The 144179-nt window shown below is 36.4% G+C and overlaps 5 protein-coding genes and 1 long non-coding RNA gene across 9 annotated transcripts; 3 read left to right on the forward strand and 3 right to left on the reverse strand.

Annotated features, from left to right (window-relative positions):
* The first annotated feature begins 27389 nt into the window (after positions 1 to 27389).
* Positions 27390 to 38824, forward strand: LOC105042889 (AT-hook motif nuclear-localized protein 11). Its single transcript, XM_010920252.4, is given in 6 exon segments — positions 27390 to 27898; positions 27900 to 28144; positions 30119 to 30186; positions 31234 to 31365; positions 37543 to 37704; positions 38411 to 38824. Coding segments are annotated over 6 exon segments (1086 nt in total). The 5' UTR covers positions 27390 to 27647; the 3' UTR covers positions 38639 to 38824.
* Positions 38825 to 40907: 2083 nt separating this feature from the next.
* Positions 40908 to 45513, reverse strand: LOC105042890 (probable phospholipid hydroperoxide glutathione peroxidase). Its single transcript, XM_010920253.4, is given in 7 exon segments — positions 40908 to 41188; positions 41316 to 41419; positions 41422 to 41482; positions 42056 to 42174; positions 44609 to 44670; positions 44815 to 44891; positions 45174 to 45513. Coding segments are annotated over 7 exon segments (789 nt in total). The 5' UTR covers positions 45462 to 45513; the 3' UTR covers positions 40908 to 41110.
* A 15451-nt stretch (positions 45514 to 60964) lies between these two features.
* Positions 60965 to 79918, reverse strand: LOC105042892 (FT-interacting protein 3). Of its 4 annotated transcripts, XM_073256424.1 has the most exons (5): positions 79738 to 79918; positions 79526 to 79649; positions 78230 to 78268; positions 61753 to 64208; positions 61347 to 61571 (listed from the first exon to the last, which is right to left on the reverse strand). In XM_073256424.1, the coding sequence occupies exons 4-5, from the start codon at positions 64147 to 64149 to the stop codon at positions 61527 to 61529; spliced, it is 2442 nt and encodes an 813-aa protein (XP_073112525.1). In that variant the 5' UTR covers positions 64150 to 64208; positions 78230 to 78268; positions 79526 to 79649; positions 79738 to 79918; the 3' UTR covers positions 61347 to 61526. The 4 variants fall into 4 exon arrangements, with proteins under 4 accessions (XP_073112522.1, XP_073112523.1, XP_073112524.1 ...); XM_073256421.1 differs by having other exon boundaries at positions 60965 to 64208; positions 79738 to 79917; XM_073256422.1 differs by lacking the exon at positions 78230 to 78268 and having other exon boundaries at positions 60965 to 64208; positions 79738 to 79917.
* A 2633-nt stretch (positions 79919 to 82551) lies between these two features.
* LOC140857481 (uncharacterized) lies at positions 82552 to 84215 on the reverse strand. Its single transcript, XR_012140942.1, has 2 exons — positions 83199 to 84215; positions 82552 to 83106 (listed from the first exon to the last, which is right to left on the reverse strand). It is a non-coding gene; the product is annotated as an uncharacterized lncRNA (long non-coding RNA).
* Positions 84216 to 120872: 36657 nt separating this feature from the next.
* On the forward strand, positions 120873 to 122741 carry LOC140857328 (uncharacterized). Its single transcript, XM_073256115.1, has 2 exons — positions 120873 to 120894; positions 121000 to 122741. Exons 1-2 carry the CDS (start codon positions 120873 to 120875, stop codon positions 122739 to 122741), a joined length of 1764 nt encoding a protein of 587 aa, XP_073112216.1.
* A 10592-nt stretch (positions 122742 to 133333) lies between these two features.
* Positions 133334 to 136345, forward strand: LOC140857329 (receptor-like protein EIX2). The gene has a single exon (XM_073256116.1). The coding sequence runs from the start codon at positions 133334 to 133336 to the stop codon at positions 136343 to 136345; it is 3012 nt and encodes a 1003-aa protein (XP_073112217.1).
* The last annotated feature ends 7834 nt before the right edge of the window (positions 136346 to 144179 follow it).

The raw sequence follows: 144179 nt of genomic DNA on the forward strand, positions 1-144179 counted from the left end.
TTTCATGAGGATCACAATAAGATTTGAGCTAATCGAATCTATCATATGACTGATGTTGAAATTTGACGATTTATCCATGACCTACCATCTAGTCGGGACTCATGATAGAGAGACTAAATCACATATAAACTACACCTTGAGATTTTTTTCAGTTCTGCTGGATTGTCACTACATACTGCTAGGTATTACTAGTGGATTGTGAGAGCTCACTAGAGTTGTTCAGGATCGACGATCCTTGTTGAATTAGAGTGAAATCGTTCTGATCTATTGAAAAGAGTTTCAATGATACTATGACAGAGATCATGGTATATCTTACTACCAAATAAAATTAAATCTATGGGGTCACACAACAAAGAAATTAGGTCTGAAATAAGCAATTGGGCTTATGAAGTCTCAATTGGATTTAGAAAAATTCTATTGGATCAGGGTAACCTTACTAGCATATGGTTGAACCCAATTTTCTTTTACATTTGAATTACTTATTTGATAAGATTAATTTGAATTAATTATCTACTAATAATCTAAATAAATTAGATTTATTAGACTCCAATTGTTGGATGTCTAGGATTTTAGATCATATACATTAAGGGTTCCCTTAATCAATTTCTTGATTGAATTGTATGAGACGCCACTTGATTTGATCAAGTTGGGGCATGCCCATATGGAGATGGCATGTAGGACCAGCAAGGGGCATCCCATAAGCCCCATGTGGCATGTGAGAGAGAGGCCTAGAGAGCGTCAACCATGGTTCTCCTAGGCATGGTCAAAGAAAGGGAGCAACAAGAATTTCTAATGCGAGTAGAACTTATATTAAGGGGCTATTTGGTTTTGAATTAGATTCAAACCTTTTCTCTATTTAAAGGACCCTTCTTTAAGAGTCTTAGCTTTAGATTTCCAGCAAGTTTCAAGCCTTCCATAAGCTCCCCATGCCTCCCTCTCTTCTCCCTTTCTATTTCTAACGCCCATGCATTGTTGGGCGTCCTCCATCATCTAACACCCAAGGTTGTTGGGCGGCATCTCTTAGGTGCTGCTTTCAGACCTTGATTGCTGCATGACCAAGGGAAGAAGAACAAGAAAAAAAAAGAAGCAAAGATTAAGAAAAGATCAAAGAGTTGATTGCGATTCAGACTTTATTCAGATTCACAGGGTGATCATTCTTGGAGAAGAAAGATCAACACCATAGAGGACTGTTCTAGATTGATCTCGAGTGGATACCCATAGAGATCGAATACTTGCGTGGTTAAGAAAGAATCTACCTTCTTTTAGATCTAGATTCGAAGAAAGAAAAAATAAAATAGGTATGTAATTCGATCACATATTTAATTTCATCATAAAATTTAGTATGTATTCAATTTTAGCATATGAAGTAGATCCATATGTTTTATATTTTATGCATACATGTATCAGATTAAAAAATATTTTAATCTTAATTTTACTATATTATTTAAAAATAATAATAAAACATACATGCATGCACCCTATACATAATTCCAACAGTGGTATCAGAGCTACGGATTTCATGTGCATGAAATTGACATATATATTTTTGAAAAAAAATTAAAATATGATTTTAATTGATACATGAGATGTATGGATGTTTAATTTTGAATCTAAAATTTATTTTAGATCTGATTTTCAGTTTATATATGGGATATATGAAGGCATGCATAAATCTAAAAATTATTCTAGATAGTTTTTTAGTTCATATATGTGATATATGTTTGTATGTATGAAATCTGAAATTTTTAAGATCGATTTATGACTCATATATGAGATATATAATTACATATTTAGATCTAAAAATTAGTTTAAAATTGATTGATGATTTGTATATGAGATATATAAAGTCATGATAAGATCTGAATTTTATATACATATATGAGATATATGCTTGTCTGTTAAATCTAAAAATTAATTTTATGATTTAAAATTTATCTTTCACGCAAAAACTTTAGATCTAAAATTTAAATTTATGATATGAAATTTATATTTGTGTATAAGGATTTTAGTCATGGGTAAATAAAAAATTAGGTCAAGTAATAAGATTACATCTAGGATTTTTGATTTGATCGTAATGGGTCTAATTTGATTAAGTAATTGATCAAATCGAGTCAAATATTGATTAAAGATTAGGTCAATTAAGTCTTCGATCATACAATTGTTGTTGATCAAATCGATTAAATCTTATATATATAATCTATTAATCTAAAGATCTAATTCATCTCGATGGCTTGAGCCTGATTTGCTTAAGCTAACCTATTTGGATCAATTGACCTATTGGTATCTAAGACAAGTAATTGAGAGGTAGTTATTTAATTAGTTTCATTCGCTGATTTGGTTAATTTATTGATGTCTAAAGAAAGAAATGAAGAGAGCTCCATCGATCTCCACTTATCTGACCAATATAGAAGATTGAGTTCTGAATAAAGTTGTTTGGCAGTTTGGTTTAGCCCATGCCAATTAGATTGATCATATGATGACTGATTTGATGAGACCTAAATCTTAAATCTTTCCATAAATATTAAGTCTAGAGGTCTTCTACCGTTGTAGATGTGTAGGTGTGTTACTAATGTTGATTGTTCGCGGTTGGTCACAGTGGTTCAGTTGCATCGAGAATATACAACCACACTACTAGCAAAGAGTTACTCTAGGATAAGGATGGGGTTGGGCCCAATATCTATCAGGTAAGGAATCTAATGACGGGTTTGTACTTGCTATTGAACGATGGGTCGGGCTTAACTAAGGAGTGTGGTCAATATCTGTCAGGTGAGCCCACATGACTTAGAGACTAAATAGCTACAACATGCTTAGAGAAGTATCTGGATAAAGAGTCATCCATACATCAGTGTGTGTTATCAATATCTATCAGATGAGGTGCACGACATCGGTGGGACCGCAGCATCCATTAAAGACCCAATTATCGCGTTAGAATTTTCGCTTCCCACCCAGAGAGTATAGGGATCCAAAAAAATATTAGAAGTTTTGTTTGCTTCTTAAGTCCCTAAAGCAAATATAAAATTCTAAGTACAAAAATTTAACTTGAATCTCTACTCTTGCAGTTAAACCATGTCAGCTTCAAACCTTCTAGCCCGTATCTTTGAATCCAATCATTTGACCGGAATAAATTTTAAAGATTGACTTAGAAATCTCAAGATTTTTCTAACTTCTAAAAAATTAGATCATGTACTCGACTAGAACCCTTTAGTGTTACCAAACCATCTTAGTACTGAGAAAAGAGTGGCATATGATAAATGGATGGATGAAGATAATCGGATTAAGTTCTATATGCTGGCTTCTATGTCAAATGAGTTATAGAGTCAGCATGAGTATATGCCCACTGCTAGGGCTATGATCATTCACTTGCAAGAGTTGTATGATGAGCAGAGCCATATAGCGTATTTTGAAGTATCCAAAAATTTTTTTAATTTGAAGATATACGAAGGACAGTCAGTCCATCAGCACTATATGATAGTGACCAAAGATATTAAGGAGTTTGAGAAGCTCGGGCTTAATATGTAAAAGAAATTATAGATGGATTTGATCCTTTAATCTCTTACAAATTCATATAATCAATTTATTATAAATTTTTATATCAACAAATTGGACTGCACTATACTCGAACTGATCAACATGTTGGTCACTACTGATGGAATCTTGAAAAGTTCAAGGATCACTGTTCTTGCTGTGGAGCGATCTTCTTCATCCAAGAGAAAGACTAGTTGGAAGAAGAAGAACAAATTCACAAAGAAGCAGAAGAAGGACAGCAAGCCAAAGAAAGATATTATGAAGAAGGCTACAGCGAAGAAAAATATTTCTACTATGATGCTGATGGCCATTAGAGAAGGAACTGTCCACTCTACCTGGAGAGCCTGAAGACCAAAAAGGACAACACACCTTCAGAAGGTATGTCAAATATGCTCGTAATTTAATCTAACCTAATGATTTTTTCTATTTCTAGTTGGGTATTGGACTCTACTTCTAGTGCTCATATATGTACTTCAATGCAGGATCTAATAGAAAGTAGAAGATTGAGAAAAAGTGATATGATCCTTCGGATCGATAATGGAGCAAAAGTTACTACAGAAGTCATTAGCACTTATCCTCTTCGATTATTGTCAGAGTTTAGATTAGATTTGAAAGACTGTTATTTTATATATGTAGTTAGTCAAAATTTGATTTTCATATCTGTGCTAGCATAGGATGGTTTTAATTTTAATTTTAATAAAAAATTTTATTCTATTTATTTATAAAATAAATTAGTTGCATGTGATCTTTTGATTGACAGTCTTTATTACTTGCATATTGATGTAAATGTGAATATAAACAAGCAAGTAGTGGTGCCATAGGTCAAAAGAGATCCAGAAATGAAGTAAACCAAAAATACTTATGGCATCATAGACTAAGCATATCGAGAGGCGGTTCCATAATATATACGACTATCTCAAAAAAAAATATATCGAAGTGTGAAGAGTAGACTCTGTGGACAATGTGGCAGACTCATTGATAAAGCAATTGAGCCAGCCAAAGATGGAAGTCCACCTTGAGAAGATGAGACTTAGATTAATGGTCAATTGGCTTTAGTCTAAGTAGGAAATTGTTAGATGTATGTCCTAGAAGTCAATTTGGCTGACATATTGTAATAAGTGTAGGGTATAATTTTATATTTAAAACATTGATTTGATCAATAAAATGGCAACTTTTATTTTCATTCAAGCTTAATGTGTCTTTGAATCATCTATAGAATTAATACTTCGATATATATTCTAAAAAAGATGAGAATTAGAGGCATGTATAAAATTTTTAAATACTTTCAGTCATATTATCATTATGAGGATGGTGATCGATCCGAACAGACTGACGCACAGATCACTTTCTTAGGAATAGATGAGTCTCTGGTGTACAGTATAGAGACATTGAGTGACAAGTGCATGTAGTTATTAAAGAATAACTAGTAATAAACGTGACCATACGAGAGATCACTTGAATTTCTACTCAATCGTCAGTAATCGTTTTGATGCTGTAATTGTGTAAATGGTTCTTTGATATGTGATGGCATGATTGCTCATAGTGTGGCTGCTGAATTTTGACTGATACATAAATATGATCTTATTGAATCTTTATAGTGGATGTTGGCGATAGTTGGTCCACTATAGTAGTAGGATATGCATCTAGATAGAATCTATCGATCTTGATAGAAAAGAGTAGTCCTATAAGATTTGAGAGGCTAAATCCATAAGTCTGTGGCCACAGCAATGTGATTGATGGAAAAGAGTTTCTATGAGGATCACAATAGGACTTGAGCTAATCGAGTCTATCATATGATTGATGATGAGGTTTGATGATTTATCCATGACCTGCCATCTAGTCAAGACTCACGATAAAGAGATTGAATTATACGTGAACTATACTTTGAGGTTCTTTTTTCGGTTCTATTGGATTGTCACTACATACTGTTAAGTATCACTAGTAATTGTGAGAGCTCACTAGGATTGTTCAGGATCAACGATCCTTATTAAATTAGACTGGAATTATTTCGATCTATTGAAAAGAGTTTCTATGATACTATAATAGAGATCATGGTATATCTCACTATCAAATAGAATTGAATCTATGGGACACATAATAAAAGGATTAGATCTGGAATAAGTAATTGGATTTATGAAGTCTCAATTGAGTTTAGAGAAATCTTATTAAGTTCAGGATAGCTTTACTAGCACACGATTGAATCTAATTTTTTATTTACACTTCAATTACTTATTTGATAAGATTAATTTGAGTTAATTATCTGCTAATAATCTAAATAAATTAGATTCATTGTGCTCCAATTGTTGAATGCCTAGGATTTTGGATTATATGCATTAAGGGTTAAAACCCTAAATCAATTTTTTGATTGAATTGCATGGGGTGTCACTTGATTTGATCAAGTTGGGGCATGCCCACATGGAGATGGCATGTAGGACCAGCAAGGGGCATCTCATAAGCCCTATGTGGCATGTGAGAGAGAGTCCTAGAGGGTGCCAAGTGTCTTAGGCATGATCAAAGAAAAGAAGCTACAAAGATTTCTAATGCGAGTAGGACTCACATTAAGGGGCTGTTTGATTTTGAATAGGATTTAAACCTTTCCTCTATTTAAAGGAACCTTCCTTAAGGGTCTTAGCATTAGATTTCTAATAAGGTCCAAGCCTTCCACAAGCTCTCCATGCCTCCCTCTTTTCTCCCCTTCTAGTTCTAATGCCCAAGCATTGTTGGGCGTCCTCCATCATCCAATGCCTAAGGTTGTTGGGCAACATCTCTTGGGTGCTATTTTTAAATCTTGGTTGCTGCATAACCAAGGGAAGAAGAGCAAAAAAAGAAAAGAAAAAAAAATCAAAGAAAAGATCAAAGAGTTGATCGTGATCCCAGCTTCGTTCAGATTCGCAGGGTGATCATTCTTGGAGAAAAAAGATCAACACCATAAAAGACTCTTCTAGGTTGCTCCCGAGTGGATACCCATAGAGGTCAGATACTGCGTGGTTAAGAAAAACCTATCTTCTTTCAGATCTAAATTTGAAGAAAGAAAAAGCGAAATAGATATGTGATTCGATCACATATTTAATTTCAGCATAAAATTTAGCATATGTTTAATTTCAGCATATAAAGTAGATCCTTGTATTCTATATTTTATATATGTATGTATTAGATTAAAAGATATTTTAATCTTAATTCCACTATATTATTTAAAAAAAAAATTGAAACGCACATGCATGCACCCTACATTTAATTCCAACATCTGCTCCATGTCTTTCTTTTTATCTTGTTGTGATTTTCATGGAAGGATGAAATGAGAGAGAGAGAGGGGGTAATTAATGCCTCTACCAGGTTCAAATAACCTAGGGCAATCCTCGTGTTACTATGAGGCTAAGATCTAAGATGATGAGATCGGATGAGGCCAAGCTGGAGGTCAATGGATGTCTGATCTGGCAAGTCTTCAAAAAAATTGTAAAATAAATCAAAAATCAATGGAGATCCTCTGATTCACTGGAGGATCCTTGGCCCTCTATTCATGAAGAGACTAATGAGGTCGTTAGTTTGTTATAATAGAATATCTAGCTGCATGAAGATCATGAGGTGACTGCCTATGTGGCGATGAGCTGTATCATAGCTAGAAGATAGCTGTAAACTAATCGTCTATATTTTAGAGTCACATCAATTCTGGACTGATGTTCATACGATAGGTCGGTAGATAGATGAACTGATTATAATGCTTCATCAGAAGTCGATCAATATAATTCTCAGATGATTCTTTCTGATATTGCCACGTGCCAGAGATGACTCTCTAAAAGATCAGCCTTTAGCTTTCTAATGAGATCGACTGTATGATGACCTCAACCTTTCGATGAGGTCAGATTTATGATGATCTCTGCCTTCCGATGAGGTCGGCTTTTTGATGGGCTCCACAGTCGAGCTTTACATCGGTATTCTTATCAATCCGAGAACCCAAGGACATCAATCGAGATGGTATGACCCCCACACACATAATGGATGATGCATGATCGAGAATTAATGAAATACATGGGTTAGCATGGCCGATGAAAATCTTTTGGGCATCGACAGTGGGTCGGTTAACATGCTGGCCTTCGATCTTTTCTTATCTTCAGCCCAAGCAAAATTTCCCCCAACTCTAGATAAAATGCATCTATCTGCTTCAGCTTGAATATCAAGGCTCCACTTAAGAATGATATTAAGTATACTCTTGAAATCATAGAAGAGGATGATCAATGCAAATATCTGGATGTTCCTATTACTGATAGGAGGCTGCGAAAGATGGAATATGATGCAACTGAGTTAAGGGTCAGGAAGAAATTAAAGGGATGGCAATTGAATCTCTATCCATGATGGTCAGGGCAATTTTGGTGAAAGATGTGCTTAGCTCTATTCCTATCTATCTTATGACCAATGCTTTTATTTCGAGGTCTTCTTTACAAAAAATGGAACAATTGTTCAAGAACATTAGCTAAAGATTCTTTGATAATGATCCAATAGGAAAGAAGAAAGATTAGTCATATGATATTTAATTTCGATGATCTTTTTGAAATTGGATAATTTTCGAGATTTATGCCACCCTGTCAAGGGGGCGGTGCTCCTAGCGATTAGGAGGAAATTTCTTTATTTGGGCTTTAAAATAGGCTTGTCAATATGAAAATTTTTCTTTAGGATATGTGTCACGCCCCCGACCCGAGATTGTGAATCGAGGGTCATGGCAACCGCCGCATACTCATAGAAAACTCTTCCCATAAGTATGCAAGGCATCTTATCATGTTATCTTAAAACAACAGCGGAATAATTAGTCAATAATTTAAATCAAAATATAACAACCTAAATTTTTTTCTTTAATGTCTCAATAAATTCAACAATGATTCATAGACCTTACATCAAATTCAATAAGACTTTCAACCTAAAATAAAAGTATAGGAATTCTACTTCTGATCACTCTTCCATTCATATCTTGTATCATCTTAATTCCTCAACATCTGTAAAAATAGTAAAATAAGAGGTAATGAGCTAGACAGTCCAATAAGCAATGATCACTTTTCAACAGATTTCATCAGACATTAAGTAAATAATCATTTATGAAAATAAGCATATATATAGTTCATCAATTCGAAATCAATTTCAATTATGCAATATAATTCATGCCAAATTCATTTCTTTTTCAAAAATTCAAGTTTCTTTCGAGATTTTAATTTCTTTTGTTCTTCAATTCTTTTCGTCAACCATGAGCTATGACCATATTTTTCCTGTGGCAGGATCATAATACCGCGTATCTGCTTGCGGTAAGCTGCGAATCATCTGGCAGCAAAGTCCTTCGGAACCGCTGGTCTCTCTGCGGTTTGTCGCTGGTCTCTCTGGCGACATGTCGCTGGTCTCGCTGGCGACATAAACCTCAGGACAATCAATTGCCAACGTATATGCCTCCATTGACAGAATCCTTTACATAGTCAGGTTGTCAATTCATAATATTTCTTATATCATAATTCTTCATAAATCATGCTTTCATATTCTAATTTCGATAATAAGACATATAAACATGTAGTATCGAAATCAATTAATATAATACATCATGAAATCAATATGTTCAATCATGCTTCATCATAACATTTCAAATAAAATATTTTCATAACAAAATATCATTCATCCAATTCATGCATTGTTTCATAAATCATGTCAGAAAAATATATTATAATTTATCGATAAATCTAGAAAAAGTGAAACATTACTTACCTCAAATGCATTCCAATAAATCCACATAATTCTATAAATTTTCTTTCAAAATTCTGTTCGTAGATCATATCGTGATATCCCATGATCAAACATCCACAATCCTATACAAAATCAATTTCAATAATTAGAAAGAATACGAATACCATATTTCAACGGTTTAGATTGGGTCCGATCATCTAATTTCATCTAATCAAAATCTAATTAGGACCTAAACGATCCAAAGTTTGACTATCAGATCAAATTGGATTCGAAATGATAGGATCGAGGTTTCTTCATCGATTTTATAAAATCAAGTAGAGAGAGAAAATCAGAGGAGAGAGAATTTATGAGGTACAATTTGAATTGATCAGGTGACACAATCCAACATTACGATTGGTCCAATATCTCAATTGGTGAAATCAACATGATCAAATCAAGTCATGAAATTATGGATAATCAAATTTAAAGATTCATGGTCTGATTAAGGTGGGTGCCAGTATGCTGTCTGACAATCATGGATCAAGATTCTTCATTAGAATCAGATCAGGACTATTGAAAGAATTTTCTCATTGATAAATCGATCAAGAGAGAGAAATCGATCGAGAGAGAGAAATGACTTTAGAGAGAGAAAATTTTAGAGAAAAATTTAGAGAAAGAAAACTCATCTTGAACTCCTCAGACGATATGATTCAACAAATTCGATCGATCAGATCAAATCATGCTAAGATTATCATGTGGACAATTCAATAAGATCATGAGAAATAAAATCTAAAAATACTTGATCTGATCAAAGTGGATGTCGGTGTACCGTCCGACGATCACAGATCAAAAATCCATCACGAGGATCATTTCAATTCATCATCATTCTTCTCAAAATTCTAGAAATCTTAGGAGAAGAAATAATTTAGAGAGAGAAAGTAGAGAGAAAGTCCAATTCTAGAGAGAGAAAATACTAATTCAAGCTGGAGAGAGAGAGGAAAGAGAGAGAAACTCTCTTTCTTATATTTTATTATTTATATCATTATTTATTAATTTATTTTTATTTTTTTCCTTCTTCTTTTCTTTTCCTTTTTTTTCTTTTCTTTTTCTTCATGGAAGAGAGGAGAGAAAATTCTATTTATTATATTATTATATTATTATTATTTTATTTTTCTTCTTTCTCTTCTTTTTTTTTTCCTTTTCCTTTTCCTTTTTCTTTTCTTTTTCTTCTTTTTCTTTTCTTTTTCTTTTCTTTTCTTCTTCTTCTTTTCTTTTTCTTTTTCTTTTCCTTCTTCTTCTTCTTCTTCTTTTCTTCTTTCCCGTGGGTTTCTTTTGGGCTGAAACAGGGGATCTTAAGGTCCCCTCATTGGGTGGCCGGTCGGCGGCGCAGCCGGCGTGGGACGATCGTCGCAGGAGAGGAGACGATCGGCGGCAAGGGGCGGCCAAACCATTGGTCGACGATGACCACCGGCGACGGAAAAATGATAAAAAGGAAGATTCTTCCGCAACATAATCCGACGACTCCGGTCGCCGGTGAGCGTGCACATCGGCACGGGAAGGAAGGGAGAGGAGAGAGGAAGGGGAGGAGGCTTACCTCCGTCGCGGTGAAGCTTTTCCGGTGAGAATTTGGACGGCACAGTGACGGGTCTCCGTGAGGAATTTCCGACGATTGCCGCCGTTTTGCCCCAGGATTTCTCGATGAGAGGAGAGAGGAGGGTTCTCCTCCTTAAATAGAGCCGGAGGGAACTCGTTTCCGACTCCGATTAGGAGCCGGTGAACGGAGGAAGAAGACTCCCTTTGGGAGTTCTTCTCCTCTGTTTTCCTTCCTTTTTTTTTTTATTTTGGGCTTTGGATTCGTTGCTTGGGCCGAGCCTTACATTCTTCCCCTCTAAAAAAATTTCGTCTCAAAATTTTTCTTGCCTGAGTCTTCATAGTTTCTTACTTGAATCTCATCCACAAATATTTCAATATTCTAATTCTTGATACAAATTTATTCTTAAATCATTTCATAAGGAAAAAGTTAATACATTAATATCGATCTGAAATGGAACCATTCATTTTCTTATTTATCAAGATCAATATCTCAAAGATTTTCAATTTTTCAAGATTTCAAAATTATGATCTCATTTTCTGTAAAAATTAATGTTCAATATCTCATGACTCAAATTAAAATCAAATCTATCTCTTGTGAATAGAAGAAGATAAATGTCTCTATTCTTACATAAGAACTTCATTCATCATCATTCATTTATTTATTTATTTATTTTAAAATATTAATCACTCTTAATTTCAACCCATCATAAGATAGGAAAACATACTTCTATGAATCATTTGACGATATCCCAATCAATCAAAATTTAAAAATATTTTATCTTATTCGTACTTTCAAAGGTTGAAGATTTATCATTTCAATCTCATTCTCGAACTTTTGATATTTTATTTCTCGATGCAACTTTATCATTAAGTCATTTCATAAAGATCAATATCACCATTGTTGATTGAATCAATATCACTATTTCTAGTCATCGAAATTTTCTTACTCAAATCCTCAAACTCTTAAATATTCTAATTCTTGAAGCAATTTTATCATTAAGTCATTCCATAATGAAAATTAATAACTCAAAAATTGATCTAAATCAAAACTATATTTTTCTTATAATCAAAATCAATGTCTCTATTCTAAGTAAGTATATCAATTTTTTTATCTAAACATTAACAACTTTAATTAATCGATTCATTATCAAATTAAATTATAAATAACTCCAATCCATCTTTTGTAGAACAATCGTCAATATCAATAGATAACCTCAATCTTTTCCATTTAGTCAGAGAAATAATAATAATCAAAAGAGTTCTAACTTCAAATTTATTATATCCTGGAGATAATTATTTGAGTATACTAATCTAAGATCAAAATCATCATTCGATAAACGATCTCAAATCTTTTCTAATAAATAGAGAATTATAAAATTTAATTTTAAGATATTCTAAATCTAAAATCAAAAATCAAAGGTCCACTCATCCTAGAATTAGAATGCTAATTATTTTTGTAGCATAGTAGGTGGAAGCACTACTTTTAAAAGTCACATTAGGATATCTAAAATGATTCAAAATTTTAAAATATTATTCTTTCTAATGTCAATAAATTTTCTTGTATCAAACCATATCATCTATCATAATTCTTTGACTCAAAGAATCAACATTCCTGACTTACTCAAAGTAATCCAGATTATCATGCTTCCGCTGCGCACTCTGATCTAACAATCAAAATTTCTTAGCTTCATCAAAAAATTTTGATCAAATTATTTCTTTATCTTATCAATAGAAAAGATCTAAAATTTTAAATTTCAATTAAAGTCAAAGATTAACTTTCGATTCTCATTCATACTTTTACAGGTATACAATAATCTTGATTAACCCTTGAGTTCAATATCATATTTAAACATCATATAGATTTACTAAAATCAATATGAATCAAATCTTAATTCTCATATCAATTCAATTCGATAAATTTTCAAATCAAAATTCTTATAAGTCAAATCAACGAAAAAAATCTTTCGATGCTCCGCCAAATTTGGACATAATCAGAATAAGAATTTTAAATTATTATTTTTTTTTTAAATTTCTATCATCAGGATCTTCAATATCTATCAAATATCTTTTCATAACAATCATACAAGTTTTCAAAAATCAAATCTCATTTAATAGTAGATTCAATTAGGGATCTCGTTAACAAAAGCAAAGGAACTCCATATCAATTTCTAAATCCCAAATTTCTAAATTGTAAATTCACATGGATCCCTTAATCTGAAATAAATATAAATCAGATCTTTTATCTTAATCTAAAGATATCAATTTTTCATTAACAACCTCAACAATAATATCAGAAAATCTCTTGATCAACTTAGATACGAAATCTTTAAATTGGAATTTCATATACATCATGTAGTCTCCAAAAGACATAATAAGATCTATTATTTAGATCTAAGGATGATGATTAAAGCTTCCAGTATGATGAATATCCTATAATCTCAAAATCAATTTCATCAATAAGACATAGGTTTCTTTGCAATATCCTCAAATATGCATTCATCCTAATATGCCACTTTATATATAATCCACATACCAAATTCAATTTCGATAAATATTCCAATCAAGCATCATAAAAGATTTTTCTTAGCCCATTCTGGAATAACATTTTATTATCAAATCTTTATCTTGCCAATAATAGTCAATCTCTCAACTAGAAGTAATATCATAATATTATTCTCACATCGAATTTGAACTTACGGTTCACTTGAATAACTAATGATCAAATTAATAACCACAATGCACAATAAAATTTTATGTCAATCCTTTTGTGATTACTTTCGATCAAGATCTAACTAATCATATCATGATCAATAGATCATCCATCATATTTCAAACTCCATATGTTATAATCTCTTACGATCTTTTTATACATAATCTCAATGTTTAATCAAAATTTATAAATATTTCTCCCACTACAATCATCAAAGATCTACACTATAATGTCCCTGGTGTCTATCTACTTACACTCATTCTATATCTGATTCTATGTTTCATAATTCATCAATTTATGCTCTGATACCATATTATTTGTCACGCCCCCAACCGAGATTGTGAATCAAGGGTCATGGCAACCGCCGCATACTCATAGAAAACTCTTCCCATAAGCATGCAAGGCATCTTATCATGTTATCTTAAAACAACAGCGGAATAATTAGTCAATAATTTAAATCCAAAATATAACGACCTAAATTTTTTTCTTTAATATCTCAATAAATTCAACAATGATTCATAGGCCTTACATCAAATTCAATAAGACTTTCAACCTAAAATAAAAGTATAGGGATTCTACTTCTGATCACTCTTCCATTCATATCTTGTATCATCTTAATTCCTCAACATCTGTAAAAACAGTAAAATAAGAGATAATGAGCTAGACAGCCCAGTAAGCAATGATCACTTTTCAACAGATTTCATCAGACATTTAAGTAAATAATCATTTATAGAAAATAAGCATATATATAGTTCATCAATTCGAAATCAATTTCAATTATGCAATATAATTCATGCCAAATTCATTTCTTTTTCGAAAATTCAAGTTTCTTTCGAGATTTCAATTTCTTTTGTTCTTCAATTCTTTTCGTCAACCATGAGCTATGACCATATTTTTCCTGTGGCAGGGTCATAATACCGCGTATCTGCTTGCGGTAAGCTGCGAATCATCTGGCAGCAAAGTCCTTCGGAACCGCTGGTCTCTCTGGCGGTTTGTCGCTGGTCTCTCTGGCGACATGTCGCTGGTCTCGCTGGCGACATAAACCCTCAGGACAATCAATTGCCAACGTATATGCCCCCATTGGCAGGGTCCTTTACATAGTCAGGTTGTCAATTCATAATGTTTCTTATATCATAATTCTTCATAAATCATGCTTTCATATTCTAATTTCGATAATAAGACATATAAACATGTAGTATCGAAATCAATTAATATAATGCATCATGAAATCAATATGTTCAATCATGCTTCATCATAACATTTCAAATAAAATATTTTCATAACAAAATACCATTCATCCAATTCATGCATCGTTTCACAAATCATGTCAGAAAAATACATTATAATTTATCGATAAATCTAGAAAAAGTGAAACATTACTTACCTCAAACGCATTCCAATAAATCCACATAATTCTATAAATTTTCTTCCAAAATTCTGTTCGTAGATTATATCGTGATATCCCATGATCAAACATCCATAATCCTATACAAAATTAATTTCAATAATTAGAAAGAATACGAATACCATATTTCAACGGTTTAGATTGGGTCCGATCATCTAATTTCATCTAATCAAAATCTAATTAGGACCTAAACGATCCAAAGTTTGACTATCAGATCAAATTGGATTCGAAGTGATAGGATCGAGGTTTCTTCATCGATTTTATAAAATCAAATAGAGAGAGAAAATCAGAGGAGAGAGAATTCATGAGGTACAATTCGAATTGATCAGGTGACACAATCCAACATTACGATTGGTCCAATATCTCAATTGATGAAATCAACATGATCAAATCAAGTCATGAAATTATGGATAATCAAATTTAAAGATTCATGGTTTGATTAAGGTGGGTGCCAGTACGCTGTCTGACAATCATGGATCAGGATTCTTCATTAGAATCAGATCAGACTATTGAAAAAATTTTTCATTGATAAATCGATCAAGAGAGAGAAATCGATCGAGAGAGAGAAATGACTTTAGAGAGAGAAAATTCTAGAGAGAGAAAATTTTAGAGAGAGAAAATTCATCTTGAACTTCTCAGACGATATGATTCAACAAATTCGATCGATCAGATCAGATCATGCTAAGATTATCATGTGGACAATTCAATAAGATCATGAGAAATAAAATCTAAAAATACTTGATCTGATCAAAGTGAATGTCGGTGTACCGTCCGACGATCACAGATCAAAAATTCATCACGAGGATCATTTCAATTCATCATCATTCTTCTCAAAATTCTAGAAATCTTAGGAGAGAGAAATAATTTAGAGAGAGAAAGTAGAGAGAGAAAGTCCAATTTTAGAGAGAGAAAATACTAATTCAAGCTGAAGAGAGAGAGGGAAGAGAGAGAAACTCTCTTTCTCATATTTTATTATTTTTATCATTATTTATAATTTATTTTTATTTTTTTCCTTCTTCTTTTCTTTTCCTTTTTTTTTTCTTTTTCTTCGTGGAAGAGAGAGGAGAGAAAATTCTATTTATTATATTATTATATTATTATTTTATTTTTCTTCTTTTTCTTCTTTTTTTTTTCCTTTTCCTTTTCCTTTTTCTTTTCTTTTGCTTCTTTTTCTTTCCTTTTTCTTTTCTTTTCCTTCTTCTTCTTTTCTTTTTCTTTTTCTTTCCCTTCTTCTTCTTCTTTTCTTCTTTCCCGTGGGTTTCTTTTGGGCTGAAATAGGGGACCTTAAGGTCCCCTCGTTGGGTGGCCGACCGGCGGCGCAGCCGACGTGGGACGATCGTCGGCAGGAGAGGAGACGATCCGGCGGCAAGGGGCGGCCAAACCATTGGTCGACGGTGACCACCGACGACGGAAAAACGATAAAAAGGAAGATTCTTTCGCAACAAAATCCGGCGACTCCAGTCGCCGGCGAGTGTGCACATCGGCACGGGAAGGAAGGGGGAGGAGAGAGGAAGGGGAGGAGGCTTACCTCCGTCGCCGGCGAAGCTTTTCCGGTGAGAATTTGGACGGCACAGTGACGGATCTCCGTGAGGAATTTCCGACGATTGCCGCCGTTTTGCCCCAGGATTTCTCGATGAGAGGAGAGAGGAGGGTTCTCCTCCTTAAATAGAGCCGGAGGGAACTCGTTTCCGACTCCGATTAGGAGCCGGTGAACGGAGGAAGAAGACTCCCTTCGGGAGTTCTTCTCCTCTGTTTTCCTTCTTTTTTTTTTTTTTTGTTTTGGGCTTTGGATTCGTTGCTTGGGCCGGGCCTTACAATATGACTTTAATCGATCCGAGAAGAATCCAAAGGGACGATAAAAGGCAGAATTGATATAAAAGTCGAAATCTACCTCTTGAAGAGTTTTAATATTTTCAAATTATTTCTACTAGGCACGTCTATCCACATTGAGTTTGTAGCTTTCAATCTGAGAAAAATCCGAAAGAGCGACAGAAGGCGCACAGAATTGATGTAGAAGTCACAATCTACCCCTCGAAGAGTTTTAGTTTTTTCAAATTATTTTTACTAGATACGTCTGTCTACATTAAGTTTGGTGATCCTTCTGGATTAGATGAGGTAAGGAGGGTGCACTTAGTGGCGTGGAGCTCAATCTGTCAACCCTTTTAGGAGGGGGGTTTGGGGATCCAATCATTGATGATCAGAAGAGAGGCATTGGTGGTTAGACATGTTGCTAGGTATATACTTATGCTTGATGGTTTATGAAACTCCATGACAAGAACTAAATACAGGCATTAGATACCAATTTCAACACCTTAGCTTGGCCATTACAGCTCCTTCGTTTAAAGCGAGGTATATATCCACTTTCTAATTGTGATGCTATATATCAGATCGTCTATAGATGATGGCCGGTCTGTAGACGCATTTGAGGATGCTTCTAATCCTCTAATTCACTGGCCCACCATAGTCAACCAGAAGATTTTGGTTGGTATGTAGGTTTGTGATTTGATCTTATCTGGCAAGAGTAGATGGAATATAAGCCCCTCTTATTATTCTATCTATTTGAGGAATGGTTGGCTGACAGGGTGCTATGTACAGCGATCCCTAGATATCATATGCTGAATAGGTGATTATGGGGGTCTACTTGTAGTTCTGGGGTAAGGACTAAAGATCTGCATAAGTATAGATTTATAGTGAAGCATTAGTGCAAAAGATTGATAGTGCTTGGATCTCTAGACTTGGTGTCCACCTAAAAGTGTCCTTTTTCTTTGAAAGATTGTGTGTGGTTAGATTCCATGCAATGGGGTGCTAGCTAGGAGGGGTTTGAGAATTCCCTTAAGTAGTTGTGATTGCTATTCTAGTGTAGAGGAATCTATTGAACATGTCTTTTCCAATGCCTAAGAATGACTTGGGTGTGGAGTATGCCCGGCATTTCTTTTAGCGGCCCTAGGTCTACACCATCGATTGAGATCTTTCTTACTTTTTTGAAGGGTTGCGGAGGTGAAGCTGCTATTATCTCTTAGGCATTCGAGCCGCTTGTATTGTGGATCTTATCTGATTGGCTAGAAATGCCATGATCTTTTAGAGTGGTATTTTATCGTTGAGACTTACCATGGAGAGAGCACGCTCTCACAAGTAGTGAAGGTTATTTATCCACTTACAATTGGAGAATTTGTGATAGATAGGACACCTAGGATGACTCCTCGGTATCAATTGCATCCTAGATGATCTTCTTCGTTTGGGGGTCCATGCCTCCTAGCTTTTTCAAGATAAACTTTGACAGTAATGTGGCTGATAGAGGTGGTGAAGAAGGTGCAGGGTTTGTGATCAGAGAATCTCATTCTAGTTTTGTTGCTGTTGGTGGCAAACAAATCTATGACATCTCAGTTTTTTTGGAGCAAAATTGAAAGTAGCAAGAGAGGGTATTACTTATGTGAGGATTCTCCTAAGAGCTGATCGTATTCATCCCGAGGGTGCCTGGATGACCATTATAGACTGGCTTTCAAGATAGGGCCAGCTAGTAGATGGGCCCCCTTTGCTATTGGATGTCTTGAGGATGCTAACAAATTACATTGCATTGCGGTTCATTCGTATCTATCATGAGGTAAATAGTGCTATAGATGAAATGGTTTTATACATAGCTAACCACTCTGATGATATTCTCTAGATTAATTCTACATATGTTCCTTCTCCATTTTATGATATTTTATATTCTGATTTTGTAAGACTTATTCATACTAGAATAGCATGATCTTTTCATTCTATCAAAAAAGAAAAAAAAATAAATGATCATTATTTACACTGCATCAATTCACTGATTGCTGATAATAATGAGTCTTATTGATTTTTGTCGCAGCCAAGGGCTTATGGCTTGGCGATGAGATTTTATCCGTTCTGACCCATGGATCTCACGATTTTATTCTCGAATTTCAATCCGAAAAGTTCCTCACGTGGGAAAAGTAGTCCATTCCTATATAAGCCAATCTCTCTTGGCACAACCGATGTGGGACTGGTGCCTTCTTCCTTACCTCACCCCCCCATCCGTCAAGGAATCTTGTACGACGGAGGTATCTCACGTGGGGGGTTCCCCCCCCGTCAAGGAGGAATCTGTGTAGGACGGAGGTATTCACAGTCAGAGGGTGGTTCCTTATTTAGGGTGCATTGTTGGCTAAGGATTCATGTTCAGCACGTGAGGTATTGTCGTTTGGTCATGACTTTGCATTTTATTCTTCGAATTTCAATCCAAAAATCACCTCATGTGGAAAGAATGGTCCCTTCATATTTAAATCAGGATTTCCTTGGCTCACAACCGATCGATGTGGGATTAATGATGTCATCACCATTTTCATTTTCATTTCTTGTTGACGTTATGGAATCTAAACTACTGGTTCCCAGATTTCTTCTTTACTTCTGACATAAAACTCAAAAGCCTACTTTCAGCTTGCTTTTACCCAGAGAAAAAAAAATACATGTACGGAAGAGCTATCATGCATTGGATGCTCTTTGCAATTGACAGCAGCAGAGATTGTTAAAAAGTTTCCACCTGCATCCTGCTTCTCAGATTTGAAGTTTAAACAAGTAGAAGTTTTGTGTTAAATTTCGAGCAAGTCCGATCAACTTCTGACAAAGAACACATTCCTTAACCCAATGGCTGTCCCCAAATTGGTCCCTGACAAATATTCTTCTTGAGGCATTTATGTCAGATGCTCCTACCCTTGAATGAGGTAGCTTGAAGTGCAGATGATTTTAATTGCATTGAGAATGCTAAATTAGGATTCCACTTGTATACTGGTGACCAGCAGGAATAAATTAAATGGGACTGGACTGGTGTTATCAAGGATTAATAGGAGCTTAATAACTCTCTTGCCACCAGACTTGGTTCATTTGTCTCGGATCGATCCTGGCATTTTGGCGAAGGCGAGTGTCAGATGGAAAAGTCTCCACAATGGCATGTGATGCACGTCGAAGACAAATTTATGGTTGGACCCTAGTGGGCATGCATGTCCTCCAAAATCTTGAGTGAGGAGTACTGTGAGCATTATTATTGGCAATGGGTGGATGGTGACAGATGAGGATAAGGTTCAGGTGGTGGCCGACGTATGAATAGTGAAGTCCAGAGAAATTTAAGCAGTGGGGACAAGGTGGTAGAGGTTCTCATCCATTATCTGTGGGATATTTTAATTCTTTATCGTTCAATGGCAATGAGTTCTACTTTTCTCACATTGCTCACGGCCCCACATCCATGCGTAAGTGGTCGCTCCCACAGGATGGAATTTTCTTTTCCTTGGAAGATTTAGATGGGAGGAGGGTTGTCTAAATGAAAAGTTTGTGTAAGGATATAGAATATAGTCAACAATTGATGGCTCTATACTCTTAATTATGAGATGATATTTTTTGTTACTCCGTCAGCATGTTTATGAGGTAGGCATGCATCAGATAGCTCCAAGATTATTGAGCTACTTGAGGCAGAATATGGACATAGAGTACTGGAGGAGAAGAACAAGAAACCATCCTTTTTTTTGATGTCTTACATGGGAACTTTAAGCGAACCATTTATAAATCAATGCACATTTATTTTAAAGCTAAATCATCTATCACTTCATGTGAGCATATTTTCTTTTTACATTACTTCTTCAGATGTATGTTCTCTTTTAAATAGAGAACAATTTGACTGTCAAGTATATGGGTCGATCACAACGCATATTTTTGGACCCAAGTCTGATTCAGGTTATAAACAATGGAATTAATTGGACCTAAGTTTGATTCAGTTTGATCTTTTACTACCCTACTTTCTGGCCGGAGGTATGCTCCTGAATACATGCTTCATGTGGTGGAAGAAGCAGTGTGATGCTCTATAGGAGAATGACTTTAATTATCAGCAACGAAAGTCTAGCAAATCATTATATATCACATCATTTTCCACAGTTAAATATAAGAAAATTGCAATCCAAACTTCATTAACTGCTCACTGACCTGTCCAGTACGATGCTGACGTGGCATCTAACAAAATTGCGTCTAACTCCTTTGACTCAAACCAATCTCCTCTTGCCATGTTGGATGGGTAATCTAGGAGGATTTATTTTTATCCTTATTAGGTTACCTGTGATCTAAACAGGAGCTAACCTTCATTAAGATTATTCAACTAATTCCATGTTAGCTTATCAATTTTTCACACTTAAAGTTGCATAAATAGGATGTTTTTTTTTTTCCTAAGTTGAAAGCATACATAATTTGTGACTCTAAGTACAATGTTGCTTCTGGTATGAATTGCTGGAAAGTCTAAATGGAACAGTCATGAGGAGATGTCCGTATCTATGTGGAAGCTACTCATTACCGCATTTGGTTAGAGAGGGTGTTCTCTTCTGTGTCTATTATCACCTATCACCTTTAATGCCTTCATTCACGCCGTCATACTTATCCACAATGGTTGGTAGCTCCATCACTCTGTAAGGTACGTCAAATCCGACAGGACGTCAAAAGGACGCTACCACGTTTGACCTGTAACAGCGTACATACTGTTGATACGTTGACTTCGTTGTGTTATATTCGGCTTTTTAGGAGATTTGTTGAATTTATAAGCTAAGCAACAAAGATAAACATCAATGATTCGGCTAAGAGTTTTCAAAGCTCAGATGCAAAGTTTTAGAACCGTAAGGCCGATTAGTACTCGTTAGGAGATTTTTGTGCTGCCATGTCGTTGCTTTAAGGATTCATTTTCTTTTAAGTATATAGATTTTGAAATAATTTAATAATTTTAAAAATTATTTATTTAAAAAAATAATTATGAAAAAAAATAAATTTTATCATCTTTAATTGATAAAGAAATTATTCCTACCGTATTTTGTTAGAGATAATTTTGTATAGAAATATTATTCAAATTTTTATCAATACTCTGAAATAAATAATTAAGTAATGCTATTTTTTTTGCTTAGTCTATTTGTTGGCCATTTACGATTACATGAAAACCATCTAGTTCATTTTGAATTTTAAATATATCTAATAAGTTAATAAATATTTTTAAATTAATTATATATATCAAAAAATATATTTTTTATTATAAATAAATTTTAATATTTTTATTTTTATTATGTAAATATATTTAAAAACAATCACGTTATCAAATAATAAAAAGTAGGAATATTTTTATCAAGCAATAATAATTTCAAATTACCTCTACTCGGTAGCGTAATGATATTTTTTTTATCTTATTCCTCTGTATAATAGGCATATCATATTTTATTAATTTTTTTATACTAAATATGATAATCCAACATCGGATTTATCATTTCATGTCATATTTCCTCCAACCAAATGATCTTTACGGAGATAAAGTGAATCTAAGGGCTGATATCACACATAAATTGTGTATGCCTGAGTTTAGATGCCATCTAACAGCAACTAATTGGAATGGTCCTTAAAACGGGCCTCTATAACATTCCATGCCACCACTTCTGCTCCCTAGGGAAAAGGGCATAAGATTGAGTTGGTATAAAGGAGGGGCTCACATGAGCTAGACCTGCCCAACATCATTTTTCTATAATTTTCTTCCGATAAACCTGTTTTTACATTAAAAGAGAATTTCTATTAATAGCCGTCAAACATTAATTATCTTAGCACACTCCTATTAAGAAGCAAAGCTTGATAGATTAACCTCTTTGTTCAATACAATTTTATGGTTGTAGCTTATCTAATAATTTCTCTTATTTTACAAGCCAATTGGTAATTTGATTGGATTCTTCACATTTGACACTTCATAACAATTAATAATTTTAGTGCTATAATATGGCAGCTTCCATAAGTTTTATGCTTTTCTCTATCTTTTCTAATCATTATCTAATAGATATTAAAAGTAAAGAAATTTTTGTTTAACAAATTTAGTAAGGTTGTATTGTATGGACAAATGGTTAGAACTGTAATAGTCAAAAGGCAAATGAAAGACAAAAAGAATTCAAATAGATGACCATATTTTTTTGTTTTTAATCTTTCAAATACTAGTATTTGACATATATAATGTCCATAACTTGCTCAAGATAAAGAGTATTTAATAAAGGGTAATGATACTATTTCAATGGACTAAACAATATTTCTATTTTCTTAAATGCTGTGAACTTCTTTCCCTTTATATCATTTTAATGTGCACAAATATGGATGCGTTTATCATGGAAAGAGTGAACATAAAAAATGAATAAGATAAGGGATGACCTAAAATTAACGACGATCTCTATTGAAAGTAAAAAGTAATAGCAAAATATATAGTTATGAAAGTAATTTTAAATATTTTTTATATTAACAATTTTATTTTTTAGAGTATGAATACTTTTGAAGGCACTCTTTAAAACCTTTAATACAATCTCAGATGAACTATAGAACTAAAATATATATTTACATGAGAAATTTAAAAAATAATAGTTGATCTAGATAAATAGATATAAGAATGTATTACCGGAATTCCCACTTTAGCATTCATTATTACTTCAATAAATATACCCTATACTACATACGCTACATAGTCATGCATCACATCCATCACCCTCTCATTTTCATAACCTTATTAATCATACACTTGCCTTGATGATTGTCTATAGGAAAGAGATGAATGATTGGCATGGTAATAACCATGTTGGGCATACAGTGCTATAAGATATAATTTTTTATAATATTGACATCAATAAAAGATAAAATAAATGACACTAGGAGAGAAGGATGTGAAATATTTCCGTTCTTTTGCTCGGTAATATTTTTGTTTTATTTTTTTTGAAAAAAAACTGTTCAACATTGACACCAAGCTGATATCATCATGGTCTAAGGGCTCAACTACGAAGTGGGAGGCATTTCTTCATATATGGATATATTAAAATAAAAATTATGGTTCATCCTCAGTAGTATTGATGGCATTATAGCGGTTAAGATTTGAAAGAGGCTATTGGCATTGAAAGTGATGAGAGAGATTATATTAGTCTAAATATGTAGGAACATTAAAAGATAAAGAAGAAATTGCAAAGAAAATAGCATCCCTTTTGTTGTCAATAATGTCAAAGTAATATTGATATCGACAAGGACCTAACAATAGTGGACAATAAGATGAAATTCCTTTTTGGTCTATTGCTAAGATGGGTGTTCATACTAATCCGATATAAATACATCCAAAAAAGTTAGAAAAAAACTATTATTAAATATCTCAACGAACGATCAATATTAAATTGGTCCATAGAGCTTCATCCAAATGCCCAACAAAGGAGACTATCCAATTTGTAGCCCTATTCATCTCACGTAGATATGTTTGGCAATAAAGATGTTTCTCTTTGGTTAGCTCCCAATATCCTTTAACAAAGGAAAAACAATCCTCTTATCTGACTCTGGATCTAGCCCATCACAATTATATTAATATCCTTCAACCTAAAGGGCTGTTAATTTGCGCTTAAGCTCCAGTCTTGAGTAACCATGTATCAGGGCCACTCTATAAATTTGTTTTAAAGTATGTTTTCAAAATTATTTATTTTTTTTATCAAAAAAAAATCACATTTTAGTGGATAATATTTTAGAAAAAATTTTAATTGCTCCAACAATCACATTGTTTGCTTCGGAAGAGTACTGCATCATGATAGCAACTACAAATATTATTACTAATGTTGAAATAATTTCAGAGAGGTTCGCGATATTATTTTGGACAAACACATGTTTCACATCAGCATTTATTAGAAGTCACACAAACAATTCAAGCCCATGCTAAATCAGCGTTGAAAAAAATACAAGAAAGAGTGGTGGGAAAGGAAATTAGGTTGAATCTTGCAATAGCACGATAGCTCTCCTTTTTTTTTCAGCCTGATATATTTATGATAGGAATTCTAATAATAATTATTCTTCAAATATCATTCCACCAATTGGTGAAATTTTTTGAATATATGTTTTATTTTATTCCTTAGTTTCAGATAGTCACATATTGCAGTCACCAGACAGAGGTTCACTGAGAAAGAGGTTTTCAATTGCTCTAGCAACATTGTTTTTGGTTCTGACAATAACACTTTCACATAATAACAACTATAATTATTACAATGACCACTCTAATAATCTGGGATTGTTGTATTTCATATTTCATTTGAAAAACAATGCAATCTCATCAAAATTCTTTAAAAGAATGAATCAAACAAACAATATAGACTATTACCAAACCTATAAGAAGAAAAATTACAAATGAGAATGGGAAAGAAAATTAGAGCCATATATTTCCAAAAGGTGGAACCTTGCAATATCTTAATATCTTTCATTTTTATTCTAATATATTAATGATATGAATTCCAATAACTATTTTCTCAGATACCATTTGGAGTGCAAACTTTATATGTTTTAGTTCCACTGTTCTAGTTCCCCTCACCGACTACAAGCAGCCATACGTCAAGTCGGGAAGCTTGTCTCTCTTTCATAGCCTAGTACAAATAGCAGGTATTCCCCAATCATTGCTCATTAGTTATGGTTGCTATTTTGGTATCATTCATTCGAACTGTTTAAAGATATATTCAAAAATTATTTTACTTAATAAGCAAAAATAATTTTCATTATATTCATTATAGATTCTTATTTTCTGCTATAATGATTACAATATTAATTAATTTTTTTAATCTTAATTCAAAAAATCTAGCCAACTATCCTCAATAAAAACAATCATTGGGTATAATTTCAAAAAAGATCACAAATTTTTTATTATACACCATACCATATGGTATATTATTGCATCATCTATCATACAGTGGATGATTACGAATGAATATGAATTGTGCGATATATATAATATGCAATCGTATGCAGCGATCCATCACCCTTGGATGCATCATGGGTATCATAAAAAATTATTGTTCTTCAAAGTTGGCATCATTGTTGATAATTCAAGATCTTATGATTGATAAGACCGGTGGCTTTGTACAAGTCATATTCATACTATATATTTCAACATTTTTTACCCAAAATAATATATTATATTATATAAGTTTCGATTTTTGAGGTCCGTAATGCGAAACCCGAAGCGTCCACGTCATCCCTCTGACCAAAAGCTGCTCTGCCACACCACTCGGCCAGTCGCAGCAGTCTGCAGGCTCCAGAGAGCAGTCCTCCACTCGATGCATCCTCGCCAAAGTTCCAATGACGTGTCACATTATGATTGGAAAAGGGGGTTAGAATTTGCTGCTGGGCCCTCCGCATCGAATCTCATCACCTCCGTAGAAATCGAGAACTGAAGAAGTAGAACGCCGTAGCACGACGACCGCTAAAGGAGTGGATTGTCCACACCCTCCACCGCTCTCCTAATCCGTCGATTTCAATCTCAACGGCCAGGATCTTCCTCCGGCACCGGCCTCGTGATACCCCAAGCGGAAAATCCCCGCGGGCCCCACCCTTCTCCAGCTGTCCTCCACCTCTCGAGTGCCTCGGAGGCACGGTCACGTGGTGACGCCTCTCGTGGGCCCCGCCGAAGAAAAGTCGGCCCGCACAATAATTGCTATGCGGTCATTCCTTTTAATCTGGTCACGTGCCCGCGCCCTGCGGCTCCCGGCGTCGGCCGCGGATATCCGGTGCGGGAAGTCGGTGGGGGCGTGCTGTTTGGAACCAAACAGCTACCAAGGTTGAGTCAATTAATTATTTATTTACCTAAAATTATATTCTCCATTAATTTATTGACTATTTATTTTTTTAAGCAGAGTTTTGGAATTATTCTACCACCACCACCGTATCCACCGTACTCCCACTCGGATCTCTTTCTCCTCTCGCCCACGCCCGCTGCTGCCGAGAGAAACGAGTCAGAGAGAAAATTATTATTATAAGAGGAAAAATAGAGAATTTTTATTTAATGAAGTAGACTTTTTTTTTTTTTTTCATGTTCAAGTGGTTGGCTTCGTGGTCTCGCTATCTCTATCTCGTATTTACGTCTCTGGCTCTTGTTTGCTCTGCCACTGTAGTTGTTCGCCAACAACGCTCGGCTTGGAGCACTTGCCCTGGTGGTCTATCGTTCAGCATTTACAGGGGCACCTAGGGTTTCTTGGGAAGCGTTCGGGTTTAACTCGGCGTTTCCTGATCCGGCGTTCGGCCACGGGAGTTAGGATTTCTGCCATTTTTCCATTAGGGGAAGCTTTGGAATTAGCAGGAGGTCTCTCTCTATCTCTCTCTGTGTCTTCCTCTCTCCATCTCTCTCTTGCTACCTTTCTTTGTTTTCTTGGAGGGAGAGACCTGTTTTCTCTGGAGTGTAGTAGGTTTTCCTTGGTTCAACCACTCTTTCCGAGCTTGTTCTGGCGTTGGGCTCCTTTTCTGGTGTGAGGTTTGGCGTTTCCGGGCGCATTAAAGAGAGGAGGGTAGGGAAAAGGCTGGGAATTTCTTGCTTTCCCGGAAGCGGATGGGGGGAAATGACCTTTGAGTCCGGCTTTTCTCCAGGGGGCCTCAGCTTTTCCGTAGCTCGTACCCAATCCCACTCGAGCGCCCCCTTCTTGGGCTTTTGTTGGTTTCTTGAGCGAGCCCTTGGAATCGTCTAGGGCATAGGGGTTTCTCTCTGAGCTTTCCTGATCCAAGCTTCTCCTTCTCCCTGCTTTGCTCGTCTCCTAAGGCCGGACAGTTTGAATATTGATAACGTTCAGGTCGAGAATCCCGAAGAGCTGGGAATTTATAGTGTTTTCTAGGGCTTTCCTGTAGTATTCTCCTTGTGCTTAGGGTTCGGGGGTGTGGTGGACGTCTCGAGTCATTTGCATGGATGGGAGAGAAGGGATGGCAATGTCCGGGCCGGCGCCCTACTACATGCAAAGAGGGATAGGAGGTCCGGTCGCCGGTTCGCAGCATCCCGGCCTGCATGGGCCGCCGGCGGGGATCCGGTCGATGCCGAACCCTGGCTCGAGCTTGGCCGCGCAGTCATCCGGCATGGTGGCCGGTGGGGGACCGGTCGGGTCGGCGGTGTTTCAGGTAGAGTCCTCGCCGGCGATCTCTCCCCACGGCGGCGGCGGGCGGTGGCGTTGGAGGCGTGGGCAGCGGGGGGCATGCTGGAGTGGGCTCGGGGGAGCCCATGAAGAGGAAGCGGGGGAGGCCTAGGAAGTACGGGCCAGACGGGACTATGGCGCTGGCTCTGTCTCCCATCTCCTCTGCGACGCCCCCGGGGTCGGGAATGGGGTCGGGCTCGGCTGCTCCTACTCAAAAGCGGGGTAGAGGGCGGCCACCGGGCACTGGGAGGAAGCAGCAGTTGGCTTCGCTTGGTGAGTTCCAAATTAAACAAAGAAAAATCTTTGCTTTCGGTTGTTTCGAAGAGAAGGTCTCTTTTTTATTGATGCTTCATGCTTCTTGTTGATACTTCCTTTCTGTTGTTTAGAACGTCTTTTTTTCTTTTAAAAGTTTAGTGCTTTTAATTATAATAATGGTGCCATGATAGATGGCTTTAGTTGGATTTGATAAGCATTGTTTATTTTTCTCGTGTTGTTTAAGATTTGCTGAGATCTACGTGTTAAAAGAATATGGATGGGATATAAGGATCAACAATTTAATATTTGTCGGGTTCTATAAACAAAGAATCCTTATCCTGGATTTCAGAGTATCCAATAGCTTTATCTTCTTGTTTAAACTTTTCTGTAGAAATCCTGGATATTTCCTTTCTGTTTATTTAGATCTTTTTCTGGCCAAAAGTTTTGGGGGTCGTTAAGTATAATAATGCTCTGTTGATGGATTTGATTTTTATGTACATTGTTTTTTTTTTTTTTTTTAAATTAAATTTTTGTCACGCTCGGAGGCTTAAGGTACGTGTTAAAAGAATGTGGATAGGATGCAAGTATCAATAACTTAATATTTGTCGGATTCTCTAAACAAGGAATCCTGGCTTCCCAGGAGAAAGGAAATCCTAAATACGACAATTGGACTATCCTATGACTTCTCGTGTAAATTTAGTTCCTCCAATCCAGTTAGCACACGTAAATTTGCAAGGGAAAAGAATGAAGTTATTGTTATACACATTGTTTAAACTTTTTTGTAGAAATTCTTAGATACTTCCTTTCTGTTTATTTAGATCTTTTTCTTGGCCCAAAGTTTTGGGGTCGTTAATTATAATAATGCTTTGTTGATGGATCGTGTGATTTTGATTTTTATATACATTGTTTTTTTTATTTAATTTTGTTGCGCTCAGAGGCTTAAGATTCGTGGTAAAAGAATGTGGGTAGGATGCAAGTATCAATAACTTAATATTTGTCGGATTCTCCAAATGAAGAATCCTGGCCTCCTAGGAGAAACAAACAGTAATGATATCATCAATGGTATAACAATAGCAACATATAGATGGCTTTGACTTTGATTCTGTGTGTAGCTTTTTATTTTTTGAATAATAGGAAAAATGCTTTGAGTGGAGACTGACATATGAATATACTATGATTATTGTTTTCATTTCCTCTTTACTATTAATTTTTGTTAGAAAAATGTAATTAAGTTCTTTTAAGAACATAGTCAACCTAGCAGTTCTCTTGAATCGTGTTCTTTTTTTAGTTCAAATGTCCTGGCATCCTGTACTGGTGTTTGATGTCGATGTTCATATTAACAGCAAAGCAATGGGAATCTTAGGCCTTCTGTAACTTCCTATTGAGACCCTGCAACATGTTGAGCAGGAGCCAACATTAGTAAAATATTTTCCTTTATCGAAAATCTTATTGGTTAAAAACTTCTGAGGATGGTGATATGTTGGATGGATTTATTGGAAAATGAAATTTCATTTTAAACTGTTCCATGTTCTACTGTTTAATAAAGAGAGGAGCCAGTAGATAGATAATGTCTATGAACCTATCTCCATGTGGGCATCTCAATATTGTTTCCATGTGGCATCTTAATAAATATTGTTTTCCAGGAAGAACTTATTAAGTCAAGGGATCAGGTGACACTGAGTGACTGAGTGGCTTAAGTATGCTTTCTGGTAGCAATGTGGTGTAACATTTGTACATGTTCTATTGAAAAAAAATGCAGTCCAAACATCGAAAATCATTTCGTTATGAATTATAATTTACCATTCCATCCCATTACTAATCTTTCCATATTTTAAATTTTCTCCAAGTATGCTGTTTTTTTTTTTTTGGTCTAACAGTATGTTTTTTTATATGCTGCTGATGGTTGGTTGTGGGTTTCTTGAAACTAAATGGCACCACTCACATTAATTTAGCATATTGGAGTCTGAGACCTGTTTACCTGCTGTTGAATAGGGGAATGGGTTGCTGGGTCAGCTGGCATGGGTTTTACACCACACATTATAACAATTGCTGTAGGAGAGGTATGATTTGCATCATTCATCTTGTTCAGTCAATTACAACTACTGTTGTAAATTGTATTTTTAACTCCACACTAGTAGTTTTCATTTGCCGAACTTGTTTATGATTATGAGTTTCTGTTACAAATCCTGAACTGATTGTCTAGTAAGCTGTTATGGAACTTCTTTAGTGGCTAAGGTTTCCTAATGCTGAGATGGTGGTATTTTACCTAATATATAAACAAGTAAGAATATCCAGTAGAGATCCTTTTGTGGAAATTATTATTCATTGATTTATATGAGAACATGTCATGATATATTCAGATCTATTAATGCTGCCAGATAAACTTCAAGTGTCCTCAACTAGAAGCTCTTTCAAATCAGTCACACCAGAGTCATGATTATCTTGGACAATGGAAATCTTGCATGTAACTATCAACCTTGCTGGACCATAAGCATAATGGGGCCTGTACATGCATAGTTGGACATAGCAAATGCCAAAAGCTGATAGGATTCAACTGAAGTGAACAAAAGTTGCTTATTATTACCAAGTGATCCTTTTATGTTTTAGCTATTCAAAAGCTGGTAGGTTTTTGCAGTTTCATTACAGCTTTTCCACTCCATTTGATAAAACAAAATTACCTAATTTCTTTTGATAACTTAATTTGTTTTACAATCTATTGGCCATAATTAGGAAAGAGGGAAAATGATTTCAGTACATAAAACTACAACAAGGATAGTTGCAGAGTGGTACTGCATATGATTATGCAAAACTCTACAATATGCAGATGTATTGCACCTTCTGGCTTTCTTTTGGCCTCTTATCCTGTTGATTATCGTTTATATATTATTAATACTCTGGGTGTTGGCATGTAATGGCATGAAATTATTAGGTTTTAGTGCTTCTCTTTTTGCATGGTTACTTTGTCCTCCATGTTCTGGAGCTTGGTATTCATTATCTAGTTAGTTTCTATCAAATTCTCAGACTGCATTAGATGACTTTAAAATTTATTGAGATCATAAGTTTTTATTTTTAAATGATGATTCCAATACTCCATCATTCTTCTGCAGGATATAGCATCCAAAATAATGTCCTTTTCACAACAGGGACCACGTGCTGTCTGTATCCTCTCAGCTAATGGTGCTGTCTCTACAGTGACCCTTCGCCAGCCAGCAACTTCTGGTGGCACTGTCACTTACGAGGTTAGAGATTGTCCATTTATTTTCTTGGATGTTATTTCTGCATAAACATTTTTAGTTTGTTATCTTTTATTATTGTTGCAAGGTCCGTGGTAACTGTCTAGGAATACAAGACACGATTTATCTTGTATATCTTATATGTGTCATGAATGTGCAACAAAGTAGAATAAGGAGTTGAAAGTATGGCATGCTTGCACTGTTGATTGTGGATGCTTTTGGAACAACAGGGATTATGTGAGTGGATGCATATGCAATTTATTTAACTTGTCAATAAGCATAGGTTACCTGATTCAGATGCTGTGTTATTGGAAAATATATAAGACAGTTAGATGCAATCTGTTGGCTAAGGGATATCAACAAACTTGTGTATGTGCTAAATATAAGGCAGTTAGATACCAATCTGTTGGCTAACTATTGGTGTTACCAGCTTGTGTCATATGGGACAGAGAAGGATGGGAAGATGAAATGACCTGAAAATTATTTAGAGGCAGGGGGTTTAGCAGGTCCAATTTCTTTTCAAATTTCTTATAATCACTCTAGGTTGGTCTTAGCCATCCTCCTATTTGCCTTGATAGAGGTGTAATTATGAGAAGGATAGGTATATTGGCAAAAAGAAATGATATGCTCCAGTAATGGTTGTCACATACCTAAAATGCCAAAATTGATTGTTGAGGATCTCAGAGACATTGATAATGTGATTTAAGGGAGATTTACTAACACAGGTCAACCAGCATTTATATGCTAAACAAGGGAAGTAAAGTTAACTTGCCAAGAATGTTTAATTGATGAAAAAAATTATGTCATTTGAGTCTTGGGCCTTTATGGATTACAAAAATATTTATATGCTAAACTGGAGAAAAACTAATGCCAAGTTGCTAAATGTATTTATGTTTTGCAGAAATTGTGTGGCCCTTGAGGTCCTGGTACTTGTGGCTGAAAACAGATATTACTTTTGCTTATGTCCTTCCAATGTGAAAGCTAGAAGTCTCTACGAGAGCACATGAAAAAATATTTTGATGGAAAGGCAAGAATCAAACAGATCCTCCATTCATTTCCAAGAGCAGCATGGCTGCATTTCAGGAGATCTTTGATGGGGAAAAAGGCTAGGAATTACCTTATTACTTGTCGATGTTGTGCATTATCAAAAAAGCAGTGGCATAAAAGAAGGGTTACCCTAAACCCTTTCTTTGAAGTTATAATATACATTATGTTAACCAATCTGACCTGATAATTAAAGGATATAGGAATTGCCTTTTGCTTCTAGGTTAAGGGCTTAGGATACAACTTAGTTTAACCATAGAGTAATTTAAATATATAATATCCAACAGGGCATTCACAACAATAGACAATATGTAGGATACACCTTAGTTTCACTGTAAAGTGATTTAAAATATATCCTACAGGTAGCAAACGTTTGACTCAACTTCTTGTCTTGATCCAAAGAACCTTCCCAGCACTTCCCGTCATAAACTGATTCGCTGCTCAATCACCATTTCTTGTAGGTCTATCAATAACCACCCTCACCTGACTATCACTTTCATTACATGCTGTAAATGGTTTGTTCCTTTTGTCTTTTGCATGGACCTAATTGCCTTCTTGGAAAACGGCAAGTGTGTAGTTTACTAGTGAAAAAGTTATTATTGGAGATAGGAAACAGATATTCTTTGGTTCACCTCAATAAAATCATTTAGCAGGGAATAAAAGTTTCTGAAGGTAGGTGCCTGACATGTAAAAATCAGTAGAAGCCATCACTTCAATAAATGGAATTGAGGGATGCCAAATTGTTTAAGGGCATTAGGGCAATGAAGAGAGTACTGAAGAGCCAACTGAATGATTGGGGATCCCTTTTTTTTTTTTTTACTTTTTGCAATTTTTTTTTAATTTTTTATGTCTAACCTCAAAATTTGCTGAAAAGGAACTTCATGGCCTTGACTCTTTGGATGATAAAATGGTGGTTCAATTTGGAAATTTCCATAATATAAATGTTTGACCAGCAAACAAGTTGTCTTAAGCTGAAAAGGAAGAGGCTATAGCTTTGCAACATGTAAGGGTCATAAAAAGGCTCAAAAACTTAGTTTTGGTTTTGGCCTAACTAGATGGGTTCTGTTTGGCAGTTTTGATTGTTTTACTTTTAGCTTCAACCAGAAATCAGCATTTTTTTGAAGATAATAAAAAAAGAGAAATGTCGATCAGAATTAAGAAAAGATAGAAAAGTGATAAAAACTAGGGAAAAAAAAAACAAATTGGACATCATGTCAAGATATACTGTATGTTATATTGTTTAGGGCTTATGGATGTATCAATATGTGGTTTCACATAGAAGCATTCCTTCTTTTCTTTTTTTCCTTTTTTTTCTTGTTTCAGTGGGGGAGGGGAGAGAGTTGGGTGAGGGGGACATTATCATTTTCACAATGTAATATATCATTTTACTGATTGAGGACAGTCTAAATCTGGCAACCAAAATGTCTAAATCTCTTCGCAATCATTCCAAATATTCTGGTGGCTTGCAGAGTCTAGTTTACTCTCGGGGGATATGCTTTTCATCATTTAAAGAATTGAAGAAATGGGAAATTTGACCACACTTAGAAATTAGTTTTGGCCTAAAGTGAAAAATTAGTTTTAGTTCGAGTTCCATATGGAGCTTAAACCATGGATCATATTTCCAACGTGCACTATCATCTTTGCATAGAAGAACATAGTTTATGCAGTTCTCATGATTGGTAACTTGACGCGCAACTCATACCATACGGTTTATTTGCTATTGCTATCATTACTTGACTTGAAGTTCCTTCAATTGGTTATTTGTCTATCTAAGTCTTTGAGAGTCCTTTTGTGCATGCTTTTGAATTAACCTCCATAGACATTCAGAGTTTGCAACCATTTGCGTGGTTTATGCATTCATTTGCAAACATTGGGTACTTTAGATCCTTTCCATCGGCAGAAGCATTTTGGTAAAAGTTTATTCCATGTTTTGCTGACAAGCCCTCGATGGCTCGAATTCTATATCTTAAATTTCTTAGTTTGAAGCAACACAGTTTTTGGGCAGATATGGGCTTCACAACTTTGCTACATGCTTTACAGCCTGGACCCATGCATCTTTAGTGTGTTACTATGTGCATTATGAATTTTAGCAAGCTTTGTGTCCCTTAATTTGGAACACATGATTGAGTTCATCTTGATTCGATGCCTGCATGGATGCTTCTATGGATATTGTATGTTAGTCTTTTCTTTTGCTCGAGTGCAATAGTGGAGACCGTGAGCTCTTATTCCACAGTCATTCATATGCGGCCAGATATGCCTACAGCATGGAATTTGATATCTTGTCACCACTGAGCTCATCAGCTTAGTTGTAAAATCAAGCAATTTGGCAAGGATCTAGGTCAACAATTTCTAAGATTCTAATCTACTAGGTGCAATTTTTCATTTCTGTGACATTTCAGTCTACTAATTTGATCCTTCCTAGACCCACCAGTGGTGGGAGCCTCGTGCACCAGGCCATCCATTTTACATAACATTTCAATAAACCTTAGTTATTGTACTTCAGCCTAACAATGAGCTTCTTATCTTGACCTTTTGCTACTCCTTAATGGAATTTCTGCTTGCTTTGATTTTTTGACATAATTTGTTCTCCTTATCACAGCTTTGTGTGATCTCCATTGTTAGGATCCATCTTTGTAAGATGCATTACGTAGATAAATTGAGTTGTTTCACAAAATTACATTCATTTGATATAATTTGATCATAGCTTGAATAAATCATTCTGTAGAACATAATATGAACCCAATCTTTTAGAAACATGTGTAGCTGTTTTTGATTTTTTTTGCAAAATTTTCTTAAATCGGTAGTATTTGAGGATTAGAAGTCCACACTTGATGGCCCAGTCCTTGGCATTCATCCTTTAAGAATAGGTGCACAAAGGGTGGATTGCATGCTTATGTGTAACAATGTGGTGCAGCAAAACATCTGCATTTAACTGTATTCTGATTCTGTTGCCCATCTAGCAGCATGATGTATTGGTATATATGTTAGTACTAATCAATATTGGCTTTTCATTCAATGGCATAATTGTTCATGTTGCAGTAACTTTAGATATTTGCAATTCTGAGAAACCACTAGGTTGTTGCATTTTTTAGGACAGTGCTCTGTGATCTTTCAGGCATAGTTAGAAAAATTTCATAAAATTGTCAAATTAAAATCAATTCATTATTAGTGAGATCCTCCGCCGCATGAAACTCTGCATAATTTGGTTCGTCGAGACAAACCATGGACTAGAACTGGTAAGATCAAGCATGAACAATATGATTTTTCCTATTATTTACCATTGAATTGACTGATCTGTGGTCTCCCAACATTTTTAAGGTACTTCATTAAAAAATACATTACTGTATGGTGACACATAAATAGCACGATTTCACACCATCCGGTGACTAACAAACTCCTTATTTGACTTCAGTCAGTAATCAGTAATATATGACAAATGAACATATTTCTTGTTCTGTCACATTTTGACACCATCCAATTCTAGGTCACGAGTTAGCCTATACTTTTTAATTTTTATTCATCCTTATTCTCTATTTTCAATTGTTTATATCATATTGAATAACACTGTTTTGATCATATTCAATAACATGCTATTCTCTCAATATATTGTATCTTTAATTATACTATTATTTGTGCATGGCACCTTTTTTTGTTGCTTGTGAATGAAGATATCTGTTTTCAATATTTGCAAATCACATCTGTATTTCTCCATTAGCTATTTCTTGAGGGAACTGTTTGTCTTATTTAAGGCATGTGATCAGTTTGGAACCTACAAAGGATGAAGCTCATGGAAAAGATATTATAATCCCTTTTGATCAAAAAATTCTTTGCAGCATGTAGATTGGGATTTTTATATTTTCATAATGCAGCACATCCTCATGGCTTTGAAAGGTCTTAGAGAAACCTGGGATCAGTTTGATCTCATCCATCGATCAAACTAATTAATATTTTTGGTTGCTGTTCAGTTCTAAAATCTGCTTAATCCTAACATAATCCTTCCAAAATAAAATTCATGCCATAACTGATCTATCATTTGATGGGGAAAAAGCATGGGATCTTGCAAGGTGAATATGATGAGGGTAACCACATCAAAATAACTTGACCCATATAAGGAATATGCCATTGCCAAGATTTAGAGGTCGAAGAGTTAATCATGTCATCGTTGTAGCCATCAAGTTTTTTCCCCACTATTTGATCTCCGCTTTACAAGTCCTCATTTATGTATCATATTTATGAAGGCCTCTTCTTTTAGCAGCCTTTTTCCACAAAGTTCTTCACATGAGGTGGTGGTGCACTTGACTAACGCACTGCTGTGAAAGAGTTATGGCAAGGTTGAAAGTTCCAGCCTTTTCATGCCTCATTGATGTTACAAGCAGTGAGGGGAAAGTTGTGCTCTGTGGTAGTTTGAATGCTCATAATATTTATTTGCTAAGTGATCTCCAGAAGTAATTTTCTTCACGATGAAGTTGATCCCTCCTTTCACCGTCCACTTTGTCTTTTTTCTTTTTCTTTTTTTTTTTTTTCAAAAATAAGAATGCTACATTGGTGAGGGACTCTAATAGACGGCACCTCTATTTGAATCACATCTAGTCTGGGGGGCAATGTATGTACAGGTTTTGTAGTTGAGACTTGCTTGACTCTCTTCAAAACCCTTGACTTTAGATGTTTCATCGAAGTGCTGGTGAACAGGAATCATAACCATCGGGTTAAACCTCATCATAAGTGTTATGCTTCTGAAAAGCAAAGGAGCATGCTTGAGCTGTCCATGCTGCCTTCAGATGACTCTTATTCTAGATGTTTGACGATCAATGTAGAAGTTTAAACAAAATCATTGAACCTATTTTTCCCATACAGCGTCCTTGATATTCAGTCCTTTCTTTGAGTTCTTGCTAATAAATATATGCAGAGGCATAAGTTGGCTGGATTGTTAGTCACCATGGAAGAGTTTGATTCCATATAGATGTTTTGTGATAACAGACATATCAGTGTTGCTTCTAATAGTAAGATAAAACTTGAACTCTCATATCCAGTTTGCTGAAGAATTTTGTGAACATTTGTATTCAGTTACTCACTTGCAATTATGTAATCTTTATATAAAGCTTCATGTTTTCACTCGTGATGAATTATTAACTTGTTTAGGGCCGCTTTGAAATACTCTGCCTGTCGGGATCCTATATGTTGACTGATGATGGAGGATCCCGTAGCAGGAGTGGTGGTCTAAGCATATCTCTTTCTAGCCCTGATGGTCGGGTGATCGGTGGTGGTGTAGGAGGATTGTTGATAGCTGCAACTCCAGTGCAGGTAACTAGTTGGGACGTCTTATTATATTTTATGCATTTCATTTCTGGTATGCTTTTGCACTTTGGGCATATGTGCTTTTGATGATAGCCAAGTCTTGTCTTGTGTCAATGTTTCCCTTTTTTTTTTCATATTTGGGCTTTCGGTGGGATCCTCTCTAATCCATGATTGGATTGGAGAAGGCTGGTTTGCCAGTCATGGCCATCTGTGTATGGTGTGATGTCTGTGATTGAGCAGGACCCACCGTTTGGACTCTCGGGAAGGCACTTAATATCATTTTTCAATGCAGGGACAGAAGTTTATGCATTTACATCTCTACTATCAAAAAGTGAACTCTGGGGTTTGGACTCCAACCTCGAGTTTTACTCATTTTTTATTATATTTCCCAACTTACGTCTCTTAAAGAGTCCCACCTCCACTTTTTTAATTTTTATAGTTTGCCAACTTACTTTTCCATGAGTCCAAGTTGACACCACAAATCCACTTCTCTGTCTTACGCCCAATCAAAAATCACAAAAAAATGGAGCCCTTTTAGCTAGTCCAAACTGCCGAACTTCCCTCCCATTTCTCCCTCCATACTAGTGTACGTTAAGCACTACATTATATTGACTTCCACCCTTAAGAAAACTAGTAGCTAAAGTATAATTATTTTTCCTTGGTAGATCCATTCTGGTTTGACCGTTGTGAAAATATGCTTAAATTTTTGTAGGTGATAGTGGGGAGCTTCATTTATGGTGGGTCAAAAGCAAAAAGCAAATATAAGACCAGCCAAGAACCAGGTGCTGAATCTGATCATCCAGTAGGGGATAAACAGGGCACACCATCCAGTGCCCTGCCCAGCCAAAATCTCACACCTTCTGTTCTGGGTGGATGGCCTGGTTCAAGGCAAATGGACATCAGGAATGCTCACATTGACATTGACCTGACCCGTGGGTAGCTCATGCTGGCTGTTTATACTTTGATGGGTGGTTTGTGTATATGTGGCGTTTGTAGAATGATTGCGGAAGCCTTAGGGTAAACTAGCAATATTTTGCGAGCCTTATGGAACTCGCATCTTATTCCTGCTTAATCTCATTTTGTACCAACATCAGAAGATATCAACCATTTGATGCCTCTTGTGATTTTTTTTTTTTTTTTTTTTTGAGTTTCCGCCATTGTCTTATTTAGCATTAGATGGGGTCAAGTATTGCCTGTACATTGCTGGTATGCCGTCTTTTACTTTGCAGTTTCGTTGCTGTAATCATTTTGAGTGCATCTCCAGTCAAATTACCCGTTGAGCCTTAATTGTGCAACATCAGGGCATATTGCCGATTTACCTTTAATCTCTTTTTTTTCTTTTGTCTGCACCGGATCCAGTGGTCGCTTAGAGTTTGAGAAACATGATCTGTCTTTTAAATGTTGTCAGACTATTTTAAGTTTGGCTGTTTATGTCAAAATTTTCTGACTGCAATGAAAACCGGTTCTCTGTTCTTTGTTCTGATGTGATTATGCTTGGGAGATATAGTGTGTTCTCGAATTGAGAGAGATGTGAGTTCATTTTATAGATCAAATCTACTTCTGTAGACTTAGTTCTTCGAGCGGCTTCATGGAAAGCTAGGTTTGCTAATAAGCGATTCTTGATAAAGGCGGAATGTGGAAAGAATACAGATTCAAAGGAAATCCTCTGGATTTGGAAGGAATACGGCTTGAAAGAGAGATTCCTGCTCCTGGAAACTCTTATACAAGTATGGGGCAAATATTTTTGCGCCAAATGTCTGGTCCGGTTGCAGTCAGCGTTAATCTCATTTGCATGTGGTATCATGCAGGTTACTATCCTATTTTTCTTGGCATATTGACACCAGTGGCTTTCCAGTCCAGGTAGCTGGTAGCTCGTCGAAGTACCACATATCAGCAGAACTAAGATAAGGTCATCAGCGCTTCTCCGAAGTTTCATCTATTAATCCCCTCCCTGGTTTTCATATTTTCCGGCTTGTCTCTTATGAATCCCATCAAATGCAATCACATGCTGCCATTTGCTACTACATATTGATAAATATCCACAATCCTGAGTGGTTATTGTGATTGAAGTTCTTTTCCTAGCCAAATACACGGTGACATGTGATTACGTGAGTATTACGAAGGCTGCAGAAGATACCACCCCCCCAGAAATCAAAAGAATAATATCAGCATGTCAACTATTTGATCAGCCTGAGGTTTAAATCCGGTAAAATACTGTGGTGTGACGGGGGAGCTTGTATATTACCTGCATTGGCACTAGAAGATGATGCGACGTAATGCGCTCAATTTGGTTTAGCATTGTTGAGCTTCGTTACATATCACAACATATATACCATGACTCCTAATGGCAGATTAGCATGATTTGAGCAAATAATGGTAATTACGTGACACTTGTCGCCAGCCAGTTTGTAGCCTATGTGGAGTACTAACAGTCGATGCAATGCAACAAGTTATTTCTACAAGCAGTAAAGCCTTCATTTCAAGCAGGGCCGCACGAAGGAGCCGTAGCCTATCTTGTAATCAAACTCAAAGCTCCCCATGATCTGTTTGCCTACCAACAAAGCCACGGATTTCGTTCCCACTAGAATGCAGCAGTATTTGGTGTTCCTCAACTGAGAGATATTTGGTGTTCCTCAGCTGAGAGATCACCCAGAAGAAAATAGCAACTATATCGTCTGCAGGTATTCTCATGGAAGAAGGAGACGAACAGAAGATGGTCTCCCAAATCAATGGAGCTTGGAAGTCTTTGGTTGGGAACAGTTGAGATCTAAAATGGTAATGGATGACTTCTATTCTAACTTTTTGATTGGGATCCAATTTTGATTCCAGAATTGAATAGGAATGACTCCATCTCCCTAAAACATAATGCTGACTCTCCTCCAAAATTCAAATCTCTATTCCAATTCTGATTTTGAATGAACCAAACAATTTCAAGGATATAACTATTCCTATTCTGATTTCAATTTATTCTGACGTGAACCAAATACCCCCCAAGTCCAGATCCTCCCCAATCATAAGACGTCCAGTGCAAATCACCCAGCATCCGCATACCTTTTTAAAGGTGAGTGATTGAGAGGGCACGACATACATGTTCCTGCCCTGTCCAATTACCTGGCTTTCCACAGTGCCCAGAAGGTTATTTCCACTGGACCTTTCCACTGGACCTCCAACATCGAGGCCCCATCTATTTACTAAAGAAAATAGCTAACTGCAGCAATAAAGCGATAAATTAAGCATATATTTTCCTCAAAACAGTGCATTTATTAAACTAAAGAACCCAAGCAACAGTCTTATGACACAAATATCATCTCGCCTACGCACTCAGAAACACTTGTCAAGCGTCACAGCCAAACACAAACAACCTGAACGGTTTTATTTATACTCACTGAAGCATTAAGCATGCAAACGAAGCCTAAAATTGAACACCACCCTGGCAAATGGCTCCACACAAGTGAAATTTAGTTAAGTCCCAGCACTTCTTGACATCCTTCTGCAAATGAATTCAAAATCCACATGTTAGTAGATTATCTTTAAAGGTCTAGCAGTAAATTTATAATTTTATTAGAATGACCAGTCTCTTCGGGGTGAACTTGATGAGAAGGAATGGTTTTGGTTACCTCAATGCTCAGAGGGGAAGTAGTTGGGGCATAACGGTCCACCACATGCCCTTCCTTATCCACCAAGAACTTCGAGAAATTCCACTTAATGCTCTCTCCAAAAGACCACCTTTGCTGGATTTCAGGAACTTGTAGATAGGTGCAGCATTGTCCCCATTTACATCAACCTAATGTCAAAGCAATGCCAGATTTCGAAGAATCAGATATGATATATATGAAATATTGGTCATCTACCCGGCTACCCCCAGAAGGCACGTTATTAAATTTCATACGTGCAAGGAATATCATCATCAAAATTACCTTAAGAACAATAATTTTCTAGATGCCAGTGTTAAATGCTTTCCATTACACATCTTGGAACATTTTGCTATCTATCTGACTACTCTGGTACTCTAATAGATGGTCAAATTGTGCTGCTTTGCCTCAAAATTCCAAACTAGATGTGAAAAGTGCAGCTCAAAAGCATATCACAACTGAATTGGAAACTCTGTAAAAATTCCATCCATTGAAAAATGAAATGCAGGAAAGGAGCAAAATAAAAGCAAATCAAGAAACTAAAAGATTCATGGCATGCAGAAGCATGCCCGCATCTAGAATGCTTTCTGCATACCTGCATCTGGAATGCAACCTTCCATCAAAGGAATTATACTAAAACAAGTTTATATATGTTGTGCACTAGTAATATTTCGTATTTCGCAGACCCAGTGCATAAAGGAAATTTGAAATTTTATTTAGGTTACCTTGTCAAAAATTGGGTACTCAGCTTTGAATCGAGTGCAGGCAAACTCAAGGATCTGCTCATTGCTTCCTGGTTCTTGTGCTCCAAACTGATTGCATGGAAAAGCCAGAATCTCCAGACCTGCATTGTGCACAGAATCATGTAACAAGAAAAGCAAGGAAATTTCATTTAAACTCATTATTTAGAAATCAGAGATGCTAATGCACAATATCTGTAAATTTCAGAAAATTTTAACTTGTGTCTTCTGTGAGTTGAAAACACGACAAGCTCTTGATCATTTTTTGGAGCCAAATGGTGGGGAGTGGAGAAGCAACGGCAAGAGAAGCCCATGATCAAATATAATGGCTGACTGCCATCCTTCATCCACAACCATGGTGATCTCTTCATAGCCTCATTAAGAGACAAATCCTGTTCTGTCCCTTTGCCCCACCATAAACTGATTTCAAGAGAAATTTTCTAGCATGACTTTTAAGTGGAAGAAATCTGTATAGAATTTTCATTATATTTATCGCTAAAAGATTTTTCTTTGAACTCAACATGCCTATAAGGACCGCTACATGGCTCTATGAATTTTTTATTTTTCATTATGAGGGATGGATAATACTAATACTTCCATGCTTTGCACCTGATCCCCCCACCCCCACCCCTTTTAAACACAAAAATCCTGGCTCCGCTCCTCCTTTGATCATCTGATTGGTGTGATCATGAAGTGGGATTGGAGAAACTATATTTGAGCCCTTGAGTTTTAAAAAAGGATGTTTTCTGGAACCTAATTATTATGACCATGGAAAATTAGTTGAATCTCCCTATCTGGAATGAGAATTGAAAATCACATTAGCATTAAATCAGATGATGTTTGAGTTTCCATTGTTGGAATTTTGATATATCTCGTTAGCTTTATTTCTCCTTTGAAAAGTTGTCCACATGACTGATCTAGTAAAGATTGATTTCCCTCAAGAAGCAAAATTACAGTAACTCATGCCATACACCCAAAATATGGCAGGAAAACAGTCAAGAGAAAATTTGCAACTACACATCTCCAGGTTTTCTTCCTATTTGTATAAGATCTTTACTCATAAAAAGCCAGTCCTCTCCAATGATTTTTATAAATGATTTACAAGCAGCAAATGTGGTGGGTCGTCCTCCATTATATAAGAATTGCATAATCAAAGAAAACTTCCAAGCAATGCAGATACTAGCTATACCAGAACAAGGAAACATATTATCATCTGACTCTACAATTTTGTATTGCTTAAAAAGTATTACAATACTTTAAAGAGCCTAAAATTAGATTGGAATCAGTTTGGTTTCAACTCCATGAGCATATTCAACTAATGCAAGATGAGAATGCAATTTCCTATCTCCCTGGGTCTACAACTTTCCAGAGGCATAAATAGACAGACACTTCTTGATGCATGTGACCCATATTGAAAAGCCAAAGCTGATGTTTAGAACCCACAAATTGCCACCAACATCTTTTTCTGCAATTCAACATTTTGGTCTCACAACTAGTTAAAATGTAAACATAGTAATTATCAAGACATTTTACTTCAAACTGCAAAATTACTGAATTTGAGATGAGAAATGATATTAAAATTAAGTAACTTCTTAGTAGCAACTCCCTTCTACAAAGGTTATAAAAGTAAGATTGTCATTAGGGTAAGTTTATGTATTTTAATTGGTGTAAGAATGCAACTTAAGGAAAAATTGTACCACTCTTTGAGATTAAATGAGTTTCTCTGAGGCTTGCTTTGGTGCCTTACTGAACTAGAATAAGATTACTGTAAGATTACAATGATTTGATGAATAAAATTTCATCTGATTTATGTTAATAGAGGCTTCTATAGCCTATTTCGTTTTAAGTGCTTACCCTTAAAATGGAACTTCATTTTTCACATTTTCTTCTTGCATCAGTTTTTGTTTTCTTCATGTAAATGCACAACAACTTACAAGTAGTACCAACATATACCATTCTAGGACAAGGTTACTGGTAAACTACGTTGTTATTAGAACTACAGTTATTTAACATGGTTTGCGCATACATACATTCTGTATGACATAAGGTTGCTTGGTCATGGAACAAAGGTCATTGCCAAGACATCCTTATGATAATGAAAAATAATATCAGCAAGAAGAAATGAAACTCCAACAATGTTAGTTATGATGTAAAGCTGCTGCTCTCTGAGTGATTTCTTCATTTCATTCAACAATCGTTGCAAATATACCAATGATTCATCTTGATCTCTTGACTTCACATAAAAAAAATCTCAGAAATTTAACAAACAAGATCACAATTATAAGGTCTAAAAGCCTTATTCCTTGTTGATAAATGTACCACATAAACTAGACAACATGCTAAACTTCTTTACATGATAGTCCAATAAAACTATTTCAAAGCTATTTGTACTAGAGGCTAAACTTGGCAAATTATAGATGTCATAAATGGGGAACTAAAAGATAAAATTTCAGGGTTCATTGAATGATAACCAATTGAATTAGGATAGATAAAAATGACAGGTCCGGCCATAAAACATAAACAGGGCCAGGTACATACCCTTGTCTTTGTACTTCTCATACAGTGCAGTCAGTTCTGTGTAATTTGAGTTAGTCAGGCCACTGAAACAAATAATACATAAAGACTTAGATACTGAATAAACTAAAACCAAAGTGCAAACTGATTAAAAATATAGGAATTGTGATACAGTGACCGACAAACTTAACCCTTAAGAAATTCTTCAAACAATAAAAACAAAATCCTACCATTGAGATGCCACATTCACAATCAGCAGAACCTTTCCCTTGTAAGTGCCGAGGTTCACATCATTTCCCCTGGCATCCTGCACGTCACGAAATAGTGCTCATACTCCAATCCTCTCAAGCCAACAAATCAACCACAAACTTAACATAATTCAAGATAAAGTTTTATCACGCGTCAACCTAAAATCCCACAAACTATCTCAAAACCCTGCGTATTTTGATAAAGATCCCTCCTTTTTCAACGAATTAACTAATCTCTCAACCGATTCAGTGAAAGAGTCCGATCTTTGGAAGATCCCACCCTTTAAAACCCCAAATCATAGATCAAATCCACGAAACCAGAAGTCTAGAGAGGGATCTACCTTCACAGTGAAGTCATGGACGGTTTGGGTGGCCTGAGAGGAGTTGCCGGCCATCTCGGAAGCGAATCTACAGCACACGGGAGGCGCCGCCGACGAAGAAGAAACAGGAGAAAGGAAGCTGACCCCACGGAGATGCCGCGAAGGAGAAGAAGAGATCCTCGAAGGGGAGAAGAAGAGGGTCCTTTGAGAGAGAGACGAGAGGGGTTTGGAGAGCCGGAGGGAGGCGGAGTGCGAGAGATTTCTCAAGTAAATGAAGCGAGAGAGAGCCGAGGGAGAGCAACACAGCATCGAAAAGGAGAGATTCCCTTTTTTTTTTTTTCCTGGCGATGGGGGAACAGACGCCCCCACGACCCGTCTATTTTATAGGAGTCACTCTCAGGTGTGAACGAGAGAGAGAGATGGGCTGGAGACTAAATGGTTACATTTTGAAGCTTAGAATGGCGACACGTTAATGGTTGTGTTTCACATTTTTTTTTATGGATTAGAATTTGAGTTCACAGTTCATCATTGGTGATCAGATTAACTAATCACAAAATTGGTAATATAGCAATCATTGCAACATTTTCTGTTAGCATGTATTTTTTTCTTGTAAACTGAAGACCACCATCCACCTATTTTTCTTTTTAGTTTAGGTTATCCCTCATCAAAACAAGCTGGCTTGGTTCATTTCACAATGTGGACATTTTAAATTAGGCACGTTTGGCTACCTCTTTAAAGAATATTTGACGCCACAAACAGGTAGCAATTTTGCTCCAATGTCTTAATGTAGTCGTAGTCTAGCTTATGATTTAGAGAAGGAACAATGACATGATGGTATAAAATAATCTCAAGTGCCGGGAAAATTTTAGTGCCAAAGCAATTCTTTAAGCATTGTGGCCCTTTAGTTTAGTGATGAAATCATTCGATGGTTATGCTAAAGATATGAGTTCAAATGTGTTGCGGTCAATCCTCTATTGCGTCCATTGTCGGTGAAAAATACCTCTAAGATAAAATCTTCACATATCGAAATTGTATCCGGCAGGGACCCTTCGATGCTTAAGTCAAAGAGGGAGTTGGTGAACAGCAGATAAAGAGAATTTGAAATGGCAGAGTCTTCGCTCAAAATTGCTTTACCCGTGCTGTTCATTTACCTCCTTTTTATAAATGATTCTGATGTAACCATCGAGCACGTAGTTTTATTTTTTATGGTGCTAAATTATCAGACCATAATCATAGAGCTAATGGATTGTTTATTCCCACTAATGACTGTGACACGTAGTCGATAACCGTTCATAATGGTTAGGATGTGTTGGGAAGATAAGCCGACTATATGTCGGTAATAGTGACAAGTCGGTAGTCTTGGAGATCTGAATGAGTATCGATCGATAACTCTGACTCTGATATGTCGATGGTCTTCGGTCGAAGATTAACTGAATTTTGTTGTTGGTTGATAATAGTCGACTGTCGGTTGGTCAGTCGATTGTGAGTCGGCGTAATGTGTTCATTCGACCGATGTAAAGTCGGAGTCGGGAGTCGGTTGTATTGTCCCAATAGTTGCCCCTAACTCTCAAGTTCAAGGTGGTCCGACATGTATATCATCATGTGGCCTATCACGTTGGACGAAAGGAGTCGTCATGTATTGCTTCGAGTCTCGATTCAGCTGTTGTCCTTTATGAATTTTTTGGAATACGAGAGATCTTTGGCTGTTTTGCTGTTTTGATGGCTGTGAAATCATTATTGGACTATCATTTTGATAGGATAATTTGGCATCAGACGTCATTTCAGGAAGATAATTCAGCGTCGGATGATATGATTCTGACTAATAGATCTTAACCACGTATTCGAATATTATTGGGTCGGAGCTGTTCATGCGGATAACGGTGAGGTAGCATGATCGGGAGCAGATGCGTCGAATCGTCCGATCAATGGTCGGTCTGAATATTGCCATGTGTTATCATCTGATGAGATTCAGATTTGATCAATTTCATCTGGACCATTGAAGGATCATATATATATATAGAGCCATTTTTAGCCAAACTTTTACTTTGCATTTTGTCATCATTCTCTACTGCGGAAGATTCTGCCGGAAGATTGCCCCAGTACCAGAGAGCTCCAAGGTCTCTTCTCCACCCCTCTTTTTTGGCTTTTAGATCAAGTTTTCTCATCCTCCTTGGGTCTTTTTCTTCTTTGGGTTTTCGTTTAGAGTTCTCTAGTTTTTCTTCTTTATGGCTAGGACTTCTTCTCGAGATAGTCGGTTAGGAAATCTGGCCGACGAATCTCCTTCGAGTCTGGAAGTGAAGGCTTCTTCTCTATCAGGATCCAATATTGAATGGCTCCGGGAGCAATATCATATCGCGGAGCAGTATCAGCTCTTCGCTCCTGGCTCCGATGGTCGGGTGAACTCCCCTCTTTCGGACCACATTGCTTTCTATGTTGAAGACCTTCGGGTCGGTCTTCGATTCCCGATTTCGGAGTTTGTCCAGAATCTTCTTGATTATTACGGCCTTTGCTCTGCTCAGCTGGCACGAACTCTGTCCGACTGATAATTAGTTTTGCTTTACTATGTCGGCTTATACCGACTGAGCCTCGCCCTTCTCTTTTTCGAACTTTCTTTGTTCTGCGACCTCACCCTAAGGCCAAGGTTTGATGATTTTTCAATCCAAGAAAAGACCTTTCTTTCATCACTGGTCTTCCATCGTCCATTCATGGATGGAAAAATCAATTCTTTTTTGTTTCTTCTCTTCCCTGGGGCTTTCCTTCATATTGGGGTGATCCAAGGATTGGCTCCAACAAGAATAGTCGGATGGAGGTTGATGATCAAAAAGATTTTCACCAGCTGAAGGACATGGTAGTTCCATCGCAAAAAGAGCTGATGACCGAACAAGCTCTCTACGATGCTGGACTTAGTTCGATCACCTCCTTAGGTATAGAATAGTTGACTACTTTTATTTTTATCTTATTTATTTTTGAATTGTATTAATTTTTTTTTATTCTGATTGCAGCTATGCAGCCGAGGATATGAGTATCGGCTTCAGATATTCATCAGCATGCTGTCAAGAAGAAGGCAGCATCCAAAGCTGGACCCTCCTGACCGTCGAAGAAAGGTCGGGTAGTTACTTCATCTGCACCGATGAGAAAATCCGACGTACCATCAGCATTGGTTCCTGAGCTGTTTTAATGTTGTCAGCCTCGACAATGCTCTCTGAGGTGCCGTCCGTTAAAGATGAGGCAGCAAGAGAAGATGGAGCTGCTACAGTTCCATCGACGGCTCCATCAACAGAGGTTCGGATCGAGGCGAAAGTCACGATCGAACCAAAACAATCCACGACTGTGCCAACCATTTCGACAGCGGAACCTTCTCGGGCCAGTCGAGCACCGACTTTCCTGCATTCTCAAGTGTGGGGCAACCGACCAGGGATCGGGGGAAGGCTCCAGCAACTTCAATCAATGACGGGTCGACTGAAGGCCTTCCGACACTCGTCAACATCCAGATATCCGAGGGTGAGTTGGTTTTGGCCAATCCAGAATTGGTCAGGAGGCTCATCGAAGCTGCCCTTCTCCCGACTGATCGGGAGAATAGGAAGCACTAGACCACCGTCAAAATATTTTTCTTTTTTTACCCGATGATACTCGGGGTAAGTTCTTTAAGATTTTTTTTTGATCTAACTTAATTCATCTTCTGCTTTTAGTGGGCTCATGACATGCATGACCTAGAGGTCGGTTATTGGAAGATTGCCGACTTTCATCGATCTTGGATGGATAAAGTGGCGGCCATCAATGCTGAGAAGATAGCTGTCCTTGAACAACTCCAGGCGGTAACTGAGCGGGAGGTAAAGCTTCAGGAAGAAGTCTCCCACTTGACAGTCGTTATGCAATCTTCTGGAGCCGAACTTGAGTCGGCTCACCAAAATATTTCGTCTCTTGAGCTGCGGATCAAGAGCAAGAAGCATTCTATCCACCGGCTTTGACAAGAGAGGGATGACTGTATTGAAGAACTCGAAGCTGAACGTGGGAGACATCGAGCCACCCTAAAAGGTTGGCACTGGCCGATGATGAGTCAGCTTTTGCAAGACCTGACGCAGAGCTGGCGAGAGTGGAAGCAGAGTCGGCAAGGGAAGCTTTTAACCAAGTCATTGAGAACTTCAAGAACTCTGAAGAGTTTAAAGAAGAAATCTTCGAAGGTGGGTTCGCTTCTTATTGTGTTGGGTACGAGGATGGTCGAGATGCGATCGAAAAGTTATATCCGAATCTGAATTTGAACAGCATCATCCCTCCTGTCTCGAAAGATGGAGTTGCTGAAGAAGAAGCTGTGCCGAATGAAGATGTTGCATCGAATGCAACAGAAGAGGTTCCAGTCATCGATGCTGCACCGAAGCAGGAAGATAGAGACGACAACTGGTGATCGGTTAGTATTTTCATTTCTTTTTGTAATCAAAAATTTTTATAATCGGACTTCGGTCCAATTTTGTAATCTTCTTTTCAATGAATGAAAATTTTTTTTTTAAAGTATAAATTCTCTTTCCTCGTGTCTTTGCAATGTCGTAGAATTATTATTTGATTACCAAATATTGATCGAAAAGTCGAACATTTAGTAGTGCTTGTAGAAATCATTTGTTAGTCAAATATCAATAGATATACTTTACCTTTTAGGTATCAAGATAAACGGTAATAAGCTGAATACCCTTCGATCGACTGTAGTCAGATTAGTATGTCTAGTTATTTGATAATCGATGACAAGCCAAATATCTTTCGATCGATCGTAGTCAAGTCAGTATAATTTTAATTTGATTTAGATCATATTGGTATAACATTCCACTTAGTTAAAACTAAGTCAGCATAAATAGTCGTTCGACTAGAGTTGACTTTTACAGTAAAAAAATCAAGACATAGTTGGTACCGAGATATAGTGGGTATATCGACTTTTATAGTGAAAGCCTGGATATAGTCGATGTGTCAGTTTTACAGTAAAAAATCGAGATATAGTCGATAAGAACTGATCGTCCATTTATCAGTCGACTATCACTTTGTAGTTGGCCGATAATTTTGTGAAACTTTTGTGATTCTGAAATTCAATATTTCATTTCGAATACTGTATATATGAAATAACTTTATTAATAATACATCTTTAAGTTGTTAGCATTCCATGTTCATGGAATAGCTGTTCCTTCAAGAGTTTTCAGTCGATATGCGTATGATCTAAGTACTTCGGTTATTCTGTAAGGTCCTTCCCAATTCGGAGATAATTTTTTCTGATCCAAAGGTCTTGAGACTTTTGCTTTTTTTAGGACCAGGTCTCCTAGATAGAAGACATTCGGCTTAACTTTTGCATTATAATATCGGGCTACTTTTTACTGATATACTGCCATCTGAACTTGAGCTTGTTGTCAGACTTTTGAAAGTAGATCTAAATCGGCTCTCCGATATTTTGAATTGCTCGGCTCACTATATTGTTCTACTCTTGTTGATGGTAGTCTGATCTCAAGTGGGATCATCGCCTCTGTTCCATAATCAGATTGAATGGTGATTCTTCTGTTGGTATGCGAGGAGTCATTTGGTATGCCCATAAGATCGAATATCATTCTTCCATCCAGAGATCTTTAGCTTCATTCAGTTTGATTTTGAGTCTATGCAGGATTGTTCGGTTTGTTATATCCACCTCTCCGTTGGATTGTGGATGGCCGACTGATGTGAGTTTGTACGTAATGTAAAATTTTACACAGAACTTTTTGAAGTTCTAATTATCAAATTGCAGATCATTGTCAGTGATGATGGTGTGTGGTAGACCGAATCTGTATATGATTGATTTCTGAATGAAGTCTTCCATCTTACTCTTAGTGATTTGTGCTAGAGGTTCAGCTTTCACCTACTTGATGAAGTAATCGATGGCTACCACTATGAACTTTCTCTGACCAGATATCGGAGGGAAAGGATCAAGTATGTCAATCCCCCATTATACGAAGGGCCATGGTGTAATAATTAGTATCAGTTGACTAGTCGATTGGTGTTGTATATTTGTATATTTCTGATATGGTTCACACCTTCGGATAAGTTCAGCTATATCTTTCTTCATGATGAGTCAGTAATATCCTTGTCGTAAGACTTTGTAAGCCAAAGATTTGCCCCCCAAGTGATTTTTACAAATCTCTTTGTGAACTTCTCTAAGTGCATAGTTGGTATCTATCGGTCTCAAATACTTCAGTAAAGAAAAAGAGAATGACCTCTTATATAATTGACTATTCATCAAAATATATTGTGAGGCCATCCATCTGAGTTGTTTAGCTTTTGAGAGATCCGTAGGGAGAATTCCATCGATCAAGTATCGGACAATCAGATCCATCCAACTTGATTCATCAGTGATTTGTAGCACTTCTTCGACTTTATCTATACTCAGCTGTCCAAGATATTCGACGAATATCCGATCCAGCGAGTTGAAAGAAATAGTTGCGAGTCACGAAAGTGCATCAGCTCTAGTATTTTCTATCCTTGGGATGTAAAAGATCTCAAAGTACTTTAGGATTGATATTAGATCTTTCACCTTTTGAAGATGCTTCATCATAATGGAATCTCGAGCTTCAAATTCATCCTTGACTTGTCCAGCAATCAATTATGAGTCGGTGAAGACCTTCAGACTGTCAATATCAAGTTCTTTGATAATTTTTAATTCGATTAGGAGTGCGTCATATTTAGCTTGATTATTCGAAGCTTTGAAATTAAATCGAAGGGCATATTCAGTAATAACCCCTTCGAAATTGGTGAGGATGAGACCGGCTTCGCTGTCCTGTGCATTAGATGCTCCGTCAATATGTAGCACCCATACCGACGTTAAGTCGGGTTCGAGAATCGTGGCCTGCTTTATTTTATTGTTAGCTTCATCCTCAGGATTATTATCAGGTATTGTACACTTGACGATGAAGTCGATCAAAACTTGTGCCTTCATTGATGGATGTGAATGATATTGTATATCAAATTTGTCAAGCTTTATTGTCCATTTTGCCATTCGACCCAACGTATTAGGTCTATGTAAGATTGCCTTCAACAGCTGATCTGTCAAGACGACAATAGGGTGTGCTTGAAAGTATGGGCGAAGTTACTGTGATGATATAATTAGAGTGTAGATCATCTTTTTCGCTCTTGAATATCTTACTTTAGTATTGTGAAGCACTTTGCTAGTATAGTAGATCAATCGTTGAATTTGATTTTCATCTCCTTGGACAAGCATCGAACTAACTACCTCCATCGATGTCGCCAAGTAGAGATACAAAGTTTCTCCGACCTTTGGCTTAATAAGCAAGTGGAGATGCAAGGTATCTTTTTAGGTCTCTGAAGGACTGTCGGCACTCGTCTGATCATGAGAAGTCTTTTGCTTGCTTTAAGATTTTGAAAAAGAATAAGCATCTTTCTTTCGATCTTGAGATGAATCGATTGAGTGCGATGATTATTTCATTGAGCTGCTGTATCTCTTTCTTGAAACTAGAATGCTTGATATTGATGATAATCTTTATTTTCTTGAGATTGACTTCGATTCCTCGCTGTGACACGAGAAATCTAAAAAACTTCTCAGAAGTTACTCTGAATGCATACTTTGTCAGATTCAACTTCATCTGATGTCGTCGAAGTGTGCTGAAGGCTATTTCTAGATTCTGAATACGATCAGTAATTTGAGGGCTTTTCAGCAGCATATCGTCCAATATAAACTTTCATATTTCGCCCGATCTGCGTCTTAAAGATTTTGTTGACTAGCCATTGATATGTGGCTATGGTATTTTTTAAAGCAAAAGGTATTACTTTATAACAGTGGATGTCTTTGTCGATTACAAAGACTGTGTGCTCCTCGTCTTCGGATGCTATTTGAATCTGATTGTAGCCTGCAAAGGCATCCATGAAGCCTAAAAGTCGGTGTCCCAAAATTGCATCAACTAGTTGATCAATCTTTGATAAAAAAAAATTATCCTTCAGACAAGCTTCATTCAGATTCGTATAGTCGATGCAGATTCTTTATTTTTTATTGGCCTTTCTCACCATCACTATATTGGTGAGCCAATCGAGATAAGTAGCTTTTCTGATAAAGCCAGCTGCGAGGAGCTTATCGATTTTTTCATCGATGACTTTCTATTTTTCAGGAGCAAAAGGTCTTTTCTTGTCTCATCGGCTTAACTTTTAGGTCAATATTTAACCGATGAGTTATTACCTTCGGAAGAATGCCTGGCATATCGATAGCCAATCAAGTAAAAATATCGGTGTTTGCTCTGAGTAAATTTATTAGTTGCTACCGCTCCAGATCAAACAGCTGCGATCCAATTTGGACCATCTTCTTAGGATCTTTTTCTTTTAGTGGGATGAAAATCAGTTGCTTGGCTAGTTCACCCCTTTCTTCATTTTCTCTTTGATCTAATTTATCAATGAACAAAAAATCTTCAGGTTGATTATTTTGTGTGAAGACTAGGAAGTAGCGTCGAGCAAGTTGTTGGTCTCCACACATTTTTACGACTCTATTTTTTATCGAAAATCGGACTAGTAGATGATAAGTTAAGACTACTACTCTCAGGGCATTAAGTTCAGATCATCCGAGTATGACATTATAAGTAGAGGAAACTTGAACAATCATGAATATCACAAGAACAGTACTCTATTGTGGTTCAGTTCCTGTGGTTAATGGAAGAGTAATTTCTTCTTCCACAATAACCGCATCTTCAGTGAAGTTGACTAATGGCATCGAGACTCTTTTGAGTTGATCAATTGATAGTCGCATTCGGAAGAAAATTGAGTAAAACAAAACATCCGTCGAGCTTTCATTATCCACTAATTTTTTTTTTACATCATAATTTATTATTGTTGCCGAAACAACAATAGCATCATCATGGAGAGTTTGTATTCTTCGAACATCATCTTTCGAAAAGCTAATTACATTGTCGAGTCGTTGTTTCTTCGCCGACTCTTCTTCAGAAGTTGCCTCCCAGTTCTTCTGTCGCTCGAAGATTATGTTGATTACTCACGCCGTTGGTCGATTGTTGAGTGTCTCTTCAGCTTGCGGCTGAGGTTGTTGGTCGGTGGGAGGTTGAGTCGGACGATCATGTTGAAATTTTTTGAGATAGCCTCATCAATTCAAGATTTCTATCTTATCTTTGAGCTGGATACATTGTTTGGTATCGTGATCGTGATCACGATGGAACCGACAGTACTTCTTCCTATCTCGACTCCTCAATGGTGCTTTCATTGGTGGAGAGTGTCGTAAGTACTCCTCTCCTTCGATCTCAATCAGGATCTATGCATCGGGAGTAGAAAGAGGAGTGTAGGAGTCATACCTATCATAGTTGTTTGGCTTCAGACTCCGTCATCGAGGTGAAGCTCGCTTGTTGACAATCGGCCTACTTGATTCGATTGGAGCTTCATTTTTCTTTTATTTCTTCTTCTGATCTTTTCTGTCTGTTTGGCGTCGGTCAGAAGCAGCTTCATCCATGTGAATGTACTTGTACGCACATTCCAAAAGTTCAGCATAGGTATGGGGGAGAGTTTTGTCTAGAGAATATGTGAATTTGGATCTCTTCAAACCCCTCTTCACGGCCGATATAGTCATGTCTTCATTGAGGTCCCTGACCTCAAATATGGCCGCATTGAAGCGAGCCACAAAATTTCTCAATGTCTCTGTCTCACCTTACTTAATTGATAAGAGATTGTCGGATATCCGTGGTGGCCTTCGGCTAGTGCTGAAGTGGACCATGAAAGAATGCTCAAGCTGCTCGAAAGAGCTGATGCTCTCCGACTGAAGTACGAAATACTAGGCTCGAGCAGCTTTTCGAAGAGTTGCCGGAAAGCTAATGCATAAGAGGACGTCGGTTGTCTCCTGAATCATCATGAGAGCCTTATAGCTCTCCAGATGGTCGATCGGATCTGTGGAGCCATCGTATGACTCCATCTACAGCATCTTGAATCGAGAGAAAATCAGTTCATTCAAGATGCACCGAGTGAGAGGCTAGGCAGTGTGGAAGTCATAGTCATTGGAAGACTTCTGACCTTTCATCTGAAGTCGGATAAGTTGACGATCAATTTTTCTAAACTTACGTTCATAGTTATTGAGCCGTCGTTGCTGAAAAACTCTAGAGGTAAAACCCCCTAAAGAGCTCGAAGGAGAAGCAGAAGGTGTCCGTGGTCGTTTCCTTTTCCTGATACTATGTGCATGAGAAGGAGAGGGAGAATGCCACGAATGATGAGTGGCACGATGGGAGTCCCGAAAATATGGTTGTTCATCTCGATGGGAGTGTCGAGATGGTCGCTGCTTCGGAGATGAGGAGGGTGAACGCCATGGAGGACGGCGGCTGTACCTGGATGACACTAACTGAGCCATCGGTTGCTCCATCGGCGGTTGCTGCTGCTGGAGGCTTTGGACCGCCTCCGTCAAAACTTTCATTTGCTGCATGAGTGCAGCAATCTGTGCGTCTGTGGTGACTACAGAATGCGAAGAACTGGACTCTGCCACTGGAGGTAGGGGAGGAACATCTTCCTGACGGGAAAACTGTCTTGTCGATCCAGTCGAGTGTTGAGCTTTGATTTTTGGCACGATTGATTGTAGTTTTTCTCTTTCTTGGCATGCCAATTTGTTGCGGCCAATCCCCTATTGCGCCTGTCATTGGTGAAGAGCACTTGCAAGATGAAGTCCTCACAGATCGAAATTGTATCCAGCGGAGACCCTCCGATGCTTAAGTCAGAGAGGGGTTGGTGAACAACAGATAAAGAGAATTTGAAATGGCAGAGTCTTCGCTCAGAATTGTCTTATCCGTGTTTTTCATTTATCTTCCTTTTATAGATGATTCTGATGTAACCGTTGAGTATGTGATCCCATTTTTTATGGCGCTAAATTATCGAGTCATAATCATAGAGTTAATGGGTTGTTTATTCTCACTAATGATCATGACATGTAGTTGATAACCGTTCATAACGGTTAGGGTGTGTTGGAAAGATAGGCCGACTATATGTCGGTAATAGTGACAAGTCGGTAATCTTGGAGATCTGAATGAGCATCGATCGGTAACTCTGATTTTGATATGTCGATGATCTTCGATCGAAGATTAACTAAATTCTGTTGTTGGTTGATAATAGCCGACTGTCGATTAGTCAGCTGATTGTGAGTCGGTGTAATGTGTTCATTCGACCGATATAGAGTCGGAGTCGATTGTATTGTTTCAACAAAATGTAACCTACATCGTGTTGAGATCCTTTATCATCAAAGGAACAGGTGGTGGGTTGTTTTTTTTTTGGCAAAATCATAGTAAAGATCAAGGACTATAAGTTTTTAACATTTGCATTGGAGAATTGCTCTAAAAAAAAAAAAAAAAAAAAGAAACTTAAGGAAATCATATCTTGTGACCAAGCCAAATCTCTGTGCATGACTGACTGCATATGGCCACGTCAACCTACAAAGCCATATATGCACGTAAAAGGCAGTGCTTGAAAGCTACTTATTCTCCGTAATCAAATGCTTCTTTCTACACGGATCTTTCTCCCTTCACATAACGCGGCAGATCTTCTTTTAAGCTTGGAAGCTTCCAGGCTGGGATTGTTTTCATGTGAAAGTATGTGGTGCCCATTAGTTGGAAGACCATTCTTGGGCAACACAAAATGGAATTTGGTTAGCCGCATTAACCCAAGCTGATATGTACCATGTTCCCACGTAGGATATAGGAAAGGATAATATAAGAGGTGGGAAATTATTTCAGACGAAGCATTTGAAAATCTATGCTGCTGTGCAATCAAATTAAGTTTCAAAGAGCTTCGGAAGCTTTCTTGAAGCTATATTTCTTCGTGTTTTCACGATTGCTGGATTAACTCTGATCACATTCATTGCATCTGCCATAGTAGTATAGTCCAAATAGTAAAATGAGTGCGACCTTTGTTTGACAAAGAATATGTGGTTAGAATTTTACATGGATAGGATTGAAGTAAAGACATGGCACTTTCAAAGAAAGAGAACTTATGAAAAAAACTTCACAAAAAATCGGGTTAATGTGAATAAAAGGAAACTTTCTGTAAAAAGTTGTAGGCATTTCTTACAAGTTGGATACATGGCATAATCTACTGACACCTAAAAATCCAATTGAGATCTTCCCTCCATCTATAGATGGAGTTAGATAAAATCTATAGTGTTGTTGAAAATAAGTTTTCCCATCTACGGATTTATGATATTTCCTCCAACCACGTACATGAGGACCAACAAAAACGGCTATCCTGCACAAATGTGGGTGCACGGCAGGTTTTGATAGAGAAAAATATAACCTAAGTTGGATCCTTTTTTTTTTCTTACAATGCACTAGTCGTAGGTTGTCACCAAATATCAAATTATAAGATTTAATTTAGAATCCAAAAAACCTTTTTTTTTTTTTTTTTTTCTACACATGCATGCAGTAATAAACCTTTTAGCTTCAAATTTAGCTTCAGAACTGGTATTTAATATTATTATGAAAAGTATTCAGTATTAGAAATTGTTTCCTAGACTAACATACATACTGAGATATTGGGAAAAATTGATCCCTTATTTATCTATAAAATTTTTAGGATTAAAGACTGCAACAAAATTTTGCATACCAAAATAGGGAAATGCAGGGAGTACCTAGAACCAAATAAAGGCATCACAATCTTAGTTCTTCAATTATTTTCAAGATGCATCTATAATGTTGCATGATAAATTTCTTAAAACTTGAATAGAAAAGTAGAATGTGTTTGTTTTATGGCAAAATAGATGTATTCAATCTCACTAAATTTGAAGTATAATTTCTAATATGTTGCTTGCTTCTCAATTTGTTGTTGGTCATGTTTCACCTGCTTGGTATATTCCCAATTTGTTGTGACTTTTTTTTAGCAAAATCGACTACTCTTTTAACCAAATAAAATGTGATTATCTAAAAACAAATTTGTTAAGGAGATGATCTTGTACTAGGTTCTTTCCTTGGTGAATATTTGTTATACACAATGTTGGCATCTAAGGAGATGATCTTGTACTAGGTTCTTTTCTTAGTGAATGTTTGTTATACACTATATCGGTATTTAAGGAGATGATCTCAGGTTCTTTTCTTGGTGAATATTTGTCATACACTATATTGGCATGAAGTTGATGATGAAGCCGATACTCTTCTATCATATTTCCGACATAATAAATAGTTAGAAGACAAACTTAATGTAGATGATGCTCTTCTACTCATCCTTTTGGCTCATCAAAATCTAGTAGAATTCCTTGAGCTTCTTATGTGAGTGCTATGAGCTCTCATGATCCATAGATGTTAAATGAATTTTTTTAAGTTCGGTTTGCCTTTTAATCATTCATTGTATAAAATTTATGTTTTTCACCATTCAAACTGATCAATTAGTTGCTAATTTTACCTTATAATTAATAGGTAATCTTTTAATTGTAGAAACTAATAACGAAAACCATATTTAAATAATAAAATAATAAGCATCTTTAATTTTCTTTTGGTTTTTAAGGATCGTAATAAGAGAATATGAAACCTTAGGAGGTTTTGAGAAATCCATCAGCAATATGAGAATGTATGAAAATGTCTAAAAATATTGATCAGATCAAAGAACGGGCATGATTTGTTACCAAAAAAGAACGAATATGACGAGACTGTTTTAGATAAGAGTAATTTTTCATGCACCTATAGAGATATTATAGGGTAATGTTTTGATAGGTTCTATAGCTTGAATTAAAAGTTCTTTGAAGTCTAGTCCTCTATTGCGATATTCCTTTGTAGGATGGGTTCAAGAAGTTTGATCGTGCACTTGGGAGATTGGCCAGAAATTTTTTCTATTTTCCCAAAAAAGAAAAGGATTTAAAAGAAGCCACCCAGTTTGCAACTACGAAATTGAAGCAAAAGAAGCCAAAGAGTTAAGTGAGATGAATGGAGGATAGATGAGGGAATAGATGCCTCTTAAGGGGAAGTTGGTTATAGAATAGATTTTGGAAGGGACATTGCTTGTGCTGTTGCAGGGATAGACCCATTTCCATGGAAGAGAACCCTTTTAGCATTTGGCTAGTGGGGACGAACTGATGATGAAGGAAATAGGGGCAGCCTATTCCAGTGACTCATGTCTATCACATCCCTCCTCTCATAAACCCTTTAATAATTTCAAAATATTCACCCTAAAATTTCATCTCAATCAAGTCAAATATTTTAAAGTAAAGAAAAAATTTTATAAAAAAAATGTCTAAGAAACAAAATCTCCGGCTATGGTAGTTGTTTCTCAATTCCCACCCCCAATTTCTAAACGAGGCTCTTACCACTAATATTGCAAGAGATGCAAAAATAAAGGTCATCATATGTAATCTAAAAAAAAAAAAAATCTCCTTATATTTATTTAAAATTTTTATTTCAACATAGATATTTCCATTTAGATATGACTTTAGATTTGCGATCTAGCAGGCTGAGAAAGAGCTAAACTCAGTTATACGCTCCACTGACATTACCAGGAACCTGTTGGAAACTAAGCCCAGTTGTTACAAAATTCAAGGCCTGAACTGATCCTCACAGTGAAATTGGGCTGAAATCAAAGCTGGACTAAAGCCCTGTGAGTCCTCCAATTTGTAACAGATCAAAGTTGTACAGGAATCTTCTCCACCTCCTCCTCCCCAGTCGTAATATGATTGGAAAAACAAACCATTAACGACCACTGAAGGTTTATATTATATTTAGTTATTTATACTCATATGCCTCATATACTCTATAATGAAATAATAAAAAAATAATGAAAAATAATAATTTATGTCTAATTGCGGGATTCCTACTCCTGTAATTAGTTCAAAACGTTCAGGCTAATAATAAGATTTCCCGCAATTAGTTCAACTGCTCGAGCTAATTGCTAATTAATTTAGACTGTTTGAGCTAATTGCTGGATTCCAGATCTCGAATTAATTAATCTTATTCAGATGTTTGATTTCAGAATTCCTGGTCCACATTAGTTGAGATTGCTCATACGATAATTGTGCTATAACGGGCTACAGTGTGGTACTAGCATTAACTATATAGTAAAAGATATGAGCTGCATGTTCGTGGGTTAAGATGAGTGGAAACCAGTCATCAAGAGGGAACGTAGTCCTGAGAACATACATTCGCCATCCTGGATGCCAATTTTTGGCAGCTGTTTGAACGATTGATGGGACCATTTCTTCAACAGAAGATAAGATCAGTGTGAAAGCAGGAATTTATTACCTCCATGATTATATAATATTTTTATGAAAAACATAAGAGATTTAATACATTTTTCTCGGGCCAACCAATCCTCAGATATTAGACAATCTTAGTCTACATTATTCTACTTACAGGTTTACCTTCCTTATTATCAAAACATTTATATTATTTTTTTATATTTTTTATTATTATTTCTTGAGACTGTTGATAGTAGGTCACCATAACTTGCCTGCTTGGGCTCCTTGAGCTTTCTTTCCCAACAAATCTATTGGAAAGTTAGAGAGCAGATGCAGCAATTAACCAGCTCCAACAAAAATAAGACACCAATCATAATAACCATAAGCATCCTTCTTCACCAAAACAAGAATACTAGGTGTTAACTAGATGCACCAAAGGCTGCGTTGGTTGGTTGGATCATTTTATCTATTTGCATTCATGAAACACAGGAGATGCAGAATACCAACAATTGATTCAATGATACAAATAGTTAACCCTGATTCACCCTTTTGTAGAGTAGTCATTTCACCTACATGGAAACAAAAGCATACACAATTGATCTATGAAAACTGCCCCAGAAGATCAGATAAAAAGTCATCAACTACCAGAAGGCATCCACGGAACAGGTCTTTTTGAAAGGCATTGACAAAGGAGCAACAACTCAAATATTTATTATGGTCTTTCACCCACCACAACATCTACAACCACCAAAACCAGCACAACATAAAATAAAGGTACACAAGTTATTCTAATGGAAACAGTTTCACAGGAAAAACCATCCACAATTTCTTTGTTTTTTTTTTTTTTTTTTTTTACAGCAAACTGTCTGTCCTTGCTGGTAATCGCCGGAAGAAGTTCAATGGCAGTGACGGCATCTTGTGCCTAAACCTTGGGTGCCTCATCAAGTAGAAACCTGCAATGACTGCCACCACCTGGAATGGTGTCACATATAGCACCATTGCTGCTAACAGGCAGAACACCAGAAACATCATTGTGGCACGAGGATCCCTCCAGCTCAGTAGTAACTGCAGCCGCTCCCCCTGCGTTGCGACATCCCCCACCACTGTTTGAATCCTCCCTGCCACGCTTCTCAGCCTATCATACCTCATTCTCACAAGCTCTGCACCCCGAGATGTAGGGAATGTGTCAAACTCCTCATCAAGCTCATCCGGGTGCGCAGCATCTGCATGAGAGATCCTCGTATTCATGTGGGGAGGATAGCGTGGGCGGAACCGATAATTCCACAGCCCTATCAAAAACATATAAAGAAAAATTGTTGGAAGTATCAGCTCTGGAAAGCAGACAAGCATCACAAACAGAATGTGCACCAGTACAGTAGTAATGGGGTTCTTCCACGCACACACATCCCCAAACCATTTTCCAACTGAAAACAAGCCCGAGAAGACCGACATGAGGCGAAAGAAATTTGCCTTGCTTCTGCGCATGCTCCATAAATGAGAATGAGCATCAGTCATGTACTCCACCACCTCCCTTCGGAGAGGTGGCTCCATTCGGCCCAGCCGTACCGCGACGATTTGGACAGCTTGGTGACGGAGCATCTCTTGCTGCATCAACAAAAGGGGACGTGCATAGTGCATCTTTGGTAAGAGGGGCCTCGAGTACTGATACAACAAGTTGAACGTTGATGTGGATGAGAACCGGATTGCAAGGTGGAGTTCTCCCATCTTCTTGACACCGGAGCTGTGGAGGACTATTAGAGGATATGTGTGGGTATACACACGTCCACTCTCGAGAGTCGAGAGTCGAATGCGTACCTTCCCAACATGCATGTCTTTGGGGCCATTAGAACCAGAAACCCTTTCAACAAGCTGGCAATTGTCGAAGACACCAACGGTGAGGACCGTGGCTGGATCATAGACATCCCATGTGTACTGCTCATTGAATCTTGGGCTCAGGTTGTCAATGATGGTGCGAGTCCGTACCCATTTCTGGCCATACTTGGCAACGCAGTAGGTGTCTGCTGTTCCCCTTCCTTCCCGCGTCTTCATTGGATGGAGCCCGTCCGCATTAAGGATGCCAAGTTCAAGCAACCCAATTGGAGGCTTCCACAGCTGCTTTGCAGTTGGTCGGAGGTCGCTGCTATAATGAGTGGACTCATCAAACACATGGTATCCTCCATCTAAGCAGATGCGAACCTGGATCTTGCTTGAGAACTTCTCCTCCTTCAACTGGTCCACATCGACTGCCACTGGCTTTTTAAGGTTAAGCCATTTCGGGAGTATAGCCCGGTCATCGGCACGCCTGTCTACAGACCCTAAAGGTACATGAACATGGCCAATCACCTCCTCTTTGCTGGCGCTGACACGATCTTCGACAGATAGGATTAGGTGATCCTCAAACGGTTCGGCAGCCACAAACATGAATTCTTCATTCCACTGACAGTTCCCCGTCCGAGACTGAATTGTCTTTGTCCTCAATATCTGGTGCCCTATCCGTGCTCTAGCAAACAGATCCGGGATGCGGCTTTTGTCAGACACGACAATATCTTGAGCTTCAATGATGTTGACTCGAACGTACCACAGCCTTGGTGCATGATAAACCTTCCCACGGATGTGGGAGCTCAGAGAAGCAGCAGAATCGGGAGGCAGTATAGCATCTGAATGCAGTGCATACGGGAAGCATTCATCGGCTTGCGTTCCATACCATATTGCTAGCATCAGTTCACCCTTAATTTTCTCCCCCTTCTTGTCCTCCAGACGGTACCACTCTGGAGCCAGAGGGCTATCTGGTGGAACTCGCGTTGGGACCTCATTCAAATCAAAACGCACGATTCCAACAAAATCATCCTTGACAAGATCTTTGTCTTTGACCACAACCTCAAGGAACGATGCTTGCAATCGCTCTCTAGAGAACGCAAACACCTCATTCCATTCTGGGTTCGCCTTCTTCTCAAAGTGCCTGGTGGTTCCCTTAAAGTTTCCGAGTCTCACCTCAACATAAGGATCAAGGCTCCCTGTTAGATCCTTGGCTGGTAACTCGCGTGCCTTCACCACTCGTACGAAAAGATACTGCATCTTCTCCACGAGGTCATAAGCACCCGCCTTCTCCCCAGGTATCACACGGCCTCCAACGACGCGCCCCCCACCAAGGAATGGACTTGTTTCTTTGAGTTGAAAGTCCACTGGTTGCTGTGATGATGACGATGAGAACATCCTGACAATCCGAGGTGGTTCAGATTTCATCTCGGCAGCGTACCTCACTGGCTGGTCACCGACTGGGGCTGTGGAATGTTGCTGGTGCTGCTCTCTTGGGAGGTGGTGAAAGGTCTGAACTGATTCCGCTCTGTTTTCTGAAAAGAAGTTCGGATTTGGACCGGTGAATTGATCTGGAGTTTGATGACTGCGAACTGGAGGAGGAGTACTGAGAAATGAATCAACAGCTGGGAGGGGGTTGGAAGGTCTCACTGAGGGGTCATCAGTGAGAAAAACTTTGAAGCCAAGCTCTCCTTTCACACGCGAAAAGATATGTTGCTTTTCCAATGGATAGTGCAAGGCGACAGCATCGGGGTAAGGGACAAAGGAAGAACCAGAGAGCCGAACCTTTCCGAGGGAGGACTTGGAATTGGAGGCTTGGTTGATATGATAAACATAGGCTTCTAGGTACAGGTTAGGAAGGTAGGAAGGGTCAGAGATGTTGAAGTAGAACTGCTCATTCCAAACAGGGTTCAGATCTTTTTCTTTGATGGTGGTCCGGAACTTCTGGTGATCGAAGTGGAGCTCTACACAAGCATTGACAGAACCCTGGCCATCCTTGGGCGCGAGGTCATGGGCACTAATAACTTCAACGCCCAGCTTAAGATTGTTCATTTTTATAATCTGGGAGTGGGTGAAGTTAGATAAGGGATTCCACCTACCGTAAGCTCAACCTGAATGGGGAAAAAGAAAAAAAAAAGAGACTGGTGAAATGTCACATATAAAGGTAATAAACTATTAGTGACTTTTACAAAGAATATACAGCAAAGGCTATTGTATTAACCTCATGTGTGCCATGAATAATTGCAAATTACCATGTAAAAAAATATAAATGAAAATACAAATCGTAAAACCAATATAAAATGGGACATAATGATTAACATAAGTTCTACAGGAGAACAATTAGCAAGAAGTTGAATGAACAGTCCCCACCTTGTGCTCAAATACAAAGTTATAATAACCCAATAGTTAGCAAAATTTGCCAGCACTCTTACTGTAAATGTTGATAGAAACATTATGCACGTTTCTGACTGTTTGTTAGGCAATACACACATACATACAATGTGCTGCATGCTTACAGACCTATGTATATATGTGGGTACATGCATATGCATATGCAATATAAGGAAGGCATGAAATACGCAACAAAAATTCGGTCTTTTGGTATATCATGTAAATATTGTACTAAAGCATTTAAAAAGACCTAAAACCGATGATTCCAGTCACTTAAATGCCCAAATTCGTTTACTTTGAGGAATTCAGAGAACTGTGCTTACTCAGAAATAAGTAGGTTTTTGAAAGGTGCAAAGCAATTGGCGAAATGATGTAGATAATTTACTCTGGAAACTTGTGAAGTTTATTTCAATAATTTTTATGAAGTAGAGAAGGATGGCATCTTAAATTTCTCAACTAATAATGCAAAATTGCAAGCCATGTTAAAAGTATATTTTTTTAATTTGTTTTACAAATTGAAAACAATTCTAACTATTCACTGCTTTTATATTCTCAAACTGTTCACTTTTTCTGGTCATCCAACTATAACAAGAAGTTTGGAGTCAAAACCCGCTTTAGTCTCCTATAGCAGGCAGACAGAACTTATTTAATTGGTTGGAAGGGCCTCGATAGTCCCCATTTTAAATGTTTTAACAGATGTGTGGTGCATATATTTAACTGGTATTTCTTCTATTAATAAAATAATGTACACTCCATTTCTTAGTTTTCTTTCTGAAGTTGAACACAGAGAATAACTGTAATGGAGTAGGTGCATTCCACCATAAAGGGACTTGGCAGCATCAACAACATATAAAGCAACTTGCAAAACCAGAGCAAATGAAATTCGCAGGAACAGTTTTATGAAGAAGTATGTCTACATTAGATTCCCAACATTAGCATTTAATATGTGCAGATCTGCAATGTGTTAAAAAAAAATAGCTTTCAAAAACTGTTGCAGTCACCATGCATCTGAATATTGGGGGCAAGATTTGGTCATATGATTATCTCCTTCAAAGTTAGTTCATCTGTAAATCTATTGACTTGATTTAGGTAGATTAGTTTTGAAAAGCCTCATTCCAGTAATAAACAGGGCCATACAACCTGATCTGGTAAACATTCCTAGAAAGATATAAGAACTTTGGAAAAAGCAACCTTCTGGAGACGTTAAAACTTCCCAAACAAAGTTGATGTGGTCATGCAGGTGATCGTCACTGTGGTGTGGTTGGCATAAATGATTGTCATTTTCAAAGTTTGCATTACTTAGTCTATGATGCCATGAACAACCCCAGCAATGGGGAAAAGAGTATTTTTTGTATGCTGTTTGGTTAAATATATTGCATATCATGTTTTTGATATCTACGCTTATCATAAAAACAGAAATATTAGCAATAACAACATGAATAAGCAGTTGTGCTTTTAGACTAAAAAAGGTGGAAAGGATTTGTACTCACTCTGCATTAACGAAAAATGTGTCTCTGATGGTGCATAGCAAGGTATGCTGAACCGGTACCGTCGGCCGTTTCGGCCGGCTAGCGGTACGGTTCGGTATGGTTTCATACCGTACCAAATCGACGATCCGAACCGGAAAAAAAAAAAGAGAAATAGAGGAAAATAGAGAGAGAAAGAGGAAGAAAAAAAAAAAAGGAGGGGAAGACCGCGGGGCCGCCGGATGGCCTCCGACTGGCCGCCGTGGCCGTCGGAGGGCGCAGTCCATGCGCACAGCGCCGCAGGCGTGAAACAGGGGCATCGCCCCTGTTTTGCATTTTTTTTAAAAAACATGGTTTTAAGTGAAGTAGGCAAACGATTTGCCGGCTTCACGATTTTTATTTTTTTAAAAAGAAGATTCTTAAGACGGCAATCCAGTTGCCGACTTCATAAGTTTAAAAAAAAAAATCGAAACAGACGTCGTCTGTTTCGAAAAAAAAAAAACGAACGGGCCTGGGGCTCCGCCAGCTCGACGCCTCAGGCCGTCGGCTCACCGGTCACCGGAGCCTCGAGGCTCCGTCGCTCGACGGCTGAGCCCGGGCCACCGGGAGCTTGAGGGGCTCCACCCGCTCGACCGCCCTCAGGCCGTCGGCGTCGGCTCGTCGGCCACGGGAGCCTCGCAACGCAGGCACCATCCGTCCAGTAAGTTCTCCGCTCCCCTCCGAGCACCTCTCTCTCTTTTTTGCTCTCTTGAAAGCCCTATCGGGCGATACGGGGCTCGGAAGCCCTCCGACGGCCAGCCGGCCTCCAATGGCTCCCACCTTCCTCCCTCCCCTCCCCTCTCTCTCTCTTTCTCACTTTCTTTCTTTTTTCTTCGGTATCACCGGTGTATCGATTTTACTAGCCGAATCGTGCCGGTTCCCGCGGTCCGGTACGAGATGGGGTGTACTGGCCGGTTCGGCATGGTATGGCAAACCTTGGAGCATAGATAAGTAGTGCTACTGCAATCAGCATATGCTCATATCCACAACATCATTGTGAACATGCACCACCACATCAAGCACTAATGTGAGATAACTTACTACATCCTACTCATAAAATTGCACTTTCAAATTCAAAGTGAGTATGGGGGGGGGGAGAGGAGAGAGAGAGAGAGAGAGAGAGAGAGATTTGGACCACCTCAAAAAGATGCATGAAAGTTCAAGAGAGTTCAGCATAGGTTTAAAAGGAAAAAATATTATATAACATTACATATTAGTCTCTCCTAGTGTATTGAAACAATGTGCACCAATACAGGTCATTAAGCAGTGACACAGGACGGCACAAAAAGCAAAGAATATGCAAATATCATGCGGAAAACCAACAGTATCGCATGTATCAAGAATACAATATGGTATGAACTGGCAACAAAATTGTTGGTTGAAAGTAAGGATTCAAGTCCCAGCAGGATGTCCCATGGGACACGGAATAAGATACCATTCCATGTATTGGGACAGGGCCATCCTGCTAGCATCCCAGCATTCCAATTGAGATGCCTTGGGACATCCTCTATCCAAATGTCGGGATGGGGTGGGATGGCGGCGCATCCCGTTCTATGAAAAAATCAGGACAGTTCCATCCTATAGGATTTAAAATCTTGATTGAAAGTCCTTGTCAATGAGGAAGCTTAAATTAAACTAATTTCAGTAAGCTTAAATCATACGAACTTCAATCAACTATCATAATTTTCAGCTTAATGCATAATGATTAAGGGCACAAAAAATTATAAATTGAAGAAGCAATAGCTAAACTATACAACAACTCAAGTAGAAATTGTCCCTTATGTCACAACTAAACAGATTTTCATGTACATAGAACTCTTATGATTCTAAAAAACAAAAGAATAACCATTAGAAGATCCCTACAAAGTACCTTATTAGACTGCAACAATATGAACAACTTTAGAACAATAAATCTTCCGAACAAGAAAAATTCAAATTTGGTTTTAGTCAGCCTGATTGAGTTTCATTTTCAGTAAAGTAGTTTGGTTGTTTCAACTTAGTTTTCTGAGGTTTGACAAGAAATATTAAAATTGAGAAATATTTAAAAACAATGAGGATAAAAAAAGTATTCTCTTAAAAAAAAGGAGGCTACAAAGCAAATATGCATGTTTCTATATTAGACATTATCTGCATTAGTAAAGTTAGTACGTGGATATGTATAAAAATATCTTGCATATGCATATGTCAAGATGCAAGAAACTCACAGTTTACATTTCTTTATTAACAGAATCTAAAACAATGATTTGATTTCTTTCTTAATTCCTGCAAAATGTTGTTCCTCAAATTTGAGGTTCAATGAAGTATAAGCAAGATCTTGGTATATTTTATAAATTTACCTATTAGTATCAATAAATAGTTAGTAAAATTTGATTTGTTTTCCTCTTAAATTCGTTAGAAATAAATATCCAAATGCTTCTAAATTTTCTTAGAACTTGCAGAACAAAGTTAAACTTTTATAAATTGATTTGTAATATTCCGTGTCATTACCTAATGAATAAGCTTTCCCACTCTCTAACTTTTTTCCTTTCCTGAGATTATGAGGGGCTAATCTCCACCTTCTACCATATACATATCCCACCCCTTGAGGGCTGAATCCAACCGGAATTGAACTCCTACCCCCTTGCCCAAGTGGCAAGAGGTGATACCATCCAAGCAAGCACACAATGATTGCTTCTATTAACTTTAAAGATGAAGAAAATGACCCAAAAAATATATCCAGATATTCACCGAATATAGACTTTCTGGTTGGTTTGTACCAATTTTGGTCTTTTGGCCCAAAATTGATTAAAAACTGCTGAAACTGGGTGAAAGCCAATTGAAAAACTGTGCAAAATCATATGCTCTCAGACAAGTTCCAGCAGAAATACACTTTTTGATGGTGAAGGCACCACAAACATTGTTATCATAGATATTATGAAAAAAATACAACTAAAAGCTAGATAGAAAGCTTTCACATATCAAGTGAAAAAACACCATGAACTTATATTCTGAAACACAAATATGTTGTACTCTCTAGCATTTCACATCATCCCTATGAATGGATATAAGTGCCGATCAGCATGGCATGGCACTATGTGTATCATCCTGGTGCCTTCCATGCAAGGAGCATTGGCATGGTATTGGCTGCATGTCCATAGTTTGCACTCTGCCATGCCAATGCATTCCAAGCACTAGCACAGCTCGTTGGAGCACAATGTACCATGATAGTGCCAAGTTCTCAGGTCACTTATACGTGACATGTAAACTGTCCTTAGGATGACTTAAAATTTCCTTCTAAAATAACGATCGTTTTATATAAGTATGAACCAAAATGTCCATGCTCACACCAAAAGGCTATTCATAGTCAAGTTGGATAATCAACTAATAATGATAAAAACTCCCCCTTTGACTCAAGAACTCCCTATGCAGATTTTATCCCAAAAAACAAAGATTTTTGGACCTCATCTAGCATTCCTAGAGAAGCAATGAAAGAAGATGCTATACTCAAAGGCTAGTTTTGCACAAGTGGGAAAAGATTCATGCAGCAAAAATGAGTCATTTGTAGGAGCAACAAAAATTATAGAAGGTCCCATTATGCTAGTACCAATAACAAGGTTTTAAATATCATGGGATAGGGCCATGGGATGGGATGCCCCACTTATCAACACTTGAGATGGTCGATGTTCAGTCATGTCCTGATCCATTTCCTGACTCACCCCTTCCCAACACTCACAACAGTGCCTCATCCCGACACTTGAGATTGTGAGATGTACTGTTGTTCCACCAGTGTTTAAAAATTCCTTGATCAATAATATTGTTTGTGGTGGAAAGTAAAATCTTCTCTTCTGTGTGATCTTTGAGATTACCAAATCACAGAGAGAATCAACGACAACAAAAGCGGCTCACAAAATTTACATGAAAAAACCTCTATTACAGAAAAAGAACCAAAAAGCAAGAAAGCAATCCACTAGGAAATAGGTTGCTACAACTTCAGCTCTTAAACCAATTAATCAGGACCCAACGATCACCCAGGTACAAGATCATCAATGAGGAAGACAAGAAAACACATCAAAAGCATGTTGTACAAAATCTATACAAGACATTGCGAAGTTGCATGCAGATACTGCAACCACATCGCTCACATGTCAATTATGAGATCACAAGTCAAGAAAGTTTACACCTAAAGAAATGGTATTTCTATCTTACTTCTCTGCTTTCCTCTTCTCTTTTCCCTACCATCCCTCTCTCTCTATTTGTGTTTGGTTGCACCATAGAGTAGTTTCTTAGGGCTTTGTTTTTTGATTACCCTTGCTACTACCACCTTGTCTTACCCATACCACGAAAGGAAAGGCATGGGTTTTGGTTGGCATAAGAAGGGGTCTCCCTTGCTTGGCAATTCTCCTACCCAATGTCACATGCTTGCATCAGACCCAACCCTCACAAGCTCCGACATTACCATGCTTCTCCTTTCATAGGGTCCTTCTCAACACACTTGATGGATTTTTTTTATCTCAATAAAAGACATCTTGTGCGATCCCCAAATCAATAAATGATTGCCTTGTTAATGTTGCAAATATGATGAAGACTTCTTTCCGCTAGTGTTCATTCTGCCCTCAAACAACTTCAGTTGTGACCTATACACAGCAATACCACTTATCTCTTGCCCCATCAAGGCCCCTGGTAAGCTTCCAATACCATTTGCCAAAATAACCACCGTAGCATCTCCATCCAGCTTGCCAACTGAAATTAAATTTTGGATGGCTAGATAACATTCTTTCTTATCCTTTCTTTATTTCTTCAAAATCTGAACTTTTATTCAAATTTAATCCAAAAACTAAGGGAAAACTTTGCAAAATTAAGTTTAGAGCATGAACATGGGATCAAGAAACAAATAATTCGAGATTTGAATTGATCACCAAAACCTACAACAAAAGATTTGAAAATAACCCAAGCAAAATAGTTGTTTAAAGTCAATTTCCAACTAAGTTGTTAAGAAGGGGCCAATCTACATCTACAAAACCAGCTATTAATCTTTTAAAAAACCATTGAAATAATATTAAGAAAGTGTTTGCCGTAATGATCGGTACATACCATACTAGGTATGCTATATCATACCAGCACAAAGTCTCATACTGTACTGACACTTGGTACACCTAGCCGTCTTATACCATACATGTACCAACATTATAATAGGATGATATCGGTATAGGGTCCGGTATCGAGATGGAAAATCTTGTAAAATGCTAATAGTGACTTCATGGAAAAAATGAAGTAATGCATTTTGGAACTAATGATGTGCAAATGCTACCAAAATTTGGAAAATAATGGTTACAATTTGGCTTTGTTTGGGTTCCACCCAAGCTTAGGCCCAAAATCATTGTAAATTTCAAATCAACCCAATGAATACACTTCCTTTCAGATTGATTATTTTATATGTTATCCAACTTGATCCAATCTATGAAAGCCTTTAATTAAAAAATATTTTAAAGACTATTTTATATTTAAAAATATTTTTGCAATTAATTATTTAAAAATATATAAAATATATATTTTATTAATCTAGTTTCTTTCCAAATGCTAATTTAACATCCATATATTTTACATGTATTCTAGATTCCAAGTTATGTGATAAATATGTGTATCTATCTTTAGCACGCATAAAGAACAATGAGTGGGATAGTTAATTTGATAACCTCACCTTTTCGGCAAACATAGTTTTTAAAAAAATGCCATACAAACAGTCTCTAGGGTGTATCATGCATACCTATTAACACCCTTGTCAATACAACCCTTGATAGGCATTTGCCCTACCCACCCTTGGTTGGTACAAGTTTATTCCATAGAATTTTGAACACCTAGTATGGTAAATCTTCCATCACAGCCCACCATATCGACTAGTTATTCCAATTCAAACTGATCATCCAACCAATGATTCCATTCATGATGCATAAGTGAATCCTTGATACCAATCTTGTGCTCTAATACAACTATCAGAAGCAATGTGTTCCCTTTTGTGTGTGATCTATGAGATTGCCAAACTATAAAGACAAGAAAAAAACAAAAATAAAAGAGGTACACACAATTTTACATGGAAGACCTTTTAATAAGAAACAAATCACAAGGCCATAAGATTTCACCAAGCAATAGGGATGTTATAACTTGACCTCTTAGGCCGATCAATCCCGACTTAAGAATCATCACTTGCATACATAACTAGTACGCCAATCATCCACACACAAAATCACCAAGCATTGTGCGAGACATTGCAAAGTTGCGTACCGAATATTGAAGCTGCACAATCACGTGCCAGGGACAAGATCTATAGTCAAGGTCACTGCATCTGAAGAAAGGGTGTCTCTTTCCTCTTTCTTTTCCCTCTCTCCTCCGTCTCTTCTCTTCTCTTCTCTCTCCTCTTTTCCCACTCTCCATTTGTCTATGTGTCTCTTGCTACACCACACAACAGCCCTAAGGCATTCTTTTTTTTTTCCTTAATGAACCATGCCCTCACCACCTCTCTCTTACTGATACCAGGAAAGCAGAGGCACAAGTTTTTGAGTTGGCATAAGGGGGGCTCCACATGAATTGGATGCCACTCTAACATATGGAACACTCTCAAGGGTAAGCCCAATGCCAAGAAAGTCAACAAAAACAAGGGTTAGGATGAAAAAATGTGTCTTGTACATTTAAGACGCCAAAGAAGCTTTGAGGTTAAAACATGCACACCAAGTTGTTAGGCTTTTTCTTTTTCTTTTCTTTTTATGGTGCACAAGTTTAAGACTTCAAGTTGCATTACATCATAACACTTCAAAACATAATCTTTATCCATTATGGTCTAAGTTGATTTATAATCATAGTAATATAAAAGAAGCTTTTGAAGGTCATTAAATACTTGGAGCCAATTTCTGGATTTGCTAGGGCACTCCTATTATTATATCAACTATTGCTTTGCTTCAGGAAGGAGCCATATAAAGTTAATTGACTTGTCAAACAAAGCATGTTGTGTAGAGTCCTTATTGACCACTAACCCTCAATGCAGTTTGTTTGATAGCTTCCTAAAGAGACATGTATATAAAATATTTTGGTAGCCGAGGATATTCATTTTGCTTATTCTTTTGATATAGAAAACTTTCCTTTCTTATTTTCTACCTTCTTTTTCTTGTCATTCAATATGATTTTCTTCAATGAACCGGCTTTTGAATCTTCAAGGCAAAATAAGCTCATAGACTCAACATCCCTTGAAAATTGCATCAGATTCCACAATATTGAAACAAACCTTTGATTGAAATCCTTGGATCATTCCCTTTTCATGCAGCTTTAGAATTAAAAACAAAGATGTCTGCAAACACCATTAATTGACCTATAAACTAAATAAACTAAGTTACATTCTACTTTGCAAGGACTTCAGTGTAGACTGGCACAATATGGATGAATTCACAAAAAGAGAAAAGTAGCATGCTCTAAATGCATAACATCATTTAGGTTACTTTGTCTATTCTAATCAAGGTTTGTGGAACCGGTATTGGGACCCATGCCGGCCGACTGGCGGGTGATACGAGTCCGTATGGATCCGTATCTGACTGGACCAGCATGAACTGACACAGGAGTGAAAAAAGGAACCGAGGAGGAAAAGAGAGAAAGAGGGGAGGGGGAGGGAAGTGGAGGGAGGGAAAGGATGACCAGAGGAGATGCCAATCGTGGCCACAGGCGGGCTGCTGACGTAGTCAGAGGGCAGCCAAGACCTCCGCTTCCTCTATCAAATCGCAACCAAGAGAGAGAGATAGAGAGGGGGGAAGAAAAGTATAGAGGGGAAGCCAACGGAGAGGCCACTGGAGGGTCTCTGACTGACTATCGTGACTGCCAAATGGCAAAATCGCGGCTTGCGGCTCTATCTCCTGTTTTAGGTGTTTTCTTAAAAAAGCCTAACCACAATTAAGTGAAGCCGGTAATAGATTTGCCGGCTTTGCTATTCATCATTGTTTTAAAAAAAAATACGTGATGAACAGAGATAGTCGTCCTTATTCTGTGGCTACTCCGTCCATATCTTTTTCGTTGCCCAATGGCCACCTAACACCCTCCGGTGGCCTCTCTGCCGATTGCGCCTCCTTCTGATAATCTCACTCCCCGATCTTTCTCCATTTTTTTATCTCTCTTAATTAAATGTCCTATTAGGCGACACGGAGCTGCGAAGGTCTCGGCGGCTCGCCAGGCCACCGACGGCACGTTCTGTCTTTCCCTCCCCTCCCCTCTCTCTTCCTCTCTTTCCCTCTCTCTCATCTGATGTTCCGATTCAAAAGGCCGAACTGTCCTAGTTTGTGGCCAGTACAGCCCGAAACTGTCCAGTTCAGGATGGTTTGGTGAATCATAATTCTAATTCACACTTGTCTAAGTGTTAGACAACCTCCCAGAACTTGTAATCTTTGCTGATTCTCTCTCTTTCTACTACAAACTTATAATAGTATCTCTTACATTAAGTTGAAGCAAACTTGTCCTCCAATCCTTGATGCTATTCTGCTTTGGATGTAGTCCTGAAATCTCTAACTGAGAGGAATTTACTCTGCAATTTAGCTTCAAAAAAAAAAAAAAGGGAAGGCAGATGAATTATAGAACTCTTTTAGCCTTAAATGCTAAAATGTGAACTTTCTTCACTAGTTTAGTCTTCACAAAATTTAGCCTTTGTTGTTCAAATAAGTGTTCTCCTCATATCATGTGGTTTTCTTGTTGTTAAAATCATTCATTAAGCTTGTGTCACTGACACAGGAAGAACATTGCATACAACTTAAGTCACAAAGTATTATCATTAAGCTATGCAGCTTAAAAATATAGTAACCAACACACACTTCCATGCTGTTTCCAAAAACCTGATAAGAATCACATTGTTTGTGCTCCCTCCCAAACTACATTATCTCCAGCTGCACATTATCTTCATCTGGTAGGGTCACTGCACAACCTTTATTTTCATAACACATTTGAATAGACAGAATTTACCAGCATCAAACTCCTTCAGAAACTCCTCATAACATATTATCCTTCTCTTCACCATTTTGGCTACAATATCTGGTACTATGTCAAACGGTTGGCCAATGAGTTATCCCGCCATACTTGTAGCAGCTAAAGGAAAGCCCGTTTTATGCTTTAGGCATAGGTTTCAAAAATGAACACCTAGGCCATGTTTGTTCATGAATAAGAAAATTGAATATGCTCTTCTATTTCTTGTATTCTTCTTTATTTTACTGTATCATGCTTCTTCATGGATAAATCTGAAATATCTTTACTTCAAGAGCTGGACTAAACTAAAATGGTAGTCAACACTGTTTATTTGCCCAAGCAGGAACAGGTGGATGAAGGCTAACCTTTTTGCAAATCAAGAGGAATAAAACCTCTCCAACCATACTAATAAAGTTTTGTGGCCGAATGGTTTATTTGGGTGAAAACAGATGTAGGCCTGTTGACTGAATAAAATATGCAGGCTAGATAAGACTAGCTTTAGGCATTTGGGGCATAGACCCCTTACTTAGAGCTTCTTTATTCACAAACCAAATAGGGCCCTAGAAAGGAAGTTACGCTTAAGGGCAAAGGATCTATATGCATATATTAGTCCAGCATTTGCCGTACTGCCCCATACCAGATGATACGTGGCATACTATATGGTATTGATACGTCAAACCACCCCATACCAACATAGCCGTACTGTACCATACTGCATATTGACACTATAGTGAAATTTCACCAGTATGGGGTCCGGTACCGAGACGGCAAACCTTAGCTCATTCATTGTGCCATCTTATATTAATTTTCCATGGTCAAGAACTCCAGATACAAGTTGAGCCCCCTCTATGGTACATAACTGTTGGTTATGTCTCCTGATTGCAAGCCTGTGTAATCAGCTCCAAGTGTTGATATGCACAGCAATCTCCTTGAAGAAGTTTGGAAATGATCTCAGATGTTCAAATCATCCAGTTTCAATGAGCTTCAGTCAAAACTAGCCAAAATCACTGAAAACATTGATAAAGCTCCATAGGTGATCAGACTTTTGCCGTAGTTTTGTTGACCCTTAAGAAAACTTGGTACATCAAAACATACATGTGATCAAGGATAAAATAATTTTAATACATTATTATGTGTGTGTCAAATGTGTGTATATTCTACTTTGTAAAAATCACAATTTTATTCCCAATAGAAAAATGAATAAAAACATCTAACAAATCACTCTGCTTATATGGAATCCTGCATGTACCATACTGCTGGAATTTATACCACTATCAAGTATGGAAAAAACGAATTCATTTTCAGCAAGTAAGCATGACACTCTATTATTTTCTATAATTGACCAACATTATCAAATCACCAAATACTTAAAAAAAAAAAATGCAAGCATTCTGGAATTATTGAAACAAAGATTATAGCAAAACTGTGTTATGATGTGGCAAGAGAAGAAGATTTACCACATTGTGGTTACAAAAAGTCTGGTACCTTATATTCAGCTAAGGTCATTAGTTTCCTTGGAAGGATATCAAATTGAATTGATGGAACTTGCCAGCTGTAGAAGTATGAGACTTTACTCAAGTTAAGGGCTACTGATTATATAGATCCAAAGGTAAGTTCAAAAGTGACTCAAATTTCTTCTACATGCATCAAGTATCAAGGTTATAAGTTCTAGTCAATGCCAGCCTGCATGCTAGGAGCCAACATGGGGCACGCATGTCCAAGGTACCATGCACATCCCTAGATATCAATGAAGTTGATAAGTTTCAGAATGGCTTGGCATTAACCAAAACAAAATTGATTGTTGTCTCCCTCATCATTAATCTGTATCGTAGGAGTGGGAGGTTGTTTGTTGGTTTTGCACAATACAATTCAGTCAGCCGACAACTAAAAAAATGTTTTTACAAGAATATCATTTAACTAAATGACCATTTACATATCACAGTAAATAAGGAACAAAACCCCTTTGAGTTCAACAAAAAATAATTTAAAAATAAAAAACCATCAAATAAAGGTCAACTTTCTGTCTCAAGAACAAGATCTAGATTTCTGAAGTTGGGTCAAAATAGTGACTTTTTAGTGCTAGGAAATTTTGTGAATCAAGCGGATCGATCAGGCTCATGTTGGGCTTGGTTTGAAACTAGGCTCAATCTGGTAATAAATAATCAGGCTCATTTCAAGAGTTATGCTGAAAAATAATTTCAAGCCAAGCTTAATCAAACACAGAATCAATCATGCTTGGCTCAACTACACCCCTATGTCATGCCTCAAGTAACATCCCATAACGTATTCATCAATCATCAAGCATACATACCCACATTTTTTATTTTATGGGAAGATGTGAGTTTAAAATATTGTTTTAACTTTCAATTCATTAACAACTCTTAGGACTGGTTTGGTTCATGAGAAAAATTTCTCCTCACTGGAATGTTTTCTCTGGGAATTTGATGCCTGGGTATATGATGCCTAGGAAAGTGGTTTTTGAATTTTGGTTGACCATGGGAAAGTGGCACATTCTATAGTCAGCTTATATTTGATTGAGCATTTACTTTCTTGAGAAAGTTATATAAAACACCTGTCATACCCTTAATAAAGGAAAAGACCTAACCCCATTCTATCTAAAAGCTTAAGGACACTTTTGCTCAAAAAAAAAAAAAAAAAAAAGGAAAAACCAATTCTCAATCGGTGGGAATTGGATTTTCCCATATCCCACATAGAGTTTTCTTTTCCACGAAATATGAGAATCTTATTTCCATGGACAAGCTACCTTTCCATTTCTCCTTTGAATATTGCAACCAAACATAGGTATTTCTCTATTTTTCCCTTGATCACACTGCCCCTCCTCTTCCAGTGAATCAAATGAGTCCTTAATGTATCAAACTTTTACTTAAGTTCACACCCCATGCCCATTGCATGTTGGCGAGTGCCATGTGTCAGCATGGCATGCTATGTGTCATGCTGGCCCCAAGGTGACCCAACCCTTGTCAATGGCACTTACTGACTTAAATCATTGGCACAAAGAATGAACATTTGCCTAATTGATTATTTCTTAGAAACCAATCAAGAGGTTCTAAGAGAATTTGACAAGCACAATCCAATAAGGAAGCCAGATAGAAACTAAAGTCATTTGCTAAGAAAGTCAAATAAGTTTTCCTACATATCAAGATTCATTTGTTTTGAATAATATACATGAATGCCACAGCATAAAGGTAAACAAGGAGAAAGGAAAGGTTAAAAAAAAGAGAAACTGAAAGATGAATGATAGAGTTAATTACCTTAAGGTTTCCCCGTCACAAAGAAATGATTAAGTTGATCTGAAAATGATTAAGAGAAAAATAAAATTATAGCTTCAAAATAAAAAGTTAGTCACTTTGTATTAAGCCTTATAGCTACACAAATGATTCAAGCAAAAACTTAGAAATTCTAACAGATTAAGGGATAAAATATATATTAATGTTACTTTCGTGCTGCTTTTATAATGTTTAAACATGTCCTATTACCTAACATGGCTATAAACATGTAACAAGAATTTCTCAAGTATATATAATGCATAGCCCAAATGGTTGATAATGCTTGTACTTGATATTATTTTACAGATCCTTACAAGTCCAGCATTACCCAGCAAACCGGTACATGGCTGGTTGTTGAAAAGATCCTACAAGTAATGCTTGACATCAACCAAACCAGTGTGTAAGCCAGTTCTACCGAGTAAGCAAAAGTAGTTTGAGCAAGATTGGGATGGCTTAGGCCACAATGACTTTAAGAAATTGTTGGCTAGCTTAAAGTATTTCCATTCTTATACTTTAATATTTTCAAGAACAGGTGAGAAGAAGCAATAAGAAAGAGGTGAAAACAAAAAAATAGGAGTAGATAAAATACTAAACATAATACAGTAAAAGAATTAGAGGTGGTTGCCTATCACTGTAAGGAAGTGGTTCAAGTAAACAGCATGCAAAAATTGCATCACAGATTCAATTTTGGTCTCTGCCAAATGGAAAGTAGTATTCCATAGTTTGTTCCTAAATTGATATGAGTCATTTACTATAAAAAAAAAAGCCTATACATATAGTTGCACTTCTTTGGCTGCAAGATTGATTAGAGAGATTTGCTACAGGGAATCCAAACTAACAGAATCAGGAGACAGACACCTTACAAAGCAAACTTATTTGTGAAAAAATAAGGAATCATTAAATCCCTAACTTCTACAAATTCCAGATAAAGAATAAACAAGAAGAAAAGTCGGACTAGTGACTCTAAATTGAAAGACTCATATAACTCCAATCAAATTTCTTAGTCCTTACTCCTATTCACCTCTAAAAGACTTAAAACCCCAGGAACAGCTATTCGTGAGTCCTCTTAGGACCCAAAAGCCAAGCAAACCCTTCAAAATCTCACTTCTTTCCCAACAAAGAAACTTTGGGGGGGGGGGGGGGAGAACCTGCAAACTGCTCTGTTCTTACAAAATTTCCACAAAAAAAAAAAAAAAAAAAAAAAAAAAGTCTCCACAAAACTAACAAAAAAGGAAAGAAAGATCAGAATTATTAGGATTAAAAAGAGGCAAAGTTCTTCACCTTCTGAAATGAACTTCCTTGGCTCTTGTACACTATCCTGTCCTGCCTCCCCCCCCTTAAATTTCGAGCTGGTGAGCTCTTCGAGTTCCTGGAGGTTTCTCCTCCTCCTTGGGCCACTTGAAGCCTGCCATGTGGCAAGAGAAGGTTGTGTTACCATCTATGGCAACAGGAAACAAAACAGAATAAACAAAAGAGGAACAGGAGGGAAAGACCCTTGAAGGCAGCACTCTGTGTGTGTGAGAGAGAGAGAGGTTTCTTGGAAGAAGAGTAGGTCCAATGGAAGGAGATGGGAAGGGAGGGGCATCCTATCGCCATCAGAGAAACAAGATATCTCTGCCTCTCCGTGACGTCGCTTTTTCTCCGGTTCTTCGCCTTCATAATTTTAGTTTTAGAACTTCCATAAACAAATAACAACGTCCCTACTAATCGCTTTCTCTTCTCTGTTCTCCACGTTGACAACAAAACAAGCGCGACAGTCCAGTGCGTGCCCCCACTTGACCACCATTACAAGCATCCCAGACGGTGAGAGTTCTTGCACAAGGTTTAAAATTCACAGCCGTTTCAACAGTTTTGATATATGATAAGCATAATTTGACATATTTATGCTTGTAATTCATTTAAACAAAAATACTTTTACCTCGAATTTTTATTTCAGGCGACATAATTTTTTTTTTTTTTTCGGTAGTAACAGAAAAACCTCATATTCACCTATTTGTCTCCTTTATTTTTTATGATAATAAATAATAGTTGATTATTCTTTACAAGTAAATCTTGCAAAGAATTAAATTGATAAATGGTGGCTGTTATTTTTTTAAAGAAATAAAAAATTGGCATTCTAAAAATCCAAGTTTCGTATCTTTTGCATATCTAATTATTATACATTAAATTGACGATAATTTATCTTTTTCTTTTTCTTTAAACAGGAGCTGATGGTAATTTATATGCTATTAATCAGTAACTCTTTCTTGGAAGGTCCAAGGGGTTACCACCATTTTAACTCGTCCATTCTGTTTGTGAAATAACCCCACATATATTTCTTATGAAAGTTAATATCTATATCTTTTGATTCATGTTGCCAGATGAGATGATTCTTTACTATTTTTCTTTTCCAAACTTCCCTATCCTGTCCTACGATCCTTATCCTTGCAAATCTTCGTTCTTCCGCAATGTAGGATCTACGCTACATCCATTAACAAAATGCATCGCTGACATCACTTGGGCCAGGAAAAGCACTTTCAAGATGACTTCACCTATCCTTATTCTCCATTAAAAAATGACCGAATTTTGACAATTTAGGCGTGCTACAGGTTGACTGACTCGCGAGCTACCACCCCATCATTAAAACTCGAGGGCAATTTCGCCGCTCTTGCGGTGAGCAGGGACCACAGGTTATAGCTGAATTCCGTACACGACAGGTGCCGCGGGTCCAACAAGTGCGCGGTGGGGACAGGGTTGCATCTTGTGCACGAAAGAAGGATTCTACTTCCTTCGCATGGATCCACCGTCGCTTCAAGATCCATGTAACGGCGAAATTTAGAGTGCTTTGAGGTCCATATGTGGCATAATCCAAGGGTCAGCATCGCGAGAAAACTATAAATCAATTCATCAAAAGGCGATAACCCCGGGCCTTTTGATGTATATATATAATTTAGGTGTTATTAAAAGGATGGGACATAATCGAATCCTTTTGAAAGATTAATATGGCGATAATGCATGTGGCGTCATTTATGTGGGTGTGTTTCACACTTAGATGGGAAAGGTTTCAATCTTACCTAAAGATAGGGGTTGTTGGTTGAGAATGGTCCCCCGAGAATCTAGTGTGATATTCTTTGTGGGCATGCTAATATATGGAGGAGAAATGGTCTAATCTTGGTAGAATTGTCAGCATTCAACAATATATTATTATTAATTAATTTATTCATTTTTTCTTTGTTGATACGTGCACATGCAATGCACGTGGCTTATCTATTTATTTCATTAAAAGATCTTATTCTTTGAAATCATATTTTTATAGTTAAATGGATATGTTTAGTTAATGTAAGTGACTTGAGAATGGGCCAGCGCACCTTGAGAATGTGGTGACCACATCGCCCCCATTCCATGGCACGAATAAAATGATACAAAAAAAAAAAAAAAAAAAGGCCCTCTCTAAAAAAGAACAGGAATATTCTGCTGGATTCTGGCATACAAGCCCTTCTAAGGATCCATTGACGTCCAGCCCGAGTGTGTTTACCTTTCGGTGTGCAGAAATTAGAAAAAAAAAAAAAAAGAGAACCCAGAACTTGTTTGCTTTGCGGGAATTAGAGAAGGGTATTATGATTCTAGGAAGCAGAGAAAATCCCTATTATTTGTTTGAAATTTTTAAAAGAGAAAGATTGGAAAAAAATCTTTCTATAAGAATATAATTTGCATATTTGATGGAAAAGAAAAAAAAAATCATGGAGGAAGTGGATTTTTGAAATTGTCATGGGATAGAAATTGGAAGCCCTTTTTCTCCAAAAATACCTTTTCAATACTACCCTTTTAACATAATATTATATCAATATTAATATTTATATTAATATTATACTAATATCTATATTAACAAATATTACATTAAAATACTAATATTACATTAATATATATTAGTATTATATTGATGTAATATTCATATATATATATTAGTATTATATTGATATAATAAATTATGGTGAACTAATATTATATTATATTAATACGGAGCAAAAAAAAATGATCTTATATCTATTAAATATATAATAAATATTTTATATAATTTTTTTAAAAAAAATACTCAACCAAATATAAAGCACTCTACAATAGATCACTTTTTTATAGTCAATCAAATATGCTAAAATTATTTTTTCAAGTATCATATTATCAAAAATCACTTCTTCAGGAAAGAATTTTTTTTTCTGCGAATCAAACAAACCCTCAAGATTTTTTCTATTTCTTCCGCAAGGTCCTGGCCAAAAGAGTGTGAGGTTAATACAGATAATATCTGAATGGTTTTCTCAATCCATAAATCCAACAGAAAATTCAATCCAATTTTATTAGATTACTAAAACAGCCCTTATTAAAGAGAGAAAAATCCTCTTCCCCCACGGAATGGTCCCTCTCTCTCAGGCATTTCATCAAACAGGCGGAGAAACACACCTTTACACAAGGCTCTCGACTACTGTCGACCTTTGAACATCACTGGAGGCTCGGACTTTCTGGAGTCATGGTTTTTATGGACCCTTCCTCACCACCGTTCTTCACTACCCTCCCTTCACCAAGCTTGGGAACAGTCCCATTTCTAGCACTCCTCCTCGGCATGTCTCTCGCGGCTACACAACTCTATCACCGCCACTACTACCTTCTACTCCGCCGCTCTCCACCTCGGCACCGAGAAAGCAGATCTCAACGAGCTACTTCTCCAGTGAGGCCCACCACCACATTCTAGAGGATGGAGGGTCCCCTCCCGCTGTCGCTCCACCGCTACTGCCTCCCCTCAACGGTTTAATTCGCCCGGGCATTTCATCAAACAAGTGACGGCTCTTCTCTTCCCACCACTAAACCAAGCTTTCAAGGGTTGGACAATGCTGCAACGTAATGGAGATGAAATAACTTGCACTTCATAACAAATCCAATCTAGATTTGGATTTACTTCACCTTGATGCTATGAACAACCCACCTTGACATTTGTGCACACATGTGGGGCATCTTGGAAACAGGTTTAGTTTGAATTATGGTCTAATGGTGGCAAAAGCTTGCATCCTGGCTGAAAGATTAGCTCTTTTTTTTTTTTTTTTTGGGTACAGTTAAAGATTAGCTCATTTAGGTGGCCCATAAGATAAAGATTGAATGCTTGCCAAAAATAAAAAAGATAAAGATTGAATGGTTATGGTTGTGGCACATATCATGAGCTTGAATGAAATAGTTGAGAGATGACCCAAGAACTGGATCAATATGGTTTCTCTTGTATGAGAAATTTTGTCGTTATTCCTCTATATAGAGGGAGATTTATTCTCAAACCCCAACAATGATGACTTAGATCAGATGGTTGGTGGAGGACGGACGAATTGCAGGCTTCCCGCATAACGCATGGCTCTTTGATCTTCAATTAAGCCGATGGCCAACTTTTGTGCGTACCAAAGTAGAAGAGTTCATAAGAATCTATGATTTGTTCCGACCTGAGGGCAGAGGTTGTAGTACTGCAATAATGGCTTAGATTTTTAGTGATGAATTGGCCAAGAGGGTGTTCTCCCTAGTGACTCTCATCCATGACAGCCATGATGTGAGATTGTGGTGATCTTCTTGTGGGTGGAGGATGGTAGTTAGGGACCTATATGGTGTGTACAGTAGAAAGCTAGCTAGACGATTGGATGGCGCTTAGATCCGGAGGTTTGGATATACCTAAGAATTAGCTTGTTTTGTATAGAAAGTTGTCTGGGGTCATCTTCCCATCAGATCTGTATTGGGGATCGAGGTATGGATCTCTTGGCTATCTATCTATGTTGTAAGTTAGGGGACGAGATAGTGAGGCATATTCTATTTTCGTGTTTGAGAGCTAGGCAGATCTGGAGATGATTGGCCCCATATCGGTGGTTGTCCAGTCAAAAACACCTATTCAAATTTTTCATGAGTTCATGAGGCTCAGTGTTGGCTCCAAGGCAGTTAGATTCTTAGGAATCTATCTGAGCTGTATATATTACATATCATATTTGGTTATTCAGGAATGGCCTGATGTTTGAGTTGAGGAGGTCTTTTATGAGGTTTATCTTAAAGAGAATGCTAGCTCCAGCTACTAGGATTATTCACGCGTCATTGATTGGTATGGCATTGAGAATTCTAGATTCTTGAGACTCTCTTTCAGCTTGTGGAGTGACTAATAGGACGTTTATCACATGAGAGCCCCCAACCCTCAACCTTCTTTAAGGTTAACTTTAATAGCAATGTGACTAGCAGTAGAGGAGCTAGGTTTATAATCTACGGGTTAGACTCAAGACTAGTAGCCATGGTTGGGAGCCATCTATTGGAGACCATAATATTCAGTGTGAAGTTACGGGTTGCCTAGGTGGGCATCACCTATGCAAGACTCAACTTGGCGGTTGATTGTCTTGTCACTAAGGGTGACTCATCAACAATAGTGGGATAGATTGGATTGCATGCTAGTTTGGATGCTATCTATTTACTATTGTGTGACATCTTCAGATTGTTGCAAGGGGCCATCTCTTTGTGTATCAGGCACATCTATTAAGAGCTGAATGGTGCTACGGATTGGGCACCTCTTTTATTTTGGAGCACTCTAGACTGACATGGGGACTACCTCAGGCTCATCTTGTGATATTTTGCTTTTCAATTTTTTTGGTGGTTTTCATGCGAGACTTATATAAATGCTCCGTCACATCTGCAAAACAAAAATCTCATATAATATAGAGTTTTAGCTTTTATTTACAGTGATTGAATCACTCAACTTACTAATTTAAAGCCAATACAAAATAAATTGGTTTCCGTTCTATATGTTCTAGCTTATTCGGGTTTATGTCATCCATTCTAATATAGTTGTCTCACAGTATCATCTTGGTTCATGTTAAGGTTTCATGACATTGATTGTCTATCAGTTTTTCTTTTTTTTTTTTTTTTTGTGATAATCTATATGAATGGGAAAGATGCGTTGGTACATACTGCCACCATTATGTAAATATATGCAATGCATGTAAAAAAAAATTACAAAATCACAAAAATAATAAGTTATCAGAATATCTAAAATATTCTAAAAAAATAAATTTTCACTCGAATATAATTAGGTAAAATATATAGTGTTGACATCTTACAAGATAATATTTTGGTAATTAAATAAATGATGCCCATAAAAAATCAAGACCATAATTTGAAAATAGTGCTAAGGTAAAAAGATAAATTAACACAAAGTAGATGAAGAAAAACCTAGTAAAGAAGACAAGTATTTTCAATTTTAAAAAGAGAAATTCTTTTCAAAAACATAAAAGGAGAAAATGTCGTGAATATGAAAGCAAATAAGAAGTTAAACAGCAAAAGCTTTCTCCTAATGTCTGTTTGAAGTTAATGTAATTAAAGAAACAAAATGATTAAAATCAAGTGACATACTTGTAGTTACAAATTTTATATAGTTAAATTTACATTATACTATGTTACTATTAAATAGTAGTAAGTAAGAAATAAAGTATACCTATTGCTTGATGCTTTGTTAGCCATCTTCTTGGTAAAGTTCTTATGAAAAGTACTGGATGACTTGCAGGAGAAGATGGTTGACCTTATCTCAAAACTGGACATCAACATTGCAAGATGGCTTCATGAGTCCTCATCACTCCCCTAATCTTCCTCTTAGGTAGACCTTAGCATTTGGATGTTGATTAGGAAGAAAAAATGAGTACACATTGTGTGGGGAGAGTAGGACCAAAATGATGTCCAAAATGCAAAATCAGTGGCTTTGGGGCAGATAGTTTTTATTTTACATGTTTTTGATTGGCTTTTCTGAGTTATGGTAGCATTGCTTGTTACGTTTTGATGTCCTGTTGGCAGTTTGATCACTCAATGCTGGTAATGCTATTTTGAAGTGTATGATAATTCTTTTTGTGTCAACAATACTACGAACAGAGCATCCTTCTTAAGCACTATTTGCAAGTCACTAATTATATTTAACAAAAGGATGGCGAATAATTGTGTGCTTGAGCTTATATTAGATTTATGGCTGAAAATTCGGAGGTTAGGAGTGTGTTTTATGTTTATAGATCTTGCAGTTGCCATCAAGAAATGTTTGAAGAGACCCGTAATGTTGATGATACTTTATGCATTTCAAAACTTTCATTCATGTGCTTAGATTACTCTAAAAGCATAGTTATGTGGGTATTGCGAGGTGACATATAACAAGCTTCTAGACCTGCGATGATATCTCATTACATTCCCCAACCTGGACATCAAGTGTCTCTCGACACATTTCTGTGCCCTACCTGCTGTTGCGCATAGCTTCATCCCTCCTTAGGGCCACATCATCACTATAACATAAAAAAAGCCAAAGGGACCTTGCCAACAATCGCCACTAATCTTCATTGTGGAGGATACATCATTATTGGAGTGGAGCATAGGAAAGGACATCACAACTGATATATATAATTAATCCAAATTATAGACACAAACCTAAATATTCATGATTCAGGAGGATTAGTAGATTTGACGTGAATTACTCTAGTCATTATTCAGAGTACTGGAAAAAAAATGCACAATACCGAAAAGCCAATTTGTACACCAAAATTATGAAGACTAGTTTGCCCATACGATGTCTGATTGATATATATATATATATATATATATATATATATATATCTCTGCATGTGCACACATATATATATATACATATATATACATATACGTGCACGCACGCGCACACATATATATATACATATACATACATACATACATATATATATATATATATAATATATATATATATATATATATATATATATATATATATATACATACATACATACATACATACATATACATATATATATATATTAAATCAGAAATTTTTTGAGCTCTACAACATGATACCCTTTTTAATGATATGGTGCATTGAGAGATCTGGTTAAATTTCATTATTTTAAAAATTTTGACATGATGTATCTTCTAATTTAGGAAAAATAAGAGAAAGTGATTATAGATAAAATTAATATAGAAGTTTTTTTGATGATAAAATTAATATAGAAGTTGAGGTCTATCTTATATAAATTTTAACTTTTTCATGATTATTTAAACATAGCCATATCTACATCATTTGTATTCTCTCTTAACTAAAAGAATCCAACTCAAATTATGGAAGAACTGGTTTTACTAATATAAATAGAGATTATATAACTCAGTGGGTCCAGACCTTCTTTACACAAATTTTTCTATGTTTCTAATTTTTAAAAATATTCTAATTGAGCAGATTAAAAAAATTACTTTCTTCCCATTGGATCACACCATGTCAAGCTGCCTCGTATATATGGCATTTGGTAGAGAGGATAAGTTTGAAGGTATCTCCTCAAATTGGAATATATCTACATACCCAAAGGCATTCTAAAATAGCTATACAAGTACAAGTGCCAAAAAAATAATCGGGAGAAGGGATAGTTCTATTCTACGATTGGATAGAATAAAATTATTCTATGGAACAAAGGATATTTTCCCTCTCCAACTACTGGTTTATCCTTATCCACTTTTTAAATACACCAAAATGTTGGACGGTGATTTTGTGATGGTAATAAAATCCTCATTACTATGAAACTTGATGAACCCTTTTTTATTTTATTATTTTACTATTTTTTCGGTAAAAAGATGAAATACTTTATTTATATGGAAGAAGGCTACGGAAGCATCTTTTTTTACAGTAGCCTTCCGCAAGGCCTTTCGAACAAAGAGCTACAGTCAGTCTTCAAAATAATTAGCCAGCCAGGCCTAACCAATCATAGTAATCTACATATTTTGATAGCATTGGTGAGGAATTAAAGGCGGCATTTATTATAAAGGTTTACACTATATTTGGTTGGGGTTATGAGAGGGTATATGGATAAAGCTGGAAGGATGGATGGTTTTCATCCATTGTTTGGTTCAAAAAGATATAGATAGGGTAGATAAAAAGGGAGGAGTTGTCCATCCATCCTAGCCAACCAATTTACATCTTTCTAAATTAGGATGACGTAAGAAAAGATGGATGAAAATTAATGGATAGATTTTTACATTGATAAAATTACCTCTCATTATTTTTTTTGACAAAATCATAATATCATTCATATTATTTATATATATTTTAAATATATTTATATTAATTATATACTCTGAAGTTTTATTGTTAATTATTTTAGTTTTAGTATATAATTTTGATAATTATAATTAAGTAATTAGAATTATCTTCTATTTATTTTTATTTACTATTCTTTGTTTCACTATTTGTATAATATTATTTAAATATTTAAATTAAATTATAAATTAATTGATTATTTATATAATTAATATATATAATTAATTCATTAATAATTAATTTATAAAATTATTTATTAAATTAAATTAAAATTAAATATTTATATAATTTTGATATAATTATTAATTATAATGATTATAAGTTTATATATTATTTACTTCTTTAGTATAAATAAGTATTATAAATTGATAATAGTAATATTTTTATCAATAGATAATCTAATAAAATATTATACAAATATCATCTATCCTTCCTTTTATTCCTTCTATACTAAATAGAGAAGAGAATCATCTCTATCCATCCTTCCTTCTTTCACCAAACATATGAAAAAATAGATAGAAGATCCATCTATTATCTCTCTCATCTATCCATCCTCCTCCATCTATCCTTCCTTCAATCCATTGTTAGTTCCAAATAGAGGATAAAGGTCTTTCTCTATCCTCACCAATAAAAATATTCTGACATGAGCTCCCATTGTTCGTGCCAACAACTGGGCCGGCAGTGTAGCCGGCTCCAGATAGAATAATATCATTTGCTTAGTCTGCTGATGCCATTAATTATCAAACAGATCATCAAAGAGGATCACCCTTATATACTAAGCAGCATATGTCGTCTGAGAGTTCTAAAATGTTGAGAAAGAATGGGACGTAGTAATAAACCTGATGCACTCTTTATTCTCTGTACTTATGGCTTCAATCAAATATCACAAAGTGACTTATCCCGTGGAATAGCCAATCCTTTCTGCAATACAGAGATATCCCTCCAGAATTTATCCCCATGATCAAACATAGTCGAAGCTGGTTTCGAGTTTGTTTTATCATTAAAGCATCTTGACTCAAAGGACATCTCCTATTGTAGACTCTTGTTTGAAACCTCGATGCCACTTGCTTTCTTCTCTCTTTAAGGTCCGTCTTTCCGTCTTCTTAGCATTTTACCCTCATGATGTAAAGGTCGGTTGTTTTGTTTCTTAAGGTGTAGGTGGCTTTGTGGTCCTAGATTATTCTTATTGGCTAGAAATGCCTCCACATCCACTCCTACCACTCTTTCAAGCCAAAGAACCTCTTCACCTACGATGTCATTTCCTCACCTTCATGCGAAAGAAACCTCTATTAATTCGACCTCACCTAAAATATCATTTCGTCACTTTCACGCCAAAGAATGGCTGGACCGCCACCAGTCCTACCATCCCCACGCTCTTCCAAGCTTTGCCTCCATGCTCGATGGGCCTTCTGGCAGGTTATGTTTCAAGTCATCACTGCCAAGGTTGCTAATGGGCCGAGACAGGCACATGCTGCTGCATCCGAGTTCATTGGAATGGGCCATGAGTAGGGCTTCAACCTCAGTTTTTAAAAAATTTTTAGGTAGACCCATTCTATCGTAGGCAAATTTTTTATTTGCTTTGATTAACTCTTTTTCATCTTACAATCAATCGTGATCAATTATGATTTGTAATTAATGAGCCAATAAGTGATGTGTAGAGTTTTTATTGGCTTTGCTTATGGTAAAATGAGTCGGCCTAATCATTTTTTCAGTTTTTGGGTCCAAAAAAGTTTTCAAGCTTGATGTGAGAAAGGCTTCTTGGGCTGGCCCATGGCCCGTAAGGCTTTTTGAGATCAAGCCTATCTGGACATGTTAATAGAGGGTAGGACGGCATGAGCTGACTCAAGTGGTGGAGTATACGGTAGGATGAGTGGTAGAGGGAAATATAGGCATAGAGGAATTCTTTGTGCACAGCGGGTGGTGCAGAACCACGTGCACCATCTACAGTGATTTGATTCCCGCATGGGGTAGATAAAATTTTTTTTTCATACATCGCATCTGACTGCGATGCGCGTGGTTCTGCACCGCATGCAGTGCACAAAGAATTTCGCATGGGCATAAAGGGGCATGCTGTGGCAGTAAGAACGGTGGATGAGGTCAGGTATGGGCGTGGTTATCTTGGGCCTGGTTTGGGCCGTGTTCTAAAGATTTGGCCTCAGAACTGGCTGAACCTATGGTGAGGGGCCAAAGCCCAGTCCATTGCCTGTAGACAGGTCTATCAATACCATCCAGCCAACGCAGGATTTTGTTTCATGTCTTAACGCGGTTAAAAGTCTCTTATTCCCCTGTTAATTCTATTAAACATCAGAATGGTGAAGCAAGACATCTCCATAGTCCAAATGCAACAAAAACTTATACTTTAGTGGGTGCAGCATGCAAAACATAGACAGCGAGTTTTATCATAAAGTCCAATTGTGACATGTAATCCATGTTTATAGTGCTCCGAGGAGCTTAACACATCCTTAATCTTCATATATGTGACGGACAATGATGCACCAATTTTTAATAGCTTGCACTTTTGGAGAGCTAAAAAGATCGAAATGTTACTCCTTGAAAAAGATCTCCATGTTGGGATTTCCACCAACTCTGAAAATCAGTGGATATATAACAATATTTCCGTGCTTCTTTGGACATGTTTTTCATAACTATAATCAATCCAATTTCAAACAAGAATTTGATTAAAAATAAGGCTAATTTTAGATAACATACAGGGTTCGGGTTGCACCTGGTTGCATCCTTTGGACGAAAGAATGGTTGATCTTTTTATATGGTGTCTATAATTAGATCGTACTCTGCATAGATCTCAAAATATTTTTAATTTTTTTTATTCATCATTTACACAGATTTTAAAATAACCATTACATTATCTAATGGCAGAAGATAGGGCTAGCAAAATATGATTCAACCCGCCATCCGACCCGTGTTCGACCCGTCACAAACAAATCAGGATTTAGACTAAATGGGTTCAGATCATAAATAGATCGATCCGTTTAACCTGTTTAATGATTAGGTCGGATATGGATTTTAGATATCTGATCCATTTAACCAGTTTAATATTTAGGTTGGGTTGAGTCAGATAACTCATTTAACCTATTTAACCTATTTCTGACCCATTTAATCCGATCTGTTTAATCTGTTTAACCTATTTAAGATCCGTTTAACTTGTTTAAAATTTATTTAACCTGTTTCTGACCCATTTAACTTGATCTGTTTAATCTGTTTAACTTGTTTAATCCGTTTAACCTATTTAATCCATTTAACCTAATTTGATATATTTAATAAATAGGTTAAATGGATCGAGTTGGGTTACCTGTTTAATAAACAGATCAGATTTATGTTTAAATTTTTGACCCATTTAATAAATAGATCAGATTTAGATTGACCATTTTTTGATCCGATCCGTTTATGATCCGACTCATTTATGATCGATCCGACCCGTTTGCCACCCCTAGCAGAAGATGAATCTTTTTTTTACCCACAAAAGATACAAGTCCGATCGAATATAATATTTCTCAAATATACACTATCATTGCATAACTCAAACTAAATTTGAAATCTGAGCTCATATAAGTTAATAAAGTTTTATGCAGACAATCATCAAGTTTAGTTAGTGGTGTGAAAGAGATGCTCACCATCTTGCAATGTTCTTTGTAGCTGAACCCTTTTTTTGTTCCTTGTTTTTCATAACACACATATGATAACTTAAAAAAGGACAGAGAAACTAGAGGCACGCTGTTAGACACAAAAAAGAAGACCCGTGACCAAATGTCTAGGGTCAAACTGAGATCCGTATAAGGTATCCAATGGTTGTCCTCTTGACTATTCAGCTACGACTGGTGGTTCCTTTCGACGCTACTTCTTGTGATACGTTCAGATCAGTGCATGGGACATCTTTTTCAGAAATATAAGGGGAGAGAAGATTCCTCTCCGCATGCAATAATTTCTGCAAGCAAAAGAGAAAAAGGAAGCAGAGAAAACAACGTGGTAACAACACCTCAGAGCCATAAGAAAACAAGGAGGTGGCTACTCCCCAGAACTACCTGTTGCTCTGCTTTGTGGCTTTGTGCTGTTTAATTTATTATTGGATTTATGTCTTCAATTTCAGCATTACCACTCTTTTTCCCTATTGTTCCAGCTGTATATCATGACCAAGATGCATACTATCTTGCTTTGAAAAAAAATTTATGTTATTTTGGTTAAATAATTGTTATATTTTTTCCTTGCTAATTGTTAGAAGATGACGATAACATGTTGCAAGATCGATACTATGGACTATTTTTATGTAGAATGTTGTAAGATTGATATTATTGATGATCATTTAATTGAAATTATGTTGGAAGATTGAACATTTTGGAACTTATGAGGAGAGACATATAAAGTCTTATGAAATCAAGTTCAAATTTAAATCTATACTGGAGGATGAATATTTAAATCATCTATTATTGTTTAGAAACTATGTAGATGGATAAATATCTAAATCGTCTGTATCTGCTTCAAGATATGTACACTACAAGAATTTTGAATATTAGCGATGGAAAAAAAAAGCCGTTGCTAATAATAATCCTTAATCATCAAAAAATGATCCAAAAAATTAGCCGTCGCTAATACTATTAGTGACAGAATACTGACTATTAGTGACGGCAAAAGCCATTACTAATAAATTTAAAATTTTTTAAAAAATTAATTATAATTATAATTAAATTAATTAATTATCGACTGCTATTAGGGATGGAAAGATTTACTGTCGTTAATAATTTTGAAAAAAAAATATTTAAAAATTATGAAAAAATATTTTTTTCTAATAAAAGTATTAGTGAGGGCGATTAATTTTTAGAGATGAAAAATTACCATCGCTGATACTGTTACCAATGGTATTAGTGACGGCACTTGTGCCATCGCTAATAGTCCACCAAAAGTACCCCACCCCCAGCTCACGTGAGAAAAAAAGTTTTTCTCTTCCATGCCTCATCCCCTTTTTTTCCTGTGATTCCCCCCTCGCTGGCGCCTCCTTTTTCCTAGCTTCCCCCCTCATCGATGCCTCCTTCCCAGAGGTCCCCCATGGGTGCCTCCTTCTCGGTGGTCCCCCCCTCCCTGCGCTCCAACATCCCACAGCCCTGAGCCCGCATGGCTTTTTCCCCCCTCGTCGATGTCTCCTTCCCGATGGCTCCCCTTGACCCGTACGGCTCCCCTTGACCCGCACGGCAATGACCCATCTACTTAGTCCCTCCTTGACCTTGAGGGATGGCTTAGGATCTTCGAAGGGGTGAGTAGGAGCTAGCTCATAGGATTCGACCATATCTTTGACCCTCTAGCAGCTCGATACTCTTCGACGTCCTCACAGTGAAGGAACCAGATCTAGGATTTCAGGATTAGATCTTGAAACTTTTCAAGATCATGCAGCGGAAGACTAAAATAAATCAAAATTTATTTTTTAAAATCAAAGAATCTCTAGATCTAAGATCTTATTACATGATTATTACATAGCATTAAATCAGAAATTAAAATATATAGAGTATGAACTACATGTTGATCATATCAACATGTTTCTATACTACATCTAATGTATGTATTAAACAATAGATCAGATCTATTACCTTGCAAGTTAGACGTTCTAACCTCGCTGATCTGAGCTTGAGGATGACGTTGTAAGCTGCACATAAGTCCGGCCTCTAGGAGTCATCCACACGAGCCCACGAATCTCGACCAGAAGTTCTGCTTCAGAAAATCAGCACAGTATGCTAGTACTGCGCTGATCCTTCTTTGATGGTTGATCAGGTACCTTCTTCTTCTTGATTTGGGCTCTTCCAAAGATGAGAAGTAGGAGGAAGAGTTTCAGATCTGAGACGCTCTAAGAAAACTCAAGATGGAGGAAGGGAAGAGATGAAAACAAACAACCCTAGAAGAAGACCCTCTTCTTCTTTTCGTTTCTCTCTCTAGATACCCTATCTTATATCTATTATATCTCCACGACCCAAAGGTTTTTTTCTCTAATTTTGTATGGCCCAAAGGTATCTCAAATCTCTATCTTCTCCAAAAATTTTATGAAAAAACTCATTTTATAGAGGGAGATATGATAGAGTCCTTGTCTAGATCAAATACCTAGTCAAGGCTTATCCAAACATGGTAAGATAAGGGGCGCTCAACTCTTGAGCACCTCCTCCTTATTTTCATATATGGACCACCAAAAAAGGGTGCACAATATGTACCCTAAAAGTCATAAAATTTTAAAAAAAATTTGAATAAATTCGGTGCAAAATTGAAAGAGTTTTGGATTTCTAAAACTCTATCTCATAGAATTCGAAATCCAAACTTATTCCTCTTTGATTTGATCCAAACCACCTTCCATGTAAGAAAGAAGAGAGAAAACCTTTTGTGGACATGGGAGAGACCTGGGAGAGGGCTTTTGTCACACAAAATAAGAAAAGATTGATGTGGAATAAGAGAGAGGGCGTGGGGGGTTATGTGGCGTAAGGTGGAATCCTAGTCTTACAAGGATTCTAACTCATGACTTGTTTTAATTTAGTTTCTCAAACCAAATCAAACCAAAATTAGATCAACCAATTAAAATAGATCTTAATCCAATTAAAAACTTAATTTAATCAGATTAAATTAGATTTAAATTAGATTTAATTTTTTAATCAAATTAAAAATTAGATTGACCCAAGTCCTAATTGAATTAGGACTAGTTTTTTTCTTGCACTTGGCTTATCCAATAAACCAATTGGACTTGATCCAATCAAATCCAAACTAAATATAATTAAATTATATTTAATTAGACTTAATCTCAACCCATTGGCTTAATCAAATTAAGCCAATTAGCAATCAAATTGCTAATCGATCCTCCTGCAACACTTGCACTGGGTTAAATGTCAATCGTATTGATCATTTAACCCTAGAACGATTCTTAATCATTGATCAACCATCTGATCGGATCATGAACTCTAATGTGTGTGATCTCATAGGTCTGAATCTAAGTCGATAGCACAGAAATAAATTTTTGTACCAATCGAAATGACCATCTAGCAATGGTACCTGACGATCGGATAGGTCGAATGTATAGAATAACATCCTTAGAACCCATGCGGATATAGTTTCCATATAATTCATCCCCTTGACCAAAATGATCATATGACATCTCAGAGTTCAACTGTCAACTCTGATCAGGTTGTCCACATTGTATTTCAAAATATCAAATCCATCTGATGGATTACCCTGGCCAAGGTTTTGCTAAATTGAAATACAGCGACTCATTCTTCTCCAACTCTTGGAGTGATCAATCCCATCTCGATCATACTCTGACTTCGCAAGTACTTGACTGTGCCTAGAAGCCTTCCATCCCTAAATTAAAAATTCAGTTAGTCCAGTACCAAAGCATAGTGAGTTGCTTGCAAGTCACTGAGGTGATCTCAGGTCTAAGGGACACTTATATCTATATCCCATCAGAGATATTCTCGACTGCAGAATGCTCTGGAGTTGGTCACGTTCAATGACGATGTACTTTTACATCTCACCTGTATGCCATACCAGTGTCTCCACACTCCTTGGTTAAGAGGACAACCAACCCATATGGCCTACAGCGACTTGTGCTCGATAGAAGCTATCGTCCTTATTAACTGCCTATCATTTGGTCATGAACAGTTTTAAAGACTAATCGATAAATCCTCTCTTTATCGAATCTGAATAGTCCTAAGGACTTCATCATAACAACGAAGTTCATTAGAAGATGAAAGCTTATGATGAAAATGCCAAATATATTTTATTTATTAACAAATCAATTACAATACTTGGTTGCTCAACCGTCAACAGCTTGACGATTGGCTTTTGGGATATATTTTTCAACAACTCCCACTTATCCTAAAGTCACTCGGCACAGTATCTAATACCCATCTTCGACTTGTGGTTGTTGAACTCCTTTATTGTCACGACTTTAGTGAAGGGGTCGGTCAGGTTCTCCTTTCTATCGATCTTCTGAAGATCGACGTCATCTCGATCCACGATCTCCTGGACCAGGTGGAAGCAACACAAAATGTGCTTGGTCCGCTGGTGTGCTTTGGGTTCCTTCGCCTGAGCTATGGCACCAGTGCTGTCGCAGTAGAGCAAGACTGGACCATCGAGGGAGGGTGCTACTCCGAGCTCAGTGATGAATTTTCTCAGTCACACAGCTTCTTTCGCGGCATCCGATGCTGCGATGTACTCTACTTCACAAACAGAGTCTGCCACAGTATGCTGCTTGAAACTCTTCCAGCAGATAGCTCCACCATTCAGAGTAAAGATATAACCCGACACGCTTCTGCTGTCATCATGGTCAGATTGAAAGCTGGAGTCTGTGAACCCCACAAGTTTCAGATCTGACTCACCATAAACCAACCATTGGTCCTTAGTATTTCTCAAATACTTAAGGATGGCTTTAACCACTTTTCAGTGATTTTCTTCAGGATCAGATTGGTATCTACTCACTATTCCTAGTGAGTATGCCATATCTGGTCTTGTACATGTTATGGCGTACATGATAGATCCCACGATCGAAGCATATGGGACTCTACTCATACACTCTCTCTCTTCAGGACTTGTCGGACAATCCTTCTTAGAGAGAGAAATTTCATGGCCTATCGGTAGATAGCTCTTCTTGAAATTCTCCATGCTGAACTTCTTCAGCACAGTATCTATGTACGTGGACTGGGATAACCCAAGCATCTTTTTAGATCAATCCCTATAGATCTTCATCCCTAAGATGTAGGATGCTTCACCCAAGTCCTTCATAGAGAACTGTGATGACAACCAAACTTTTATTCCCTGTTGTGCGGAGATGTCATTCTCGATTAAGAGAATGTCATCCACGTACAAGACAAGGAATACCACAACTGGATCATTTGCCCATTTATAGATGCAGGACTCTTCTTCATTCTTAACGAAGCCATACGTTTTGATCATCTTATCAAAATGCATGTTCCAACTCCGAGAAGCTTGCTTCAATCCATAAATGAATCTCTGAAGCTTGCACATCTTGGACTCATCTGTGGATGTAAACCCCTCAGGTTGTATCATATACACCTCTTCGGTCAGCTCTCCATTTAGAAAAGCTGTCTTTACATCCATCTGCCATATCTTATAATCCAGATGGATAGCTATTACAAGCATTATCCGAATGGATTTGAGCATTGCCACAGAAAAAAATATCTCGTCATAGTCAATACCATAATGTTGACGATATCCCTTGGCAATCAGACGGACTTTATAGGTCTCCACCTTTTCGTCTGTGCCCCTCTTCCTTTTGAAGACCCATTTACATCTAATGGGTTTAACCCCTTCAGGTGGGTCAACCAATGTCCATACATCGTGACCTTCATGGACTCTATTTTGGATTTCATGGCTTCAAGCGATTTCTCAGAATCAGGTCTCTGCATTGCATCCATATAGGTGATCGGATCCTCATCGTTCTCATCGAGTTCGATGGAATCTCCGTTCCGAACCAAAAAATCGTAGTATCTGTCTGGCTGACGCGGTACTCTACCGGATCATTTTAATGGTGCAGATACATTGAGCTCGGGATCTGATCCAATCAAATCCGACTCAGGTTCAGCTATTGGTGTCGGTCCTTCTACCTGTTGAACTTCATCAAGTTCAACCTTAGAGGCAATGGTTCCTTCACCAAGAAACTCCTTTTCTAAAAAGATTACTTTAAGGCTGACGAACACCTTTTGTTCATCAGCATGATAGAAAAAATATCCTTTCATCTCTTTGGGGTACCCAATGAATGTGCATTTGTCAGACCTAGGTCCAAGTTTGTCTGTGACTAATTGTTTGACATAGGCCGGGCACCCCCAGACCCTAAGGTGTGAAAGTGCTGGCTTACGCCCTGTCCATATCTCATATGGAGTCTTAATTACAGACTTACTTGGAATCCTATTTAACAGATAACAGGTCGATTCGAGTGCATATCTCTAGAAGGATATCGGCAAGCTAGCAAATTCTATCATGGATCGGACCATATCTAACAGAGTCCGATTTCTCCTTTCAGACACACCATTATGCTGTGGTGTTTCTGGAGGAGTTCATTGGGAGAGAATCTCATTCTCTCCTAGATATGTGAGAAACTCACTAGAAAGGTATTCTCCTCCTCGATCAGATCGAAGAGTTTTAATACTTTTCCCAGTTTGTTTTTCTACTTCACTTCGAAATCGTTTGAACATTTCAAATGAATCTGACTTATGTTTCATCAGATAGACATATTCATATCTGGATAGATCATCCGTGAAAGTTATGAAGTAGAAATATCCACCTCTAGCACTTGTGCTCATAGGCCCGCATACATTAGTATGTGCTAGGCTCAAGAGCTCAGTAGCTCTCTCACCTTTTCCAGTAAAAGATGACTTGGTCATTTTATCAAGAAGACAAGACTCACAGGTTGGAAGTAATTTACAATCACTGACTTCAAGGATTTTCTCTTGAGTCAACCTGTTTATTCTATTCTTATTTATATAACCTAGCCTACAGTGCCATAAGTAGATATCTAACACACTATCTAATCTAGGATGCTTGCCAGTAGAATAGACTCTTATCGGGCTTGATCTTTCTGGTCTGGCTCTGCACAGATGTTCCAGCCTGAACTTGCATCTTCTTCACTTTCTTCTTCTTGTTCTTCTTTCCTTTCTTAAAAAATCGAGAACCAGAAAACGAACCTCCCACTAAGTTCACCGACTCCTTGTGAAGTTGGTGATCCTTCTCAAAGTTCTGAAGCAACCCCAGTAATCCGTGGTAGTTTACTTCAGGCGCTGTCATTCTATAATGAGTGAGCAATGGGAGATAAAACTTGGGCAGCGAGTTTAGTATTGCATCTTTCTCAAGCTGCTCATGCAAGGGAAAGCCGAGCTTGCTCAATTGTTCCATCAGCTCGATCATGTATAATACATGATCAGTGACAGAGGCACCATCCCGCATTCTGGCGTTGAAGATGGCACAACTAGTCTTGTGCTTCTCCACGTCATCAGGTGTGCCAAAGGCATCCTCCAACACTTGAAGCATATCCTTTGGCTGAGCTATCTCGAATCTGCGACTGAACTCGTCGCTCATGGCAAGCAGCATAATATAGCGCACCGTGGTCCGGTCCCTGAGCCACTTCTAGTAAGTGTCTTTGACTGTTCCATGTGCATTGGAAGCTGGCTCCTCAGGTGCAGGATCCATTATCACATATAGAATCTGTTCATGCTCCAGGACTATCTTCAACTTTCGGTATCAACTACCGAAGTTGGGTCCCACCAACTTATCATTGTCCAACAATGATCGGAGCGATAGGGAAGTGGCCATATTGCACAAAGAAAAATCATAACCTAATTAGTAATTGATTCATTAAACCTAAAGATTTGGACTTTAATCAAAAAATTTCTCTCACTATTTTATTCGAATTGGTAGCCTCTACCTCCAAGTCGAGGAATTATCCTAATTTCTTAGTGGGTACTAGAATCCACTTAGACTGCACACAAGCCCAACTTTGGTTGGCCAACCCATGTACATCTAAGGGTAGGTTCATAACCAATTATTTTTTAAATAATTTCTAGTAATTTTAATTTGCTCCAAAAACCTAATCAGTAGGCTTTGGCCTCCACTGTAAGAATCCGATTAGGTCCAACCATTAACATGACCATACTTGGTGCATCTAACCAATGAATGATTAAGCCTAACTTTGGTCGGCTCACCTAACCACCATTAGAAAGATCCTTTGTTGCTCTTTAGATTGATTTTGATGATTACAAAGCAGTTGAAGGAGTACTAATATTTCTCACTTGAAAAAGACTTATTGCTCTTCAGGGGCAAAATTGTAATTTTACCAAAACTCTGATTTGATAGTATCAAATGATAGAACAAAAGATTTGTGATCCAATGGTGAAAATTTTATTGATTTTGGACTTGTATTTTGAAAGATATGCATGATTGAAAATCATGAGTCGACCCATGAGTCGACTCATGGCACATGAGATGACTGGCACGCTGAAATTTCTGGCCGGCACAGACTTGGCACAACCTGTGAGTCGACCCATGAGTCGACCTCCAAGGCATGAGTCGACTCATGAGTCGACCTCTGCGGATCTTTTTGCCAGTTTTACAGAACCATGGATCCCGTTCACTTCTGTGATGATTTTCCACAGAGGTCGACCTATGAGTCGACCCCCAGGCATGAGTCGACTCATAAGTCGACCCCTGTGATGGGATTTTTCCGTAATGGCTAGTTTTTAACCCATTTTAAATACTTTTAATGCTCATTTAATGCAGTCTAACGGCTCTTTTTCAGTCTAGAATGATTTTCACTATTTCTTAAAGCTATAAAAGGGACAAAAAGGTGGGAATCAAAAAGAGCATTCAAGTAGAGAGATTTTGAAAAAGAGATTTCAAGCAAACTTTTCAGCCCTAAGCAAGAGCTCATTCAAAGCATTCAAGAAGCCTTTAATCCAAGCTCACCAACTCCTCAAGTGCACATTCAAGTCTCCAACCATCTTGAGAAAATCCAAAAAGGGTCTTCTTCTCTTGAATAAAGTGTATTTAAAGTCATATTCGCTCATTAAAGGAGCTTTCTTTGTATTTATTTGTGCTATTGATTGTTATTCTCATTTTGAGTTATTATTTTTATTTTGGAAGAGTTCCAAAATAAGAGAAGGTTGATCCGAACCTAGAATCGGAGTGTATTGGGTTGGCTTGTACCCAAAAAATAAGTGAACTAGCTTGGGATAGCTAGAGTCGGAGTTTTCGACGTTTGTATTCGGGTTGAATACAAGATTAGTGGATTGAAATTCTCAAGTAGGAGCTTGGGGAGTGGACGTAGGTGAAAGGTTGGCACCGAACCACTATAAATCTTTTTGTTTGTAGTGTGTCTAATTGCTCTTCTTTAACTCTTCATTATTCTCTTGCATTCTTGCTCTTAGCCATTAGTCTTGAATTAATTCTACTCTCCCTATATATTTAGCTTTGTCAAACATTTCTCATAAGTCATAAGTTAAGCTTAAAATTTTTAGAAACCTAATTCACCCCCCCTCTTGGGTTGCATAGCTGGGCAACAAGTGGTATCAGAGCCCGGTGCTCTAGCCCTTCTTTGATCTAAACAATCAAAGAGCCAAAGATCTATGACAACTCATGTCGGTATTTCTCTAGCCGAGGGGCAATCCACCAACCGACCTCCACTTTTCAATGGGTCTAATTACACCTATTGAAAAGCTCGGATGAAAATATTCATTCAAGCACTCGACTATGATATGTGGAGTATCATAGTGAACGATCCTCACACACCCATTAAAATTATAGATGGTGAGGAATCAGCCAAACTCGAGAAAGAATGGGATGAGGTTGATAAGAAGATGGCCCAATTAAATGCTAAAGCAATGAATATTCTTTATTGTACTCTTGATGCTAACGAATTTAATCGTATTTCTACTTGCTCATCTGCTAAAGAAATATGGGATAGGTTAGAAGTAACCAATGAGGGAACCAATCAAGTAAAGGAGTCTAAAATCAACATGCTTGTGCATAAATATGAATTGTTTAAAATAGAGCATGATGAGTCCATAACTGGAATGTTTACTCGCTTTACTGATATTATTAATGGTTTAAAGAGTCTTGGTAAGTCCTATACTAACAGTGAGCTTGTAAGAAAGATTCTCAGGTCCTTACCAAGAACTTGGGAAGCCAAAGTGACTGCCATCCAAGAAGCTAAGGACTTGAACATTCTACCCTCGGAAGAGCTTCTTGGATCATTGATGACTCATGAGCTGAGCATGAAGCAACATCAAGAGGAAGAAGTCAAAAAAAAAAGAACAATTACCCTCAAATCCACAGCTCCACCAGATGAAGAAACTGATGACACTGAAGATGAATAACAGGATGAAGAGATGGCACTCATTACCCGAAGATTCAAGAAATTTTTGAGAAAAAGAAAACAGGGGATGAGGAAGAGGCCATTCACAAAAGGAGAACAGAGCAAAGAAAAAGAGAAAGACCAACCCCTTATCTGCTACGAATGCAAGAAGCTGGGACACTTCAAATCCGAATGCCCACAACTGAAGAAAGGTCCCAAGAAGTACAAGAAGAAGGCCATGATGGCCACTTGGAGTGCGAGTGATGACTCAAGCTCCGACGAGAAAAACTCAACCGAACAAGCCAACCTGTGCCTTATGGCACACGAAAATGAGGTAATTTCCGAAACTCCTAGTGACTTTACATTTGAAGAATTACATGAAGCTTTTTATGATTTAGTTGATGAATTAAAGAAACTAGGGATGAAGAACAAAGATCTAAAATTAAAAAATCAATCTTTATTGAAATAAAATAAAAATATTTCAATTGAAAAATCCACCCTGCTTCAAGAAAATCAAAGTTTAAAGAATGAAATTGCCAAGCTAAAACCAATAGTAGAAAAATTCACCTTGAGTTCAAATAAACTTAATATGATTCTTGATAATCAAAAAGCCGTGTATGATAAGGCTGGACTTGACTATAACCCCTTGAAGAAATAAAAATATCTGAAAAATATTTATGTAAACTCTTTAAGTAACAAGTCTTCTAATATTACTTGCTTCAAATATGGTAGAGTAGGACATAAGTCATACACTTGCTTCTCTAACAAGTCTGCAAACTCAACTGTAAAAAAAATATGGGTTCCAAAAGGAACCATTATGACTAACCAAAAAGGACCCAAGAAAGCTTGGGTACCTAAAATAAAAATTTGACTTTTGCTTGCAGGTGTGTCTAGCATCCCAAGGAGAAAACAGAAAATTGTATCTTGACAGTGGATGCTCGAGACACATGACTGGTGATGAATCCCAATTCATCACGTTTGATGCTAAGGATGGAGGGATGGTCACCTTTGGAGACAATGGCAAAGGAAAGATCATCGGTATAGGTAACATTGGTATCACTCCCTCCAAATACATTAAAAATATTTTGTTAGTAGATGGTTTAAAGCATAATTTACTAAGCATTAGTCAATTTTGTGATAAAGGATATAAAGTTATTTTTGAATCGTCTGTTTGCATTGTAACTAGTCCTATTAATGATGGCATTAAATTTATTGGACATAGACATGGTAATATTTATATGGTAGATTTAAATGATTTAGCCAAAATAAACATGCAATGCCTAGTATCCTTGAATGCTAAAATTAATGAGACTAGTTTGCTTTGGCATCGTAGACTTGCACACATTAGCATGCATTCTCTTTCAAAATTAATTAAGAAAGAATTAGTTCTTGGTTTGCCAAAACTGAATTTTGAAAAGGATAGAATTTGTGATGCATGTCAACTAGGTAAACAAACAAGAGTTTCATTTAAATCCAAAAATATTGTTTCAACCTCTAGACCTTTAGAGCTTTTGCATATGGACTTATTTGAACCTACTAGAACCACTAGTCTAGGAGGAAAATGATATGATTTTGTAATTATAGATGATTACTCTCGTTTTACTTGAGTTTTCTTTTTAGCACACAAAGATGAAACTTTTCATATTTTCACTAAATTTTACCGAAAAGTCACTAATGAGAAAGGATTTTCAATTCAAAATATTCGAAGCGATCATGAAACTGAATTTGAAAATCAAAACTTTAAAAACTTTTGTGATGAAAAGGGAATTGGCCATAACTTCTCTGCTCTTAGGACACCCCAACAAAATGGGGTAGTAGAAAGGAAAAACAGAACCTTAGAAGAAATGGCCCGTACCATGCTTTGTGAAAGCAACCTTCCAAGATATTTTTGGGTGGAAGCAATCAACACAGCATATTACATTTTAAATCATGCTTTGATTAGACAAATTTTAAAGAAAACCCCCTATGAGCTTTGGAAAGAAAGAAAATCTAATATTGCTTATTTTCATATTTTTGGTTGCCGATATTTTGTGTTAAATAATGGTAAAGAAAGACTTGAAAAATTTGATGCAAAATCGGATGAAGCAATCTTTCTTGGTTACTCCTCCACTAGTAAAGCTTTTAGAGTTTTTAACAAAAGAACTTTAGTAGTAGAGGAGTCCATACATGTTGTCTTTGATGAATCTAACGATCTTCCTTCAAGGAAGAATGAAGGTGTTGATGATGCAGATCCTCTATTAGAAGGAATGAAGGAGATCACTCTGAAAGATTCAACAATTCAAGAGGATGAGGAACATGAAGACAAACAGGATGAGGGAAGTGAAGAACATCAAGAACAACTTCAAGGTACAAATGACTTACCCAAAGAATGGAGGTATGTTCACAATCACCCTAAGGAGCTAATTATTGGTGATCCTATGCATGGGGTAAAAACTCGTTCTTCACTTAGAGATGATTTAATCATTATGCTTTTGTATCTCATCTTAAACTAAAAACTATTGAAGAAGCTGAAAATGATTATAATTGGATTAATGCAATGCAAGAGGAACTTAATCAATTTGAAAGAAATAATGTATAGACTTTAGTATCAAGACCTAAAAATTATTCAATAATTGGCACAAAATGGGTCTTTAGGAATAAATTAGATGAACATGGAAATGTAATAAGAAATAAAGCAAGATTGGTTGCTAAAGGTTATAATCAAGAAGAAGGAATTGATTTTGATGAGATCTTTGCACCTGTTGCTAGATTAGAGGCCATTAGACTTCTACTTGCATATGCTTGCTTTATGAAATTTAAATTATTTCAAATGGATGTCAAAAGTATATTTTTGAATGGATATATTGCTGAAAAAGTCTATGTAGAACAACCCTCAGGACTTGAAAATCATGCTTTTCCTAATCATGTTTTTAAATTAAATAAAGCTCTATATGGATTAAAACAAGCACCTAGGGCTTGGTATGATAGGCTAAGCAAATTTTTACTAAATAATGATTTTTCAAGAGGTAATGTAGACACAACCTTCTTTATTAAAAGAAATCAAAATGATATGTTAGTTATATAAATTTATGTTGATGACATTATTTTTGGGTCTACTAATGAATCTCTTTGTCAAGACTTTGCTAAGCTCATGCAGGGAGAGTTCGAGATGAGCATGATGGGAGAACTTACTTTCTTCCTCGGACTCCAAATCAAACAAACAAAAGAAGGAATCTCTATCACCCAAAGCAAGTACACCAAGGAATTACTCAAAAGATTTGGAATGGAGAACTCCAAAGCAATTGGCACACCCATGAGCCCCTCATGTAAGCTTGACAAGGATGAAGAAGGTAAATGTGTAGACTTAAAATACTATAGAGGTATGATTGGCTCTCTATTATATTTAACTGCAAGTAGGCCTGATATCATGTTTAGTGTTTGTTTATGTGCTAGATTTCAATCTAATCCTAAAGAATCTCACTTGAATGCTGTTAAAAGAATCCTTAGATATTTAAATGGTACTCAAATCTAGGATTATGGTACTCTAAGGACTCACTAATTGATTTATTAGGATATTCAGATGCCGATTTTGCTAGATGTAGATTAGACAGAAAGAGCACTAGTGAAACTTGCTAATTTCTTGGAGTTAACCTAATCTCCTGGTTTAGCAAGAAATAAAATTCGGTAGCACTGTCTACGGCTGAGGCCGAATACATTGCAGTCGAAAGTTGTTGTGCTCAAATCTTGTAGATTAAGCAACAACTCGAAGACTTTGATATCAAACTTAATGAAACACCCATAAGATGTTACAACACAAGTACCATAAACCTTACTAAAAATCCAATTCAACATTCTAGGTCTAAACATATTGAAATAAGACATTATTTTATAAGAGAACATGTTCAAAATAAAGATATAATTCTTGAATATGTTTGCACTGAAAATCAATTAGCTGATATCTTTATAAAGGCCCTTAGTGAGGATAGATTCTGTGAAATTAGAAGAAATCTAGGAATTCTTGATCCTTTTGCCTAAATATTTCAAGGAATTGATGTCAAAATTTCTTTGAGCTCAATTTTCATCATCTCTCTTAGACCTAAAAGCTCAAGATTATCATTCTCACAACTTGTCATTGAGCAAAATTTCTTCTCCCAAAATTTTAAATTTTTTTGAAATTTATTCATATTTTTTCTGAAATTTTATGAATCATGAGTCGACCCCCTAGAGTCGACCCAATGGCATACTTAAAATTCTTTGCCAACTTCCCACAGGTTCATTTCTTTTTAACTTAAAGTCCGTTCATGAGCCGACCCCTCTTTCTTCTTCGTCTTCCTCCCTCCAAGACTTGTCGTCCTCATCTTCGGTCTCTCCAAAACCAAGGATTTAGCTCAAGATCATTCTCCCATCACCTCTCCACCTCAAATCACCCCTTGAGAAAGGAGCTCTTCGCATCTTTCTCCCTTGATTGAAGTGGTTGGAGCGTGCCCTAGCTTCCACCGTTCTTCTCAAAATTGTGATTTCTCTCCGCCAAAATCCCTTTCCATCCTTTAGTAACCCTCCTTCTCCTCACCCATTTGATCTTCCGAGTCTTCTTGCTTGCTCTTGTGGTGAGAATGGCCCCAAAGATGAAACTCCCTAAAAGAAGAAAATCAGTCCGTGCACTGGAAGAAGGCGTCCGCAGGAAAAGGCAAGCTTCTCAGACCTCCTCTGCTCCCTTTCCAGCTTCAGCGTCTGCACCAGGTCCCTCTCAGTCTCCTCTTAGCCCTAGCAAAATCCCTCTCTCTGACAGAAAGGTAGAAACTGGCAAGAATGTGGACTTCAGATTCTTTGAAAAAGAAGGTTTCTCCTTTGGGTCAAAGATCAAAAATCAAGGTTGGAGATTTTACTGTTCTCTCAAGGAAGTTACATATGTAGACTTGGTTAGAGAGTTTTATCTAAATCTGCACTATGTCAATGGAACAGTAACTTCTACTGTTAAGGGAATTGATATCTGCTTAGATCCTATTATTTTGGGAGAGATTCTACATTTGCCCTGTGAGGGATATTCTAACATGGAACTCCCAGTGAAGGAAGAAGGGATCAATGTAATTTTAGGAGGAACCTACTCGGAAAGTCTAAATAAATTAGAAGCCAAGATCTTGTCAATTGAAATGAGAATTCTACATCAATTAGTGATAAAGCTTTTCTTCCCGATAAGTGGTAGACATGACCTCCTTTCTAGCCGAGACATATGTATAATGTTTCATGTGATCACCCAAACCCCCTTAAACCTCCCTGCTTTAATGATTGAGGCCATGAGAGAAACACTGAATAGATTCAAGGCACATCTGCCTTTTGGTATGGCCCTCACACTGGTTTTCAGGAGGTTTGGAGTCAGTTTTGAGGGGGAGGCATCTGCTAGGCTTTCTCACGCTGACACCATCAACCAACACACTCTGCACCGCATGGGATTCACTAGGATTGATGGTGGTTGGATCAAGGGTACAGAAGAAAGAGCTGAGGACAGAGCTGAGGAAGAAGGTCCCTCATCACCTCTCCATGACTTCAGGGCAGCATCTCCAGATATCCAGTTTGTTTCAGATCCAGAGGTCGGCCCTTCAGAGTCCATCAGGAGGCACACACCAGTTCAGCAGCCAGACAGCAGAGCACCTCCCTCAGAGTTCAGATTGGCTGATGATCAGATTGAGCAGATTTCTCAGTGTGTGGCTTCCTTGCTTTCTCGTCAGTGGAGCACTTTTGCGTTTGCACTGGGATCCACATCATTAGATGCATCTGATCAGACCTTGATCCCCCATATCTCCACTGTATTTCAGATAATCTCAGATCAGTCTGATCGGATTCAGCAGCTCGAGGATTGCATTTTGAGACTGACTGGGAGAGTACTTGACTTGCAGGGGCAAGTCTTAGCTTTGGCCCATCCTCAGCCATAGGAGTGCACTATTGAGGTCACAGACCTAACTGCGGAGGCTGGCAGACTCAGAGGTGTATTGGAGGGTGGTTTTGATTTCTTGAGGAGAGAGATCAGAGGCTCTAGTGAGCATGCTTTTACACAGTTCACTGCACTGCTTCAGTCTGTTTCGAGAGCTCTGAACGTTCTTGATTCCATCAAGCTCTCTCTTGCAGTCCAGTCTATGGCCTCTCAGCCTTCAGGATCATCTCGCCCACCTATTCGTGCCAGCACCTCCACTCGTGGCAGAGGCAGACGGGGTAGAGGACGAGCTCTTGATCGTGATCTATCATCTCCCCACCCCATCTCTGATACATCTGATTCTGATCCATAGAGTCATGAGCTCCACTAGATCCTTGTAGTTAGCCTTGTCTTTTGTTTCATTCTAGGATCTATCTCTTGGGCCATGTAATGATGTTAACTAGTTGACTTTTATATTATGAAATATGTATTGAAACAACTATGGTATCAATCATCTTTTAATTATATATCTACTCTTTGTAATGGAATCAATCATCTTTTGATTATATATCTACTCTTTGACTTTTAATGTATGGTATCAATGGCATTTTTGTTTAATGATTGCTGTATTCAGGGGGAGTAGACATTAATGATTAGCATAAGAAGTTTGAAGAAACACTAAAGAGAAAATGTATTCAAAAAAAGAGGGGAGTTAACAATGTTTGATGATGTCAAAAAGGGGGAGAAATTAAAAAAAAATATCAAAAGCAATATTATTAAATGACTTAAAAATACAATGAGTGAATTGCTAAGCAAAAGTATCAAAAGAAAGATAAATACAAAACTTAAAAATAAAATGAGTGAATTGGAAGAAATTAACAAGATTGCTAACAAAATGAATGAATTGCTAAGCAAAGCAAATGAGCAACCTTTAAAATTACTTCTTAGACATGCTCTGATATGCTTTAAAATTAGACATGCTCTGATACATTTTAAAATCTGACATGCTCAGACATGCTTTAAAAATTAATTCTTAGACATGCATTGATACACTTAATTGTTAAATATGCTCTGATACTAAAACTAAATAATCAAATGAGAATGAGCGAATTTTCAAAAAATTTGAAAAACAAGCAAATGAGCACATGAGAAATCATAAGGTAAATTCTGCCTTGCTCTGATAACAAAAATAAATTTTCTACTCTGATACCAAAATCACATAATCAAATGAGCAAATTTTCAAATCATCAAGCAATAGGCAAATTATTTATGCAAATGGGCACATGTATCACATGCCAAAAGAATCAATCTTCTTTTCAAGCAAATACACTTATAAGTTGGTTGTAAATTTCCTATTTATCTTCAAACTACCTATAATGCATTTTATTCCTTTGAAATTCATGATCATTGATTCATATAAATGCATTTGTTCAAATATTTTGTCATCATCAAAAAGGGAAAGATTGTTGCTCCTTAGATTGATTTTGATGATTACAAAGCAGTTGAAGGGATACTAATATTTCTCACTTGAAAAAGACTTATTGCTCTTCAGGGGTAAAATTATAATTTTAACTAAAACTCTGATTTGATAGTATCAAATGATAGAACAAAAGATTTATGATCCAATGGTAAAAATTTTATTGATTTTAGATTTGTATTTTGAAAGATATGCATGATTGAAAATCATGAGTCGACCCATGAGTCGACTCATGGCACATGAGATGACTGGCATGCTGAAATTCCTGGCCGGCACAGACTTGGCACAACCTGTGAGTCGACCCATGAGTTGACCCCCAAGGCATGAGTCGACTCATAAGTCGACCTCTGCGGGTCTTTTTGCCAGTTTTACAGAACCATGGATCTCGTTCACTTCTGTGATGATTTTCCACAGAGGTCGACCCATGAGTCGACCCCCAGGCATGAGTCGACTCATGAGTCGACCCCTGTGACAGGATTTTTTCATGATGACTAGTTTTTAACCCGTTTTAAATATTTTTAATACTCATTTAATGCAGTCTAACGACTCTTTTTCAGTCTAGAATGATTTTCACTATTTCTTAAAGCTATAAAAGGGACAAAAAGGAGGAAATCAAAAAGAGCATTCAAGTAGAGAGATTTTGAAAAAAGGATTTCAAGCAAACTTTTCAGCCCTAAGCAAGAGCTCATTCAAAGCATTCAAGAAGCCTTTAATCCAAGCTTACCAACTCCTCAAGTGCACATTCAAGTCTCCAACCATCTTGAGGAAATCCAAAAAAGGTCTTCTTCTCTTGAGTAAAGTGTATTTAAAGTCATATTCGCTCATTAAAGGAGCTTTCTTTGTATTTATTTGTGCTATTGATTGTTATTCTCATTTTGAGTTATTGTTTTTGTTTTGGAAGGGTTTCAAAATAAGAGAAGGTTGATCCGAACCTAGAATCAGAGTGTATTGGGTTGGCTTGTACCCGAAAAATAAGTGGACTAGCTTGGGATAGCTAGAGTCGGAGTTTCTGACGTTTGTATTCGGGTTGAATACAAGATTAGTGGATTGAAATTTCCAAGTAGGAGCTTGAAAAGTGGACGTAGGTGCAAGGTTGGCACCGAACCACTATAAATCTTTTTATTTGTGGTGCGTCTAATTGCTCTTCTTTAACTCTTCATTATTCTCTTGCATTCTTGCTCTTAGCCATTAGTCTTGAATTAATTCTACTCTCCCTATATATTTAGCTTTGTCAAACATTTCTCATAAGTCATAAGTTAAGCTTAAAATTTTTAGAAACCCAATTCACCCCCCCTCTTGGGTTGCATAGCTGGGCAACATCCTTTCAAGTTGTCATATGATGTGTGATAATTCTATTAGTCAACAATCACCAGGCCTTTGGGTCTGCAATGATTATTGAGTTAATGGACTCATTATCAAACACCTTAATGAGAGGCTATGACTCAGTTATCTCCATAACTTTATCATTTTAAGGACCTAATAATTTTAGAAGATTTAAATGATTTAGAGGATGAGGTCAGATGAACCAGCATATCATGATCCTCCCATTGGCTTCACCAAGTCAGCTTAAGGGAGACCATTAAAAGGGCTGATCTAGGAGTACCTAAATCAGTCACACTGATTTACCTAGCTGACATGGGTCAGCTCGAATAGTCAAGTGATCCGATCAAAACATAATTTCACCAAGAGGCCAGGTAAGTTCGATCAGTGGGAGGGTCGGCCAAAGCTTGCCTTAGACACCATCAGAAATGGTCAGGTAAGCGGGCTCCCAATTAAAAACCACCGGTCTGGTTTACCTTAGACACCAACTGATTTAATTAGTTTCGATTAGATCAACCTAACAGTTCGTGCTAGATCGCTTAGCCAAGAATCAAGTCCATTTGGTTCTCGTTAAAGACATGGACTTGACTAACTACAACTATTTTAATTGATCTAGAAAATCTTTGACCTAATCTAAGACAACAATTGATTAGATTTAGTCAATTCTCTAATTAAGTCCATCTTTAATCTAACCATAGGTCTAACCCAATTAATGGACCTAATTCCCACTAACCCATTAACCCAATGTGTTATGGTTTGTGTCTTAGGTTCTTCAATTCACAATCCTAGAACCTAATCAAAACAACTTCTTAATTCTTAATTAAGTTTTGGGCTGAGGGTTGGGTTCGACTTTTCAAAAAATAATTTTTATATTTATAAAATAATTTTACAATATGATTCTACCAACCATATTGCATGTTTGATTCATAATCAAGATGCAAGTGAAATAAACATGAAACTACTTTAGATCTAATCTAAACAGGTTCATGTAATTGAAATAATTTCAACTTTAAACAATTTCTTTGCACAAAAATTATTAACAAAGAGATTTTATTTTAAATTTAAATATATTTTAAATCTAATAAATTATAAATTTAATCTACATCATATCTAACAAATTTATGATTAAAGACAGATCTACACGAACTAGGACAACCTTTGCACTGTAAGGGGTAAACCTTACAGCAGGACAACCTTGCAATTCGTGATTGATCTAAAATTTTAATTTTAAATTTAATAATTAGATTATAAATTAGATCTAATCTAAAAAATAATCTAAGTATATATAAATAATCATGTAATGAAGAATCTAGGCTCTGATATCAATTGAAGGAACCAGATCTAGGGTTTCAAGGTTAGATCTTGAAACTTTTTCAAGATCATACAACAGAAGACTAAAATAAATTAAAATTTATTTTTTAAAATTAGAAAATTTCTAGATCTAAGATCCTATTACATGATTATTACATAGCATTAAATCAAAAATTAAAATATATAGAGCATGAACTACATGTTGATTATATCAATATGTTTCTATACTACATCTAATGTATGTATTAAACAATAGATCAGATCTATTACCTTGCAAGTTAGACGTTCTAATCTCGTTGATCCAGACTTGAGGATGATGTTGTAAGCCACACATGCATCCGACCTCTAGGAGTCGTCCACACGAGCCCACGAATCTCGATCAGAAGTCCCGCTTCAGAAAATCAGCACAGTATGCTAGTACTGCACTGATCCTTCTTTGATGGTTGATCAGGTGCCTTCTTCTTCTTGATTTGGGCTCTTCTAAAGATGAGAAGTAGGAGGAGGAGTTTTAGATCTGAGACACTCTCAGAAAACTGAAGATGGAGGAAGGAAAGAGATGAAAACAAACAACCCTAGAAGAAGACCCTCTTCTTCTTTTCATTTCTCTTTCTAGATACCCTATCTTGTGTCTATTATATCTTCATGACCCAAAGGTCTTTCTCTCTGATTTTTTGATGGCCCAAAGGTATCTCAAATTTCTGTCTTCTTCAAAACTTTCATAAAAAAACTTATTTTATAGAGAGAGATATGATAGAGTCCTTGTCTAGGTCAAATACCTAGTCAAGGCTTATCCAAACATGGCAAGATAAGGGGCGCCCAACTCTTGAGCACCTCCTCCTTATTTTTATGCATGGACTATCAGAAAAGGGTACACAATATGTACTCTAAAAGTCACAAAAATTCTAAAAAAAATTTGGATAAATTTGGTGCAAAATTGAAAGAGTTTTGGATTTCTAAAACTCTATCTCATAGAATTCAAAATCCAAACTTATTCCTCTTTGATTTGATCCAAACTACCTTTCATGTAAGAAAGAAGAGAGAAAACCTTTTGTGGACATGGGAGAGACCTGGGAGAGGGCTTTTGTCACACAAAATAAGAGAAGATTGGTGTGGAATAAGAGAGAGGGCGTGGGGGGTTATGTGGCGCAAGGTGGAATCCTAGTCTTACTAGGATTCTAACTCATGACTTGTTTTAATTTGGTTTCTCAAATCAAATCAAATCAAAATTAGATCAATCCAATTAAAATAGGTCTTAACCTAATTAAAAATCTAATTTAATAAGATTAAATTAGATTTAAATCTGATTTAATTTTTTAATCAAATTAGAAATTAGATTGATCCAAGTCCTAATTGAACTAGGACTAGTTTTTTTCTTGCACTTGGCTTATCCAATAAATCAATTGGACTTGATCCAATCAAGTTCAAACTAAATCTAATTAAATTATATTTAATTAAACTTAATCTCAACCTATTGGCTTAATCAAATTAAGTCAATTAGCAATCAAATTGCTAATCGATCCTCCTGCAACACTTGCACTGGGTTAAATGTCAATCGTATTGATCATTTAACCCTAGAATGATTCTTAATCGTTGATCAACCATCCGATCGGATTATGAACTCTAATGTGTGTGACCTCATAGGTTCAAACCTAAGTCGGTAGTATAGAAATAAATTTTTGTACCAATCGAAGTGACCATCTAGCAATGGTACCCGACGATCGGATAGGTCGAATGTGTAGAACAACATCCTTAGAACCCATGCGGATATAGTTTTCATATAATTCATCTCCTTGACCAAAATGATCATAGGACATCTCAGAGTTCAACTGTCAACTCTGATCAGGTTGTCCACATTGTATTTCAAAATATCAAATTCATCTGATGGATTACCCTGACCTGACCAAGATTTTATTAAATTGAAATACAGCGACTCATTCTTCTCCAACTCTTGGAGTGGTCAATCCCATCTCGATCACACTCTGACTTCGTAAGTACTTGACTGTGCCCAGAAGCCTTCCATTTCTGAATTAAAAATTTAGTTAGTCCAGTACCAAAGCACAGTGAGTTGCTTGCAAGTCACTGAGGTGATCTCAGGTCTAAGAGACACTTATACCTATATCCCATCAGAAATATTTTCGACAGTAGAATGCTCTGAAGTTGGTCACGTTCAATAACGATGTACTTTTACATCTTATCTGTATGACATACTAGTGTCTCCACACTCCTTGGTTAAGAGGACAACCAACCCATATGGCCTACAGCGACCTATGCTCGATAGAAGCTGTCATCCTTATTAACAGCCTATCATTTGATCGTGAACAGTTTTAAGGACTAATCGATAAATCCTCTCTTTATCGAATCTGAATAGTCCTAAGGACTTCATCATAACAACGGAGTTCATTAGAAGATGAAAGCTTATGATGAAAATACCAAATATATTTTATTTATTAATAAATCAATTACAATACTTGGTTGCTCAACCGTCATCAGCTTGATGATTGGCTTTTGGAACATATTTTCTAACACACAGGTCTCGATGTTCCAGACTTGAAGTGATGCATACGTAGAGAAGGTCATGTAGAGGCTTCTGAGCCAGTGACCTAAGAATTTTTGAGATACCATCTGCAATACGATCGTGGAGATTCTTCAAGATCCACAGCTGTGCGACCAGCTGATCTCGTTGTCCTAACCATCACATCAGATAATTCTATTAGTAAATTGTTTTACTTATTTTAAGTTTTCATATTTAGAAGCTTCATATATTTAGGCTTGAGTTGGAGAAGGGGATCTATGGTTAAAAATTCAATCTAATAATCTAATTGATGAGTCAAAGATGTCTATAGCTTCGTATCATCGAATGAAATATGTAGGAATAGTCTGTTCGAGAATTGAAGAAGTGTATTGAAAGATACGACTTTATATCGAAAGATATATCTCAATATCAAAATTTATTAATAATATTTTATTTTTCTTCATTTCAGAATGTTGGGACATCCGGCTCTCATCTACCAGCTATTGGAGAGTAGGAGGACAAGAAGGAGGATTAGACTTAATTTTTTTTTATTTTGATGTATTATATTTTTTTTGATACTGTTTGTAAAATTGTAAAATTTATATTTTTAATATAATATAATTAATTTTTATTTGTTATTGTCATATTATTTTTGGATTTTAATTATAACAGGTGTTAGAAATCATAATTGATTATGATTAATTAAAATAAATTTTAAAAAATATTATTATAATTTTTTTAAAAAATAAAATTAACTATTACTGACAGTATTAGCGATGACCTAAGCCATCGCTAATACTTATTAATGATAGCATTAGCAACAAAATAGCCGCCATTATTTTTTTTTAATTTTTTAAAATTTGATTTAAAAATAAAAAATAAATAATGATAAAAATTATTCATCTCAAATATTAGCGGTGACTAAAAAACTCATCGCTAATAGATACAATTAGCAACTGGGATTGTTCCGACCAACAATTAACGATGGGTGCTATTGCAAATAGTATTAGCGACGGCAAAACGATTATTAGCGATGGCAATTAGCCGTCACTAATAGTCAGATTTCTTATAGTGGTACATGCAGATGAATATCTAGATTATCTACGATTGCTTTAAGATCTATGTAGATGAATGAATATTTGAATCATCCACATTTGCTTTTAGATCTATGTAGGTGGACGCATAACCTTGATCATCCACTGATCGTTTTGAGACCTATGTAGAAGAATGGATAATCTGGATCATTCACATGGATGCTTTGATATTTGTGCCATGGATGAATAATATAGATCATCTACTAGCCGCTTTGAGATCTATATAGGTGGATGAATCATTATTGTAATCTGAATTTATAAATTTAAAAATATAAAATGCACAAAATTAAACAGTAAACAATAATAGCACAACTAAGCGATGTTTGCATTAAGTAATGAGATAAACATAATGCTATATTTCAAAGCCTAAATTAAAGTTCAATAGTGTGCAAGTTTATAAGGTGTTTCAAATTTTGAATTCAACTATGAATTATTTTCAAATTAATTTTGAATTTTAAATCTAAAATTTTGAGAAAGATTTATATATTTCTCCTTTTTCAATTGAAGAATTAAAAAAAATTCTACATGGTTATCAGAACATTAGAAAAGATTTATTTTGGATTTATATTGCAATTTTATACATTTCTCCACTATTTTTAAAGCAGCAAAAAAGGAATTTTTGTTCTAATTTAATGTAATAATTTCTATATGAATTTTTGAGCAATAACTAACGAGTTTTTACGCCGGAAATCTAAACAAAAGTTTTATATGGTTTTCAAAGCAGAAATTATTAGATTTTTAGTTTTAAAAATGGACTAATTATCTACATAGTTTCTAGAGCAGTAATTTTTTGGATTTCATTTTTAAATTCTCAGTTATTTTTTTCATAGTTTTTAAATTGCTGGTAATAAGATTTATATTGTGAAGTAAATTAAATTTCTGTGCAAATTTTAAAGTAGAAAGCATAGTTTTTTTTTTAAGACTTTCAATTTATTTTTTGCATAGATTTTGAAGTACAGATCAAAGATTTTGTTTTTAAGAACTTAGATTTTGAAATAGCAACCAAAAGGATTTTAGTTTGTTCACATATTGTAAAGCTGCAAATAGAATGATTTTTTTTCATATTTTTCAGAGTAAAAAAAATTTCTTTAAAAGCTGATTTTTTTTATAAAAAAAATCAACTTTTTTATAATGGAGATAAAGCTTTCTGATGCTGCACAATTAAAGCATATTTAATATAATACTCAAATAAACAACTAGTAGCAATTCCTAGTTTAATCATGAATTTCGTTTTTAGTTGGTTAATGAATGTGGTGCCTACAAATTGCTAATATTGAAAAAATTAGTATTTTTAAATTTTTATAACAATTTTTTTAGATCAAAAGATTGAACGCTTGCTTGGATCAAGGTTTTGAGGAACACTATCCTAGAAATGAAATTAGTCTAACTCATGTATGTCTATGGTGAGATCGTTTCTAAGATATAGCAACCCAACTCAATTCGATCATCCTCTGGTGTGATCGTAGGTGAGGTTTGATCCAATCAATGCTTTCAATTGTCCAAACAAAAAATTATAAATATTGAAAAGAGAATGAATGAAAAATAAATTAAAATGTGTAGGAAGAAAAATTTAATGGAGCTTTCTCTATTTTAGACTAAGCAGCAGCACAAGGCCACAATAGACTTAGAACCAATGATGCTAAGCCTCTGAATCTATATTTTTTTTATAGGTCCGATCGAGATAACTACCGAAGAGGCCTATAAAGACATCAATAACTTTGATATTGCTGGCACCTCATAAAGGCTTGCCAGCACTTGCATGTTAAATGAATATCAAAGTTAGTGTAATATTAAGAAATTCAATATAGAACTAAACTTTATCCACAACGCTTATGTTATATATTGAAATCAAATTTAAATCTTAAATTTAAATTTTAAATTTAACTTGAGGTGTGGTAAAACATGCTACCGTCCCTGCACATAAGCGCTGTGTATGCCACGCACAGGGTACAATTGATCGAGGCAAGCTGAGTGCATGCGGGTGCATGGCCGTCAGCCCATTATCCTTAAAATCCAACTTGGACTTGGAAAAACAAGCCATTTAAGCACAGAAATCATGCATAAGTACCAAGGTCTCTCCATCGTGTACTTGAATAGGGACTAAATATATGCCTCATGTGGAAGTACTCAGCTATTCTAGCCCTTGCAGGATTTGAACTGGCTCTGGTACGATTTGGCAAAGTATTTAACCAATGACCAAGCACGCAGGAGAAGTCGTATGTGGCATGGAAAAGAAGAGGTTTCGTAAGTAGTGCTTAGGATCTATTTAGTTGGAATATATCATATTATAAAATAATTTAATAATTTTTAAAAATTATTTATCAAAAAAATAATTATAAAAAAATAATTTTTATTATATTTGATCGGTGAAAAAAATTATTCTGAAAAATAATATTGAAAAAAGATTACTACATTTGATTGGAGATAAATCTATATATGAATATGATCAAATTTATAAATATATCCTTCAACATAAAATAATTTTTTAATACTATGATAGTATTATTATTTTTAATTAATTTTATATAATGACTATAATCAAATAGCCTTTTGTATAATGCCATCTTCATCTTAATTTTTTTGTCAAAGTTTTTTATTGAATAAATTTGGAAAGACATCAGAACAAATTCAATAATTACATATGCAGTTTTATTGGAGATATTTTTACTAAGTATGGATTATCATCACTCAAAAATTTAATAAATATCAACTTCTATATATTTATTTTACCTTCCCTCTTCAAAAAATAAACATGGAGTCCATCAATTTTTTTTTACTCTCTCTTTCATTTTTCATATCAAATATGAGAATCTGAGATATAATTTATTTTTTTATGTCAGATTATCCCCAATAAAAATGGACTTTTATAGTTTGCCTTGTTTGGAAGCTTCTAATCTTATATTTCAAGATGGAATTCAGACTAAGGCTACAAATGAGTTGAGCTGCTCGTGAGCTACTCGAGTTCGATTTGAGTCTAAACTCGACCCAACTCAATTATTATCGAGCTCGAGTAGTCGAGTCGAGGTTGAGTAGCTTTTCGAGTCAAGCGCGGGTAGCACGATACTCAGCTCGAAAGCTAATGAGCCTACTCGAATTTACACATATATTTAACAATATTATTTTTATTTATAATATATATATTAATATATATATTATTAATAGGCTAAAGTTTGAATTCGAGTTTGAGCATAGCTCGGTTGATATTCGAGTTGAATCAAGTTGATCTAGAGTTTTGCTTATTTTTCATCTAGCTGAACTCGAGCTTGAGCTAAGTTTCGAGACCAAATATAGAATTCGAGCTTCCAACTACTTGACTCGGCTCGACTCGATTGCACTCCTAATTCAGACAGAGGCCAATTTAGTTGTAGGTCATGGAAGGTTTCCCAAGAAACGATTTTTGTATCACTGCAAAGACAAAAATCTTCTCCAACGTATCAAAGATTTTCCTCTTTAAAGATAACCATCTTAAAGAAAATAATAAATAGACAAGAAGGTTAAGTTAACATGATCAACTCCTACGTTCAATTTTTTTGATTATACCAGACGTAAGAAAATTTATATTATTTGCTTTTTTGTTAGATTTTTTTGCTAAATATGACAATTAGACATGGAATTTGTTTTCGATACTAGAGTACACCCAAAAACGCGCCTTAAAGAAGTCTAAATAAAATCTGGTTCTATTTGTTCTCCCTTTTTTTAATTTCTCCCATCTCTCATTCGACGCAGCACTGCATTATTACATGCACACGACATCACCTCTGCCCCCTACACAGACCTGGACCACTAGACTAACGCAACTCATGTGTGGTCTGGAAGGAAGTCTTCATAACCATCCCGAGGACTTTTGACAACAATTAAGTCACGTGTGGTGTGGCAAGAGATCTTCATAAATATCCCATGGACTTTTGACTGCTAACAAGTCATGCGCGCTGTGGAGGGAAGCTCGACCTTACATTCCAAGGTGGAATATTCAGAGACCAATTCATTGGTTGGTCATGGACGGCAATGGAAGATGCTTTCTGTCCTGCTAATAATTAATATAAAGAGATCATTCTACTTCATCTCACAGCAACTAATAAATTCATGGATCTTAAAAGAACCCAACTTCTACTTTTGTTCTTTGCTTTCCTGTGTGCTCGAGTGAGAAAACTCAACGGAGATTCAATCCCGAGATGCATACCCATCGAAAGGAATGCTCTTCTTGGGTTCAAAGAAGGCCTCAAAGATCCCTCCAACAGGCTATCTTCTTGGGTGGGCGACGCCTGCTGCACATGGAAAGGTGTGGCTTGTGACAACCAAACGGGCCATGTTGTCAAGCTAGACCTCCGCAACCCATCATGCTTCGAATACTATCCTCCAAACAACACGTGGTGCTTGGGAGGTGAGTTGAGGCCTGCCTTACTTGGTTTGAAACACCTGAATTATCTTGACCTGAGCATGAACGACTTTGGAGGAATTAGTATCCCAGAATTCATGGGCTCATTCCGTCAGCTCAAATATCTTAACCTCTCCTTGGCTTATTTGGGCGGGCTGGTCCCACACCAGCTTGGGAATCTATCAAGTCTCCAATATCTCGATCTCAGTTATAATTATTATTATCATTTTTATGGCGATATTGATGACAATCCATCTGGATTTCTCATCATTGATAATGCCATCTGGATTTCTCTGCGATATCTCAATATGACAGGTGTGAAATTCAAAGGTGTTCACTGGCTGAAGCACTAAACATGCTCCCTTCTATTATTGAGGTACACTTACAATTCTGTGGCATCAACACCACTTCGCTCTCTCTTTCACATGGGAATTTTACTTCACTTTCTGTTCTTGATCTTTCTGAAAATTCCATTAATTCGACGATACCTGGTTGGTTGTTCAACATAAGCAGCCTCGAGTACCTTGATCTTAGCTATAATTTCTTTCGGGGCATCATTCCGCCTGCAATTAAGAATCTAGCTTCTCTCAAGGCCCTTGATCTATCTGGTAATCAATTTCTTGAAGGCAAAATTCCGGTTGAACTTAGGGATTAATATCAACAAAAATTTGCATGAATTTGAAGAAGTGTTTTTTGGATGCATGAAAAACATCGTAGAGACTTTAGCGATGGCGGAGTGCCAGCTTGGCGGTTATTTGCCGGACTAGTTGGGAGACTTCAGAAAGCTCAAATATCTTGATTTGAGTGGCAACTCAATTTCTGGTCCTGTTCATGCATGACTTGGAAGGCTGTCAGCACTTCAAGTATTATATCTTTCCGAGAATAAGTTGAATGGGACTTTCCCAGAAAGTCTTGGAAGACTAGCGGAGTTAGTTGCTTTATTCCTCGATCAGAACTTTCTGGAGGGCGTCATATCTGAAGAACGGTTTGCCAATTTCACCAAACTGAAAATTCTAGATTTATCACAAAATCAATTAATTCTGAATCTGACGTCTGATTGGATTCCCCCTTTTCAGCTTCAGGGATTAGTTATTAGTTCTTACAAGCTGGGACCACGATTCACAGCATGGCTCCGGATGCTAAAAAACGTTAGCCATTTAGACATATCTAGCACAGGAATTTCAGACACTATACCGGATTGGTTTTGGAGGTCATTTTCCCAGATATGGTACTTTGATATCTCCAGCAATGGGATCACTGGCAGTGTACCCGATCTTACAAACTTCATCAACCTTGGTTATTTTAATTTGAGGTCTAACCACTTTGAGGGACCTTTGCCAAATTTTAATTCTTTAAGATTGTGGTTACTAGACCTATCAAACAATTCATTTTCAGGAGCGGTTCATCTTGACATTGGCAAAAGTATGCCTGATTTGGAATATCTCTCTCTTTCCACAAATAATTTAAGTGGTGAAATTCTCTTGTCTCGTTGTCATCTTCGATATGGCGCTCTTGATCTTTCAAAAAATTTATTGTTGGGTGAGCTCCCTGATTGCTGGAACCACTCTTCCCTTATCATTGTCATGGATTTTTCAAGCAACAATCTATCTGGAAGTGTTTCTCCATCAATCTGTTCATTAGGTTTTCTCGAATCATTGCATTTGAGTAATAATAATCTTTCAGGAGAACTCCCTTCATCCTTGAAGAGTTGTGAGAGATTAAATACTCTTGATCTTGGACAGAATAGATTCACCGGTAAAATACCTACTTGGATAGGAGGAAGTTTGTTGTCTTTGAAGATCCTTCGCTTACGATCAAACAAGCTAGTTAGAAATATTCCTCCTAATCTATCAAGACTAAAGGCTCTTCAAATCCTAGATCTGATCAGTAACAATTTATCAGGAACCATCCCTTCTAGCTTTGGAAACTTAACTGCCATGAAAGTGTCAGGAGAGATGAATGGAACCATTTTAAAAAATTATACTCATTGCAATGAAAACATCCAAGTGACCATAAAAGGAATATACATAGAGTATGCCATATTGCTTCCACTTGTGATCATTATGGACCTTTCAAATAATAACTTATCTGGAATGATACCAGAAGAGCTGATCAGCCTTTTTGGACTCATGAGCTTAAATTTGTCTGAAAATCATCTGACAGGAGAGATCACAGAAAAGATTGGTGCATTGCAACAGTTGGAGTCGCTTGACTTGTCAAGAAACAATCTTTTCGGTGGAATTCCTTCGAGCATGACTAATCTAACTTTTTTGAGTTACTTGAACTTATCATATAACAATCTATCAGGAAAAGTTCCATCAGGTAATCAGTTTCAGACTTTCATTGACTCATCTATCTATGCTGGTAATCCTGATCTTTGCGGGTTCCCATTAAGTCAAAAGTGCATAGATGAAGGGACAATCCAAGGTCCAAATGCTATTGGGGGGGATGAAGAAAATGATAATGCTATGGATGACGGATCTGAAATGGAGTGGTTGTATATGGGCATGGGGCTACGATTCGCAGTAGGTTTCTGGATTGTCTTTGGCCACTATTATTCAATAGAAAATAGAGAAGAGCCTATTTTCAACATATAGATCAAGTATTCAATGTGGTTTACATGGTCCTGGCAACAATTTTCACTAAGTTTAAAGTACACAACATTACAACGTGACAGTTTGTGACCTTGAATTGTATTTGTAATTTTTTTCCTTTTTTCTTAGAAGTGATTGTAGAAATATTCAGAATAGATTATGTATACTCAAGCTCTACTTTTACACATGGAAACTGTACCTGTACTACTCTAATAAAATAATTATGTTCAAACTAATTCACTTAATTTATGAAGAGAGAATTGCTAATTAGTTTGAAGGTCAGTCGTATATCATGCTTAAATTATTTGAGCTTAGAGGACGAAGCTCATGTGAATGAGGGCCTGAACTTATGTGAATTTTAAATGCATTTGAGATCAGAAGATTGCACTCATAGGTGCAGGAAACTTTGCATAATTTGCTTATTTAGCAAATTAAGGAGTTAAAATTTTGGTTATTCTTGATATGCTATAAAGTTGGCTCTATCTCAAAGCTTTGCTTGATCTATAAGCCCACAAGCTTGTCATCTTTTACGCTATGTGATTTTTCTTTATTCTTTGTCATTATTGTAGAATAAATCAAATAGTATAAAATTATCCCGTTGAGATGTCTGGGAAGAACATTTTGAGATTAAATAAATATTAGAGATTTTAATTTTTTTAAATTAATAATGGATTGAAATTTCATTGAAATTCAGTCACAAAACTATTTTCTAGTAAACTTTTTTTATTTTTTAAATTAACAACGTACTAAAATTTTATTGTAATTCCATTGCAAATCGCTTATTAGTAAATTCTTTTATTTTCAAATTAGCAACGAAGACGATGTCATTTTATTTCTGTGGCAAATTTTTTTATTCCCAAATTATCAACAAAATAACTTTGGTTGTAAATCCATTGTAAGCTAATCAAAAAAATCTGTAATTTCTTTAACCAACTATTAGCAATGGAAATTGAATTCATTGTAAATCCGTTGCAATATTTTGTTGCTAATTCGTTGCAATTCCATTGTCAATGTTTCGCGAAAACCTTCCATGAGATTTAGTAACTATTTTTAGATCCATTTTTATTCTATTGCAAAATTTTCGTGTCTAATCTATTGCAAGTCTTTGTAAATTTATTTTTTTGAAATTAGCAATAAAATTAAGCATTCCATTGTAAATCCGTTGTCGATTAACAATGGATTAAAAATTAACAATGGATTAAAAATAGATTCTGTCTGTTGCAAAACTTTTTTTGTTAAATCACATATTTCTTATAGTATATGGACTTAAAGTTCAAAATGAAGAATATATCAGAGCATATGTGCATACAATATTCAGTAAGATAGATGAATTAATGAAAGTTGCTGAGCTCTAGAGTGGTCGAAGTAAGAAAAAAATGAATTTGAAGAAAAAGACTACTGCAATAGGATTAAGCAATTAAAAGATAAGTTTATTTTTGATGCGAAGGTTGCCAACTTTGAAGATAAAAAATAAGTATTGATACCAAACAGTTTATACAGCTCAGGAGGATATGTAGATGGATTATAGACAGTTGAATAGGAATTTTAACACAATAGAAAACAGATACAAGATTTTAATGAGCATGGATGGTAGCATGAAAAGTTTAACAAGGACAAGAAGGTACATGATTTATTCGGATGCAATCTTCTGTAGGAGAGAATAATGTGGGAGAGCATGAATTGTGAGAGAATTTTATTGGAAAAATTGTGTGGAGAGAATTTAATATAGTTGTATAGATTCTTAATCCCATTCTTGCCACATGGGATGCCTTTTGGATTGAAATCCGAGAGACAAAATCATAGGGCCTATGGGCTAGAACAGACAGTATCTTACCTGCTGAGTCATGAGCCCTTGGCCGTAACAGTGGTGCATCAGATAAAGGATCATCTTTGTGACTGTGGGACCCCTTACATCACCTTAACTGGAGGGTTGTGGTGATAATAAGAAGGATGACACCTCTTGTGCATGCACAAACTCCTTGATTAGGGGGCTATATTATGGTGTAAAAAGGACATCATTAATCACACATTGGTTATGAGTCAAAGAAGACTCTAGTTTATACAGGAAGAAACCATTCTTTCAATGTGAAGTGCCTTTTAGATTAGAATTTGAGAGATAAAACCATGAGATCCATGGGTCAGAGCAGACAATACCTCACGTATCGAGCTATGAGCCCTTCACTATATATATATATATAGACACACACATGCATGCACACACATGTGCATGTATAGTTGGATAACTCAAATAAAATGTGAAGTCTGAGTTGACATAAAGTTGATAAATTTTTATTTAGATAATCATCAAGTTTAGAGATGTGAAAGAAAGGTTCACCATCTTGCTATATTCTTTGTTGTTAAACTCTTTTTCCTTTGTTTTTGATAACACAAGCATGATTACTAGAAGGGTGCATTTGGTTTACAGACAGAAATCGAAATAGATTGGAATGAGAATTGAAATAACCATATCCTTTGATCAAAATCAAAAATAGAATCGAAATGAATGGTTTCGATCGTTGCTATTTGGTTTATTTAAAGATATGAATTGCAGTGAACCCTAATTTTCACTTTTATCCTTGAATGAGAAATACTCAAAAATTCATTAGTTTCATCTCTTTTTGATAATTTATCTTATTTGACATTAAAAATACATATTGAGGGACTTCAAATTGAACATAATTTATAACCATTTCAAACATTGATCTCTTGGGATGATAATTGTTTTAGGATGTGGACTGGTGTACTTATATTTATAGTTTCATTCTTTTATTCTAGGTTGTCATAAAGCCGCCAAACATTTGAAATTGATTTTTTCACAAATCATAGTGTAGAAGATTATTTCGTGCATGGTCATTATGCACATGATAATTGCACTGATACCTTATATTAATATTTTTAATATAATATGATCTGCTTCCATAACAATCATGGTTATAAATAATAATCGAAAGGTAACTATTATTTATAAAATTTTAATGGATCCTAACTTTGCCATCACACGGTCATTAAAAATCATGGCCTTTTACAACAAATAAAAAAAGCCTTTCTTTTTCTCTTTCTATCGCCCATAGCCTCCCATGGGTTCTTCCACTATTAGCCGTAATAGGAGGTCCTCCTCTCCACCACCCCTTGCTCTACCATCATCTCCTCATCCCCCTCAGTGACCACCTACCATGGTCCCTACTACATCCTCAATGATAACATTGACACTGACTAGATCATGTCGATGGTGATCACTTTTTTTCATTAGTTGCCAAGCCAGTATTTCTTATCTTACTTCCTCCCACCATTGCCATAGCTACTCACATTGTCGGCCGGAATTTCTCTCAGCTCATAGCAACTATTCCGGTGCCACACAAACTCATCACAGATATCCTTGTTGATTGTATCAACAACAGCATCACCCATGTCACATCGATCCTTGGCAGGAAGATATTCATCTGGGACATGACCATATGTGGGGTGTGAGGCATATGGGGTGGAATGTGCGGCGGAATGTGTTTTGAACCCTTGAGAGGAAGCCTGAATTAGGTTTTGGAGGGATTGGGTCATTCCTATCCCCTCCTAAAATCGAAATCAAAATAGGAATTCCACGACCAAATGACTGGAATGGGAGTCATCCATTCCTATTCCCATTTCATGCTCCAACTCTCCCCAACCAAAAACCCCCTAAAGAAAGACAAAGAAGAAGCTTGTTTTTGTCCTTAGAAAACAAGTGCACTATCTATTGGCCCTGTGACTTACGACTCATTTGGTTCACAGGAAGTGGAGAGGGAAAGTATAGCCAACAAAAAGTGGAAAAGTATCTTGTTTAGTTGGAGTTTTTAAATAGGAAATTGGAAAGAGATGTCCCATAAGGATACAATTTTCATATTTTATCGGAAGGAAGAACCAATGTAGAACATAGGTTTTTGGAATTTCTATGGGATGAAAATTGGAGATTCTTTTTCTTCCGAAAATATTCTTTTAAGTCATTAAAAAATCTATAACTGAAATAAATATTCTATCCATCACAGGGCCTTAAACACTCCCATACCATGATTGATAGTGAAAAATACCCTAAACCATCAAAATTTTTTTATTTACAAGTAATGGTAATGATTAGAACATGATCAGATTTTTTCTTGTATTAAAGATATAATAGATATTTTATATAATATTTCTAGGAATATAGATGCTCATCCAAATATAAACTATGTACTATAGACTAAGCCACCTTTTCGTAATAAACCAAATATACAAAAATCATTTTCTTAGATATCATATTCTTAAAAATTAGCTAAAAATAATATTCCAAGGAAGAAAAGTTTTTCTCCGAGCCCTTAATGTCTATGATCAAACCAGGATCCATATAAAACAACCTATGGTCATCATGTTTTCTATGTTTTGAGCTGCGACCGGTGGTTCCTTTCCCATACTACTATTTCTCATATGTTCAAATCAGTGCACAATAAATGGGATGTCTTTTTCAGAAAGATAATATTTAGGAGAGTGAAGAATTCTATTTGTCAACATATTAGAGCATCTATCCCTTCAGCCGTTGGAACAAGTTCTCTCCGTCCAAGCAAGGATAAGGGGATGGGGAAAAAGAAACAGCATGGTAACTTGCAGACTCCCCAAAGCTATCCACTTGTTTGCTTTGTGGCTTTGTGTTGTCTAATTTGTCATAGGATTTATATCTTCAATTCAGTCACCACAAGTAGGGATGGCAATGGGGCAGGTTTAGAGCAGATAAGTCCTTTTCGTGACCCGCTCCATGAGATAGGTATATGGATTCATTCCGCTCCATCAACCATTGATAAGTTTATAAACTTGATTCAAACCCTTAACATTTTCAAAAACTTGGATCCTAACCCCCTCCATGAAAATCCACTTCAATCCATCCCAACCCAACTCGCTCCGCCCCAATCCAATCCGCCACTGACATATTATATATCTTTATCTATTAATAGATCTTATCTTATAAATAAATTTCTTGTCAAAATTTCTAGATCTTTATATTATTATAAAGTGATCATAATAAAAAGATCCAACAGTATAGATATATTATGTGTGTGTGCGCGCGCATAACTAATGGTACTTTGGACTTTTCACATATATGGGGTGGGTTTGCGGGGCGGGGCAAGAGCAAACCTTGACCTGCTCCATCTCACCAATGGTTTTATTAATTTTTGACTGGCCCATCCTTTGACCTATTTAGCCGATCTATTTATCTGCCCCATCATGGGTTGGAGCAGTCGAATTTGTGGGTTACCCGCCCTATTGCCATCCCTAACCACAAGAAAATAAGGCTTTAGTGACTTCCGTCACTGAAACCTACGAATCTGTCACAAATGATTTTTGTGATGAAAAAATCCATCATTGAAAACCTAGTCACTGAAAATATTTGTGACAGAAATTTTCGTCCCAAATATTTGCGACAAAAATTTCTATCATAAATAATAAACTATATTCAAAATGAAATCCAACACAATTTATGATGGATTTATGATAGAAATTTGTGAAGGATTTGTGATGAATTCATGACAAAAAATTTTTTTAAAAAAATATTTTGCCACAGCTAAGGATTTCTAGACTTCAATGCATGGACAATGCTATGTCTTCATGAATAAAAATCTTTTGGGGCGAGGACCAGGGAAAAAAAAATATAGGATATGCTTCCAAATTTGCTATGTTTCTCACAGAGAAGAGACCTAAAAGTTGAAGATTCCATGATTTTATTATCATTTTCACTCTCCACTCAAGTTAACTGACAAAACTATACGCAAACAAAGATCTTCCCATAAGATTAAATGTAGTACATATTTTCTTAGTTAATGAGAGTGACATGTACATAGTCATGGTGCAAAAAGACCATCAGGAAGACTTTGACTCAAGACTGTAATTTGATAAACCAAATTACTCATTAGCCATCATAACTCAAGAAAATTATCATAGTGCAAAAAGACAATTAAGAAGACTTTGACTCAGCACTATAATCTAATAAACCAAATTACTCATTGACCATAGTGCAAAAAGACAATTAGGAAAACTTTCAGTTAAGACTATCATCTAATAAGCCAAATTACTCATTGAGCATCATGCTCATCTTCATTAATTAATAGACCAGCCCATGAAAAATATAATTAATTCAATTAATTTTGACAAATTATTGAATAAGCATCAAATTAATTCAATTTAATTCATCATTTAAATTAGAAAAATACAATGATTTAAGCTTCAAGACATCAAGTAGAAGGGAAAAACATTAAGGGAAGAATGATTTACCTCCTTCAAGTTTTAGCTAGAAAAGAATTTGGATGACCACAGCCCCCTCTGATGCTTGAAACCACCAAAAGAAAGAGATCAACAGTAATTGTGAAACATAGAAAAAAAGAGAGAAAGATCATGATAGGGTGAGAGAGATTGACACCTACTTCATGGAATCAAGAAATCATGGTTGATGCTATCATTGCGGAAGAGCATGTTGAGACTCATTGCATCTCCAACTATGACTCTATTATTTATTTATTTATTATGTGCATTCTATTTGAAATAGGACCAAGAGTTTGTATTGTAGTGGATTTTATTTTTTAAGTCAAGGTAGGAGTCAAACTCTCACCCATATGGTGGTCTATTTAAAAGGGACCCTTGTTATTTCTTTAGTGTGTAGAAAACCATAGAGAAGAGTGTGGAGAAAAGAGAGATGATAGATTATTTATGTATGTGGAGACTCCTTTGTAAGGCATTTTTATGAAGTTTTGGTATTTATTCTTCTTTAAATAAATTATTTTTTTTCTCTTAATTTTTATTCTTTCATAATTATTATTTTTCTCACTATTCTCCACAAATATTTTTTTTATTTAGTGTTTGTTTTGGATCTTGGATCGGTACGATTGATCTACTATGTATAGCATGCCGTTCTATATGGTATTAAAGCCATAAGCTTGGAGATTGGTAATCTATGCATTAGCAACTTGGTGTAGTTGAAGAGCCTCTAGTAATTCTTTTTGTGGTGGTGCAAATATGTGGACTTTTATTTGGTGATTCATTATGGCTGAAGCTACTATAATCAAAATATTGAACAACACCAATTATGTATTTTGGAAGGACTACATCCAGTTCTTATTTGATTAGAAAAAAATTATAGAAGATCATGGATGGAACAGATATGGTGAAGCCACCAGAAACTCCGGATAATGCAGAAGCAAGGAAAATATGGGAGATCAAAGCCATAAATGTAGTTCTTATTTTTCTAATGAATGTGGATGATAATTCTTAATAGCATATTCAAGGTATAGAGTAGTTGAAAAAGATATAGGATATTCTTACTGCTCTCTATTTAAAGACCAATAAGGCTCAATTTCAATTTTTGGATAATGAGATTGGTGCTTTCAAACAAGATAATCTTACAACTTTCCAATATTTTATTAAAGAAAAGCAATTATTTGATGAGCTTGGCATGCTTGATCCAATATCTCATTATAATGAAAATAAATGGTATAGACTATTAGTTCGAGGTTTGAATAAAGAGTATGATGCTTATATACTAGCTATTTCTAAATGGGCTCAACAACCTACATTAGCAGAGCTGAAAAATATACTTGTTAACTAAGAAGTACTTAATACTCAGATGCGTGATTTGATGATATCTCCTCAAAAAGAAGAGGCCTTATTTTTTGATAGTAAAAATATAAATAAAAATAAGAAGTGGAATAATAATTTTAAGAAGTCATGAAAAATATCAGTTGGAGAATATGATAAGGATAAAAATCTTAATTAGAAGAAAAATTATAAACTCAAGGGAAATTATTATAGGTGTAGAAAATTTGGCTGTAAAATTCAAGATGGCAGGGTGAAGCTCAAACAGTAATGTTTCATTTTCTACATCAGAGCAAGAGGGAGAGAAAGAAATTGGTAGTTGGCTCTTACGACTACTATCATTGATTCTAATCTTAATAGTCAATATGCATGTGTCTCTACTTTTTGTTATGTACCAGATATTAATTTTATTATTGATTCTAGGTGTTCTAATCATCTGCCTGGTTATAGAGAGATATTTAATTCTTTGTGTGATCATGTTGGTTCTGAGGCTATTACTACTGCCGATGACTCACTTCATCCTGTTAAAAGTATTGGTGATTTATCTCTCACATCATCTACTGGTTCTTCTATTTTCATGAATAATATTTATTATGTGTCTGACATGAAGAAATATTTGATTTTTGTTTCACAAATCATGGATAAAGGATATTCTGTTTTATTTGGACCTAACACTATAGAGATTTATACTAATATTAAAGCTTTTGGAGAACTTATTACTTAAGGTAGAAAAGTGAACAAGTTTTGTTTCATGTTTGCTGGTAATTCTTATGTTGATCGAATTCTTAAACATGATACTGCTAACTTATGGCATACTAGATTGGCTCATGTGAATTATGACAGACTTCAAAATATACAAAGCAAAGGACTAGTTAATAGGCTTCCAAAGATGAAGGTCAATACTAACACTATTTGCAATGGATGCCAATATGAAAAGATGCATAAGCTGCCTTTTAAAGAGAGCCAAACAAAATCTTCTTGGCCACTGCAGTTGATACATTCAAATCTTATTGAGAGAATTAGTACTCCATCTTTCACTGGATTGAGGTATGCAGTTATTTTTATTAATGATTTCTTTAGATATATTTGGATTTATTTTGTTACAAAAAAATCAGAAGTATTTGAGAAATTTTATCAATTTAAGAATTTGGTTGAAAATCTTTTTGACTTAGAAATTGGGTGCTTAAGAACCAATGGAGGTGGTGACTACATCTTAAAGGAATTCTTTAACTATTTGATTAGTTGTAGCATGCGTACACAGTTTACTTGCCTAAGAACTTTTGAACAGAACGGTGTGGTAAAGAGAAAGAATAGGTATCTATTTAAGACTATCCACAGCATGATTCATGCAAAGAATATGAGGCATGAATTTTGAGCAGAATGCATACAGATAGCGGTTTATGTTCTTAATAGGACAACTTTGAGAAATATTGATAATATGACCCTCTGTGAAAAAATATTTGAAAATCATTCAAATATTTCTCATCTTTGTATGTTGGATGTATTTATTTTGTGCATAATTATGATTAATAAGCGAGATATATGAGAAGTCTGTAAGATGCATGTTTCTTAGCCATGATGAAACTAGAAAAGGTTGGAGATGCATTAATCCTAAGACGATGAAAATCTATATATCTAGACATGTTATTTTTGAAGAGAGCTCTTCTTGGTGGTCTTTTGATGGATCCTATTTTTCTATTGATGAGTTTAAATGAGTTTTTGATGAGGACAAAGTATATTGGAAAGATATTCACACAAAATTTGGTGAGCCTTCTTCAGTTTCTTCATCTTCTTCTTCTTCAACTAAATTGCCAGAGTCTTCTCTATCTACTTCAGGTGCTCATAAAAGTCCATGAAAAATTGATGTACATACTTCAAATTCTAAGAAAAAGTAAATTCTTAAAGAGGAAGAAAATGCAAAGTCAATGGAAGATGAACCTGAAGCTTCCATGGATCCATCATCATTGCAGAGAAGCAAGAGAAAGAAGAAACCTATTGATGGGTATGGCGATTGAGATCATTCCTTTATTGCTTATAGTTATGCTTCTATTGTTGTTGATCAGCTTGAACCCGCTTTATATGATAAGGCCAAAGGCATTGGTGTTTGGAAGGATACCATGAAAGAAGAGATTTCAACTCTTAAAAAGAAGAGATTTCAATGTAGAGCTATTTAAAATCATCTTTTAAAACTTTTGATTCTTCTAATGTATGAAATAATTAAAATTCAATTTTAAAAAAAAATTGAATCTTTTATGAAAAAAGGAATTTAAAACTTCCAACAAAATTGGTTTTGGTACCATTTATCAAGTTTTGAATCAGTAATGAAGTGCACAAAGGTCAAACTGAAATATCAAAATCTCTCCAGTATGTATAATAGATTGAGGACTAAATATATGCCTAATGTGGAAGTACTGCATCTTTTCTAACCCTTACTTTTTGAACCGGTGACCAAATAGTGCTGCGGCAAACAAGTGGTCTTTTTAAGCACCGCATGGACTTTTGCATTCAATGTTCTTCAGCCTTGGTGGCTTGACCATGTTTGGAGGCATCAAATCTTACATTCCAAGATGGAATTCAATCAGAGGCCAATTTATTGGCTGGTCATGGACGGCAATGCTTCAGACATATGCTTTCTTTCCTGCTTCAGATAAATATAAAGAGACGCATCTACTTCATCTTACAGCAACTAAACTTATGGATCTAAAAATCACCCAAGTTCTACACAGAAGTCATGTGTGGCGTGGAAAGAAGTCTTCATAAAAATCCCACAGACAATTAAGTCATGTGGTGTGGAAACAGGTCTTCATAAATATCCCACGGACTCTTGACCTCGATCAAGTCATGTGTGGTGCGGAAGAAGCTTCACCGTGTTGGGAAACTTCTACCTTACATTCCATAATAGAATCCAGCAGTCAATTACATATTGGCTGGTCATGGACGGCAATGGAAGATACTTTTTGTCCTCCTAATATAAAGAGGTTCTTCTACTACATCTCACAGCAACTAATAGATTCATGGATCTAAAAGGAACCCAACTTCTATTTTTGTTCTTTTCATTTCTGTGCGCTGATCAAGTGAGGAAACTCAATGGAGATTCAATCCCAGGCTGCATACCGGTCGAAAGGAATGCTCTTCTTGGGTTCAAAGAAGGCCTCAAAGATCCCACCAATAGGCTATCTTCTTGGATGGGTGATGACTGCTGCACATGGGAAGGCGTGGCTTGTGACAATCGGACTGGCCATGTTGTCAAGCTGGACCTCCGCAACCCACATCCATTCTCCTTCTACACTGATATTCTGGGACAAATAATTTTTCGCCGCAGCAACACGTGGGGATTGGGAGGTGAGTTGAGGCCTTCCTTACTTGGGCTGAAACACCTGAATTATGTTGACCTGAGCATGAACAACTTTGGAGGAATTCGTATCCCAGAATTCATGGGCTCATTCCGTCAGCTCAAATATCTTAACCTCTCCTGTGCTGGTTTGGGTGGACTGATCCCACACCAGCTTGGGAATCTATCGAGCCTCCAATATCTTGATCTCGGTTATAATCATAATGATGACATTTTTTTGGAAATTCCACCTGGATTTCTCATCATTGATAATGCCATCTGGATTTCTCGACTTTCTTCTCTGCGATATCTCAATATGACGGGTGTGAAATTCAGAGAAGGTGTTCACTGGCTGCAAGCACTAAACATGCTCCTTTCTGTTATTGAGGTACGCTTATCTGATTGTGGAATCAACACCATTCCGCTCTCTCTTCCACATGTGAATTTTACTTCACTTTCTGTTCTTGATCTCTCTGAAAATTCCATTAATTCGATGATACCTGGTTGGTTATTCAACATAAGCAGCCTCGAGTACCTTGATCTTAGCTATAATTTCTTTCGAGGCATCATTCCGCCTGCAATTAAGAATCTAGCTTCGCTCAAGGCCCTTGATCTATCTGGTAATCAGTTTCTTGAAGGCAAAATTTCGGTTGAACTTGGGGAGTTATGTAAGCTGCAGTATTTAAGATTGTCAGACATTAATATCAGCAAAAGTTTGCATGAACTTGATAAAGTGTTTACTGGATGCATAAAAAATAGTTTAGAAACTCTGTACATGGGGAACACCCAGCTTGGCGGTTATTTGTCGGACTGGTTGGGAGACTTCAGAAAGCTCAAATATCTCGATTTGAGTAGCAACTCAATTTCTGGTCCTGTTCCTACATCACTTGGAAGGCTGTCAACACTTCAAGTATTGTGTCTTTCCGAGAATAAGTTGAATGGGACTTTCCCAGAAAATCTTGGAAGACTAGCGGAGTTAGCTGCTTTATTCCTCGATCAAAACTTTCTGGAGGGCATCATATCTGAAGAACAGTTTGCCAATTTCACCAAACTAAAAATTCTAGATTTATCACAAAATCAATTAATTCTGAATCTGACGTCTGATTGGATTCCCCCTTTTCAGCTTCAGGGATTAGTTATTAGTTCTTGCAAGCTGGGACCACGATTCCCAGCATGGCTTCGGATGCAAAAAAATATTATCTATCTAGACATGTCTAGCACAGAAATTTCAGACGCTATACCGGATTGGTTTTGGAGGTCATTTTCGCAAATATTGTACCTGGATATCTCCAGCAATGGAATCACTGACAGTGTACCTTACCTTACAGACTTCATCAACCTTGAATATTTTAATTTGAGTTCTAACCACTTTGATGGACCTTTGCCAACTTTTAATTCTTCAGTATTGTCCCTACTAGACCTATCGAACAACTCATTTTCAGGAGCAGTTCTTCGTGACATTAGCAAAAATATGCCTAATTTAAAATATCTCTCCCTTTCCATAAATAATTTAAGTGGTGAAATTCCTTTGTCTCTTTGTCATCTTGGATGTGGCGTTCTTGATCTTTCAAAAAATTTATTGTTGGGTGAGCTCCCTGATTGCTGGAACCACTCTTCCCGTATCTTTGTCATGGATTTTTCAAGCAACAACCTATCTGGAAGTGTTCCTCCATCAATCTGTTCATTACGTTTTCTCGAGTCATTGCATTTGAGTAATAATAATTTTTCAGGAGAACTCCCATTATCATTGAAGAGTTGTGCGAGATTAAATACTCTTGATCTTGGACAAAATAGATTCATTGGTGCAGTACCTTCTTGGATTGGAGAAAGTTTGTCATCCTTGAAGATCCTTCGCTTACGATCAAACAAGCTTGTTGGAAATATTCCTCCTAATCTATCAAGATTAAGAGCTCTTCAAATCTTGGATCTAGCTAGTAACAATTTATCAGGAACCATCCCTTCTAGCTTTGGGAACTTTACTGCCATGAAAGTGTCGGGGGAGATGAATGGAACCATTTTAAAAAATTTTGATCGTTACAATGAAAACATACAAGTGACCATAAAAGGAATATACATCGAATATACCATATTGCTTCCACTTGTGATCATTATGGACCTTTCAAATAATAATTTATCCGGAATGATACCAGAAGAACTAACCAGCCTTTTTGGACTTGTGAGTTTAAATTTGTCTGGAAATCATCTGACAGGAGAGATCACAGAAAAGATTGGTACATTGCAACAGTTGGAGTCGCTGGACTTGTCAAGAAATAATCTTTTCGGTGGAATTCCTTCAAGCATGATTGATCTAACTTTTTTGAGTTACTTGAACTTGTCATATAACAATCTATCAGGAAAAGTTCCATCAGGTAATCAGTTTCAGACTTTTATTGACTCATCTATCTATGCTGGTAATCCTGATCTTTGCGGGTTCCCATTAAGTCAAAAGTGCATAGATGAAGGGACAATCCAAGGTCCAAATGCTATTGGGGGGGATGAAGAAAATGATAATGCTATGGATGAAGAAGGATCTGAAATGGAGTGGCTGTATATGGGCATGGGGCTAGGATTCGCAGTAGGTTTCTGGATTGTCTTTGGCCCACTATTATTCAATAGAAAATGGAGAGGAGCTTATTTTCAATATAGATCAAGTATTCAATGTGGTTTACGTGGTCCTGGCAACAATTTTCACTAAGTTTAAAGTACACAGCATTACAACGTGACAGTTTGTGACCTTGAATTGTATTTGTAATTTTTTTCCTTTTTTCTTAGAAGTGATTGTAGAAATATTCAGAATGGATTATGTATACTCAAGCTCTACTTTTACACATGGAAACTGTACCTGTACTACTCTAATAAAATAATTATGTTCAAACTAATTCACTTAATTTATGAAGAGAGAATTGCTAATTAGTTTGAAGGTCAGTCGTATATCATGCTTAAATTATTTGAGCTTAGAGGACGAAGCTCATGTGAATGAGGGCCTGAACTTATGTGAATTTTAAATGCGTTTGAGATCAGAAGATTGCACCCATAGGTGCAGGAAACTATGCATAATTTGTTTATTCAGCAAATTAAGGAGTTAGAATTTTGGTTATTCTTGATATGCTATAAAGTTGGCTCTATCTCAAAGCTTTGCTTGATCTATGAGCCCACAAGCTTGTCATCTTTTACGCTACGTGATTTTTCTTTATTCTTTGTCATTATTGTAGAATAAATCAAATAGTATAAAATTATCCTGTTAAGATGTTTGTGAAGAACATTTTGAGATTAAACAAATATTAGTGATTTTAATTTTTTAAATTAATAATGTACTGAAATTTCATTGAAATTCAGTCACAAAACTATTTTCTAGTATTTTTTTTATTTTTTAAATTAACAACGAACTAAAATTTTATTGTAATTCCGTTGCAAATTGCTTATTAGTAAATTCTTTTATTTTCAAATTAGCAACGAAGACGATGTCGTTTTATTTCTATTGCAAATTTTTTTATTCCCAAATTAGCAACAGAATAACTTCGGTTGTAAATCCATTGTAAGCTAATCAAAAAAATATGTAATTTCTTTAACCAACTATTAGCAATGGAAATTAAATTCATTGTAAATCCGTTGCAATTCCATTGTCAATGTTTCGCGAAAACCTCCCATGAGATTTAGTAACTATTTTTAGATCCATTTTTATTCTATTGCAAAATTTTCATGTCCAATCTATTGCAGGTCTTTGTAAATTTATTTTTTTAAAATTAACAATAAAATTAAGCATTCCATTGTAAATCCATTGTCGATTAACAATGGATTAAAAATAGATTCTGTCTGTTGCAAAACTTTTTTTGTTAAATCGCATATTTCTTATAGTATATGGACTTAAAGTTCAAAATGAAGAATATATCAGAGCATATGTGCATACAATATTCAGTAAGATAGATGAATTAATGAAAGTTGCTGAGCTCTAGAGTGGTCGAAGTAAGAAAAAAATGAATTTGAAGAAAAAGACTATTGCAATAGGATTAAGCAATTAAAAGATAAGTTTATTTTTGATGCGAAGGTTGCCAACTTTGAAGATAAAAAATAAGTATCGATACCCAACAGTTTATACAGCTTAGGAGGATATGTAGATGGATTATAGACAGTTGAATAGGAATTTTAACACAATAGAAAAAAGATACAAGATTTTAATGAGCATGGACGGTAGCATGAAAAGTTTAACAGGGACAAGAAGGTACATGATCTATTTGGATGCAGTCTTCCGTAGGAGAGAATAATGTGGGAGAGCATGAATTGTGAGAGAATTTTATTGAAAAAATTGTGTGGAGAGAATTTAATATAGTTGTATAGATTTTTAATGCTTTATTGTAAAAAGAAATATATAGATATTATGCTATTTTATTTGCAACTTCGCTTGCAATGTTTGGTTGTAATATCAGAATGTTATTATATGAGTTACTTATTTTCTAATCTTTGACATCGGTTATTATCAATTTTTATTGATTTATGATATTTTAATAATTTATAATTGATTTTTTAAGTTTTATGTAATTAAATGAGGATAGAACAATACTTGAATAAGTTCTCTTATTATTCTATCTGTTGCGGCCAAACCCCAGTTGCATCTATTGCCGATGAAGAGCACTCGCAAAATGAATTTCTCACTGATTGGTATTGTGTCTGACGGAGATCCTTCGATGCATAAGTCGGAGAGAAGATTGGTTAACAATAGATCAGAATGTTTAGAATAACAGAATCTTTGCCCAGAATTATCTTACTTGTACTATTTATTTACCTTCCTTTTATAAATAATTCAGATGTAACTGTCAAGCATGTGGTCCCGCTTTTTATAGTGCTAAATTATTAGACCATAATTGTAGAGTTAGTGAATTATTTATTCTCACTAATGATCGTGACACGTAGTTGATAACTGTTCATAATAGTTAGGGTATGTTGAGAAGATAGACCGACTATATGTTGGTAATAGTAACAAGTCAGTAGTCTCGAAGATTCGAATGAGCATCGGTTGGTAACTCTAATATACTGATGGCTTTTGATCGAAAGTTAACCAAATTGTCAGTTGTTGGCTGATAGTGGCCGACTGTCAGTAGATCAACCAATTATGAGTCAGAGTCATAATATGTTCATTCAGCCGATGTAGAGTCAGAGTCGGGGTTAGTTGAATTATCCAAACTGTTGCTTCCCACACCCAAGTTCGATGTGTATATTATCACATGGTCTGTCACATTGGATAAAGGGAGTTATCACGTATTGCCTCAAGCTCCGACTCAGCCACTGGCTTTTATGAGTTTTTGGAATATAAGAGATCTCTGGCCGCTTTGTCATTTCGGTAGCTATGAAACAATTATTGAGTCATCATTTCGAAAAGATAATTCGAAACTGGATGATTTGATTCTGACAAATAGGTTGTGGTCACGTGTCTGAATATTATTAGGTCGGAGCTATTCACGCGGATAATGATGAGGTGGCACGATCAAGAGCAGATGCATCGAACCGTCCGACCAATGGTCAGTCGGGATGCTGCCACATGTCATAATCTGATGAAATTCAAATTTGACATGTTCCATCCTGACCGTTGAGGAATCTTATATATATAGGATCGCTTTCGGTCAAATTTTTACTTGGCACTTTGTCTTCATCCTTTGTTGCAGAAGCTCGGCCGGAAGGTCGCTCTAGTACCAGAGAACTCTAGGGTCCATTCTACACCTTCTTTTCTGGTTTTGAGGTCAAGTGTTCCTATCCTTCCTTCTTGGATCTATCTCTTTTTGGTTCTTTCTTGTTTTCCATCTTTATGTCTTCTTCTCGGGATGGTCGGTTGGGGAATCCGACTGGTGCTGCTGATGCAGCTAGTGCTGCTGGTGGAGGGTTCTCTTGCATCGGTGGTGGTGGTGCATTGGTTGGCTAAACGTTATTGGCCTGTCGATCATTGGAATGCTATGATACGTTTGATGCCCCTCTGCATGTCCTCATGGCGATTAGTGATGAACTCCCTCTCCTCTCGAAATAGGATCTCAAGACTAGCCTCAAAATAGGATCTCGAAACTAGTTGAAGAGGACCCTTCCTCTAGCACCAAATGTTGCTGTCGATTTCTCCGTCTAAGGTTGGACGTCGAGGTGGATGTGGTCGAGGTGGCATCGCCACTGGAGCTTCATTTGAACACCTGCAAAACAAGTCCACATTGGGGTGGCGTTCTCCGATGTAGACTCTTCGATGCTCAAATCAGGAGATTAGAGAACAAAAAAAGGAGAGAGCGAGGAGTTGATTGCATATCTTGGAGGATTCCGGAGCCTTTATTTATAGGAGAGGAGTTTGAGTCGTACCCATCTCGAAGCCCTGATGATTTTTGGATTTATCGCATAGATTGATTTAGAGTAGATATTTTTCTTTTATGAGAGATCTGATCGTCGAAGAGTCCTATTTTATCTAGATTTTTTCAATGTGGAGGAAGAACGGTTCTGTTAGTGGAAGAGATAGCTTGATCGTAGCCGATCTAGGATAGATCGTCCCAACCGACCTATAATAGGTCATCGCAATCGAGATACTGGAGTTTGTGGAGCGGATGCTTGTCCTCTTACTTGTCGACATAGGTCAACGGTATACGAGCTACTGTAGATCGTCTGTGATCGAGGTGAAGCAGGAATTGGCTGAGAAGTAAAGACTGTCACTAATTTGATTGGTCATATTAGGCGACTTTCATATCTGTACCTAATAAATGTCATCTCCCATAGCTCAGCAATGACTGAAATTACCTTTAGTTCGGCCCTAACTGAGGTACAGATCTACAACAACTAGAAAGTGATATATTTCAGAATATCTTATATTTTATTGAGCATCTATTTTTCTCAAAAATGATAACAATATATATTATATTCTTAATAAAAATAAAAATATTATCTTATTTATTAAAGTTTTTAAGGATACTTTTTAAAAAAAATGTAATTTTCTTCCAATGAAAAATTCAAAAATTCATATCCATATCAAAAAAATTTTCATAAAATATGAAAAATTTATTTCCATGAAAATAGTATTTTTCAATCTTCCTTTTTTCGAAAATTCCGATTTAATAAGACAGGTTGCTTCAATTTTTTCGTTGACCCCCAAACTTTTCCTTCTTTCCCGCGAATCAAAGGAGCCCCTGCAGTAGCACGAAAGTATGGTAAGTGGGTAAATTTTCCAGAATATATACCCACGAAAAAGGGGCCCAGAGGGAACCGTGTGTTCCCCATCAGCTAAAATTCCCAGGGACTCGCTTCCCTTCTTCCACGGAATAAAATAGTTGGATCCAAGTCCATGTCCAGCATCATGTAGCTCCCCAACCCCCTCATTTCAGCACGTCTCCGACTTTCTCCGATCTCTTTCTTTATATTAAACTATTCCACGGTCTATGCTAACTACATTCTACACCCACTTCCCTAATCATCTGAAATCATGCCACCTGTCTTAATTGTCAGGTAACAATCGATTCTGTTCTCCATTTAGTGTACCCCGAGGATCAGCATAACACAGCTTAATAAATCTCGTTACGCGCCAAGACGTGTGAGAGTCATCGTGGAAAGGAGAAACGATTCGGGCCGAGAAACGGAACGCCCGCAACGATTTCCTCTTTTTGCCCTGTCCCGGCGAGCGATTCCCATGCGTTTCCCACCCGTTTTCCCATTAACCTGTTCGTTTCCTTCCCGGAGTCGATCAGTCACAATTACCCTCCACCCTTCTATCTGTATGATAAACCCTCTCTCCGTTCCCAGGATCTCAAAGTTTGCTGACCTCCCAATAGGATAGAAGGAAAGAGTTGGAGGATTCTTCTCTCTTTTTTGATTGCCGCCGTCACCCGAATTCCTCCCAGAATATCCCAACACCTCCTCCAATCCTATCCCAGGCTGATATGGGGACTACCCCAGGCTCATCTTGTGATATTTTGCTGAGCAATTTTTTTGATGGTATTCATACGAGAGTTATATAAAGGCTCCGTCACATCTGAAAAACAAAAATCTCATATAGTACAGAGTTTTAACTTTTATTTATAGCGATTGAATCACTCAACTTACTAATTTAAAGCCAATACAAAGTGAATTGGTTTCCGTTCCATATGTTCTAGCTTATTCGGGTTTATGTCAACCATTCTAATATAGTTATCTCACAACATCATCTTGGTTCGTGTTAAAGTTTTATGATATTTATTGTCTATCAGTTTTTTCTTTCTTTTTTTTTTTTGTTATCATCTATATGAATGGGGAAGATGCTTGGTACATACTGCCACCATTATGTAAATATATGCAATGCATGTGAAAAAAATTACAAAATCACAAAAATAATAAGTTATCAGAATATCTAAAATATTATAAAAAAGTAAATTTTCACTCGAATATAATTAGGTAAAAGATATAGTGTTGACATCCTATAAGATAATATTTTGGTAATTAAATAAGTGATGCACATAAAAAATCAAGACCGTAATTTGAAAATAGTGCTAAGCTAAAAAGATAAATTAACACAAAGTAGATGGAGAAGAACCTAGTAAAGAAGACAAATCGTTTCAATTTTAAAAAGAGAAATTCTTCTCAAAAGTCCATAAAAGGAGAAAACGTGGTAAATATGAAAGCAAATAAGAAATTAAACAGCAAAAGCTTTCTCCTAATGTCTGTTTGAAATTAATGTAATTAAAGAAACAAAATGATTAAAATCAAGTGACATACTTGTAGTTACAAATTTTATATAGTTAAATTTACATTATAATATGTTACTCTTAAATAGTAGTAAGTAAGAAATAAAGTATACCTATTGCTTCATGCTTTGTTAGCCATCTTCTTGGTAGAGTTCTTATGAAAAGTGCTGGATAACTTGCAGGAGAAGATGGTTGACCTTATCCCAAAACTGGACATCAACATTGCAAGATGGCTTCATTGTAGGTAGACCTTAGCATTTGGATGTTGATTAAGAAGAAAAAATGAGTACACATTTTGTGGGGAGAATAGGACCAAAATGATGTCCAAAATGCAAAATCAGTGGCTTTGGCGGCAGATAGATTTTATTTTATATGCTTTTGATTGGCTTTTCTGAGTTACCGTGGCATTGCTTGTTATATTTTGATGTTCTGTTGACAGTTTGATCACTCAATGCTGGTGATGCTATTTTGAAGTGTATGATAATTCTTTTTGTGTCAATAATACCAGGAACAGAGCATCCTTCTTAAGCACTATTTGCAAGTCACTAATTGTATTTAACAAAAGGATGGCGACTAATTGTGTCTTTGAGCTTATATTAGATTTATGGCTGAAAATTTGGAGGTTAGGAGGGTGTTTTATGTTTATAGATCTTGCAGCTGCCATTAAGAAATGTTTGAAGAGGCCCGTAATGTTGATGATACTTTATGCATTTCAAAACTTTCATGTGCTTAGATTAGTCTAAAAGCATAGTTATGTGAGTATTGCGAGGTGAGATATAATAAGCCTCTAAACCTATGATGATATCTCAGTACATTACCCAACCCGGACATCAAATATCTCTTTACACCTTTCTGCTGCCTTACCTGCTGTTGCGCATAGCTTCGTCCCTCTTTAGGACCACATCAGCACTATAACATAAAAAAGCCAGAGGGACCTTGCCAACAATCGCCATTAATCTTCATGGTGGAGGATACATCATTATTGGAGTGAGGCATAGGAAAGGACATCACAACTGATATATAATTAATCCAAATTATAGACGCACACCTAAATATTGATGATTCAGGAGGATTAGCAGATTTGACATGAATTACTCTAGTCATTATTTGGAGTCCTAAAAAAAAGATGCACAATATGGAAAAGCCGGCTTCTACACCAAAATTCTGAAGACCCATAATTTGCTGATATATATATATATATATATATATATATATATATATATATATATATATATATATATATATATATATATATATATATATATATATTAAATCAGAAAACTTTTTGAGCTCTACAACATGACACTCTTTTTAAAGATATGGTGCATCAAGAGATCTGGTTGAATTTCATTATTTTAAAAATTTTGGCATGATGTATCTTCTAATTTAGGAAGAATGAGATAAAGTGATTATAGATAAAATTAATATAGAAGTTGAGGTCTATCTTATATAAATTTTAATTTTTTCATGGTTATTTAAACATAGTCATATGTACGTCATTTGTATTCTCTCTTAATTAGAAGAATCCAATTCAAATTATGGAAGAACTGATTTTACTAATATAAATAGAGATTATATAACTCAGTTTGTTATTCATCAATAAAATAAAAGAAGGTCAAGACCTTCTTTACACAAGTTTTTCTATGTTTCTAATTTTTAAAAAAAATCTAGTTGGGCTGATTGAAGGAATTACTTCCTTCCTTCCCTTTGGATCACACCATGTCAAGCTGCCTTGTGTATATGGCATTTGGTAGAGAGGATAATTTTGAAAGTATCTCCTCAAATTGGGATATATCTAGGCAAATATCCAAAGGAGTTTTCCGGCTACATACCCAAGGGCATTCTAAAATAGCGATATAA

Source organism: Elaeis guineensis, chromosome 4 (assembly GCF_000442705.2).
Source record: "Elaeis guineensis isolate ETL-2024a chromosome 4, EG11, whole genome shotgun sequence".
Lineage (NCBI taxonomy): Eukaryota > Viridiplantae > Streptophyta > Magnoliopsida > Arecales > Arecaceae > Elaeis > Elaeis guineensis.

Bases quoted from the DNA above. Each gene is read 5' to 3' on its own strand.
- LOC105042892 (XM_073256422.1), bottom strand. From the start codon at position 64,149: ATGAACAATCTTAAGCTGGGCGTTGAAGTTATTAGTGCCCATGACCTC.
- LOC140857328 (XM_073256115.1), top strand. From the start codon at position 120,873: ATGGCGGAGTGCCAGCTTGGCG. The intron at 120,895-120,999 runs GTTATTTGCCGG...GAAGGCTGTCAG, and splicing joins GGCGGAGTGCCAGCTTGGCG to CACTTCAAGTATTATATCTT.
- LOC140857329 (XM_073256116.1), top strand. From the start codon at position 133,334: ATGGATCTAAAAGGAACCCAACTTCTATTTTTGTTCTTTTCATTTCTG.